Consider the following 144179-nt stretch of genomic DNA (forward strand, 5'->3'; position numbering starts at 1 on the left):
TCACCTTCTTCTGCTAGCTCAACTAGGAAATTGTATGTTCCAGATGGTGTAGCTATGATTTGAGGGTGCAGCTATGATTTGAGGGAGATTTTCAGAGCCTGGTTCACTAGATAGATAAGAAGTGTAACCCAGACTCAAAACTTTCCTGAGCAAAAATTGCACATTTTTTTATTGTTGTGTTGGGAAGGGGTACATTGTGGCATTTACAAAAGTTCTTACAATATATCAAATATATCATACTTGAATTCACCCCTTTCAACATTCTCATTCATCTCCTCTTCCCCCCATTCCTGGAATAGTTTTGATAATATCATTTTTCAATTTACATACATGTGTACACAGTATTTGCCCCATATTTTATCCTCCTTCACCATTTTCTCACTTCCTTCCCACTCTCACTGGTACCAACCACCCCAGGCAGGATCTGTTCTGTCCCCCTGTTCTCTGCTTTTGTGCAAGAAAAGAAGAAAAAAAAATCGCATTTTTGGTTGTTTAAGAAAGCTACACAGGAAGTTTCCTTGTGGCACTTCTATATTTTTATGTATTATAACCTAATTTGGTCCATGTCCTCTATTTTTCTTCTTTCTTCCTTGGTCCCTTTCTTATGATGGTTTTACTGGTATAAAAAGACTATATTCATGCTTGTAAAGAAGAGTACATCAACCATATTCACTTTAACTTCTTTATTTTTTTACCTTCCACCTCTTATATATGACCTCCCTAAGCATGAACTTTTCTTCATGGTATTGCTGTGTTTAGGTCTGTATTCCGCACATGAGAGAAAACATGTGACTTTAGATCTTCTGTGTGGGGAGCAGATTATGAAAAGCCTATGAGAACTTGACATAAGCACAGCTATGCCCAATAATCAGCAGGCTGAGTTGGGCATGGCCCCAGCAGCAGAAGAGTGCAAAATGCATTACAGCTGCTTTTCCTAAGTTGTTTATGTTCAAAGAAGTAGGGATGTAGGTTTCTCTTGTTACAGTGTCACACCCTTCCCTGAGAACTGTTGCTCCACATCCTCGTTTACCACTGGATATAAAAGACTCATTGAAGAAGGATGTGAGGTTTTTTAATGGAGGTTTTCTGATGGGGAATTTTGATTGGCTGCTGCTGCTGCTGCTGCTGGTTGTTGTGTCTCCACCAGAGCAGGTTTATGCACCAAGAACTTTATACATAGCCTTTAGAAACCCTAAGCTAAAGAAAAGCTAAAGAGAACATGGGACAGTGCAAGTCTAAGGAAAAAGACTTTAAAAAATGGAAAAGAAGCAAGGTTTTAAAGAAAGACTTTAGAAGTATGGCCTTCAAGAATAGAGAAGAAAAGTAAAAGAAGAATTATTAGAGAAAAGAAGCAATGAGGCTGCTGTGTAGCACACCTGATCCCAACTATCTGCATGTTTGTCTATCATTTGTCCTTTCTTCATCTCCCATCACCCCCAGTTAGGTCAGGAGAACAGGAGCTCGAGAGAAAGCTCTCTCCACTTCCACACCTGGCTAACTTCACTTAAGATGATGTTCTCCAGTTTCATCTATTTACCTGCAAATGACAAAATTTCATTCTTCTTTGTAGCTGAACACAATTCCATTATAATTAATACCACATTTTCTTTTTAATTTTTTAATTGTTGTTCTGGGTAGGAGTATATAGTGCCATTTATACAGGTTCTTACAAGATATCAAATATATCATACTTGAATTCACCTCTTCCACCATCTCCTTTATCCTCCCTCCCCCCATTCCTGGAATACTTTCAATAGTTATCTTTTCCATTTACATTAATGTGGACACTTTATAAGTACCATGTTCACATTCCTACAGCCTTTTGCAACCTTCTCCCCCCCTCTCATCAACCCCCCCAGACAGGACCTGTTCTGCCTTCTTTTTCTCTGAATTTGCAAAAGAGAAGAAAAATGATGTTTTTGCTTGCTTAAGAAAGCTACACAGGGAGTTTTAGTGTGGCATTTCCATAATATCACATTTTCCTGATCCATTCATCAGTAGTGGGGCATCTATGCTGCTTTCATAGCTTAGATATTGTGAATAATTCTGGGATAAGCATGGGTGTGCAAGTACCTTTGTTGTAAACTGATTTACATTCCTTCAGGTATATCCCTAGGAGTGGAATTGCTGAATAATATGGCAGTTCTATTTTCAGTATTTTGAAGAGTCTCTATATTGTTTTCCATGATGGATATACTAATTTTCATTACTACCAGCAGTGTCTGAACCATCATATACTTTTCTCCCATATTCTTGTCAACATTTGTAGTTTGTGTTCTTGATGGTAACTATTCTAACAGGAGTGAGATGGAATCTAAATGTGATTTTTACTTTCATTTCTTTTTTGACCAGGGATGTTGAACATTTCTTCATGTGTTTTTTAGCCATTTCAGCCTTTTTCTTTGAAAAAGCGCCATTCAGTTCATTTGCCCATTTCTTCACTGGGTCATTGATTTTGGTGGTGGAGGGAGAGTTAGGTTTTTGAACTCCATTTATATTATGATTATCAATCCATTGCCAAATGCATAACTAGCAAAGATTTTCTCCCAATCTGCAGGCAGTCTCTTCAATTTAGAGATCATTTCTTTTGTTGTGCAGAAGCATTTTAATTTGTCAATTCTTTAGAGATGGAGCATTAGGCCATTTATTTGAGTTCTTTCTGTGTTTTTACTGTATGGATGTATGACTATAAACTTTCCCCTTAGAACTGCCTTTGCTGAATGCCATAGGTTCTGATAGGTTGTGTTTTCATTTTCCTTAAATTCCAGAAACTTTTTGATTCCACCCCTTATTTCTTCAATGCCTCACTGGTCATGGGGCAATGAGTTGTTCAACCTCCAATTGTTTGAGTATTTCCTGCTGTTTCTTTTGTTATCGAATTATAGTTTTATTGTGTTGTGGTCAGACATTATACAGGTGTTATTTCAATTTTCTTATATTTGCTAAGACTTGCTTTGTGACCTAAAATACAGTCTATTTTGGAGAAGTTTTCATGGGCTACTGAGAAGAATGTATATTGTGCTGTAGCAGGATGGAATACTCTCAGTTTCATTCGATCTGTGGTGTCATTTAATTCTACAGTTTCATTGTGGATTTTTTGATCTGGATGGTCTATCTATTGGTGATTGAGGAGTGTTGAAGTCTTCCATCATCACTATTTTGAGGTCTATTTCTGTTTTTTAGTCCAGTATTATGTGTTTAATGAAGTTGGGTGCCCCAAATTTGGATATATAAAAGTTAATAGCTGTTATTTCCTCTTGATCTATTTTGCTTCTATTAGTATGAAGTTACTTTCTTTGTCTCTTCTGACTAATTTAGGTCTGGAGTCTACTCTTTCTGAAGTAAGTATTGCTTCTCTTGTCCATTTTCAGGAGTCATTAGCTTGAAAAATCTTCTTCCCACCCTGTCCCCCTAAGGCAATGTTTGTTTCTGTCTGTATGGTGGGTTTCTTGTAAGCAACAGATTGTTGGGTCTTCCTTTTTAATCTTTTACCTGAATGGGCACTTCTTTCTCACAATTTGGGAAATTGTCTGCTCTTATTTTTTGAATTATGTATACTTTTGGCTTGCACTTCTTTTTCTTTTTTGATGCCTATGATTTGCAGGTTTGATCTGTTGAGACAGTTGTAGAGTCCTTGCATATTCCTTTCACAGCTCTTGAGTCTTTTATCTAAGAATTCTTCTGTTTTGTTCTTTAATATCTATTTTGTCTTTGAGCCTTTAATTTCTGCCTTCTACTTGTTCCAGTCTGCTGAAGTAGCTTTCAACTGTATTTTTATTTGCTTGAAGGGACTTTGTATTCCCAGGATTCTGTTTGGTTCTTTTTTCCTGAGACTTTTCTATATCTTTGTTGTACTTCTCCTTCATATGTTGTGCTGTCTTTTATATTTTACATATCTCTTCCTTATAATATCCTTAGTTTCATTTTGGTGCTTGTTGAAATTGTATGTTCATTTATCTGTTTGTGTGACCTCTCAAGTTTCTCTTAATATTCATTGAATTGTTTTGCTTTTCCTTTGGAAGTTTGTTAGTTTCAGCTCTCTACTAATTTCTTGAAGGTGGTGGAAAGTTTGTTTTGTTTTTACCAGACTGCAGGTGTGCTGTCTTGCCCCCACCTACACTGGGTCAGCTCAGCATTATTTCCCACTCCACCAGGCAGAGGTGAAATATTCCTTCTGTTTATTTGGACCACCAGTTTTGAAAATTGGACTTTATATATGTTGAACCACTGAAATTCGAGGGCTGTTTATTATTACAGTTTAACGTGATAATTACAACAAGGTGATGATGATGAGTGAGTTAGAGATAAATGTAAACTTTGACTAGCATATTTGGAAATCCAGAAATGCAGCATGAAACTGGTAGAGATTTTACCAAATATTTTGGCTAATAGAAAAATGGCTATCAATATCTTTTCCTCTTGGAATCCATTTGGTGCGGTGAGGGACAGTGAAGACTGCTGTTACTTTTCTGGGAATACATTTGAAAGTATTTGATTGACTCTAGGAAAAGAAATTGTTTCATATATTTTTCTCTATTTCATAGGTCTAAAATTTAACACCTCATACATCTTATTCTCTCTTTTCTACTTTCAATTTTTCCTTTAGTTAGCAAACAAAGGCTTTGTAGTAGATGGGAATTAGTTTGTACAGAAAATCTCTCATTTCTCTCGATATGACTCTGGAACAATATACTGACTGTCTTTAAGGTTCATCCCATTGTTCTATATAATGATGGTAAAAATATCCCCTTCTATTGTCCATGGAAGGAGTCAAATAAGGTTCATAGCAAGAACTCAGTAAAAGTGACTTGGTAAAGGTGTTGGTGATGGTGGTGATGATCATTATTATGTTGATGCTACCAACAATTTTTTGTACTGGAGAAATAGGGTCAAAGTCAAAACATTGGTCAAAGCCAAAGTTTGGAACCATGATGAATGAACCTCAGATTTTAAACCTTAACTCACCAGCTAAGCAATCATAGACAGATTAAGTATTAATTTTCTAAAGCATAGTATTTTGTCTCTGAAATGGCAAATGGTGATAACCCATACCTCAGGTATCTGTTTTGAAAATTAGAAAAAAAGTTTTCTCTCTCTGACACACCCACACATATGTGTTTATCTATATGTTTATATATATAATCCATATGTAAAAAGCATATATGTACAAATACATACACGTATAATCTTATATGAATATACAATTCATCATAGTGTTTTTATTTATAAGTGTGGTTTTAGAAAGAAAAGTGGTTATTAGAATATGAGTTCCACTTTTGTAAGATGCATATGAATTTGTAACTTGTTTGCCCTTTCATATTGTCTCATCCCATGCTCCTAAGATCACTGATAAAAGAGGAGAGCATGCCATGATGTGGATCAGGTGCTTCTTTCAATAGCTGTGGTCATTGTGCCAGGTTCCATTTAACAAATTACTGCATGGGGTACACTAAATGGCATTATAGTAGCTTGAAATCCATTAAGAGACAATTTGCTAACTCTATAGGGGGATGGATAAGGAATAACATTGTCATTACCTTACGTATCTGGACCTAAGGGCTCTTCCTCACATCCATTTCATCCAATTAATCCAGAAGGCTATTATCCCCATTATACAAATAGATAAACTGTCCTGTAAGATGAGTGAGAATATGTCAGGTCCCAAGAAGAGAGGATGTTGCTGCCTAATAGGGGAACCAGGTTGCCTTAATTTTTACCTCTGTTCTTACTATCATCTAACACAGGCTATCCTGACCCACTCTTTGTACCAGTTTGAAGAAAATCTGAACCAAAACAAAGCAAAGTGATGCTTCAGATTACACTGCACTGAATTCTGTAGTTTTTTAATAGGAAAAAAAGATAAAGAGAAAACAGAAAACAACATAATATCTTATATGATAACATTCCTCTCCCTCTGTATGAAAAAAAGTAAAGGGATTGAAAATGTATTGTTTAGAAAAAGAAAAATGCAAACCCCCAATAGTACCCATGCATATAGAACCCAGAAATTTCAAAATAGCTTATACATCACTGTCTCCTCATTTATCTTACAAAAGAATGTTTAGCTTAACCAAGTGTTCCATTTTTTTTAAATGAGAAGTTGAAGCTTGTACTTAGTCTTGTCTATGAAATTATGGTCTTGAGAAGTTGAATTTCCAGTACCTTGGGAAAAGTACTAGGTAATCTTGTGTTACTTCAATGCTTATTCCATGAGCTTACTAATCAGAAACAAATTCATCTTGATAGCTAAGTACTTAACCTGAACTGCTATCTACCATTATCTCTCTTTACTTCTTCCTCACTCAATATTCTATGGACACAACAATGTTATTGTTGCTTCTACAAAGACTACATTTATTTGTGCATGCCTCAAAGTGTTTACACTTCCTGTTTTCCTCTTCCTGACAGAATTCTTTCACAAGATCTTCATATGATTGACTTCTTACCAGTCTCAAGTCTTAGCTGATCTACTTCAACTTGAGTTAGATTTGTCTATGTTATCTAAGAAGTTTCCCCTTGAAGTTTATATTATACAATTTTCTTCTTTCTTGATTGTAGTCTTGATGATACACTTATATTCTATTTCTGCAATTTCACCTCAGAGGAGCAGGTACATTGTCTTTTTCTTTTTCTTCTTTTTTCTTTATTGGTGTACTGGGGTTTGAAATCAGTGACTCACACTTTCTACAAATATGCTCTACCACTTGAGTCCCTCCAACAACCCTACATTGGTTTTCTCATTCATTACTGTATCCTCAGTGTCTAAAAGAGTTCCTATTGTATACTAGATGGCAAATAAATATTTACAAAGTGAATGAAAGCATATGTTGCCTTTGGGGGAAAGACAGGTAAGGTATTCTGTAATACGTGGAGCTAATAAAATTATGCTCAGCCTTAGGGGTCAGAAATGGGCATGACAGATGAGATTCTAGAGAGAGAATTTAGCCTTTCAAAAGAAATAATTTTAATGGGGGTGGTGAATATGATCAATGTATATTATATTCATGTATAAAAATATAGAGTGAGACCCTCACATTGTATAATTAATATGAGCTGATGAAAAATTGGGGGTAAGAAATAATTCTATAAAATATAACATCTCTGATCCAGGAAATAGTTTGTCTCACCCAATGGCTTGTCAGCATTTAATGCAATGTTCAATTAAAGGATGAATGTGTATCCTGAAATGGTGGGACACCTGTGTCTGGTGCATGAGACAGCACTAAGATGGCCTCTATTCTACTTGATACTTCTAGAACCTGTGACTTTAGAGAGGTATTTTCTACATACATTTTTTTATTAAACAAAAACAGGAAAGTGGGACAATATAATTATAATTCACTATTGTCCATTAAATTCATACAGATCATAAGTTGATATCATGAATTGTTCTCTAAAACTTCATACTAAACAGGAAAGTTTGGCAGCATATTAATTTTAATTTATATTAATATATAATTATTCTAATTAATCTGTGAGGAATGACAGAAGTTGCTACTGACCAAAACTAGAAATAGAAATGGTTAAACAAATAGGGTTATCAATTTCCATACATACAGAAATCTGAAATATGTAGTTTTCAGCATCGATTTAATAATGGTGCCATCGAATTTCCAATTATTTATTTTTGTCTATTTCTCTATTTCACAGATTGATAGTGCTACCTCTCAAGTAGTTTCACAAAGAATGACTTCCTTAATTGTTCTGAGCACCACACTCTCACAGGAAAATTATTACAATTAATTGTTCCTATGTTGTTGCTTTGTTACTAGAAATAAGCATGTAATTATGTATGACAAGAGCTTGGCACTGATCACTGCCTTCTAGGACTCTACTATTTCTTCATTATTATCATTACTATCAGTCCACTTCTCTTGTATTTAACTCCTTGGAAATCACACGGATTTCTCTTCTCACTGACCTCTATCTCTTTGTCATATTATTTAGGTGAAGGCATCCATGTAAAGTTTTTTCTCTGCCAAATTCATAAATACTCATCTTCCCACAATCCCTCCACTGATAACTTTCCCGAACTTTTCTTAAAGTTTTGAAAAATTTGTCTTGTGAGATGACTTACTTGTTAACACACAATTCCATTGAAGTCAATACACCTTTTAGAATTAGCCACTGCATTTCAGGACAGGGGATATATGATACATCTACTTCCATCTTGTAAATAAAGTTAGTCCCATTTCTAGAAGCTCGTGGCAGGTTGGACTTTCTCTACTGTTCTAGTGGAGTTAAATTTCTAAGAGGAAACTTAAGCAGCAGATAAATGTGATAACCTATAGCCCCTTTCACTACAAAAGTTTATTTTGGAATAGATACTGCCTTTCATTGCCTTGTGTTCAGTCTATATTCTGCTTCACCTCAGCTGTCATTGAGTGCTTACCTGATTGCATGTCCTAGACCTCAACATCAAGAAGTCTCAGTTCCTCAGGTTACTCCAAAGACACCTGCACATGCATTTTTATTGTAGCACTATTCACAATATACAAGCTATGGAAACAGCCAAGATGACCCACTCTGATGAATGGATTAAGAAAATGTGGTATTTATATACAATGGAATTTTATTCAGCCACAAAGAAGAAAGAAATTTTGTAATTATCAGGTAAATGGATGGAACTGGAGAACATAATCTTAAGTGAAGTTAGTCAGGCTCAGAAGGCCAAAAATTGCCTGCTCTCCCTCAAATGTGGATTATAGACCTAAAACAAATGCAGTAATATTGTTGGACATGGGTCATACACTAAAGGGAAACTTCACATGAAATGGAAAGGGAAGGAAACCAAAAACTTGAATGTGGCTGATATGTGCACTGTATAAAGAGTGAATAAAGCAATCTTAAACTGGCAGAGGCCACTATGGGAAGGGGACTAAGAAGTAGTGAAGAGGCCTGGTGGAGATGAACCAATATGGGTTGAAATATGCATGTACATGGAAACAACACAAGAAATCTCCCTGAATAACTATATGTATCTCAAACTAGAAAAAATGCTATGTTTTCTTATTATCTTTTATGTTTTCTCTTCAACAAAGTCAGAGAACAAGATGGCGGAACAGGTTCTACTTGGAAGCAGGGGGGAGGGTGGCCCAAATAATGTATACACATGTAAGTAAATGTTAAAATAATAAAATAAAATTAAAATTAAAATTAAAATTAAAAAGAAGTCTCAGTACCTCATGATACCCTCAGAACAGGGCCATCATTCTGACACATTTATAATCATAATGAGAAATAGAGAGGCAATGGCAGGCACCCAGGTAGATCACATGGAGTCTATAAATATTTCTTTTTGCTAACATTCTGCAATTGGAGTCCAAATTCCACCTGCTTATCAAGATCAATTACATCTGAAAAGATTGTGACGCTTCTTCCTTGATAATCTATTGACAGAAGCAGCCGTCTGTTCAGGTACTGGTTGTACCTTACACATAAACAAAACTTTCGTAGTGTTCCCTAACAAAAGTGCACCCCAATCAAATACTATGATGTATAATTCTGTAGATCCCAGGTTATGAAAATCCTAAATGAGTCATTCATTGTGATGGAAATTGTGATTGCTCCAACTCTCTGAGCCCCAAATCCAAGGTTTTTTCCTTCTGGGATGAAAATCTTTGATTCAAACCTTGCCATGAATGCAGCCTTGCCTAGAGCAAAGTGGAAGTTCCAATGTTCTTTCAGGCACTTATCTTCTAGGTGGAGCATTCCACTGTCATGTACCTCAGTTGTTATAAAGTGAGTCGACTGGTGATATTATGTGGGATTCCATGCTGGTGGGACAAAAGGCCATGGAAGTGGGTACTGACTCTCTCAGGTCCCACAGGAAAGGAGAACAAAATCTTAAAAATACTTGATATACATATATGTCCTAGTGTGGACAAATAATTGGCCCACCCAGAAAAGAATAATGTTTGATATATCCAGCTTTCCACCAAGTGAGTGATCATTGCCTTGTAGGGTTTTACCATTTTGCCCAGTGTCTCCTAAGTGTGCTCAGCCACATCAGGCCTGATATTTTGCTTTTCTTCCTGAAATGTTAGACAATCAATGGTGATAGAAGCTAGATTAGCTTTGTTAAGCAGAAGTCCATGGTGTTACATCTATGAGTTGCTCTCATATACTTCAACTGTGATAATTTGTTACTCAGTGTGCCAAAATTGAGCCAGAGCCCCAAAACAGAGCCTGGATAGCATCAACTAGTGGTACTATTTTACTCACCCACCTAATTAGTGTCTTTTCACTGGTTGATATTGTCTGGTGGGAATTACATATGGTAAAAACAAATCTTCAGGCTTAATATTTATTCCTTCTGCATGTACATCCTCCAGACCCCTTTTTCCCCTAATATTTCAGTCTTTTTATGACTAAATTCATCACTGCTCATGATTCAATATATATATTCTAATTTCCATCCTTGTTGTTTTGCTGAGTGAATGATTTAAACTTTGATCTTTGGGAGAATAGTTCTTGACTACAGACTTTTGATGGAACTGTCACACAGCTGAAATTTCCATTCATTTTTTCTTGGACCTCCATTCTGCATTATCAATCCATAAATTGTGCTTTGGCTTTTTTTTCTCCTTCATCTGGTTGAAAATTTCCCCTCCCTCATGCAGCCATAGTGTCAGCTGATGGAGTGGTGCACATGCCAGGAGAGGTAGATATCATGGGAATCTGGGTTAACTGCTCATACAGATGGTTTAGGTCATGTGACCCATTCAGGATTAGTCCTAGAAAAAACACCTTAGTTTTTACTATGAATGGTTGTTAAGCTTGCCTGGATTTATTTCTTAGTATATCTCACAGAATTTAGTTAATGACAGATAGTTTTGGGAACATCATTTAATGCCCTATGGTCAGATGTTTTTGTTCCATATGGAATTCTCAAAGCTTATAATTATTTGCTGCAGGTGGCTTGGATTTGTTCCTGAACTCAAGTGACTTGTTCTGTATTTATTTCTCATTGAATTTTTCTCATAACACCCCTTGGCTTTTTTCCTTACCATTGCTATCTTCAATACCATAAAGTATGTCAGATCATATAGTCTAAATAACAGTACTGATTACCTAGCAGCCTGGACATGCTACAGATCCCTTAAAACCTGGTAGCCTCTCTGTTATCCAAAGAAGGGCCATAGCAGCATTCCGGGGTATGAACCATGCTACTTCCAGAATCCAAAGAGACTTGGGAAGCATGGACATTTCTTATTTAACTTATATTTTGTGGTGGAAGGCACATCCTTAAATGACCTCATAACTTCTTAAATATTCAACCTCTAAAATTATAGATATGAATAGTCTACAAATTTTGGTCAGGTTTATTTCCTACTCATTGGAGCATATATTTCTTACCCAGGCTTCCAACTTGTTAGATACTGTTTGTTCATCCAGTTCAATCAACATATCATCATGAATGTAACTGGTTGAGGTGATGTTTGGTAGGATATCCAGAATATGTAAGTCACATTAGACTTTATTAGAGAGTGGAAGAGTTAGCATAAGCCTAGGGAAAAGCTCTATGTGTATATGTGTGCATGCATGTGTACATTTTATTTAATGCAGATGAATGCTATCTTGATCATCTTTTCTGATAATTATGGAAAAGAACATCCTGTTAAATCTACATAGCACTTACTTGAAGATGTGCCACTCTAGCAAACACTCTAATAAACACACTATCAAAGGTTCTTTTTGGCATGATGACTTCAATTGGGGTTGCTACTGTATTGAGCTTAAAGTAGTCTCAGTAATCCTCTGAGATTCTTCCAATTTCTATGTTGTCCATGATGGTTGATTAAGGAAAGCTATAAAAGTCATCATCTCCTCCTCCATGCATCCTTTTAGTTTTTAGAAATGGTATTGACTTCTGCTGTCCCTCAAAATTTTGGGTTGTTTTTAATTTTCTGTCTTAGGTGTAGATGAAATGGTTTTGGTGGTTTCAGAAATTCCTACTCAGTCTTACCAACATGAGAGTGTTTATCCCCCAGACCAATGTCACAAAGTAGAAATTGTGCCAAAAGCCAAATGTTAGTAACAAAAGAACTACTGTGAGAGTCAGTTTTAAGTGTCAATTTACCTAAGGTATAGGACCCAGTTATTTAGTCAACACTAATCTAGGGGTTGTTGAGCTAGTTTAGATATTGTTAACACCTACAATTAATTGATTGTACATGAAGGAATAGGTAATATTTCATTTGTTTGCCAGTCTCAAATTCCTAACACATTATCCTTATAAGTTATTCGCTTCCCTTATACCTCTTGATTCATCAGTGGAATTCTAATGATTTATACTAGGCTTAATTTAGGAAATATTTGTAGTAATTTTCTACTAGTGTTGTGCCCCTGTTGCCAGCTAGATAGCCATACTTCTGTTCTGTAACTCTGTCTTACCCCTTGCTTTCTTGGATCTTTCTTAGTGTCCATATTTGAGATTTGCAGCTGTCAGCCTTCCAAGGGATATAGCTTGAGGTGAAAGGAGTGCTTGAGAAACAAAAAGCATCTGCACATTGGCCAATAAAGGCCTTCACTTCTTGCTTCTGCTTTTGTTTTTGATATTATTACTATATTATTGTATTTAACTCATTTTTCTGCATGATTACATCTATATAATTGTCAGTAAAATTCAAAACAATATGGACTAAAGACACAGCAAAGGTTCTCATAGATTGGGGTGTGGGGAACATTTGAAATGAAAAAGGCAACACAAGGACATTTTGGGTGGTGGTTTTAATGTAATTTTTGTATCTTACTGTTTTACTTTTTTTTTTTAAAGAGCAAGTGTCTAAAGAAAATGATGAGCACTTGTAGAATAACAAAAAGTATATTATTTCTCTAGCTTTACATTAAGGAAATGCCAATAATGAAAATTCACTTCAAATGAAAATGGAAAATGTCCAACATTCATTTCCAAAGGTAACTGAAAGGTGGTTCCTACAACAGACTAACTGGTCATAGGGTTAATTACTTTGGTTTCACCATTATTCCCACCCCTGCTTTTTGTTTCTGTTTGCAATTTAATGTTTTTTCTGTTCTTTCTTTTTTTCCCTCTCTCCATGTCTGTTTTCTGGAAGCCTGTAGTCTGGGAATTGTGCCCGGTTTGATTTAATTTTGGTTTCCTACTTATGCAGCATCCTAACTGTGGTTTAGAGATGACATTTTACAAATTGTGTTTAGGCATTTTTGTTTATTTATGGTAGAATGAGTACAAAAAGTCTGTTTGGATAATAATGTTTAAAATAAGAGGAATAAAACTAATAGTAAATGATAGTACATACAAATGCATGATTCCATAGAACATTAGTGCATTTTTGCCTGCTTTCAAATGGAGCTGTGAATAAAATAACAGGACACTGCTGTTGTATTTCTCTTCTTTTTCCATCATTTTCTATAATAATCTGAAAAAAATAAGAGAGAGGACAGAAAAATGCATGTGGATATCTGAAAGGATGGCATAAACACTTAATAGGACTGGGCATTGGTCTGGGAATTCACAGGGGATGTCTCAAAATGCAGAGCCAGAAATTGAGCTGGGTCCCAAACAAATTCTCAAGTCACCCAATGGTAAACTCGACAGACAAGGAGGTGAGCAGGACAACTGTATTCCCTTTCTATCTTGTTTTTTTTTAAGCTCTATGAATCTTTTTTAGTTTCTGGGTGCCATCTGAGAAGGATTCCATAGTATTTCTGACCATTTTCAGTCATTAACGCATACATAGCCACCATTGTAATCTTTCACAAAATGAAAAGCTTCCATCAGATCATTCTGCCTCAGGTAGAAAACTTGCTATAAAGAAGAGGTTATGGTGGGCTAATTCACCTGTTCATTACATTTTTTGTTCATCTTCTCCTGACTCTTTCACTGTGTGGCCTCTGATCACTTATCCTTCTGGGTAAAGTATGAAGAAGAGAAGGAAGGTAAGAGAAAGAAACAGGGAGATGGTTCATGAAGTATGCTTGTATTTTTCAGATGTTCATATGCTGTACCATTTCTTTCTGGAATGCCTTCAAGGGCCCCTTGGAACATCCCTAGGTGGGTACCTCTCCACATGAATACTTCCTCTGGTAGGAACCTCTGGTTCATTCTCCATACCATGGGTAGAGACTCCCTGGTTGCTCTGGATGTTCTTATCTTAGCTTGTCTTACTGTGTTACTCTCCTATTCACCCTAGCAGCCACCTTTTCCTTCAGACAATTAAACACCCTTCTTAAATCTCCTGCATTTCAAGGAGGACAGATCCAGCTCATTGATTACTTTCCTTAAAGCCCTACCCTTGGTTTAAGGTGAAAGGTCAGAAATCAATCATCTTCCTACCCTCTTCAAGAATTCACTGCCTACCTGAAACTGTCAGTAAAGCAGTCTTTCCAGTCTCCAGTTTCTGATGTCCTCTCTTCACATGGTGGCTAATTCTAATGGAACCATTATCTTCTGGCATTCCATTTGTAAGACCAGCATGCCAGTGGTAATTTTGGAATTAATTATTCTGCACTCAGCATTTGTGACTTCTTCAGAATCTTTAAGAACACAAGATCAGAGCCTGGGAAGGATATATGTGGGGCTTCCTACATATGTTAGCTTCATTCCTAAGAGACCATCTAGACAGATCTTACCTCTTTCACTAACTCAATACCGTAAGCTTACCATGAAATTTTGAGAAATATTGCCTAGAATACTGAACTAGTACAGGTTGATGATATTATCTCCTTGGGAAATAAGAAATGATGTTCACTAACTGATGGGAAATATTTACAAGAGATTAAAAGCTTGAAATTTTTGAGCCCCATGTTTGCTGAATCTTGACTCTTCAGGTTCATAGGTGCAGATCTTGAAAATATTTTTAACTTTTTTGTTTTACTTTTTAATTAATCAAATGAAAATTATAATATTATCTACTTTGTCAGAGGTTATAAAGATTAATTGAGAAGATACATGATTGGAAAAATATGCCATATTGTTCAATAAATGTTAGCTATTATTGAGTTATGGTTTGGGTAAATATACACACACAAACCCAAACACAATGGAGGTGAAACCACTTTTGGACGGTTGTCGATTTGTTTTAGTCACTCCACTCAGCAGTTACTAGTGACTGTCTCTGAGCCAGAGGACTGTACTAGCACTGGTATATTGTAGAATGAGGGTGTAAATGGAGAAGATAAATGATGCTAGACTCATGATGTAGTAGGGAGAACAAGTATAAACACAGCTATAATGATGGTCTCCCGATACATTTAGGGTCCATTGTGACTCATATTTACATAGCACTAATCCAAACCAAAATGACATGGTGGTGGTCTCTACTCAGGTTGGTAAAAATGCTAAAGGTTAAAAATATATATTACTGGAGTTGGTGTGAGGAAAACAAGCACTATTAAGGCATAGTCAATAGAAATCTACATTGGTCAAGCTTTCTGAAAGGCTTTTGAAAAAAGAAATAGAAAAATAAGACCATGGTATCCTGTCATAGGTATGCAGACATGTACAGATGTCCTGGTACAAGGTAACCACAGTACAAAAGGATGTTTATTTCAATACACTTATAATAAGTTAACAACAAAACCTCCTGGAATCAAAATGTGCCTTCAGAGGGAAATGGCTATATAAATTATGTTATATCCAAATAATGAAATGCAATGTGGTAGTTAAAAGGATTGAAATAAATATGTATGTGCTGATATGGAAAGATGACTATAATATATCATTAAAATGTAAAAATAAAAACAAGTCTCAAAGTGCTAAGCATTAGCTGTTGGTATCTATAAACCTACCATATCTATACCTATATCTATATCTATATATCTGTCTATATATGTGTGGATAGATATACCATATGTGTGTATATATATATATATATACCATGTATATACACACACATGCACACACATATGGTATAGCAAATATACTGAGTATTTCCAGAATGCTTCAGAAAAAATATAACAGTCATTATTTTTGAGGAGGTTCCAGTAGAGGTGAGATATTTTTCTTTTCCTTGTACTATAATTCAAAGCAGTTTCCCTGCCATGCACCTGCATTATTGTTATTTCATAACTATATTTAGATCTTCTTTGAGTGGTGATATTATAGAGCATTTATTTAATTTATTTTTTTGAAAGTTTTAGCAAGGATTTATTTTAGTATAACAAGATAAAGTATAGACAGGGGGCGAGGGATGGAGGAAAAGAGAGAGAAACATTTCCTGTTCCTCACTCAGGAAATGGGAGCAAAGACTCCTATAGATCATTTAAAATTTTTCTTTATTCTGTATGATATTTTAAACTATTGTATTTATCCTATATGGTGCACACTCAATTATTATGTTTTTTCTTTTTACTGATGATTGAACTCAAGGCCTCAGGCAATCACTCTAGTTCTTTAGTCATACCAAGTCCTTTTATTTTTCTTGGCCAGTCTCAGACCTTGATCCTCTTACCTCCATCTCCCTAATAGCTGGGACCATAGGCATAACCACTACACCTAGCTTATTTGTTGAGATGGAGTCTTGTTAACTTTTGTATTGCTGGCTTTAAACCATGATCTTCTTGTCTTTGTCACATGAGTACCTTGGAATTCAGATATGTTCCATTATGCTCTATTTTTAAACTGAGGAAAGAAGACTCCACCTGATAGGGAAGACAGACCAGGAGGACTTTCTGACTCGCTTTGTTGGTGATAGTCATTTTTGTTGATGACTTGCTTTGGAATTTGTTTCACTCCTGAAAATGCTCCTTACTTTGCCTGGGTACTGGCACTTGCAGATGCATTTTCCTCAGACTGATCTCTAGCTCAGAACTGTTGCTTTCTTTTTTCATCTTGCCTCAGATGCATAAAGTAAAAACTTATTTCCTAAGTTTTCTCAGTGTTTGAACATTTTTGGTGAGAATTACAGACCCTTTCAAGTGAACTGACCCTTAAGAACAGTCCCAGATAGCAAAACCTTCTCTTCTAGCATTTCATTTGCTAGTGCTGTCCCTCTAAAATTACCTGTCAGCCACATGTCAAAGGGTTTACTCTGTAACTTTACCCACCTTGGGAAATTTTATTTCTGTTTAGTGGTTTTTGTGCTGAGTTATACTGTTGTTCCAATATCTGTCTTACCTGGAGTTGACCCATTAAAGCAATATTTCTCAAAATTGAATGCACTATGAATCACCCAGGGATCTTGTTAGAATGCAGATGTTTTAGTAGATCTGGGGGAGAAGGGGACTCAAAGTTCTCACGTTTTAACAAGCTCCCAGGTGATGCTGATGCTGCTAATGCTTCACTATCCACATTTGGGGAGCCACACTAAACCTCCTGGCTCCTGCTCCCTGTTCCCCCTCTGTTAGCCTCCTTCAGGCTCATCCTTGGTCCACTGGCCCCACTGACCACAGCTGGCAAGCAGATGGTGGCATTTAGTAAATGACAGTCAGGAGCCCTGGGAAGCCTAGACTTTGTTAACCACCATAAGCAGAAACAGCTTCTTCGGGCTTTGAATGATGATCACAAATTGTATTGACCAAGCACTCACCTGCCAAGCATCTGCCATGGACCAAAGTGCTTTCCATTTGTGATTTATTAATAGTTAGGTCTCACCATCTAGGAAGCAGTCAGTATATTATCTCAATTTTATATTTGAGGACCCTGAGATCAACTAGGCAGCATGGGGTTTTGCAGTAAGTGATGAGGCTCAAATTCAAACTCAGATAAAGTAGTTTTCTCAAATAAGTACTATTAGATATTAATAAAAACCATAGGACATCCACTACCTTTACTCTGTTCTTATTCTGCACTGAAATATATACATGCAGATTTTAAAATGAGCCTTTGAAGAAAAATTGCAGCATAACAGTGTCACCTTACAAATCTTCATCTTCCATTTTTTATTTTATTTTCTTTTTTCATTTTCAAGGTCTGAGTTCTAATCTCAAATTAACCCCCTCCTAACTGGGCATCAGCTTCCTTATTTCTTACAGTGAAAGGATTCTGCTAAGACAATCACCAAACAGAATTCAGTAAACTTATAATCTAAGTTCTTAGAGAATCAAATTAAAAAGGTCTAGGCTCCAGTCTAGGAATCCATGTTCAGTTCAGAAGATCCCCATAAAATTCATATGTAGACTTTGGTTAAGAACACTTTATCTAAATGACCTCTAAGCTATTTGTTTTCAGATTTAGAATTAGATCTGACACTAATTGCCAGTCAATTGTGTTCCTGTTTGCAGTGTGGAGCACATTTTCTTTCCTATAGGAGCAAGCATTGCTGGAAGAAGGTTGTTTTGTGTCTGAAATCTTCCCCACTCAAGGTGAGTGATTAGTGTGACTGTCGCCCCTCCTAGAGCAATCCTAACTTGGGATGCACTGTTGGTTGGGTGATAGGTGGCTTAATTCGCAGGAGTCAAGGCACAGCTGCTAGCATTCTGGGGCTCTGTAAGGCTGTTGAGCATCTGTTATAACTTTACAAAAGCCAGAGGGTGGGAAACCATGGGGAGTAGTCATTTCTATGGTGTGTGTTTCTGTTGATGAAATTGTCTGCATGCAGGATAAGTTCATTGATCTTTATTTGGAAAATCTTGAGAATCTTCTTTGCTTGAAAAATGTGGCAGGTTCTCAACTGGTGAGCAGAGACTGTATTGGGAGTATTGAGTGACACATAGTACTGGTACCTTGGGTCAGCCTTGAAATTGCATATATTTTTTTCCTAAGATTCATCTCTCTCTCTCTCTCTCTCCCATTCGCTCCTTCTTCCTATCCTTCCTCACTTTTTTCCCTTTCCCTGTCTTTCTTTATCTCTCACTCTTACTCACCAACAATCATTAAATATTATAAAAACGACACAAGAACTCACCAGTAGAATGGTTCCTGAGTGCTGGGCAAGACAGAATTCTTTCTTTTATTGCATTCATCACTAAACATATTAAGTTTTCACATTTCAGTACATTCTTATAACATGTAAATCTGAAAATTTCCAAAGTGATTCATTTTTTAACATTTTGCTTTATTTCTATTAACATGTATTAGCTGTAAATGCTAATGGATTTAAGTGTAGTGTTTCAACACTTGCCTACAGTGTGTATTGTCTAAATTAGGGTGATTAGTGTTTCACTCCACTTTTCATTCCTTTAGGTTTAGAGCATTTGAGCTCTTCTCTTCTAGGTCTTTATAAAGCATATAAAAAGTTGTGAATTATAGTCATACTACTGTGCTGTGGAATATCAAAAGTTATTCTTTCTTTCTAACTGTTTGGAACCTATTATCAAATACAATTTATTCTTAACACATATCCTTCTGAATCTCTAGTAATGAAATTTTATATTCAGATTGACATTTTTTAGCTTCCACATATGAAGGAAGACATGTGGTACTTGTCTGTCTATGTCTTAATTATTTCACTGAATGTAATGCTCTCTATTTCCATTCCATTTGCTGCAAATGATGGAATTTCTTTCTTCTTTATGGCTGAATGATTCTTCATTGTACACATATACCACATTTTCTTCATTCATCTGCCATGGGCACCAAGGCTGATTATATATCTTAGATATTGTGAATAGTGTGTAGTAAACATGGGCATATAAGTATGTCAGAAGTCAGCTGGATCACATAGTGGACTTATTCTTATATACAACCACTTTATTTATTAAACTAATGATGGAAAATTAAAAACTCACAGAGGTAAAAAATAAAGACAATTGCTCACATGTACAAAGTAATTGAATAAGGTCCAGATTATATGATCCCCATCCCACCCTTTTTCCATATTTTATGCTATTTGCATTTGTCATAACCCATCAATTGCTCCATTGGGACACTAGTGTACATTAATTATGTTTATATGTCTAGAGCCCCATTTTCTTGGGCAACATATGAAATATTGTGACTGTTGAATGGTCACCTATTTTAGGATCTCATTCTCATTGGGTGTAACTCATTTCTCACTGGTCATTCATTCCTCTGGTTGAATGTGTAATCCAGGGCTATGACTATAATCTTGGTCAACAGAACTTTTTCTCTGAGGTCTTCAATCGTGAAGTGGAAGAATACTTTTCTGATAGGTGACAAACTGAATGGATGCAAGCTAAGGATGCCACAGCACATCTTCTTTGGAATAAAATGAAAACCTGCTTGCATTTGCTGAAAATAGGGCTACAATAAGATACGCAGAGCTAACAAATATGAGAGCAAAGGTAAAAGAGGAAAGTTAAGAAGGTGAATATGGTTGATATACTTTGTATACAATAATTAATAGAGAATTTTTAAACCTGTTGAAAAAAGAAGGGGACTAGGTAGAAAGGAGAAAAATAGAGGGGATGAACCAATTTGTTTATAATACATACATACATGGAAGTGCCACAATTAAACTACCTATACAGCTATCTTACTTAGACAAACAAAAATGTCTTTTTGCCTACCTCCAAAAAGGAGAGCTATAGCCCTATCTCCTTAATGAATATCGATGCAAAAATACTCAATAAAATAATGGCAAACTGAATTCAACAGCACATCAGAAAGATTATCTACCACGACCAAGTTAGCTTCATCCCAGGAATGCAGGGATGGTTCAACAGATGCAAATCTATAAATGTAATATACCACATTAATAGAATCAAAGACAAAAACCACTTGATCACCTCAATACATGCAGAAAAAGCCTTTGACAAGATCCAACAACACTTCATGATAAAAGCTCTAAGAAAACTAGGAATAGAAGGAAAGTACCTCAACATTATAAAAGCTATATGTGACAAACCTACAGCCAACATCTTACTTAATGGTGAAAAACTGAAACCATTTCCCCTAAAATCAGGAATGAGACAAGGGTGCCCACTATCCCCACTCCTACTCAACATAGTCCTGGAATTCCTAGCCAGAGCAATTAGGCAAGAAGAAGAAATAAAAGGAATATAAGTAGGTAAAGAAATTGTTAAAATATCTCTATTTGCAGATGATATGATCCTATACCTTAAAGACCCAAAAAACTCTACTCAAAAAGTCCTAGACACCTCCAACAGCTACAGTAAGGTAGCAGGATACAAAATCAACATACAAAAATCATTAACTTTTCTATACACCAATAATGAACAAACTGAGAAAGAATATATGAAAACAATTCCATTTAAAATAGCCTCAAACAAACTTAAATACCTAGGAGTAAACTTTAAAAGGATGTGAATGACCTCTACAAGGAGAACTACAAACCCCTGAAGAAAGAGATCGAGGAAGACTACAGAAGGTGAGGAGCTCTCCCATGATCATGGATTGGTAGAATCAACATAGTGAAAATGGCTACATTACCAAAAGCAATCTACATGTTTAATACAATTCCCATCAAAATCCCAATGACATTCATCATAAGATAGAAAAATCTATCCTAAAGTTCATTTGGAAACACAAGAGACCACAAAAAGCCAAGGCAATACTCAGCAAAAAGGGCAATGCTGGAGGTATCACAATACCAGACTTCAAACTATATTACAAAGCAATAGCAATAAAAACAGCATGGTACTGGCACAAAAACAGACATGAAGACCAGTGGAACAGAATAGAGGACCCGGGTATGAATCCACACAGCTATGCCCTTCTTATTTTTGACAAAGGTGCTAAAAATATATGATGGAGAAAAGAAAGCCTCTTCAACAAATGTTGTTGGGAAAAGTGGTTTTCTGCCTGTAAAAAACTGAAACTAGATCCATGTTTATCACCTTGTACTAGTATCAACTCAAAATGGATCAAGGACCTTAATATCAGACACCAAACTCTAAAGTTGGTACAGGAGAGAGCAGGAAACACTCTGGAAGTAGTAGGTATAGGTAAGGACTTCCTCAATAGAACCCCAGCAGCTCAGCAACTAAGAGAAAGTATAGACAGATGGGACTTCATAAAATTAAAAAGCTTCTGCACAACATAAGTAATGGTCTCTAAACTGAAGAGACCACCCTCAGAGTGGGAGAAAATATTTGGCAGCTATGCATTAGATAAAGGACTGATAACCAGAATATATAGGGAATTCAAAAAACTGAACTCTCCCCAAATCAATGAACCAATAAAGAAATGGGGAGCTAAACTAAACAGAACGTTCTCAAAGGAAGAAATTCAAATGACCAAAAAAACACATGAAAAAATGCTCACCAACTCTAGCCATAAAAGAAATGCAAATCAAAACCACACTAAGATTCTACCTCATCCCTTTTAGAATAGCCATCATTAGAAACACCACTGACAACAGGTGTTGGTGAGGATGTGGAGAAAAAGTAACCCTCATACACTGCTGGTGGGAATGCAAACTAGTACGATGACTCTGGAAAAAAATTTGGAGGCTTCTTAAAAATCTAAACATAGATCTGCCATATGTACCAGTAATCCCATTCCTGTGGATATACCCAAAGGAATGCAACACAGGTTACTCTAGAGGCACCTGCACACCCATGTTTATTGCAGAGCTATTCACAATAGCCAAGTTATGGAAACAGCCAAGATGCTCCACTACTGATGAATGGATTAAGAAAATGTGGTATTTATACATAATGGAATGCTACTCAGCCATGAAGAAGAATGAAATCTTATCATTCGCAGGTAAATGGATGGACTGGAGAATATCATTCTGAGCGAAGTTAGCCAGGCTCAGAAGACCAAAAATCATATGTTCTCCCTCATATTCAGACTTTAGATCCAGGGCAAATACAGCAATGGGATTGGACTTGGGTCACATAAGGTGAGAGCACACACGGGAGGTATGGGGATAGGTAAGAAACCCAAAAACCATGATAATATTTGAAGTCCTCACTGCAGAGGAACTAATACAGAAACTTTAAAGCAATAGAGATCAATATGAGAAGGGGATCAGGAGCTAGAATAAAGGTCAGTTAGAGATGAATCAACTTAGAATGTAACACATTTATTCATGGAAACAATGTAGGGATCTCCCTGTATAGCTATCCTAATCTCAACTGCAAAACTGCTTTGTCTTTCTTATTATTGTTTATGCTCTCTCTTCAACATAATTAGAGATAACGGCAGAGCAGATTCTGCCTGAAAGTGAGGGTAGGTGAGGGGGAGAGGCAGTGGGTGGGGGCTTAGGGGAGAGAAATGGCCCAAACAATTTATGCACATATGAATAAATGAGAAAAAAATTAAAGAATTAAATTAAACAACCATGAAAAAAAAGTCTTTTTGCAAAAAAAAGGTCAGGAAGTTAAAACAGGTCCTATCTGGGAGTTTGGTACCAGTAGAAGGGGAATGGTATAAGGAAAGTGTGTGGGAGGGTGAATAGGGTAGAAATATTATATACTCATGTATGAAAATTGAAAAATGAGACTTGTTGAAACTGTTTTAAGAATGGGTGAGGTGCGTTAAAGGAGAATGATGGAGGTGGTGAACTCCATTATGATATATTGTAAGAACTTTGTAAATGTCATATGTACCCCCAGTAGAACAATATGATAATAAAAAAGAAAAAAGGTAATAAATAAGTAAATTAAAATATCCTGAAAACAAAAACAAAAAATAAAATAAAAAATTATTAGTTAATTGCTAACATTGTACCTAATCTTGTGTTTTCCAGTCCTCTCATTTGAGTTCTAACCCTGGAATTTTACCAAATAAAATAAATAAAATAAAACTTTGGTTATGGATAATGTAGTAAAAATGTACAAGCTTTGGATTTGGTCACATCTTGTTATTGCTTGACTTTGACATTGACCTCTAGGCTCATGTGTTGGAGGCTTGGTCCCCAGCTGGTGATGGTCTTTTGGGAGGTGCTGGGAACCTAGCACCTACTGGGAAGTAAGTCACTGGAGAGCATGTCCCTGGGGGCTTGCCCCGACTCTTTCCTCCTCTTCCTTTCTATTTCTTGGCTGCCTGGAGGTGAGCAACTTTGTTCTTCCATGTCCTTCTGCATGATGTTCTGCTTACTGCAGCCTGGAATCAATGGAATCATAAATAACAATGGGACATATTTTTTTCCTTATTAGTGCCTTTCTTCATTTGTAAGTTTGCTCTCTCTGATATTGCAATGAACATTAGAAATGCCATATAAGATTACATCAAGTGAGCAAAAATATCCATCACTTTACATACTTAATTTTGTGTGAACATGTAAAAATTTGTTCTTTTAACAATTTAAAATACATAATGCATTATTGTTAGCTAAGGTTCTGTTAATTCAATAGAAACATTTGACATTTTATACATATATCAAAACATCACATTTCATCCTATAAATATATATAATATAGTGTGTAACTTAAAATTTTCACTAAAAGTAAATTACTTTGAAAAAGACATAACAAATAAAAAATTACATATGTACTAATTGTTTAATGGCTCACCTATATTCTTATTTTTATTGTAACAGTTTTACTCTTGTTAGTATAATGTTTTGGTTGTTACATGTATAACTATCCACAGGAAGCAGGATTCAATTCTACAACAAGCAGTATTAAGAATTGTTTACATATATGACTTTGACCAAGTCATTTCAACCTCCTAATGTCAGATAGTAATCTGTAAAACAGCATGATAAAACTTGAACTGCTGACCTTATGGAGTTTTTGGGAAAGGCCAAATAGATCTCATCTCCAATGGCATTTTGCAGACTTAGGCTTTTCTCTCCTTTTAGGCCAGGTGTCTGAGTTAGGACTTGGTTTCTGTCTGCCCTCAAAATTCTCCCACCTCTCCACTGCAGTACTCTCTTCTGAAATTCCCTGACTAAAGTCAGGAAATAAAGATACAGAACTCAAAAATCTATTAATAGGCAATGAAACTAACAGAAGGGAAACAAAAAATACATCCTCTGGCATATTGTGATATAAAAGAAAAAGCAATTACCAGAAATGAATGTGTGTTCAGGATGACTTCCTTCATTCAAAAAGAAAATGGTCCAGTGCCAGCCCACTGAAACATGGCCTACACATCCAGATGCAAATGACAAAATGATCCCCCCCTAAATTTTACATTTATGATTGATGAGTAACATTACATGAGAACAAAAAGGGAAAAAAATATGTGGCTGAAGGGCCACATCAACTGTTCAGTGACTCAGGTGGCACATTTGTGTTTGATCACACACTTCTTTGCTGTGTAAGTGTGGGAGAGAGGAGGGGTGTATTGACAGCAGAAGACAGACACAGGGACAAGATGGTATCCATGCTGCTATATGAGGGGGAAATAGAAAATGGATGCTGTTGGGCTATATCCCCAACCCCTTCTTATAACAACTTGTGGATCCAGCTCTTGTTTTCTCTTATATCACAACAGCATTTGGTAGTCATCCTGTTCTTTTCTTCTTTTGTGGCTGCCATTATCTACTACTTTCTTGAGAACTGGCTTACTTTAAAATGGCAAACACCCATGTCAGTTCCATACTAGCTTTGAATTCTAAGGGCATCCAAAGTAAAGTTTCAGAAATTTGAGTTCCTGTTTAAGACCTTTAAAAATCCATTTGTCTGGGGGAAATTAAAAGATATAGAAGATGTCCACAGAACTAGCAACAGAAAAACTCAACAGCACTAGCTTGGTTTAAAGAAAAAAAAAAAGAAGAAAAGAAATAGTTAGCTGCAATCTTAGACTTATGCACAAATACATAAGACACTTTGCTAAATATACCAATATTATATTATTTAATTCTACTTTTTAAAATACCAAGTTTCAATTGTGGGCCTGCTATGTGCTATAAATCCTGGGAATACAGAATTGAATGAAGAAAGGTCTGGGCCCTCAAGGAACTCATCTTTTAGCAAGAGAACAAATATAAGCACATAAAAAAAGTCTGTTAAGGATGCATATGTTTTGAGATTCTCGAGTAAGGATATCTGAAAATCTTTCTGAAAGAACAACCTTCTGATTCAAGTTTTCAGAAGACTGTTTTGACAACCGAGAGAGAAATACATTTCCAAATATTTCTCACCTATTGGATTCTGAACTCTGGAACTTTGGGGTCCATTCAAGGTCAGCTTTATAAGTCTAAGAACTAGTACCTATTGCAGACATCTCATCAATTCAATGTGCTCTGAATTGTTCCTGGAATCTTGCTTTGCCCTCCAGTGCTGGTAATTGACTGCATGTGCACACATACACACATGCACACAGATATATGCACACACATACACACACACATAAATCTGCAAATTTTATTCATTAATATTGGAGACCCAAACTCCTCCACTCCTACCACCACCCCCTTTCCAGGCTTATCTCCTAAGAGAAGCTTCTGGACTGTCAATGTCTTTAGGGCATGATGTGAAGGGAGAGGGAGATCTTACTTACACTGGAACCTGCCAACTGGTGTTGAACCTGAATTGGCCCCAGTAGTCAATGCTGAGACTAGAGGGTATGGGCCCTGGGGACACCTGCTGCTGGTGTTCTTGGGAACAGTTGCATAGCTCCTCCAGAAGAAGCTGTTTCTATCGGGTTCACTTTTAAATTTAAATAGAGCTACTCAGTTGATTTATATAATTACTTAGCAGGATTTTAGCTGTGCCCCTATAAAACTAGAAGTCTGGAATAACATGCTTCTACTAGCAAAGTTATAGAAAAGTCAGTTCCTACTAACCATTGAGTTTCCCTTCTTCTCTGTACATATTTCACTTCCAGAATTTTCTGACCTTTCTGTGATAAATGTAATTCACTCTGAAACTTGACGGTCAAATGAAAGAGAGGAAGATCTGACATTTGGCTACATCATCTATTAGGATCAATAAGTCCAGAGGTCACCAAAAGAGGCAGCATATGTCACCCCAAATTGATAATGCTTTGGTTCATGGTAAGTATTTGGGAAATTTTTTAAAAGCTATTTTTTCTCAGATATTTTGCAGCTAGTATTTTTGAGACTTTTTCTTCTTTACAGAATTTAAACCATGGTAACTATAATGTTAGTGCATGTTTCTGTATGATAATGCTTACCAGTTAATCACTCTGAAATCTTCCCCTTTATTAGTTCTATCTGGACCTAGAGAGAAGAATTCAGTTTGAGACAAGGCTCTGTCATTTATTATTTATATGACTTTGATCAATTCCCATAAATCTGGGTCTTTTTTTTTTAAGTTTATCTTTATCTTTAAAATGGAAATTCTTTCAACAAATAAACTTCAATTATCTACTGCATCAAAGGCATGGAGGTAAGCACTCAGGCCTCAGCTGTGAAAAATGCAGATTTGTCTTTTCCAGTGGGGAGAAAAGCAACAGATGCTATGATTTCAGATGTGAGGGTATGGAGAAAATTAATTGTGAATACATATAGGTAAAGTGCCTTGTGTATACATTGGTCCTTCCAATACTATTTAATCTGAAAAAATTCATTTAATCTAGAAAGGGAAAACATGTTAATTTAACAAATGCTGAGAGTAAACACTGCATTTGAAATTCTTCCAGGTAGTAGAGATATGGTATTTAATGAGAAAGGCATGCCTACTTCTTCCCTCGGCCTACATTATTTATCCCAGTGTTCATTTTAGGATTATATAGGAAAAATATGTTAGTCTTTTTAAAATTTTAAATCAATGTATTTTTAAGTGAAGATTCAAGATATTGGACCATGTTCCCTGGAGTTTTGTGACCTCTGTTTCATTATACAGTGCTCTATATGCTTGCTGAATTCCGGCCTTTACCTTCATGTGATAATAGCTTGATTCTAATCAATATTGCCCTAGGCTCCTACACAATACACAACAGTGATGCTTTCTCAACACATTATCTACCCTGCCCATTCCTGGTTTCGATGGGACTTCTGAACCTTCAGGTGGAAGAGAATGTTGTGAGTAGTTTGAGTAAGTGCTAAACGCATTCTTCTTATACATTTGACTCTTTGAATATTACCTCTATATGTAAGCTGACTGATGTCAAACAAAACAGGAAAGGATAAGATGAAGAAAATTCACAGCAACTGCAACAGTTACCTTGAATTAGGATAGCACAGTCACTATACTTTAGAAATTCTGTAGACATCAGCAGACAACTGCAGGCTGTGTCTCCCATATGTCTGAGAACTCTCTGAGAATTCCTCGTCAGGTGCCTTGACTAGACACCCCAATCCAGTTGGGGAGCCACGTGTCTTGAAATGAATTTATTCTACCTGTTCTGGCTCTAGGTTCTAATTCTGCAACTGAAAAAAGATGAACTTTCTTTGGTTGCATACTAGTTAATGGCAATGAAAGTACTCGACCCCAAATCTACACACCTTATTTTATATTCATTGATTTTGATTTTGTTTTGTCCTCTTATCCTTAGTCACAGTGGACTACAGTTTTTGTTGTATATCATAAATATATATTTATAATGTATAAAATAACAGCATCAGATGACCAAATATGGTAGTGATCTTCTCTTTCTCCTGGATTAATAACATCAGATCACAGATCTTATTTGGAATTCCTTAGTAACAGAAAATTCACTGAGTCATACAAGCTGAGTGTATACAAGCTCCTAAAAAGATGATTGAATCACATGCCATGGATACCCTGCCCAATGGTGGAAAATTTCTGTGAGATTGGCCAAACTTCCAACTTGCAGCATCTGTTATTCTTCACTATGATCATCGCCCAGCTGTAGAACCTTCTTCTGTCTGTGTGAGGTGTGGCATGGAATTCTTGGGGGGAAATAATGTCCTTTTGAAGAAGACTTTACCCCAATACTGATAGGCATATATTTTAGTGTCCCAGGGGCTCTATTGGGTTTTGTGTGGGACAAATCTGAGTTGTGCTCCTATACTGGCTCCATCATTCCCTCAACAGGATTAAGCTCTGAACTCTGGTTGCCAACAGTGGAAATTGCTTTCTCTTTAATGCACATTTAATCAGTCCCTTTCTTGACTCACTTTCCCATTCCTCTTCTAGAGTTTCCTGAAATCACTTCCCAAGTGAACTATTTACACTGTAATCCTTATTTCAGATTCTGTTCCTTCAAAAATAAATACAGGCAAAAATGCACTGGCACAGCAAACATACTGAAAATATATATGAGTTAACTCCTGTTTTGAGTCAAGGGATATAGCAGGAAACAAAAACAGTAATTTCTTGCCTTCAGAGTACCAAAAAATATTTAAGTTCTTTCTTCCTTAGCATTTCTCTCAGCTAAAGAAAGGGAGAAAGAGAAGGGGTGCTTTTAGGTTGAGCTTTCTGAAAGAATTCAGCAGGTATCAAAACAATGCACGAAACCTTGCATTTGTACAGCAACATAAATTGCACAAAAGCTTTCAAATACTATATCTCAGAAAAGGAGATCATCAGAAAACCTCCTCAGGAATGTTGAGGAACAGTCACCATTTCACAGGTGAGAAAATTGAGGCTTATAGACATGGCTGAGCTGATTAATTCTGCAGGTAAGCATCAAGTCTAGGGCTCTGCAATTCACCAGTTTCTCTTCCATAGTCAGTGTCATAACAGTGTCCATGACAAGGACACAAAGGCAGTGCTGCATACAAAATGACCACTTCCAGTAATCCTGGCTTGCTACTGAATTACAGTACACTCACCTTTTGAAACAGGCGGATTAGGTCACTGCTGGGAAAAGCTGCTTCCATGGCCCATTGATTTGCTTTCATTGGGCATTTCTTTTCCTGGCAGAATAGTTTGTCACAGATATTATGTAAATGTTACTTATCATGCATTACGCAAGTTTATAACTCAAGGGAGTGGAATAAAAAAAGGAGAAAAATAACTATTGCTAAAAATAAGTGTCTGAGAGGTTGGTGTGCTTGGGGGGTTACCATGGAGATGAAAATCTTGCAACACACTTTATATGACATGTGAGCCTGGGGCTGATCAAGGCCTGATGCATCTATTTGACCATTATAGTGCTCACATACTGACAAGTGCATCTGCTCTTGTACCAACTCCGGCATCTGTAAGCAACCAGCTATTCCAGTTCGTGGGCAGAGTTTAACCCAGATGAGAATCGACTGTCACTATCACCCAGTATTTGGTACCAAATGAAAGTAAATGTTATTGGAAATATTCTTTGACTCATTATTCCAAGAATAATGATCCATGCTTTTATCTGCCCCTTACCTAGTTGATGCTATTTGTAGAGGTAAGTTTCTTTGTCCCTGAATGATTTCTCTTTGACTTGTTGGTTTTTCTCCTCTAAGCATTTCACTTTCCCATTAGCACTGATACTTTATTCCAAGGATGGCCCACTTCATGGGACAATTATACCCTGGATTCATTTCCCAAACATCTAATTCCTCTTGATCCAATTCTGTACATCCTTCTCCACTTAGTTATAAGGTCATAGTGCGACCTCATGTTATGACATATCTAAATTAGGATAGACAGGTTATAGGATTTGTTTTCTCAATGATAAATATGAGAAATTTTTCACTGAGCACTTTGGGTCTCCATTTCTTGGGACAGGGCCAATCTATGTCACTTTACCCTTTTACATAGATACAGCAGAGCTATATATTAAATAGCTACTATATATAAGAACTGTGACAAATAGAAGTAAAGTTTACCCATTAAGGAAAATTTGGTAAAAGAGCAAACTATTTCGGTGGGAAACCTGAAAAGCATTTGTCTTAAATTACTAATTTAAGTATTGGGATTTCACAATAGGTGAAGAACACAAACATGCAATCTAGATGAGAAAATATGCCATGATAGATAAAAACAGGGAAAAGACAGAATAAGCTCAAATAGTAGAATGTGGTAGGAGGTTATTTGCTGTTCAAGAGTGGATGAAAACAAGAATTTCATCTAAATCCCTCATTGTACAGATAGCAAAGCCTGAGCAGTACTGGAATTTAGCAACTCATCCAACGAACTCATAACTGCTAGTTTTAGGAATAATTATAAATAGTCCAACAACGTTTTGCTGACTTGACTACTTCAGGCTTACAATATTAATACAATAAACTCTTAGGGTAATAGTGAAGGTGATAAATGCAAAGGATTGCAAATAATCCAAGTGAGAACGATTGCCATTGAATAAATTATACTCATGAACAAATGAAAGAAAGAGGTACTTGATTGCTTCTGATCGCCTCAGTGGCAGAATGACTCATATAAGGTACTAGATTTTCAAAATTAGTTCCTACCTCCCTAAATAACCTGTTCTCCATGCAGTTTACTCTTTACAACTTTTGACTGACAGACAAGAAAAGAAAACTGAGCAATAATCCAAGAATTCTGATGACTAGTTTACATGATCTGGCTTTTCCATTTAAAATTGTTAGTGTATATAAATTGTACAAAGTGAATTTCACCATGGTGTTTCCCACATGTGTATATTGTACTTTGATCATATTAATTCCCTCAATTGCTCTCTCTTCTCCCTGCTCCCCTACCCTCTATTTTTTTCAGACATTTTCAGTGACCTTCCTTATGCCATCATTCTACATGAACACAATGCATTTCCATATTTTCACCCTCCATCATTCTCTCTCCACTGTTTCCCCAATCTCAAAATTGCCGTCGTGGTTTCTTTATGTACAAGTACATACTCCTGTGTGTACATATATATATATATATATATATATATATATATGCATATGCAGATGTATTTTAGGTCTGAATATGAGAGAGCTCTGTCCTGAACTTGGATTATTTGGGTTAACATTATGACCTCTAGTTTTAACCATTTTCCTGCAATTGACATAATTCCATTCTCCCTTATGGTGGAATAATATTCCATTGTTTGTATGTGACACATTTTCTTTATCTACTCATCAGTTAAAGGGCAGTGAGGCTGTTTCCATAGCTTGGGTATTGTGAATAGTTCTTCAATAAACACGAGTATGCAGTTTCCTTCATTGTATCCTGACTTACATTTCTTCAGATGTATGCCCAGGAGACGTACCTCCTGATCGTATAGTAGTTCTATTTTTAGATTTTGAGGAATCTCCATATTAATTTCCATACTGGCTTCACTAATTCCCATTCCCTCCAACAAAGAATTAAGATTTCTTTCCTCCACCCCAGCAACATCACCAGCATTTGTTGTTTGTGTTCTTGATGATAGTCATGGGCAAAAACTTTCTGGCAAGAACCCCAGTAGATTAGCATATAAGAGCAAGAATTCATAAATGAGATTGCATCAAACTTAAAAGCTTCTGTATGACAAAGGGTAGTCACTAGAATGAAGAGGCTGCATACAGAATGGGAGAAAATCTTTCCCAACTAAACATCTGATAAAGAAAGAAGAATATATACAAGGAACTCAAAAACCTAAACTACAAAAGAATCAACAACCCAATTAATAAGTATTGAATAGACAATTCTTGAATGTTCAAATGGCCAATAAATACATGAAGAAATGTTCAACATTCCTGACTATAAAAGATTTCATTTCACTCCAGGCAAGATGCTTTTCCTTTTTTAGTAACCAAACTAAATGATACTACTGTAGCTGCTCCAAATCCCCTACATCACACACCATTGTGTAGTAGGAGGCTTAGATTCTTTTGTTAGGAATGCTTTGAGAATATAAGACCTATCTCAGAACAAAATGTGCTCAAATACACTCTCATATGATTTTATATTTTTAGATACCATCACTTATGGTGTATACAGCCATAAGTACACTTGAAATTTGTAAACTCTTGTTAAGAATTTTCCTATCTTAGGGCTGGAGGTGTGATTCAGGTGGTAGAACCTGCTTTGTGAGCACTGCTTTGCGAGCATAAAGCCTGAATTCAAACCCCAGTCCCAGCAAAATCAAACAACAACAATAACAAAAGAATACCTGTTTTATACATTACAAAGCTCACAAATATTCATATAAAAATTTAAGTCTTTGTTGTGGCAATGAAGAAACTGAGATGTAGAACAATGACATGACTTTTCCATATTCACACAACTTAGAGGAACTAGCTATATTCCAGAACTTTTGGTCACAGTATATCTCATTGTGTTTCCATGTCAATTGTCCACATCGTTCCTTCGATAGGTCAGGGCTAATAGGGATATGTGGGCTATTCTGCAGAGTAAATTTAATATCAAATTGGAAATGAAACTAGGGCCTAAGGTATGAAGTACATTTCCAAAAATGGCAGGATGAGATTTTGAGTGTGTAAATTGGGCTCATGCAGAGCTCTGCATCCTGTGGAAACTCACGTACAGCTGTTCTTCAAATATTCATTTGCTTCCCTGTGTTGAACATCAGTTAACCATAAGTCAGTTCCACAATCCCATTACACTCTTCTTCCTTTAGCTACAACTGAGTCTTTCTCATTCAGGAGGCAATCAATGAAAGATAGATTTGCAGACTTAATTGAATCTTCCATATTCAAGACAGCCTTCTCCATTTGATAAGAAAACAGATATTTAAAAAGACTCTTGTCTCCTGGATGTCCAAAATCTCTTTATTGGCCTTGCAAGATTGTTCAGACTATTACTTCCTCCCCTGGGTTATTTTCTTACCTCTAATTCATCTCTTCTACCAGGCTGAGAGAAAGTTAATGGCCCAGAATATATCTTACTCTTCTTTGTATCCCTAATTTCTAACATTCTCTTGTTTATTTAACAAATTCCTATTGAATATAGATTAGTACAATAACTTGTTTATGTGGAAGGGCATAATAGGTAACAAGTTTTTGTCTCCATGGTGCTTACATTCTAGGGAAAGAAAAAAATGCTATAATAAGCAAATGAGTGTTGTAATGCTAGGTAATGATAAGTTCTATGAAGTCAGGGGATAAAGATACAAGGAGTGGCTCTATTTTTGATGCTTGAATATTGGACTTTTTTATAGTGGTCTCAAATCAAAGATCTGAGATGCTTGACAGAAGTTAAAGAGGCATGTGAGCAAGAGAGCAATGCCTCCATGTGTTGTCATACATTGTGTCAACTCAGAACATATCAAAAGAACTAGCACCTAAAACAATACTTACCACATGGCAAATCTGCAATGGGATAGATCTGTATTCTCCCTTCATCTGAATACATCCCAAATATCTGTAAATGTTAGCTCTCTTCCTAAATCAGTAATCTTATAAAACCATCCCTGTAATAGGAACAAAGGTAAAATTGGCTGAGTAGATGCCATGTGCCTGACATTCCGTGTGGCATGTTCGTTCTCTTCTTTAATTCCCATACTAAGCATGTAAGATGAGCATTATTGGCTTCATCTCATAGATGAGAAATTTGTAGTGATGGGCTAATGCGTCCATGTCCACTACATCATTGAGCTCTAAATATGGGAGCCTGGCATTGTCCACGTCTTTCACTACAATGCCTATCCAAGAATGAGGTGATGAATTGCTTTTGTCCTGATACTAGAAACTAAGAAAAGAGTAGAGTAAGTTAAATATAAGTTAGCTTGTGGTATAGTCTATTTTTTTTGGTGGTTCTGATTTTTTTCTTTTTTTAACTCAGGGTCTCATGCTTGTTAGGCTCTTCTACAAGAGCCATGTCATCAAGCCCTTTTTGCATTAGTTATTTTTCAGGAAGGGTCTTGAATTTTTTTTTTTGACTCATCTAGACATGAACCAAGATCCTCCTATTTGTGCCTCCTATATTGCTGTGATGACAGCTGGGTATGATACACAGCTTATTGGTTGACATAAAGGTCTGGTTATCCTCCTGATATCCACCTCCCAAGTAGCTGAGATTTCAGGTGTGCCTGGCCTCAAAGTTTATTTTCTTGTAATCATATCCATCAGAGGAAACAGACATCATGTTCAAGTAGTTTTTGAAAGGAGTAAAATATAGCAAATAGCTCTTGAAGTGCGGGTCCAGTGGTGGGAATCAAGGAGGAATGTGATGTTCCTAGGTAGGAGTAACAGAGGGAACCCTTAATTCCTCAGTCCTGGAGATGCCAGGCATAGCCATAATACTCTTTCAGATGTAGTAAGGCAGCCAGCTGTGTGAGACGGGACTATGCTAGAAATTTTCCTAGTTTTCCCAGAGCCTTCCCAGTTTCCTTATTGAGAGTCCTACATCTTGAAAGTCTCTCTGTTCCATCCAAACTAGGATGATGAGTGAATTTAGTAATTCGTGTTTATATGAAGATTACAACCCAATGGTAACCACAGCTCAGCAGGGATGAAAAAGTGAGGGGTGGTTACAAGTGAGAGAAAGCCCTGTTTTTATCCAGTATGTTACATTGGTTAGGGTCAGGGCAAAGCTCAAATTCAAGGGACTTGGTAAGAGTCTGTACAGGTCAGTTGTAAGTACTCAGAGACGGGGAGAGATAGTTAAGTATGAAACTGATAAGTTAAATAGAAAATACTCAGGAGAGGAAGAGAGAAGTAATATGCTGGATATAATGTGCCAAGCATGTAATCATTGCCTGTGGAAGACCAGGAGCTGTTTTCAGAAGACAGACCCACTCCTAAGTATAGAATTCATAGCTGTCTAATAGCCTAGGTTTGACTGTGTAATCCCATCACCCAACATGCCCCCTATGCACATCCATGTTACAGTCACCAGGCAATATTCAACCACCTGTATATACCTGAGTCTGCTGACTCTTTGGCCTTGCTCATTCCTCTTTGTATCTGTAATGCCTTGTTCACCTCTAGCTGCCAGCAGTTTATTCACTTCAAAGACTGAGAACTAATCTCACTGCTTTCATCCCAAATCTAGAGTAATATGTCACAGAATATGTGTGTTCAATCAACTTTTGTTCTGGTTAAAACTGAATTTGAAAACAAAATGTGACAGAGAAAATGTCCTAAAGCTAAATCCTCCACAAGTATAGAAAATGGCATGAGCAATTTAATGAAAAGAGTAATATGTGTTTCTCTCAGGAACTCTTACTTTTCTACTTTTGTGAAGTAAAATACTCACATATCTACTCTCACAAGAAATAGATTCTGCTGAAAGAAGAGAATTCTGGACCGTGTTTTCATTTAAAACCCAGTATATGGTTCAGGACAACAATGAATTTTTCTTCAATGGCTTTTTCAGAAAGAAAAGAGATTGATATCATGATCGGTCAAAAGTATACATTGCTAGATTAAGGAAAGCTTGTGCATTCATGACTTACAAGTAAGAGTATGTTTTAGATACAACAAGTTGAGCCAAACTTTTCTCTGTCTTAAATGATATAAAAGTACACAGTTACTCATTTATACATGGATTTAACCCACAAGCCGTTGGAAATCTAGCATACTCTAAGTGAGGAGACAAGGTAAGTAGGCTGACCTGGATGCATTTCTTCACTTTAGTTTTAGCATCATCATTTGAAAAGGACAGATGTGGATACTTACTGAAGTAACATGTGTAAATAAAGGACATAGAACATTGTTGGCATTCACTCAAATAGCTACTTTTCTTCAATTGTAGTATTTTGACTTTACTCCGCAAAGGTATTTCAAATTTTGCTACAAATACTTTATAGAAGTTGCTTGGGGATGTCACTTCTGCTAATTTAATATTAGTACATCAAAGATGGGCTGTTCAAGGTACCTCATCTCCATGTAATGGAAAATTTTCATTAGACAGTTCTCCACATTGTGCCAGATCCTTACAACTTTTCATACTATAATAAGCAAAGATCTCATAACTATTATCTTTATGGCATAGAGCAGAGGTTGACAGACATTGTTCTGTACAGGTTTGATAGTAAACGTGTTCAGTTTTGAAAGCCATGTTGTCTCTGTTACAACTACAAAACATTTTCATCGTAGCATGACAGTAACTATATGGACAATATGTAAATAAGTAAATGAGTGAGTATGGACTGTGTTCCAGTAAGACTATGAACAAAAGAATGTAGATAGATGGATTGAACAATAGCATATGGTTTCCAATCCTTGTCATATATAAATATGTGATTTCCTACAAGCCAGATAAGGGTCAACTTCACTGTATATCCAGTCAACTAACAAAGAACACAAAAAAATACAATGTTTATAATACATGTATTAAACCTTTTCTCCTCTTTTTATTTTTTGTGGAAGATTAGAACCCTAAGTACTAAACTTTGAGGAAAAAGCGACAGGGAATTGAGAACCATGAAGCTATTGTAGGCATCAGGTGGCACACAGAACATGAAGAATCAAATTGTGTGGAAGAAGAATAAAGAATATAAAAAAATGATCAATGGTTAATCAATACTCAGAACCAATCACAGGCCCTCATACAATGTAACCAGTAAAGGTTCAAAGTAGTTGTGTCACTGAATAGCTATCATAGGTATGTGCAATCTCTCCAGATCTTAATCGTAATGTCCTTGTCTATGAAATGGGGATAAAATTGTATCTACCTCATAAATTTGGAGTAGGTACAAAATTAGTAAAGCATATCTATTGAGGATAATGCACAGAATGTGTTATGGCAAGTGTTTATTATAAGTGTTCAATCATTGTATTAATGATGAATGGCATTTCAAGTAATTAAATATCATACTGAATAATTTCATATTTTAGTGAAGAGAGGATGAAAGTATAGGGCTTGAGTGCATGCATCAGGCCCCAGATCCCAGGCTGGACCAGACCATGCTTTCTAAACAATTCCCACTGGCATTTTACAATTTTGGTTCTATTTAGCACATGGATAATGATCTCTTTGCTTGCACAGTGGAAAATCTGATTTTTAGATTTATGTTCACTTGTTTACCATCATACTCATCTCTGTCTCCCGGAAAGTATCTTTAGGTCACCTTGATTAAAATTTGGGTTACTCCCAAACGTCTCAGTCACACAGTGCAGTCAACTGCTCCTTTCATTTCTAGACATTTAATCTCATCCATTAAAAAGACTGTACTTTGCTGGATCTCAGACAGCATAATTTTCTCCATCTATTCATTTTATTTTTTGTAGCTCCTAACTGACTCTTGATCTACCTGCTCAAGACTTGGTTTCTCCACACTGCAGATACCAAGAGAGGGGAGAATAAGCAAAAGTTTACAATAATGATTTGAAAAAACTTGGAACACAAGGATCCATCTAAAATGCTTTTTTCAGTATAACAAGGAAAATGTTAAAGGCAAATGTATAGAAGAGGTGATATGTCATCAACTTTTAGAAGGGTGAACATGAAAGCACAGTAAATAAGAAATGAGAAGATATTATAGGTATATTAATCACTATCTCAAGTATACAAATTATTTCTATGGGAGAGGCAGTCTTCCTATCATCCATGATGGCGTCCATATAATGTGGACAGTCAGCTCTTTTGTTAACATGGGAGGACACATAATTATCTGGACTTTAAAAATGCTGACTTCGTTTTTTCCTTTCAGACTCCCTATTCTAAATTACTTGAAACTGCTTCCTAAGGAGTGTATCACAGAGATTTGAATGACAGTGCCCAAGTTTTATCAAACCATTCCTCTTTCTTGTTTCCTTCTTCTCCTAAGTGTGATGACTGCAGTCTCTAGGCAACAGAGTAGACTGACAAAGGCACATCAGTTCAGGTCACTTCCTAGTCTCTGTGAAGTGAGTACACTTATCTAGATTCTCTGGGGTCACACATGTTTTCACAAGCCTTTAGAGACTTTCCATTGTTTGCATGCCAAGTATTGCTGAATCCTACTACTTATGTACATCATAGAAGCCATCTCTTAGTATATAATTAAAACATGTATTTCTTAGTTAAACCCAACCATCTCTTAGAATTTTGAACTTGGTGTTGGTAGTTTTTAGAAGATCATAAATGTAGGTGTATTTTATGAAAACCACAAACATAACTTTGGGACATATCTGAATGGTATGGAGGGTACTCTTTTCTCTATTTCTTTCCAGATGGTGGACACTGCACTTAGAGATTGGGAAGTTTTCATATTGTAATAGCAGGTGTCTTCTTTTCTGATATGTTTCAATGAAAATGCGACATATCTGCCTCCAAAGATATTAATTTGGATTTGCATTATAATAATACTTTACATAAAGTACAAGAGAAAAAACTTGGTCCTAGGAAGAAGATGAGGCAAGATTCTCTAGATTTATCAGATCAAAAGCTAGATGGATACTTGTATATTAATAATCACTTGTTTTAAAAATATTTTACGGAAAATTATGTTCCATCTGAATCATACCATTAGACTTTTCCGTGTCTCTGTGAGATAGTTATAGTGATGTGCAATAGTTAGCTTTGTGTGTCCCTTTTACTGAGCTAAGGGGTTTCCACACAGCAAGTAAAACAATATTTACTGGTATATCTGTGAGGCGATTTCTGGAAAAGATAAGTGTTAAATTAGTAGATAGTGTAGTGAAGTCAATTTCACCAATGCAGGTTAACCTCATTATTCCTATTGATGTCCTGAGTAGAAAAAAAAAAGAGATATCAGGGTAAAATTGTCTTCTCTGCCTGACCTGGAATATCCAATGTTTTTCTATCCTTGGATATTAGTACTTCTAGTACTTGGACCTTCAGAGCCAGATTGGGATTCAGAATTTTGGCTTTTCTGTTTCTTCAACTTTTGAGTTTGGATTGGAGTTACTATGCTAGTAATATGAGTCTCAAGCCGGCAGATGGTAAATCATGGCACTTCTCAGCCTCTGCCATCATGTGAGCCCATTTTTATAGTAAGTCTTTCTATCTATCCACCCATGTATATATTATCAATTTATCACATATGGTTCTATTTCTCTAACACAGATTTTGATAAAGAGAGTGGTGCTAGAGGAAGAGAATGGTAAGTATGAGTTTTCTGAATTGGTTTTATAATATCTGAAATTTGCTATCAAATCTGATTAGCTACAAAGAAGCTACTGATTCTATTCCTAGTAGTACAGATAATACTTATGATCCACAGAATGAACTGGTTAAAGAGATATTGAACATATCTGCAGCAGATACTCCTACTCAACAGCTTACGAGAAGGAAAGAGCTAGGTGCATCTGTGTATGATACCTTTAGATGATACTGATTGATTACTTCTAATATCAATGGAAAAGTAATGAAAGAGTAGGAAAAATTTGGATTTCCAACTAAATATTTTTAGACAGAAATAAAGAACTTGTTGGAAACTAGAGGAAAAGAAATCCTTGTTATAATGTGGCAGGGAACTTGGATGAATTGTATTCATGTTTTAGTGTTTTGTGGGAGATAAAACTTGAAGACAATGAAATTGGATTATTTAATTTCACTTTTCCTGGGCAAAGTGTTTGGGATGTGATATGTCTTCCTGACCATCTACTTAAACATAATTATGAGAATGGAGAAATGACTTAAAGTGTAATTGTTAAGACAAAAAGAAGCAGAACTCAAAGATTTGAAAAATTCCCATTCTATCCTTATTGAAAAAATGGGAAAACCAAAGGGAACAGAGAAGCAGGAAGATTAGTGTGAGTGCCAACCATGAACTTAATCAGCCACTGCAAAAGTATAAGTATGACCACTTTGCACTGAAGAGGAAGGAGATGGGAAGGAATTTCCAAAAGACAGCTTTTGGACTTTTTGGATTTTATAAAACAGGACCATAAAGCTGAGAACATGAGCTACTTTTCAAGACAAGGGATGAATGACCAGAAAGATGGCTCAAAGTTTATCAGAGCTGACTCCTTAATTTCCAAAGTTTAGTCCACTGCCTTGCTTCCAACAAGCCAAATGGTTACTTTCCAGAGTTGTGGGGATGGAGCTATCAGGAGTCATGGGACTATGACCCATTGTGGGTAGAACTATGTGGCAGATATCTGTTTCATTGGATCAGGAAGAAGATAGTAAATCTTTATAAAAGTAGCCCCAAAGAGCTCTCTTGACTCGTTAACCAAGTAAGGACTCATGGCTGTGTTGGCAGTCTATAAAACAGGAAGTGGGCCCTCAAAAGACACTGAATCTGTTGACACCTTGATCTTGCACTTCTAGCTTCCAGTACTGCAAGAAATAAATATCTGGCTTCTCAGTCTATACTGAGTTGTATAGCAGCCCACATGGACTAAGAAATGATACTTAATATGTTTGCTGTGATAAAGAATTGCATATTTATTGACAATATTAATTTACAGGTTGTTTTCTCAGTTTATTCAGGAAGGTAGAGAGTTGAACCAAAAGAGATGTTTGTTGCTACTGATCAGAATGTTACAAATACAGCTAAAATGCTGCTAGAAAGAAGAGTTCTTTTTGTTTTGGATAGATTTGAATTTTGCTTTTTTTCTCTCCAAATATAGACCCTATTATAACAGATTCTGGATGATTTTTGAGCCTTAGAAAGTAAGCATTCTAGGAATCATAAGAAAAAGTCAGCTGTCCCTGGCTGAATGACTGCATGGGAACTTGTAGATCTCAATTCTTCTTTAATCCCACAAAGACATGTTACTTTTATCTCAGTAAATTGAAGCACCAATGTCATATGGTTCAACTCAACATCTGTTAAACTGAAATGACAGAATGCTAGTATCATAATGAATGTTGTGCTTTCCTTGATATGTAACATCCAATTTATCAGAAAATCTTTTACATACTGTCTCAAATTATATCTAAGTGAAACTTTCCTAACCAGACTTTTATATTTATTTATTTATTAGTTTAATTTAGTTTAGTTTTTGCAGTACTGGTGTTTGAACTTAGGGTCTTACATATTTTAGGCAGAGGCTCTAACACTTGAACCATGCCCCAAGCCTTCCCCTGTCAGTCATATTCTTGCAACTCACCTCTCACTTGTAACAAGGATTTTCCTCTCCCAATTTCTGGTTCATTCTTCTTGTAAGTCATTTCCCGCCAATGAATCACCCATTACAATAACACTAATATACAAACTGCCTATCATTGGCTAAAAAATGTTGCAAGATTTGGCCTCTCCCAAGTTTCTAACTTCGTATCCACAGTTCTACATACTGTCTTCTGTGCTTGCATTGATCTTCTTGAATACATAGAACTTTTGGACTTAGTTTTCTCTCTGCCTGGAAGATTCTTCCCTGTTATTATCATATGCCTTTCTTTTAAAAATCCTTTGTTGTCTTTGCTAATTCCTTCTCCCTACTTTCTCATGTTTTACCATACCCAAAATGCATGCCTTTATTGCTATAAAATCTATCCAGATTTAAGGTGGTTTGTATTAAACATCTTTCTTCTACCATACCATTAAAATGGAAGTTCCATCTTGATCAGGACTTGTCTCTTGTGTTGAATGCAATATTCTCAGTACTTATAAAATAATAACAACACTTTGCAAGCAATGAGAATGCAATCAAGAAATATTGCTAAATAACTGAACAAGACCTCCCTAAGCTGGGTAGCGTCAGTTGTGACATATATACGCGCGTGTGTGTGTGTGTAAGAGTGATTGACCAGCTTTTGAAATTGTCAGCTATTTTCAACTTCCTGTTGGTCTAGGAGGCAGTTATACTGGGGCATAAAAGGGAGAACTGGTTGTCTCCATGTGTTTCTTGTGTTTATGACACAAGGCTTATTACTTCTTTGTGTTTTCCACAAAAAACAAATATATATTTATCAAACACAATAATTACTCTGAATTTTATTCACATTTCCATGGTGGATGTGGCAGTGGATTCCCATTGTACAACACAAAGCTGTAAAATTCAGGAATTCCCACTAGACATTTATGTTATTCTGAAATCCCTCTTGATAGTGCCAACAACAGAACAGCCACTTTGATTTTTTCCCATTCCCATCCAGCTTCTATCCTCTGAGATTAAGAAGTTTGTACTGAGGTCCATAAATCATCCAAGGTTTTATTATCCCTTTGAATTTAATAGCATATGAGTAATTGAAAACTTGCACAGTCACCAGCCAAAAACAAGCCAACTTGAATCCTAAAGGTTACTGAAATTTCTATATGAAATAATTTTATATGTCTAAATGTATCCAGTTACATGTTACATATAATATTTTATAAGCATCTGTTACCTGCTCACTTGGAGTAAGAAAAGCAGGGCTGCATGGAATTTGTGAGACAGACCCCTAAAGTTAGACAGCCTATACTTCACTTTTTATTAATTTATTTTCTGTTGCTAATAATGGAAATACCCAAGATAGGCTAGTGTAAAAAGAAAAGAGATTTATTTTGCATTGTGTTTCTGAGGGTCCAAGGGTGAGGACCTGACAGTCTTGTTAGCAGAGTCCTAGTCTCGATGTGGAGCCGAGCATCAGATGATGAGAGAGCAGGAGCATGTGTGGGCACCCTCTACTCTCTCTCTCTCTCTCTCTCTCTCTCTCTCTCTCTTTCTCTCTCTCTTGCCACCAGAATTCAGTCAAGGGGAATCCACTCTGATGACCTCTCCTAATATGTACCACCTCCCAAAGGCCCTACCTTAAAACACCATAGTGGGATTATGTTTATGTCCTCTTAATATCTCACAAGGCAGATTAAATTTCAACACAGGAGACTTTGGGGTCACACTGAAACCTTATCCAAACCATAACAGTTTCTACTTAAATTAATTTTGACATGTTATTTAATCACTTTGAGTTTCAGATTCTTTATCTATGGAATATATTAAAATGATAGTGATTCCCACATTAAAAGATCACTGGAGGTTTTCAGTGACACTGACTCTGTAGAGTACTTACTCCTATGCCTTGTACATAGTACGCCTTACTAGAGGCAAAGTTTCATTACAAGCTGGTGCTGACAGTTAATTTTGTAACCTTTGTACCTCAGTATGCTTTGGTAAACTGGGTATAATAATACCTCACGTAAGCAATTCACTATTTTCCATTGTTATCAAGGTGTAATTAATCTCTCGAGCTTTTTTCTCCTGTCTTACTGAAACTCTGTACTCTTTTCAATACCTTCCCATTCTGTTGCCTCCATCCCAGGCCTTAGTATCTTCCATTGTATTCTGTATTTGAAATTTGCTAAGAGAATGGATTTCATCATAAAATTATTATACAAGATGACAATTAATTAGCTTAATTAATTTAATCACCCCACAATGTATACCTACATCAAAATATGTTGAACTCTACAAATGTACACAATTTTCATGTAACAACCCAAAGTAACAATAATGAATATGGTAGTTTTCATTGAAGAAAAACCCTCCTGTGTCATATAATGATCAAAAAAAGAGACTAGACCAGGTATTAGGAAATGGTCACTGTTTAAGGCATGGAAATATTAGAATTGGAATAAGATGATTCAGGGGAGATTAGGACAGGGATGAATCAGGATTATTTAACCAAGGCAATAAATTGCACAATGTTCTTTATAAAATATGACATAAATAAACTATTGTCCTTTAATCACCAATATCTAGTCACTTTGAAAAGGAAAAAAAAATCATGAAGAAGAAAGTTGCAATTAGACCTGTTGAAACTGTTAGAAGACTGGAGAAGGGAGATAAAGCAGAGTGGTGGAGGAGGTGAATTCAACTATGATGTATTGTAAGAACTTTTGTAAATGTCACGGTGTACCTCCAGCACAACAGTAAAGAAAAGCAGTGGAGAAAAAAAGAAAAAAAGTTGCCATGATGCTGGCTTCTGTATAAATCTCTCTGGTCTTGAAGTTACTTGAGCTACAGAGTGGAATGCTCTTGTGAGAGGCACTTAGGTTTGTCCTAAGCCTGGTTCTCATTACATCATTTTCTCCCATAGTTCTTCTCTCTAAAGGCTGCTGGGCAGGAAATAGACCCCAGGTAATTAGTCACCTTAGAAAAAAAAGATTTTTTCACACTTTTATTCTTTTTTTTAATTAACATCTATTAGTTGTATAGGGAGGTTTCATTGTGACATTTACATATGTGGTTACAAGGTATCTTAGTTAGATCCATCCTTCTATCATTCTCCCTCACCTCCCTTCTCCATTATTAGAACAATTTCAACAGGTTTCATTGTTCAATTTTTATATACATTTATAAAGTACTTCAACCTCATTCACCCTCCTTCACCTTCTCTATTTACTCTCCCCCTTGTCACTGATGCCCTCCCTAAGAAAGGACCTGTTTCACCTTCCTTGTCCTTCATTTTTTATGTGTATATTGACTTTGCAAAGGGGTTTTACTTCAGTACTTCATGCATGTATTTATGAAAAAGAGATTGTAAAATCAGATTCTGCTTCAGTTAGGAACCCACTTTCATTTTTGATTCCTCAGGACTTACTCCTTTCAAATCTAAGTTTGGATTTGGAAAATGAGTGCACAAGACTGGTTCCACCAAACCAATTAATATTAACAGTGGAAAGCGATTGTAGGCTGGATTTGGAAGCTCTTATCTTCTAAGCCAACCCTGGAAAGAGGATGATTTCTCTTCTTTCACAGATATCTCAGTGAAAGCTCTCAGATTTCCAGCTGCTGTAGTACCAGAGAATAGTAAGAGTGTGGGGAAGAGAGAGGTGGTAGGGACAGTGTCTCTAAACTCATTCATGCTCCTAGATGAAATTATCCTGTTCACTGTTGTCTAAGTACTGAATTCTCTACCTGATTTGGCCATTGAACTCTTCTGGCTGCTTCAATACATTTTCCCTGAGGCCCTTGTCAGGGATTCGCTTCACCTTTGACTAAAATACAGTGGATTGAGCCTGTGAACCTATTGCCACCCTCATTCTAGTGGTCTAATAATGTCTGTTGGGCTTATTTAAGCCACCTGGTAGTTAAGTATCAAAAATGCAAGATCCAAATATTGCTTTCTCACTTGGAACCATCTCTACTTTTGTTCTGTTTTGTAAAAAGTAGAGACAACCAATAGCAAGATAATTACTGATTTCATATGTATTTCCTATTTTTTTCATACTATGTTGGATTCAAACTACAGTAAATGACAGTAAGATAATGATACTAGATGCATGGTACCTTGTGTGTTTGCAGACAGAAGTAAATTGAATTATCATACAGAACACTCTTAGGACAGTATCTTTGAGAAGTAGGCTTTAAATTTCTTCCTGTTTTCATTCTTACTTATAACAAATAGAGCTTTCTTTACCTTCTGTTCTCCAAGTGGGTTTGATTAAGTAGGGGTAAGGTTACTGAGGGATAAGAAGATGGAAGTAATAAATGATTGATTATTTTCCACTGATTGTCTTTGTTTTTTTTTTATTAGTTTGACTTTTGTTGAGATGATGGGCGTTTAATAAGGAGAAGAGTCAGAAAGCTTAGTGTTTCAAGTTATGCATCATGATGGTTGTTAGGGCTTCCCAGGAAGTGACAGCCCAGAGCATGTGTCCAATGGGAGCAGCTTATACAAATGCAGGAACCTACCAAGGTCAGAGCACGAGTACTGTCACACCTATACCTCCCGTGTCAGTTCACCCACATGTTCACTTCAACTCCTCCAGCCTCCTGACCTTAGAAATGTTGAAAAAGTAGGTTCAGGTCCTAAGGAACCAGAGCTGTTTTCAGCTTCCCTATCTGGGTTTTGTCATTGAATCAGGTGGTTCCTCTCTTCCTACAACCCATCAGTCCTTCTCAGCTTTGGGAGGCAGACAGTGAAGGGAAAAATAAAAATATAATATCATTTATATTGTGCTTGGAGTGATCACTTTCTCACTGTCATCAATTGCAGATTTCTTGAGAAAAAAACTTGAGTTCTGTGCCTCTAATTTGCCTGTTATTTGAGTGGAATTTGCTTTTTTCTCTTCTAATGTAGGACAGCTCATTGAACTCACTGTAATAATGGTTATTTTTGCTCAGGCAGAGGGCTCTCTGTTGTAGAAGATTGCTTTTAATTCAACCCATCATTCTTGGCATTTAGTTTGTATTTCTCTGTGGTCTTTCATCAGTTTTCATACATGTGGTGTATAAGTATAGTCTCAGGAGACACAAACCAAAGGTCTCTTTCTTATGGCAGCTGTCTGTCTTCCTCACTTCCTTAATGCAGGTACTAGACACCTCCTACTACATTCTTTCCAAATGCATAGAATCAAAGACCATATAGGTCATATTATATTTCCCTACTACTTTGATCAGAAACTTTTTTATTTCACTTGACAGACACAACTGAAACAGAATAATGAAGAGAGAATGAAGGAATAAAGGGAGACATGGAGGGAAAGAAGTGTTGGTTAACATTGGTTTGGAAAGTACAGGAATTAACCTGGTTTCTAGCAGAGAATTGGGTGTAGCATAATGCAATAAGTCAACTGTGTCTATCTTTAGCTTATATCTGCTCTCCACTGTGCATTGTTTTTCACCTTTAGGTAGTTGCATTTACTTTATTCTAAGAAGTCTATATAACTTACTCTTGTATCATGTTAATATCTGAGTGCAAGCTCTATGAAAGAAAGGGATTTTTTTTTACTTCTATTTTGCAGCTGTTCTTTAGTTATACAGAAAAACACCTTCCATAAATTCCAAAATAATGAATTTCTCATTTCATACATTTTTCTTGGACAAACACCACGCAGTTTCATATACTCATTCATTGATGACTCCCCAATCTCTCTCTATGTGGCCCTGTATAAAGCAATGGCATATTTCCATCCACCCAGTTGCCCAAGTCAGAATTAGGAGTCACCACATATTTCATTTAGCCACAAAATGTTCATTGACTTCTTTTAATATACCAGGCATAGTCCAACATACCAGGGAAATCTTCATAACTAAGAATAAGAAATTATTCTTACCCTCATGAACTAGTAGTCAAGTTGGGTATAACAAATCACAAAATAAATAAACACTTAGTGTATAAAGACAACATTTGCTTTACTATCTGCCAATTTTCCATGGTAGGAGGTTAACTTCTATTGTGATCATATTAAAATGTCAGATCAGTAATAATAGCAATTTTATTACTGACAATATCAGCAAACTGCCATATTGCACTTACTGTGTCAGGACTTACATTTCTTAAACCATGTACATACAGATGTTCACAAAATACTGATAACAATCCTTCTTATTGTGCCCATATGGAGGCTCAAGAACGAAGGAGTTCCATGACTTGTTCCAAAAGCATAACATGAAAATTTCTAAGATGGATTTGAACCCAGTTAGTCTGATCCTAGTGTCATAATCACTCAGATACTATTCCCATGATTTTCTCTAATCAGTAGGCTAGAAAACGGAATCAAATATTTGAAGCTGGGAATTTGTGACTATTCCTAGTCTTCTATTTCTTATTAGAAAATCTTCCCCAGTCCTTGTTGCTTACCTTTCTGACAGAATTTTCTTCTCTTCTTCAGCTTCATAAGTCTCTGCTTTCTGCAGTTATTCATTTATTTTGTGTTCTATTGGCTTCCTGATACTTGTGCAACCAATTCTGTGTACTCCACTACCTCCATGTGAAATACCAAGTGTGTGTTTGTTTTCCTGAACAGACTCTCATTCTTATAAAAATCTACCCCATTTTATACTTGAGAAAACAAAGATTTGTGCTAGGTTGTGGCTCAATAGCAGAATGCATGCTTAGCAATCATGAAACCAGCACAGAAAAAAAAATAAAACGAAGTTAAAGAAAAAGTTCCATATAAATGTTTCAAAATCAGGAACATGCTTGAGTTACAGTCCTGTCTGTTTTTAAATTCTGTGGTCCTTCAGAGGTATGTTGGTTGACAAGTTCACATTAAACATTCAAGGACTTAAATTGTCCCCTTCAAAGATTTATTCTTGTCCTCAAAATGTTTCAATATTCTGTATCATTTTCTTTTAAATTTCATCAGTGGTAAGTCATCAACCTTTTACTCTTTAAAGAAATATATGTGTTTAAGTAAAAGCTAATAGGCTTAACTCTTCAGAATAAAGTGATATTCTTATACTTGAAAACAGTATTGGATTTAAACAGATGATATAACTACAAAGTGACAAAATTATATTCCTTGGAAAATGCATGACTTGACTCTGAATTAATATACCAAACTATATTTAAGCAGCTAAATTTGAGATAGAAACACTGGATTATAAAGACAGTTCCTAAAAGGATATGACCCATGTGATTGTAACGGATGGTTTCCATCAACAAGCAATCTGATGGAGAAAAATTAATGTGAAAATGGGCTTGTTACTCTTCTGACTCTCTGTACATGTGACAGACTATGTCTTGAGTATGGAATGGTGGATGTACCCATTTTGAACTAAGGGCATAAGTTCCCAGGTTGCTACTGATGAAAAATGCTGGGAAACAAAGAACCATGCAATTAAGTTGTACAACAGAGAATCATTTGCATTCTACTTTGTCAGTGTTTAGGAGCTGTGATTCACACCCACAATCCTCCTTTATTAAAATGTCATTTGTTCTATCACCCACTTTTCAGGAATTGTAAACTATAATTTGTGTTTTTTAGGGATGCAAAATTAAAAGGTAAACAAGAAGAGTTTCTTCATTTAAGTGGAAAAATAGATGCACTTTTCATAGTCCCAAGGCTCCAGGAATATTTGGGTTGGGTGTCAACTTATTTATTTTCTGTTTTCAAAATATTAAAGTATACAATGTCTACACCCCCATTGAGAATCTTAGCATCTTTTTTCGACAACACCAAGACACAGTTGGCAGAGGGAACAGCAAACTAGCAGATAAATCAGGGCAGGAATAGATAGACAAGGGGAAGCTGGTTTCTTGAGAAGTGTCATATTAACAGCAAAGTGGGAAATGGTGAAAATAGAAAGAAACAACAAAGGGAAGTAAGAAAAGAGTCAATAGAGAAACTGTTGAAGTCTGGGAGATTTTGTTCAACCATATCTATGATGATAGGGCTGGCGAAGTGGATACTGAGTGAGAAAAGACTACGTTGATTGGGGAGGGCTCATTTTCTGATTTTAGAGAGGAAAGTCAAGCTATTTTTGGGGGAAGATGCTAATAGAAGCATAGCATATTGAAAGTATATTCCAGAAGAGGCACTAGGGAGATAGTCTGGGCTATTAACTCAAAAAAGACTTGATGCTAGTTCCAAAAATAGGGTAGTCCCTATTTGGCAAGTGTAACTTGTACCAGGATAGGATGAAGTTACTTATGTGTTTTCTTCCCATTCTGATTTCATGGGTAACTGCCTGTGTTTGTGAACTGGACCCACTGCAATCGGCTGCTGCCAAGCCACACTGATTTTTATTTTCTTGCATCTCTCCCAGTTAGTACATTTGCTGTGATAGTCCAATGATGCACCAAAGTGGTGTTAATAAGTCACCAAATTATTCCCACTATGTACCTTTTGTCCTTCTCAGAAAGTCAGAATGAGTGGAATGAATACAATTTTACCTTGATTCAACTGAAAGGCATAGCAAATCTCTGATAACCAAGTCCAGCTGAAAAGCATGCAGGCCTGGGCAGGCACCCAGTGGTTGTGACAGCACAGTCACTCTGTTGTCTAATGGGTTCTCTTAATGCTGAGAGATCAGCTTTGCAATTTGCTCAACAGCCTTGGGCCAGTTTTGCAGAGGCCTTATTGCTCCCACTCAGGTCATGTTGCCTATGAGCTGGAGCAAGGGTATATAGAAAGTACTTCTGTATGAATAACCCTTCTAGGACTCCCTGCATTCCAATTATTGACTGAGGCAGGACCTTGGGCCTGGATAATTGCATATAGAAGGCATCAACGCTGATAACTGGAAGTAGCCAAGAGGCAAATGTGGCCTCTGAGAGTGACCATGTTGGCCTTGATATCTATTTAAGGAAAATGCAACTGCTTCTCCATTTCACTGCACAATTTTCCTGTATGAATGTATGAAACTGCTTGCATGGCTCTGTTTTTTCTCATTTTCTCACCAATATCCCCATCATTAGGCATCTCTCTGAGAGCTGCACTCTCCCTCTCACATGTATTCCTTGAAGACAGCCCTTTTTCTTGATTCCATGAATCCCCAAAATACAAGAACATGTCAGTAGGCAGGCAAGAGAGTGGGCTTTTGAGTCAGACAGAAAAGATTTTGGAGCAGCTCTGACACTTCTGAACTATGTGATATGTGGAAATTCACTTAAACTCAACTTGCCTCAATTTTACCATCTGTAAAATGGGGTAATGACAGTCTCCATAACAATAGGTAGTTATGAAAATTAAGTGAATTAATGCAGGCAAGGTGAATATAGCAAAGCCTAACATATAGCAAGCCTCTGCAGATGTTAGACACTGTCTTTCCCAAAGTTGCATATTAAAATGCAAGTTTCATTGTTTTTAGTTATGGTGAAGTCAACAAATCAGGAGAAATGGCCACTGGAAAGATAGTTGATTATACTTGCAATTCCTAAGAAGAAGAAGAAGAATGTCACACCACAAAGGCCACATGAAAAAAGCACCATGCAGACTAGAAGCAAGGGGGAACAAAGGGAAGTCACGGGGAAGAAAGTATAGGGTCTGTTTCTACTTGTCTTGTACCTGTTCCTGGGATGATTACAGCAGGAGAAAAATTTCCCCACAGTGCAAAGGCCTGATAAAGGATGAAGTTAGCATATGGAATCTGGCTCAATAAGTTTGTATCTGAAAAGTGCATTCCTAGAGGAGCATTAAAAATCATCTGGAACTCACTCTGACAAGAGTGGCCTATGCAAGAGAGTGGAGATGTTGGCCACGGAATGAAAAGATTAAACATTCTCCTAAACACATATTTTTCTCCTTCTCTGCCTGCCCTTTTCCCTTTTTTTTTATCCAACTTTTCCATAATCCATTTGCACATAAATACTTTTGGTTGTGTAACAATTTAAAAATGCATTATCTCATTGGATTTTTTTCAACATACTTTTGCATTGATTGGATTTGGAATTCTTATCTGCATTTTGATAAATAAAATGACACTGTTCAAGAAGATGGATAACTGGCTAACAGAAAGCCAGAAGGCCCAAATCAACTTTTTTATATTCAGACCCTACATATACACAGAACATAGGGAAGTCACCTATCAGGTGGGTCAATATGGTCACTTATAGGGAAAAATAGTTCCTGTTTCTCAGACTGAAATGAAGATTAAATGTGATGAACACCAAACTGCAAAAAGGTGTGCAAGTGTTTCAATGTTTTTGATGCTAGTAAGATCTACTAGAAGGGGCCATTGTACTGTGAAGTACTGTGATGATGATGGTGATGGTGAGCCATGCTTTACCTATATCTGGTTCACAATTCCAAGTCTCTGAGTCACGCATTGCTACAGCTTCTCTTGGGCCATCTACAGATGTATCATGTTCCTTAGTGCCTTGTGGTAGTCTAGTCCAGCCCTTAACAAATCATCACACATAGAAAGAGAGCTCTTGGTGGTCTTCACATTATCTCCTTTATCTTTTCTGAACTTCTTACCCTGACCTTTGAGAATTTTCCTGAATATCTTGGGTGAATGCTTAGTTGCTCATTTCTCTGACCCCCAAATGACCTTACTTCTCAGATTCTCAACACAGTTTCTCCAGGTAAGTCCAGGGACTTACCCCTGGATTTTTCTTCTCAACTATGATATCAGTTCATTATTGACTTTGCTTCCATTAACTCTTTGGTGTAAATTATAATTCAATCCAGCTCCAATTAAAATCTCAATACTTTAATGGAAGTATATACCACTAAAGCATTCTTATTAGATTGTCAGACAGATGTTGTGCAAATAACAAGGAACTTACTCCTGCATGAGATGGTTTTTTATGCTGCCACACAAACTTAATTGATACAGGTTAGAAATATCTTTTCTTATACATGGATGTTGCTTTATGCCTGGAATGAGCTTCCTTGCTTCTCTGCTTTACCCAAACTTCCAGTCTTCAAGTTTCAGATCCTGACCCCCTCAAGGAGACTCATGCATCCCTCCTCGTTTGAGCTTTCTGTACTTGAGAAAAAAAATGTCCATTGGTACTCAGAGTACACTGTGTTAGATTATGAAATCATTTATATCAAAAAACAGGTTGCTTCACTGTTTGTCTAAATAATAACTAAAAATATTGCTGAATACATACCCCATATTTCCCTACCAAAATGAGACTAAATGAATGACTAAATTGAATGCATAAATGAATAAAATAAAAACGGTCTCTAAATGTGGCTCTCCATGAAAATTAGTCATTGCACATGGAAAATGTGATATTCCTTCCAGTGTAAATTAAACAGAAAAAATATGCCAATGTACCATACTAAGTATATCCTTTATTCATTAGACCATAATGGATAAGGTGACCTCTAATTTAAAAATGATCCTTTAAAAAGAGCAAAATGATGTACTTAAGATTTGCAACATAAAAATGCCACCATAATCACCACCTGCACTGTGAAACTACTGAGCCAGATTAAGTCTGACATTAACAAGAATTCTAACAAGTCATTACCTAGTGGAATCATGGCTAAGACTCAGTGGCTTTGGCTCCTAAAACACCAACAGGATAACATAGGTTTTAATAAGATAAGAAAAATCCAGAAATATCTCTTAATATTGTTGAATCAAATTGTTTCAAAAGAAATTCAAAACATGAAGGAAAATTGAAAGCAAGGATTAAGTTTTCATTCTGTCACAGATGGGCAATAGGGTCTAGCACTTAAAATAGGCTACTGCTTGCAGTTCATTGTCTTAAATGTTGTGATGTTATATCAGTTCTACTTATCATTAAGAAGAGCAGTGGAACAGAATAGAGGTCCTGGATATGATTCTACACAGCGATGCCCACTTATTTTTGACAAAGGCACCAAAAATATTAGATGGAGAAAAGATAACCTCTTCAACAAATGTTGCTGGGAAAAGTACTTATCGCCTGCAGAAACTGAAACCAGATCCATGCCTGTCACCATGTATTAGTATCAACTCAAAGTGGATTAAGGACCTTAATATCAGACCAGAAACCTGTGTAGTTAGAACATAAAAGATCAGGGAATAACCTGGAAACAATAAGCATAGGCAAGGACTTCCTCAGTAGAACTCCAGCAGCCCAGCAACTAAAAGAAAGGATGGGCAAATGGGAGTACATGAAATTAAAAATCTTCGGAACAACAAAAGAAATGAACTTTAAATTGAAGAGACCACCCACAGAGTGGGAGAAAATATTTGCCAGCTATAAATCAGACAAAGGACTGGTAACCAGAATATATAGGGAGGTCAAAATCTGAGCACACCAAAAATCAATGAACCAATAAAGAAGTGGGCAACTGAACTAAACAGAACCTTTTCAAAGGAAGAAAACACACGAAAAAATGCTCACTATCTCTGGCCATAAAGGAAATGCAAATCAAAAACCACACTAAGATTCTATCTCACGCCTATTAGAAGAGCTATCATCAATAACACCACCAACAACAAACGTTGGCCAGGATGCGGGGAAAAAGGAACCCTCATACACTGCTGGTGGGAATGTAAGCTAGTACAACCACTTTGGAAGCAATATGGAGACTTCTTAAAAAAAAATAAACATAGATCTGCCATATGATCCAGCAATCCCACTCCTAGGGATATACCCAAAGAAATGCGACTCAAGTTATTACAAAGGCATCAGCACACCCATGTTTATTGCAACACTATTCACAATAGCCTAGATAGGGATTCCCCACTACTGCAAATGGATTTTAAAAATGTGGTATTTATACACAATGGAATTTTATTCATCAAAAAAGAAGAATGAAATTTTGTCATTTTCAAGTAAATGGATGTAACTGGAGAAAATCATCTTAAGCTAAGTTAGCCAGGCTCAGAAGGCCAAAAGTTGCATGTTTTCCTTCTTATATGGATCATAGACCTAAAAAATGCAGTAATATTGTTGGACATGGGTCACACACAAAGGGGACAATGCCCACGGGAGGAACAGGGAAAGGAGAGAAACTTAAAATTTGAATGTGGTTGATGTTCTCACTGTAGAGGAGTAAATAAAGTAATCTTAAACTGGCCAAGGCCACTATGGGAAGGGGATCAGGAAGTAGCAAAGTAGTGAAGAGGTGTGGTAGAGATGAACCAAGGCGGGTTGTAAAATACATGTGCATGGAAGCAATGCTAGGAATCTCTCTGTATTGCTATTTTGTCTCAAGCTAGCAAAAACGTTGTCTTTCTTATTATATCTTATGTTTTCTGTTTAACAAAATCAGAGAAGAGGGCAGAACAGTTTCTGCCTGGAACCAGGGTGAAGGGTGGGGTGGGAAGTGGCCCAAACAATGTATACACATGTAAGTGTAAAAATGATAAACTAAAATAAAAAAAAGAACAACAAAAAAACCCCTAGCATTTATGTACATCAAACTATGTCTTGTCTGCAAACGAGTGTCACATGGTGTAGTGTTTAAGTTTCACAGCACACTGAATCATTTGTTAAGTTTACCTTATGGCCAAGGAATAACATGTTGAAAAAGTTAAGTTACATGCTTAGGAGCTCCTGGCTACTGAAAGATAGCAAAGCTGACTAGAGAATACGCTACTTATCTGAATTCTGTTGCCTCCTTCTGTGCTTTGCTGCATAGATAATTGTATTGTATTCTTCATCTGAGTCAGAGTAACAGCTCTGGTTGGATTTGGCTATAAGTGGATTGTTATGTTGATGGAAGGGAATCACAGGATGTGTGTTACAGGTTTGGCTAATTCTGTCAATCACGTGTAAGGCATGGTTTCTTACTTTTCTCCTCTGTTCTCACTTGGTGCCTTCTACATGTGGACCATACATATGTGTCTCCATCAAGCAGTTCATTGTCCCTTGAGAACTGTAAAAGCTACAGTAGTTTTAGAAAGGTGATGGAGCTCAGTTAGCTCATATTCTCTCCCACAGATCTCTGTGAAATAGAAATTTTACTCATTTCTATGAGTCAAGAATATATGTATATAAAATAAAGGATTTATGAGAAACATATCCTCAAATTATAGACATTGACGCTTTGTAAACACCAACCAGCCTCTCTCCCTTTAAGACATTGCAAAGTGTAAAACACAATGTCAGACATACAGAAGATAAAGAGGAAAAAATCCAAAATTCCTGCCTTCATTATTCATATCATTTGTAGAAATGTACCCAAATTCACTGATATCATATCACATCTAACCCAAATTCAAATTTCTCAGTTTCCCAAACATGCCTTTTCTTGTCCTGCAGTAGCCACATACAACATAAAGTTTTTAACTTTCTTTACTTTCTTTTAATCCATGACAGATTATAATGTACCAGTTACATTTAACAATTACTTTATGATTGTGATATAAAAGAGAAACACAAATTGCCACTTTTGGAAAATTTTAACTAAAAGAAAGAAGTAACTCATACTCTACTTTTTTCAGAAGAAAGTGTAGCTTATACTCAGTTGATAAGGGAAGAACTTCTTTCCCAATAAAGGCTACCCAATAAATATGGAAAAATTTTGAGATAAGCTAGAAGTAGGAAAATTTGGGACTCATGTAGGTTGCCCTGGGATGGCCCAGACCACCCTCACCTGTCTGGGAACCGCCCATGCTCCTCCCCACTCATTCATTATTGGGTGGAAATCTCCCAGGTCTGCCCTCCACATGGGTTAGTGTAGATTTTAAAAGCACCTGAAAAAAAAACAAAACAAAAAAACCCCAGCTCTCTCTTCCAGTGGACTCCACCTGCACCCCACCATGCTCTCTTTGTATTTCCTTTCCTAACTTTTAATAAGCCCCATTTATACTCATGCATTCTGCTTGGATTCTCCCATGTGGGAAAGCAAGTGTAAGAAAAATGATCTTTTCTGTCAAAGTATATGTCACCCTGTTAGATTACTTACAATTCCTCAGGTTACCATCTTAGGTGTCTTGTGTTGTTTAAGAGGTTTCTGTTTCTTCTGGTTTCTTGTACAGTCCCATTGCCCGCAAAAATTGCCCACTAAATTATATGACCTAACTCATCCCCTAAGCCTTTTAGCCAATTGAGAAAGACTGTGAACCTTTAACCTGGACAAATCCCAGGTGAGGGCAGGTACAACTGCATCAGGGATGTAAGAAGGTGCCACTGTCAGCCATTTTGTGCTTGCCTGTCTGCTTAGCTGGAGTGAGCACGTGCTTTCACCCTTTTGATCAAAAGAAATTGCCTGTCAAGATTTTCTTCTCTCCTGTGTCTGTTTTTGGCACCATGGGGTCTTTAATTCCAAAAGCAAGGACCAAGGTCTTCTGAAAACACCGTTTTGCCATAAACAATTTTATATTTGGGTTGGAGAGTAGGAATTTTTCTTTACTTTTTTACCTAACCATATTCATTTACATGTGTAGGTATGTGTATATATGTATACATAATAGTAAAATTAGTAGGAATCTCTGAAAAAAGAATTAATGACAAAACTACAAAATGACAATTTTATAGCAGTTAGTGAAATGATTCAGGTAAGAGTCATTAATGGACATATAAAAGCATTAAGATAGTTGTTGCAGAAAGGACATTTGCCCAGTGAATGATCTACCAGGAATCTACCTGGTCATCATCACAAAGTCATTAAACATTTTAGATGTTAGTGGGACCATTGGATACCAGTTCCTCTTTGGTAGGAAAAAATTAGTGTTTCCTAAAAGCTTATCCTGAATTCAGTCAAGCATCATTCTTCACTTCTAGCTTCTTGGAAGTACAGAGGGTAGAGGACAAAGTCAAACAACACTGTTAGTAAATAAGCAGGTGAGTCCCAAGGTTAGAAGAGTCCACAAAGCAACTTACCTAATTACTTAAAAAATGCCAGTCATTGAACAAACTATGGCAACATAGTATAAATGTATACATGGAATTGTGTGTATTTTTACCATTTGTTATTCACAAAATTGCACTTACATATTTTAGTATATCTGAATGTGTTTATTAATATGCTTTTAACTGAATAAGAGTAAATGAATAAGAAATTGAGGCTTAGTTTTTAGCAGGGTTGATTGCTGACTAGTGTTTTATGAGACACAAGAACAGCCTTCACTGCTGGGCCCTGTGATGAGAATTTATATTCCTGAGTTTGCTTATTTTTTTTGTGTTTATGAAGTCCACATAGTAATAACTAGCATGCCCTTTATTTTATTATATTTTGCCTTCTCCTCTTCCTTGTTTAAATGAAGGACATCTAATTTAAATGTTCTGTTTTACACATTAAACTTGGGTTCTGAAAGAACTCAAATGTTTTTGGTGAAAGGTGTAATAGTAAGATTCATCTTAGAAGTTGTCATTTTATTAAAGCACAGTTGTGCTGTGATAGAAACACTAAGTGGGGAGGAGGAGGAAGAAAAGTATGGCCCCTGAGACTAAATTGGGCATGGAAGCAGATTTAGTGAGATTTTTAAATTTGAATTTGCCCTTCTCCTCACCTTTCCATGGTTTTCATATTTAGGAAGTGGGAGTGGAGAGGGAAACATGTATTACAGTGTGATATACTCAGAAGGGTGAAGTCTTTGCATTTGGTAAAATCTAAATCTTGGAATTAAACTAGATTTAAGGTGCTCGGTAATAGCTCAAGATAAATCTCAACAGCCAGTTACTCCTCTAAGATTCTGCCCTCTACATCTGACATGTTTTGAAACACTACTGTAGAATCTCGGGGACAAGGGTAAATGAGTAAAGTTGCTACTTTCCACATTTAACAGTAAATTCAATGAAAAATAACTTCCCACTGTCATGGACTGCTGGACAGACCTGAATACTAAAAGCAACTTGTCTTCTTCTATGGTCTCATGTATAGAGCAAAGGTCAGAGACTCCTGACTTACAGCCATGTCCCATGCCAGCAGGAAGCAGCTAATGAGGGAATATCATTATTCCCTAATCATATTCCCTAGTCAGGTATATGAGGAATGTTAGGTAGCAGTTAGACCTAAGGGGTGACCACAAGAGGAAGAAGAAGAAATCATTGTAATTCAACTTCCCAACTCCACTAGTCTCCATTTAAGATTAGGTAGCCAGAGCACAGAAACTAGCACAGGATGCTTTGAAGTTAGCCACTACCCTAAAGATAAATCCACACATTTTACCCAAGAATAATCCACATCCTAAATATCAAATAAGTCTGAGGCAGGGAGGTTTTCACAAGTACATTTAAGAAAACAAAGACCCAAACCAAAAAGCTAGATGGAGCAAAGTTAGGAATTTCAAAAAGAAATTCTCTATCAATTAGGGCAGAAAATAGTAGGTTACATATTTTCTCTCTAATTTAACAAGACAATGACCCAAACTCAAGAAATCACTCAGGGGACCAAAAAGAGTTAAAGATAAGAGTCTCTCAATAAATATTCTAACCTTAAAACTTAACCCATCATACTCTACCTTGAGGTTGCCCACTTTCAGTCCGTGTATGCCTTTCCTATAAACTTTACTATTACTTTTACTAAAAAAAAAGAAAAAAGTAAAGAAAAGAAAAGAAAAAAAATAACCATGAGTCTGCTTCATATAACGACCTGAGAATTGTGAGAAATGGACTTTGATTTTCTTATCTCTGTTTCAAAAGGAAATGGAATTACCTCCTTTACTACCATAGAAGGCGGGAGTGGAGAGACAAGATTTTAGTGTATTAACTGAAAGTTACTGATGTTTATTTTAAATGCAAAAATTAAGATTTACAAACGAAGATTTGATTTCTGAACACTTTGAATAAATTAGTCCACTTCTGTGGCCCAATCATGACAACATTTTGAGGCCTTTGATTGTTGTACCCTGAGTTTTCTGTTTGTCAGCCTCCATCTCACCATTCTTATATCACAGTCGGAAAAACCAAGCACATGTCAAATCAGCATGAATATCTTAGCCCCTTTCGCATTTTTTAGCGGTACTCAGAGATGCTGCTAATTACCAAAGCACTAGCCTAAGAACAAATCAAAACCTGTTCATTTTTAATGAGATTCTTCTTGGTAATTAGATATATTTTTATTTTGAGAAACTCCAAATGAAATGAGAGCAGATTATTGGGAATTATGTCACCAAATTGACTTAAGTGACAAGGTTCCTGCTTCCTTCTGTTCTGCAGTCACATTTCCTTCCAGAGGAAACATGAATCCAGAGCTATTTCATTTGATTGCTGATCAAAGAGATCCAATTTCAGGCCAAGGCAAATACCACACATGAAAGAATAAAGTGATTGTGAAGATGTCTCACTGCAAGGCAGTGGATTCTGACTCAGACATTTAGGTTCATTTTCCTTTTCAGCATCATTATGATTTAAAAATCTATTTTGATGGTGCTATTGACAAATAAATGATGTAATAACGAACTGCACACAGTTTCTGTGTCCAGTTTGATGGCTTTGGATATTTGCAAATGCAAATCGTATTGTGGTGATGATCACTTAGAGAAACAGGCATAGTTTTCCCACTGTCATTCGTGGAAGGGAATACATTTGTCCATTGTATATTCTTAGCATCCTTTTTAAAGATCAGCTGACTGTACATGTATGAGTTTATTACTGGGCTTGATATTTTGTTCTCTTGGTCCATATGTCTACAATACTATTTTAATCAATGTAGCGTTATAGTGTATTTTTAAATCAGTATTTTATTTTTTTGATAATACTAGAAATGGGGTTATTTTCTTAATTTTCCTTCTCTTGGATGCTTCATTATCAGTGTGTAGAAATTCAACTGATTATGTGTTCTGCAAGTTTGCTGAATTTATTTATTGTTCAATAATAGTGTTTATAAAAATGGAGTCTTTACGATTTCCTATATATGTGACCATGTTGTGTGCGAACGGAAAAAAAATTAACATTTTCCTTTATGGTTTGGATGTGGAATATCATATTTTGTCCTTTTGCTTTTAAGTGGCAAGTTCATATTTAAGGTGTACTTCTTTTAACTAACATTTTATTGGATTGTATTCTTTTATCCTGCCTGCAATATTCTTTTTTTTCTTTTAATTGGTATGTTTAGATGATGTACATTTTATGTAATTATAGACAAGCTTCCAATTTAGATCTCTCATCTTAATTTTTTTTCTTGTTTGGCTCAGTTGCTTTGATTCTCCTTTCTGTCATTTCCATAATTATTTTGGGAACATTTCTTTGTTTATATTTTGTTTTACTATTTTTCCTTGCTTAATTGCTGAGCATTCTTTCTTTTTATGATTGAGTTTTTTTTTCAAGCTTGGAATATGCAACTTTGTCTTCAAAATATACTTTTAAGTAATAAAATTCTATTTTACATATAGAATAAAAATCTCACAAAAGCATAATTCCATCTCTTTTTATTAATTTTGTATTTGTTTCTGCTTATTTAATAACAAATGCATCATTGTTTTTGTTTAACCTAATTAAAAATTACAAATGAGTAAAATTGTTTTATATTGACATGCATGTTTACTCTTTTTCTCTATTTGTCCGAGTTGGTAATCTAGTTCCATTTGGTGTTAGTTCCTTACCATTGTAATATTTTTTGTAGTGAGCTGACTGTAAATTTTCTAAGTTTTTGCTTGAGAATGATTTTGTGGCCAGGTTCACTAGTATTTATATTATAATTATTGACAATATTATTTCTAGTTCACTTTCATGACCTGAAATTGTCTCTGAATTTCATTGTTTTTGATTAGAAGTAAGCAGTAATTTTGTTTTATTCCTTTGTATACAATGTATTTCAAGTGTTTCTAGCTGCTTTTTAAGTTTTTTCTTTAGTACTGGTTTTTGGTGATTTAATTAAGATTTATTAGTACAGGTATCACTTTATTTGTTTGGTATGCATTGAGATTATTAGAACTGTCACTTTCTAGTTTTTATCAAACTTAGAATTCGTTGGACATTATTATTTCCTGCCTTTTACCTTACTGCTTTCTCCTCTGCATCTGAGGATTTGAAATACTTCTTAATACGTTCCTGAAGATCAGTGATGCTTTCTGTATTTTCCTGGTCTTAGCTTTTTGTTCTTTAATTTGGATACCTTCAGCTCCTTTCAATTCAAGTCCTGCTCTTGCTCTTCTGTTATTTCCTATCTACAGTGACTTCCAACTCTACCGTTTTTCATTTTTGATATTATGATTTTTCAATAGAGAAACTAAACTTGAATTGTTATATGTTTTACAATTTCTTTCTCATTGTATTCATTTTTCTCTTTTCTTTTTTTTCATAATGGGGGATTGAACTCAGGGCCTTGTGCTTGCTAAGCAAAAACTATAGCAAGTACTGTATAACTTGATCCATATCCCCAGTGCTTTTTGTTTTAGTTTGTTTTTTGCTTGCTTGTTTGTTTTTGAATGGAGCTTTGCCCTTTTGAACAGTCCAATCTGGGCTGCAAGCTTCCCATCTCTACCTCATGAGTATCTGGTATTAGAAGCATATGTCACCAAACCTGTCTTAATTAAAATATTTTTACAGCTCTTACAGGTAGACTTTTGTCTCTGTCACTTCTAAATCCATATTTATTACATAAATTTGATTTTTATCCGGGTCACATTTTACTGACATGCTCACCATTTTTTATATTGCAAATATCTGTTTGGATATTAATGTTTTGTCTCTTTGGGAGAGAAGCAGTACTGGAATGTGAACTTGGTGCACTCAACCACTGGAGTCATGCCCCATCCCCTTTGCTTTTTGTAATTTTTGAGTTAGAGTATCATGGCTTTGCCTGGAGATGACCTGGACGTGATTCTCCCATGTATGCCTCCTATGCAGCTGTAACCACAGGCACATGCTATCGTAACTGCTTTAATAGTTGATATGGGGTCTTGCTAACTTTTTGCCTGGGATGGCCTCCCAATCTCCAGTTTCCAATAGTAGCTGGGATTATAGGTGTGTACCACTGCCCCAGGCCTGTTTTGTTGTCTTCTTATAAAGAGTATTGAGTTCAGTACAGAAATTTAGGTATATGTCTTACAGTGTTTCTTGATATTTTATGCTTCTTTTTAAATTTCTCCCCTACAGTAGCTTTACTGTCAGTCTTTCTTTGATCTTACTCAAGCTATGCCCCTCTGGAGTACTGTCTAGAATTCTGTGGTTTTTGCCTTTTCCTTGGGATTGAACAAGTCTCATTCCACACACAAGCAGCTTAAAATTCAGTCAAAGATGTGAGGAAAGTCCATTTCTAGATCCTTTTTACACAGTTTCTTATGCAGCATTCTCATCCTCCTTGAACTCTAAGCTGCAGTTCTCATTAAGATCCTGTGCTTTGCTTGCTTTTTATTCTAGAAATTTTCCCCCGGAAGGAAGGGATAGATCATGGAGCTTACAGCTTGTTTCTTATCTCTAAAGATGACAGTGTTCTGCTGTTGTTTAATCTTGAGGAACTTTGCTTTCTTATGACTGACAGTACTCTCCTGGCATGTACTATATCTTGGAGTCTAGTTGCTTATAGACGGAAGGATTGCTGTCTGTTACTCTGACCTTCTTAGACATACATGTCTTCAAGTTTTAACTTTAACCATGCAATAGAGCATAGAAAGTTAATATTGGAAAATTCTTTACATTTTTAAGCACTGAGACTTTTATTGTTAAAACATGTTTGATAAGGATGAATCTCATTCACTTCCTGAAAAGAGTGTTGGGCAATGGAGCTATTGTCTAGCTAGTATTATATCCAAGACTTCTTCGAAATCCTTAGCTTCTATCTCCTTTGTTTGATGTTCTAAACTGTCCACTAAGGTGTAATTCTTTTTTTTCCATTTTACAAGCTACTCACATTCCCTTGGAGAATTAAGTACATTTTTAAAGGTCCATAGCTGGTTAGAAACACAATTGAAGTTCAAAGCCAGATCATTTAGACACTGTGATCTGGTTATTTCAACCGTGTCACATTGCTGCTAATCTCTATGAAATGTTCTTGCCTATAGCCTGCCAAGTACTTTGAACTCAATAATTATAAATTCTTAGTTCCCTTTTGTAATATTGTAAGATAGGCTATACATGTACTTTTTATTCTCTTACATGAAAAAAAATGGCATTGCAATGGCCCTTGGAGAAGGTAAAAGACAAGCAAATTATATTCCAAAGTTGTTTTTTTTAAATTTAATAAAAGATGCATTTTAAGGACTAAAAAGTGAGAAATCATGAGATTCTAAAAAAAAAGGGAAGAACAATTTTCTCCCTTACATTTCCTTAGAGCATAACACAGATTCCAAAGAGCCAAACTGCAAGAAATGAAACAAACTTATATGTCACAGTGAAACTTGGAAGGTAGAATGTTATATTTTAGAATGCTAGAGAATTTAGGGTTAATCTCTAGCCTCCATTTTACCTGTAGAAAACAGAAGTTTCAGAAGTATAAATCATTTATATGTGATCAACCTGATTAGTTGTGGTCAAAGGTAAAACAGTATACAAGTCTACCTAAACATACTCAAATGATGGTATAAATTATATTCTTTCAGATGTCCTTCCTGACTCTTTCAAAATCCAAATGGCCATTCTCAGCTTCCTAAAAAGTAAACAGCCATGTATTAGGTGACTTGTTTTTATATATTTTTGTCATTTATTTATTATCCTTATTTTAAAAATTAAAATCATAAGTTGTGAATTAGCTACCTGTTAAAATACTCAGTCCATTTTACTATTGCATACTAAGACAGTTCAAAGTTCGATATCTTTAAGCAGGTTTGTGATGACATGCGAGTTGGTGGATTCTGCAACTTGGAAGTGGGTTGTATGATGTTGCTACTCATTGACTGGGTAGCTTTGATCCATGTGACTCTTACTTTTCATTGTTGTCTACTGAGATATCCCAGGAGTGCTCTTATGATGGTAATGGCAGGCATCAAGAAGGAGAGCAGAAACATGTAAGATTTCTTAACTCCTAGACTCAGACCTGCTGCAGTGATTTCCACCCCTTTACCTCAGCCAAAGCAAACATAGCTAAAACCAGAATCAAGTAGCAGTAAAATGTATTCTGCCAGTAAATGAGAATAGCTGAAAAGTCAGGGCATGGGTGAAGAAATGGGGCCAATATTGCAATCTATTGCAAATGAAAATGACCCATGAAGAATTCCTTCCTGTTCTGGTTGTACTTCATACTCTTCTAGATGTTTAATTACATATATTATATTTCAAAATGAAGAATTCATTTTATAAACATATAAATATGTATATACTTTATATGTACATATTGTTCCAATTGTATATGTGACATTCAATAACATCTTGGATGACTATATCAATATATATAGCTATAACTTATTTTAGTTGTTACATGATATTACATAAGTGAATATACTTGTTTACTTAGTCTCTTACCTACTCTATTTTTAGGCAGTTAAGTGACTTCATAAAGCTTAGTATTATGAACAGTGAATTAATGAGCATTCTTATTCATGTCTTCTTCTTCTCCTCTAGGCTAGCCTGCAGAAATGAGTATTTTAAGGTATGTGACCTGTGTGAATTTCATGTTACAATGTATTAGCAAAACTATTTCCAAATTTGTATCTCCTCTAGCAGTGATTAAATGCTTATTTTCCAACACTAAAAGGCATAAACAGTGCCTGTTGGAAATGTAGGCCCCAAAAGTGACCACGTGGAGAGGAGTGATCTGGCCAAGAGATTCTTTATTGCCTGGTGGGAGAGGGAGAGAGCCAAGAGAGCCAAGAGAGAGAAGCAGGAAGGGCAGGGGCTTAATTACCCCTCAGTGGGACTCAGCATGATCTGATTGGTTAGGACCTTATGGTTCATGCTGATTGGAGGTTGGGGCAGAAGGAGGGTTCAAGCTAGACTTGAGGCAGGACCTTAAGGGTATAGTAGGAACTGAAACCTATCGGCACCATTATTGCCCATAGTACCTATTGCACTAACAGGCATAAACGGGCATAATAGCATAAAACAGTTCATTTTTTAATCAAAATAGTGAAAAGCCTAATGTTCTCAGTTGATGCTTTCAAAGCATTTTTATTTAAATAATGGAAACATCATTAATACAGAATCAGACATAATGGAACCCAATTAATATCATTTTGCAACATAAATCTAGTGCTTTGAGAATCCCTGATTCACTTAACCCTATTCTTGTCTTCTTCTGTCATCACAAAGTACACTCTACATAGTCTTATCTCATGTCAAAGGCTTCTTTCACTTGACATTAATTCCTTGGATCTGTCCTGACTTCAGCCCTTACTTCTGTCATATCTAAAATGTTTGAGACAATTGTTTTAGCTCTACAATTGTACTGTTGAGTACTTCTAAACTCAATATTAAGTATACATCATGGCTCCTCTCAATGTCAACAGTACTGTCTGCTCACTGGTCTGTTTCTTCCATGGCAAATAGGAAAAACCAGACTCGAAGGAAATGAGCTGAATTTGTATCCTTAATAATAGGTGAACCAAAATTAAAGACACCCAGTGTTCCAGAATCCAGTATGAATTGCGAGACGATAAGAGATATAACTGCAGTGTAGGAGTACGTCAAGAACATTCGCTTCACTTTACTCTCCCTGCATGTACCCTCCCAGTTATTAGCTTAGCATATGAAATTAGCAATGTCATATGGTTCAATGGTGATGTGCTCATTAATGCTGGAATTGCTTTTATGGGTCATTGGCATATGCATTTTAAAGCAAACTTGGCTATTTTGAATATAAACAAATAAAATATAGGAGCCAAATTAGAGCCTTTATAATCTGGCACTAATATCATTGCTTATTTTTGGCTCTTTTGGCTATCTGCAGTTAGCCTTCCCCAACATCTTCATATATTTTCTTAAATCCCATGCACTGCAACCTTGCTAAAATAGTTTCATTTCCTCCTAGTAAGGCATGCATTTCTGTTCTTTGGTTCATTTATATTATCTTTCTGTTTTTCATGAAGTATGTCATCTTTTTTTCTTGCTTGAAAACTTATTCATCACTCAAACATTGGCTAAGTATAACCTGTACTGTGGAGTTTTCTGTGCCTTTTTCAGGTGAAGTTGTTTCCATTTGCTTCTGTGCTTCTGCTGCAGATCAAGTAGCCTGGTGCACCTGTGTCAGAAAACCCAAACTTTCTATACATATTCTCCACTAGAAAACTGCAAGAGGCCCTTAAACTTGCATACAATCTTTTTCTACTGCTATGATGATGTTTCTAAAACAGACCCTTGATCATGCAGCATTTCCATAGTCCTGATCGCAATATTTTTGTTCAAACAACACCCACAGAGTTTTATGGTATATCTAAAGTTTTTATCAAGGTAGAGCTCAGAGAAATTAATGATTTGACCAAGGTCAGAGAAGTAATAAACAGCAGGGGAGACTTGAACTCAAATCTGTCAGATTCTAAGTGGGGGGGTGTGTGATTGACCCACTCCACCCTTTCCAGCATATTGCAAGAGGCAGAACTTGCTTTTTCTGCTGCTTGCCTCTGAACTGGAAATGCAGGAGGTAATTTTGGGAAGAAATGTTATATAAGCAAGGCAATGTATTTCCAATGCACAATATGCCTTTGCAGTCTTGAGCTTATTTTAAACTAGCCATGGGAATATGTATTGGTGAACACATATCTAAGCCGACAGATGGGCGTGGGCACATTTGCCACTCATAAATAGAGTGGAAGAAACTCACATGTGAAAAGTAGACCTCATACTTCTTTCCCTTCCACTTGTAACCTTTCTTGTGCCCTAACATTCTCCCTCTCTCTGTCTCTCTCTCTCACACACACACTCGCATACACACACACCTTCCATTACATCAATCAATTTGCTTCTCCATGGATAAGGGACAGATAAAATAAGGTTTTTACAATTCAGACGCCAGAGTCTTCCTAAAGCTAATGTAATGTTAATTTGGTTGATTCTTTTCTTTTTTGTTTAACCTGAAAGCAGAATCCATATCTTCAAGGTAAGCCTTCCTTCAGGGCAGCTGTGTGTGGGCATTTTGTAAAGGATCCAATATCTGGAAATGAGGTGCTCAATTCTGTTTGCTCCTGTGGTACTTTGTGCTTACCTACTCAGCAGCACAAACTATAATACCTGCTTCTCTGTCTATCTTTGTAGACAGAGAAAATGACCTTCTCCATGTGAGAATTATATCAATTGTCACCTGTGATCCTGTTCCACATTAGTGTGTTTGTCACTTGAGACACACTTAAAACACTCGCAGAAAGGAAATTCCTGATATGGAGTAGTTGGAGAAGTCTTTTCTGGCTCCCTCCTAAAGCCTGAAGGCAGTCAAGGGCAAGATAATTTATACCTCCTATGTAGAGGAGGGTGAAGATCAAAAGCAAGGGGTTAGAGGCAACATAAGCCCATGATAATATGAGGAAGAACTTTCTGGTAGAAAATACTTCAAAAGGAAGCAAAATGTGGCCTAAGGAAATGAATAACCCATCATTGGAGATTTCAAATAGGACTAGAATGATATGACATCTTTTCTGGAGTACTTAGAGCAAAATCAAAGCATCAATAGCAGTTATTTCTGATTATCATTAAAATTCCAGTTTGTGCATGTAAAATTATATATAAATATACCTTATATAAAAATTATATGTATGTTTATGTGTGACTGATATATTTAGTGCTTATTAGTAAGTGTTAAACATATCAAAGCTGTCACTCCATATTCCCACTCTTATTATGTCTTAGGACCTATTCTCATTCTTCATGAACTAGCCATCCTTTGTTTCTTAAGTGCGAATCATAAACTTCAGGACTCAAATTATGCATTAATACAACTTCTAACGTTGTGAAATCAGACCATTCTAGGTTTGGTTTTATGTTTTATAGTTCTAATCACAAATTAATTAACAAACTAGCTTTTATTTTTAAATATCTGTTGCCCTTAACTCTGTTGCCAAGACCAGAGTGTGCCCTGGCTATAGTATGGCGTCTTAGACAGAATAGTATTCAGCAAATATTTTTCAGTAATTATTCATTGGCTAAATGATTGGACAAATAAATCAATGTTCCAAGATACTTTTCTCTGCATAACTACAAGTTATTTCATTTGGGTGTTTTACTGTTTGTCTTCAAAAGAATTTCAAATACTTTACAACAAAGAACTCCCTCCCAGAAGCTTCTTGAAATTGGCACATGCTGACCTCTGCTTTAGAGAAAAGGAGACTTATGCATTGCATAACCTTGCATTTCTGATATTTTATAAAATTGGAGTAATTTTTGATTATTTTAAACATTAAAACAAACTTGTACAGATGTTCATGACCCATGACTGTAATCCCAACAAATCAAGAGACAGAGACAGGAGGATCACCAGTTCAATGTCAGCCAGGGCAAAATTAGTGAGAAACTATCTCAAAAACAAAATACAAACACCAGGGCTTGGGACATGGTTCAAATGATAGAGTACCTGCTTAGCATGTGAGAGATCCTTGGTTCAATCATTAGTATGGCAAAGAAAAAAAATGTTGCACAAAACATACACCTAGACTATTTATATTGAAAAGATTTAGTGGTCCCTGTCACCTTGAAAGGGCCACGATGTGATTCTTGTGTGAATGTGGAAGCTGATAAATGATAAGAAACACAATTCCCTGCCAGGTAGCAAAGAGTGGCAGGTCTGGAATCCAAGTTATATTTTTAATCTAATACGATGCCAAAATACATGACTATATCTGTTGTGATGACCAAATGAGAAACCTTATTTCCAAAGATGTTCTATAAGTCTCTTTGGAATTCTTTATGTCTTCTTTAGTCTATGTTTTGTACATATTTTATTTTTTATCTATATTGCAGCATGTACACATACAAGAGTTAAGCCCTTCACACCTTTGTATGAATAAGGCATCTCCATCTCATCAGGAGGGAGTAAACTCAAAAATAGGGCAAGGACTGGCTTAGCCTAGGTGACCAGAGGCATAACCTGAGACTGAGTGAGGAACTCCAAGAGCTGAGGCCATCCTCCTGAGAGATGAAGTTGTGGAATTCTACAAGCTGACTCTATCCTCCCAAGAGATGAAGAGACCCTATAGTTAGGATATCAAAATGTGCAAAGCCAACCCTGATATCTTCTGGAAACGAGGAGAAGAGTGCTATGAAGCTATGATGTTCTATTTGCAAGGGTGCAAGGTCTATCAGTCTAAATCTTTGAGACTGGTGAAGGTGGTTGCACAGAGTAAAGATGAGATGTGAAGGAAGGGAGGAGTCCTTGGGGAAGAGAAGGAAATCAAAGAGAAGAAAAGTGGAATCCCTCATACCTGGTGAGATCTAGGAGTGTCTTTAAGGATTAACGAGGTCTACATTCATTATATCTAGTTCAAGTCTGCCATTATGCTCCACATCTCCAAAATTATCTCACTTAACCTGGGAGGCAATCTTGAGGGCAAAAAGACAAACACCCTGGACCAGACTTTATAAGTCAGTGTTGAGATATGAATGTATGCCTGACTATAAAACTCATGCTTTTCCTCTAAACCATATTATCAACTCTTTTATGTGATTTATATACATATATATAGTTATATACTATAATATTCATAAAGTCACATATATATATATATACATGAATACATATACAGATATGTATACATAGTTCTCTTACTATTGATTTTCCTTCTCAGGTATAGATTTCATTCACTGCTGAACACCAGCATTAGTAAAGGCCTATTTACTGTTGTTATTCATTTTCTCTTGGATATATTTCTTCTAAGTGAGAACATGGATAGCCCTAGATGTTTCTATTGATGGAAAGATTCTGAAACAGACATTGAGTTCTAATGGCTTCAGGTCACTGAGCCCTGAGGGGAAGGTCTCTTGAAATCCTTAAGGGAATAGCATGTTTACACAAAAGACTAGGAATTTCTCCATCTCTCTAACAGAGAGAGCTTCAGATATTAGCCCCAGGGAATAGATATTCATGAAGTTACTCACTTACTCAGAAAATATTCAGAGGCTTTATTCCATCTCCCATGTGAAACTATGGACACAAAACTCTTGGGCCCCAGCAAAGAGAGCCAGGTGAGGAGCAGCAGTTTACCTGGAGAACTCAAGGAGTTAATTAACACACCATTCTGTAGAAGTCCTCCATGCTCATCAGCCCATGGTGGACTCTTGGTTCCTTTGTCTACCTATTCAGTATTGGTTTAACACCAGGGGCCACAAGAGGCAGGAGGATGCTGAGGTTAGGAGTGCTACTTTGTAGCAACATCACTTTGGATATTTCTTTTAGCTTCTACATGTCTTTTCTCCTGTATAAAATGAAGATCAAGAAGGAATATTTGTGATGATTCAATGAATCATTGCATACTAATAACACATTCAATAAAGATTAGCTATTTGCACACCCTGTAATCTTAAGCACTTGGGAGAAGGATAAGAAAAGGAGATATTGAGTTTGAAGATAGTCTGATCTACATAGTGAGACCATGGCTCTAAAACCATGCAAACAATAGAAAAATTAACTAGTTCTGTTTACCAATAATGGAGCTAATCACTGAGAGGTGGCAAGGAGAGAATAAAAAATCAAGCATGTGAATATTAATAGAAAAATGTAAGGCAGCAGAAAGCAACAGCCTTGTTCATCCTCCAATCATTCTGTTCATCACAGTATGAAAGACACTGAGTGAGGGCCAATGAAGAAATGATGCACGGACACAAAGTTTGTCTCCTGCCCCCACCACTGCTCACAGTTATTGAAGAGACTGTGTAGTTTCATATCATTAAGTATTTTCTCCTTGCAGATTCAAGGTCAGCAAATATGTACATGAAGATTGGTTATAACCATCGATACCTGATACTCTCTTTAGTGGCCCATTTAAGCTGCATATCCTTCACTGTCAGTTAGTAATAAACACTATTAAACTTAACATCCTATGTAAAAATGAAATCCTTCTATGTGACATTCCTTCACCTTTTCTGTTTCCTTCCATTTCCTAGTGCTACCACTATCCTAAATTTTTTGTTCATCATTGCTTTGCATTTTAATTTTGTCTCATTTGATAAGAAAATGTATTTTGGTATTTGTTTGTTTTTCTAACATAATTTAAAATGATGTCATGTAGTATGCTGTCTTTTCCTTCCTTCTTTTGATTGAAAATTATGCAGCTAATTTTTATCTGTACTCTTGAATATAACTGCAATTCTTTTGATAGTTATATGTACATTAACTCATTTATCCATTTTTCTGTCAATGAAAATTTGAGCTATTTCCAGGTTTTTATTTTTTCATTTTGTTTGTACTTTTAAACACTCCATTGGTGCACAACCTCTCTAACCGCTGAAATTTTTACTTTTCATTTTTACAACTTGAAGACCTAAGGAACAGTGTGCCTGGTATTTACTTGTGTTTCCCTGAATACTCTTCAGAGGAGGATATTGTAACATGGTTGCATGTATCTTGTGTCCAGTAATCACATATTAAGTGATTGCCTCCAGGTCATAGAGAGATAGGAAGCAGTGTTCAAATTTAAATCACTCAGAATTTAAAGTTAAGCTTTTTCCTGCAGTATGCTGCAAGGTCCACAACATTGGAAAGAGACACCATTAGAACCGACATAACTATGGTCTCCAAGAGTTCTTTCAACTTCTTGTAATTGTTTTAAAAATTTCAATATTTGCAATTTCTTTCGCTAACAGGAGTTGTGCTCTATTATAATGAAATATTTATAAACAATCCTCCATGCCAGATTGGGAAATAAAAGAGATTTTGGAGTAACTTTATAGGAAAAAAAAATGGGGAAAAAATCAAACTTACTACTGCATAATCAGAGTTTGTAAAAAAAAAAAAAAACTAGAAATAAGCACAGTCTCTTACGATTTTGCTGGGCTATTTTATTTTACTTAAAACTCAAAACTAAAACCAAAACACACAAAAGGAACAAAACAAACAGCAAGAATCATTCTTTCTTCAAGGTCACAGTTTGTTGGAAGGTCTGTGACTAAAACTCAGTGTGCTACAGCATTGTTATCTGTTCCTGTGTGATAATCACCCAAACTTTTAGTCAATTTTCTCCATGCCCACTTTATTTATTTACAATTCTGTAAGGTAGCAGCTCAGGCAGGGTTTAGCAGGGTAGTTTTCTGCTGGCTTCACGTGTATCCCCTTTTGTGATCTCAGCCATCTCTTGGGAGGGTTGTTCCAGGGGCCCCGAGCTCATCTCTCTTGTATGTGGCCTCACTTTCATTAGACCAACTGTGGCTATGCCTCTGGACAAAGAGTTCCCTGTGATAGAGCAAATAATTCTTTGTCCACAAGTGTATTCCAAACCTCTGCTTTTGGACATTTGTTCATATACTATTGGTCAAATAACATCACATGATCTAGCCTTAATTTAGTGGATGAAGAGAGACTTTATGTCTTCATGAAAGACACAACAAAGTCATATAAGACATATTATATATATTTACATATATTATATGTATAAAAAACCTGACATCATCGTTACCTATGTTGATATACACATATATCACAATGCAAACTTTTAAACGACTGTCTTTATTAGAACATTTTTAGGTTTAGAGAAAAATTAAACAGGCTGTTCAGAGATCTCATACATTCTATATTCATCCTCTTCCAGCCCTTTCTACTTTACCCCATTTGTTTTTACTGCTGAATAATATTTCATTGAGTGGATAAAATGTACTATAGCTTGTTTATCTAGTCAATGCTTGAAAGGCATTTTGACTGCTTCCAATTTTTAACAAATATGAATAAAACTGCTATAAATATTCAGGGTATTTTGGGAACATACTTTTTCAAATTATTTCAGTAAATACCCAGGAGAGTTATTGCATGATTTTATGGTAAGACTACTATTATTTGGGGAAAAATTGCCAAATGTATTTCAGAGGGGTTGTTTCATTTGCACCTCCACTGACAGTGATGACCCACCCTCAGGAGCATTTGGTGCTGTCAATTTGTTGGATTTCAGCCATTCCAGGAGATTTGTAGTAGGTTTTCATTTTTTAAATTTGTAATTCCCCAGTGGTGTAAGCTGTTCAGCATCTTTTCATAGGTTTGTCATCTGTAATCTTCAACTTAATTATCATATTTATTTTTAATTCTCTTTCTTATAACACCAAAAATTCTGCTCCATCTGAATCTGATTGCTAAGTTTTTATTTTCACTTCAGGGAGATACTTGCTTTCAGCATACCTTGTAATTTTTTTGTTTTCAATTTAATGCAGACATAATTCATTAAGTAAAATGAACTGTTATATACAAGCCTTTAGCATGAGGTTTTATGTTTATCTGGCGCCAAGTGGGGCTGTGGTTGTTTTTTGTTTTTTCTTTGAGCCAGGGTTGAGCCCATGTTGGCCTCAAATTCACAATCCTCCTGCCTCAGCCTCCTGCATGCACATCCACACCCAGCTGTTGTGCTTGTTCTTTGCTGTAACTATGGTATCAGAAGTTAAAACTTTCTCTATTCTCTTGTCTCTGTTCCCACTGTTATTTGGGGGCTTGATAGAAATGCCATCAGTAGAATTTGAGACTTTCAGTTCTGATATAATTCATAATGATTTCCTATTATTACACAGGAGCCACACTGACATCGTGGGAGGGGAAGGTAACTAAGGGAAGTGTTCCACAGGCATATGAAGAGGTCTCGTTATTTAGTGAGTCTGAGATGGATGTCTCAAGGGCCTAAATTGAGGTCACATCCCCCAAGTAGCTGTGTCAGTCCTCTTCCTGGTGCACTGGCCAATGCAGACATGAGAATCATGTTGAAGAGCAGGGGACAGAAAAAAAAGGATGCTTCCCAGTCCCTTTTTGATTCACCTGTGTGCCCAGCAACTGCTGCCATCTGCTCTAAGACAGAGTTGTCCAAGGTGGGGCGCCCCTTTCTCAACTCACCCAACATGCTTTCTGCTTCTAGGTCATTGGATAGCCTCAGATCCCAACTCCTTCTTCCTTTATCCAACTGAGAGAAAATGCAGGCTCTCTCTCTTACTCAGACCTTGGCTCCCTCATTTTCCACAGTTGACCTCGTGTTATTGTTTATCACATCACTGGTGAATCTAATTTCATATATAAAACCCATCTATATTATTTATGATTAGCATTTGATTTTCCTTGATTGGACTCTGACTCACACAGCAGCTTTCCCAAATTTCCATAGCTTTTTAGAGCTAATGGTAAAATATAGTCCCAGATCAAATTCACAGGCCTTCCACGCCCCGCTGTCTCTGATGTGCAATACTTACATGTAATATAGGATAAAACTTCTAAGAAATTGATGTTCCCAGAAAGATTAGAACAGATACTTCTAAAAAATGAGAACAATATCATCTGAAATGGGAATAAATATCAATTCAATATGATAGTTTAAAGATAAATTCAAGGAAAGCCCCTAGGAAGTAAAACAAAAACGGAAGAGAGACATGGAGAGGAGACAGTATAGATTAACTGGGAAGATTTTTTAAATGATGTAGTATACTTACAGTTTCTAATAGTGAAAGAGCAGCTTGGTTAAACAAAATTTTAGCAATGACAAAACTTTTTGAAAGTGGCAAAGTAGTAAGGACCTGGGGAATAATATTAACGATTTTTTTTGTGTCAAGTTTTTAATCAACCTATACATGCTTTGAGTTGGTAAACAGTCAAAGCTTGAGGTGTCATGGAAAAGAGTTAAGGGCTTGAAGAAAAAGTGAACATTTAGATGTGAAAACTCTGGAAGGACTTACAGGAAGGAACGAGCATGAATAGCACAGGTATAAAAGCTGACCTCTACACCAGGTATGCATATTCTAGAAGATGCTGAGGGACTCAGGAATAACCTGACCAAAATTTTTAACTGATGCTTATCATGAGGGGTGGGAGAGTGAGAGGAATAGAGGGAAGGAGAGGCAAGGGGAGGCATAGAGAGAGAAAGAGAGAGAGAGAGAGAAAGCCAGTGAGAACTTGTAGTTAGACTCTAGCCAATCAAATGCCTGCTGGATGGAGGAAGAGTGAACTTTTGGAGAGCACAATAGCACTCAGAGGATCAATAAAATTCTTCAATTATTTCCAATAAACAACTAAGACATACAAGGAGGCCAGGCAGATTAACTCAAGTAGTAGAGTGCCTGCCTAGCAAGCATGAAACCCTGCGTTCAAACCCAAGTACCACCAAAATAAATAAATAAATAAGACATGCAAGGAAAATATACAATATAACTTATACCTAAGGAAAGAAGAATTTTAATGCAACCAAAATACCAAAACTATAGAAACCAACTCACAGATGACCTAGATGATGCACTAAGTTTAGGGAAGACACTAGTCCAGGCCAAGAATTCATGAGACCCCATCTCAACTGATGGCTGAGCATGGTGGTGTGTGACTGTTCTACCATGTACATGGTGGACAAGCACAAATAGAAGGATAATGTTCCAGGTTACCCAGGCAATGAAACCATATCTCAACTGTAACCAATGCAAAAAGTTCTGGAAGAGCTGTTCAAATGGTAGAGTTCCTATAAAGCAAGTGGGAGGTCCTGAGTTCAAACTCTAGTACTGCCAAAAGAAAGAAAAAATGGAAAACCAATGTTAAACATAGAACTTTGAATGGTCACCCTACAAAAAGGAAAACAGTGATACAAAATAATAATTCATTTCTCCTTAGAAACAATCAAGGAAGAAAAATGGTAGAACATCAGTAAATTGCTGGGAAATTTGTTCACATCAAATGCTACATTTAATAAAACCATCTTTTAAGATAAACCTGAAAAAAAGACATTTTCAGGTAAACAATGATTGAGAAAATCTGTTGTCCATAGCCCTCTCTAAAATAAATAATTAAAAGTTTTTCAGGGTAAAAGAAATTGTACCAGACTTTTAATGACAAGGAACAGATACGGTAAAGTGTGATGAAATATAAATGATTGCACTATAGGTCTGCTATTCTCTTAATTTGTAAACTGAATATTATAACTCAGTATCATAAATACTATAATGTATTTAGGGGTAATATATGTGACAACTTACAGGAATGTCACAGATGTGTTAAGCAAGCAGCCACACTGTTTCACATTTCCACATTTTACATGACAAAATACAATGCTGACTTTAAAACAGATGCTAATCAAATTTCTGAGAAAAAACTCTGAAATTAATGGAAAAACTTACAGCTTAAAAGCCAATTGAGAACTTAAAATGGAATGCTGAAACCATGGCATTACTGAAACAGAAAGCATTACAGAAAAATTAAAGGAAATCAAAACAGATGGGGAAATATAAAACAAATAGAAAAACAGTAGACATCAATGCACGAAAACATATATGAGCACTTCAAATGAAAGTCAGACTGTTAGACTGAGTACAGCAAAATGCCTTATCTTCTACCTACTGAGATGCAGTTTAAAAGAAAAATCATAAATAGCAAAAAAGAAGGAATACTTGTTATGCAAGCAGAATGGCAAAGCTAGAGTGGCAGTAGTAATATAAAAAATGTAGATTTCATGAAAAGGTATATTACTGCATATAAAAGATAGTTTGTAATGGTAAAAGTTGCAATGCATAAGGAAACTATAAAATTATAACTGTGTTCCTTTCTAACATAAAAAAGCATTTCAACACATTTAACAAATCATCTGACCAACTCAACATCCACTCAACATAAAACTTTTCAGTAAATCAGAAAGAAAAGGAAACTAATCCCTAAAGTCACCTAGGAAGGTTACAGCTAACAGCAGACTTAATGATGAAAGTGTTATTTCTGGCTACGATTGAGAAAAGCTCAGACTTTGTACTGTAAGTCCTACACAATAAAACAGAGTAAGGGAAATACATAAAAGGTACACAGAACACACAAAAAAACCTGTTTATTCACAGGCAACATACTTGTATGTGTAGAAATACTAAGAAATATGTATTGGAGTCAATAAGCATAATCAAGATGGTTAGAGTGTCAGGTTAAACACAGTGCTAAATGGTAGATTTGTGTACTTAGCTCATAGAAAATATTTGGAAATGAAATTCTTCTACAGACCTCATTTATAATAATGTATGATAATATGAATGAGAATAAAATTTAAAACTACGGTTTGACATAGCTACACAAAAATATGAAATATTGCTGAGGTAAATAAAACTCCAAATAAATGGATTCATTGTTGAATAACTGATGTTTTCAAAGGTGTTATGTCTCCTCAACTTTATTTATAAATTCAATGCAAACCTAGTTATAATTCCAGCCAGAAGTCTTATAAAAGTTAGCAGATTGATCCTAATATACATATGGCAATGAAAAGTACTTTAGATACCTGAACTATTGTGATAATGACTGGAGAACTTACACTATTTGACTTCACAATTTGCTATGCCTCAACTCTCAATTAAGTGTGCTGTTATTATAATTATAGGCAAATAGATCAGTGGACCACAGTGCATAATTCAGCAATGGATCAATACTTCTGTGCTCGCTTTCTGCCTTACAAAAATGTCAAGATGAAGTTCTTGCCATGTTGTACCTGCCTACAATCTCAGCCAGCTGGAGGAAGAGCTCAGTGTGAGATCCCATCCCCACAGATAAGCCAGATGGGGTGGCCACACTTGAAATTCCAAACACAAGGGAGCCATAGGAGGTATGAGGATCATTGTCCAAGGCTGGAATAGGTAAAAAACAAGAAAGAAAGATAAAGAAAAAGAAAGAGAGAGAAAGAAAGAAAAAAGAGAGAGAGAGATAAAGGGTGGATGTGCAGCTCAAGTGGTAGAGTTCCTGTCTAAAAAGCAGAAGTTTAACTCCAGTGTCACCAAAATGAATGAATGAATGAATAAATAAATAAATAAATAATGTCATAATGGTTTATTTTAAGAAAGAAAAGTCCATTGAAGCAATGGAACTGGCCCAATGGCACATAGGTGAGCCTCTACCCTACCTCAGTGGACACAAGCTCAGTTTAACCTCTCCTGAAAATTGTAAAAACTGAGCTCCACAACTTGTAGAAGAAAATGTAAGGGAATAACATAGTGACTGATGAGTAGGTAAAGTCTTATTTGTCAAGTACTAGAAACCAATAACCAGACAAAGAAAATAACTAGACTTTGAGTTCATTAAAAATGTTCAACCCTCAAAAGAATATGAGCTGAGAAGGCACAGAGTGGTAAAAATATTTTCAGGTATTGCATCTGACAGTGAACTTGTGTCCCAAATACATAATAAACTCCTATAAGAGAGTAATAAGAAGACATGCAAGCTGATTTAAAAAATAGTTGGCAGACTTGCTACTTCATAAAGGAATAGGTTGTCCAGTGAGCATGTGAACAGATGCTGAGTACCATGAGTCATCAAGAAAACACAAATATGGTTTATGTACTCTCTTAAACAAGGAGAAATACAGAATTCTTAAACTGGCTGAATCCATCATAAGAAAGGGACTAAGGTAGAATGAAGAAAATTAGAAGAGAAAAACCAATTGGGATTATAATACATATATACATGGACATATCACAAGGAAGCTACTTGTGTGGCTACCTTTATTTCAAACAAGCAAAAATGTCAGTTTTTTTCTTTTTTCTTCACAAAAGTAAAGAACAGGAGACGGAACAAGTTCTGTCCAAGTCAGGGTATTGGTACCAGTGGGAAGGGATACCTGTTGAAAGCATGCCAGGAATGGAGAGAGGAGGATTAGGGAGAAAGGTGGAGAGAGTGAATTCAAGTATGAAATATTTCATACATTTTAAGAACTTTTGTAAATGACACAATGTACACCCACCAGCCTAACAATAAAAAATGCAAATTAAATCACATGTTACTAATTTCTCCCCATTCAAATGGCTAAAATTAAAAGTTAAATAATAGCACTAAATGTTGGGTGAGGAGATATGTAGGAATTACAGTTCTTCAATGTCGTTGGTGGGAAAGTCACAGATTCATACTGTAATTCAAATCTTATTCAAACATAGACCCATGAAGCAACTTGAATACTATTCATATCAGGTTCATTTGAAGTAGGAAAAACTAAGAAATAACATTGTACACATTAAAAAAGAAGCGAATATGTAGTTTGTATTATTTTCAGGCAAAGGAACAGTAATCAAGCAAACTTGAAATGATATAAATGAAATATATAGGCACTATTCTGAGTGGAACAAGCCAAACACAAAAGAATGTATTCTATATGATTCTATGAAAATGAAGTTCCAGAGCAGGTGAAATCAATCAATGGTGAAAAAAATACAAGAAAAGTGGTTGCTTCTCTGCAGGACTGGGGATTTTCTAGGAAGACACACAGTGGCAATATTTTATATCTTAAATGGGTGAAGGCACTTGTGAAGATTAAACTTTCAAGATTTGTGCATTTCAATGTCTCAAAAGCTTACATTACAAATGTGGATATATTTTGTATTCATGTATGAAAACAGAAGAATAAAATCTTTTGAAATTATTCTAAGAAGAAGAGAGTGGAGAAGAGGGGGGAAAATAGAGGTGGTAAATCTAATATATATTATAAGCTCATCTGTACATGTCATAATGTATCCCCCTGTACAAATATTATATGCTAATAAAAATTTAAATTAAAAAAATCTTATAAGATAACATGCACAATAATATAACATCACATTTGAGTCAACCAATATAAAGACAACATTATCACAATTGTCAAAATAAAATTCAAATAATTGTATATGAGAAGAAAAGCAAATACTTATAAAAATTAGTCACTTTTTACCTCTAAAAAGGTTTCAGGTTCACAGGTTTATAGACAATTTCTATCCACTGTTAAAAATATTTCTTATCCAGTATTACACAAAACTTTCTAGAACTGAAAAACAAGCAAAGTTTCAGTATACATTTTAAAAGACCTATAAAATTTCAAAGCCCAATGCAGATAAGATAGAAGGATAAATATAAATCAAAGTAACATAAATTCGTGAATGTCAACTACAAAATTACAAGTCCTCAAGATCAGAGTCTAAATAGCATTGGAAAAGACTACTAATTTGCGATGGATTATAAAAAAAGTGACCAATATTTCCAAGAAAATCATGAAGAAAAGTTTTGTTTTTTTCAGGGTTTACATTGATAAAATGCAACTTAGTTTATAAACATAGTTTAACTCAATTATTTTAAATAAAATTTGTGTTGTGATTACTATGGTGCAATTGCTAGAAATATTCAGTATTAGAATTCAGGGTTTTCATTGTTGCGGGCGTTTTGTCATTTTCCTAAAGCCATTCCACACCACAAAGCCACTATTTTTTATTGCCTAATATTGGCATGCTGAAAAGTATAACCAAGGACAGGGTCGTTCTTCAAAAACATTTTTGAGAGTTTTGACATTTTCTCCAAGAACTTTGTGATCTTTTCATATTTACCTTTATTTTTCTCATCATTTATTTCTTATCTGGTTGGAATATTAAACCATTTTCAGTTTTTTAAAAATATTTCTAACACTTCCTTAATTAACTCTTCCCCTATTTTCCTGCTCTGTTCTCTTAGTCTGCCTTCTATTTGCTCTTACAGTTCTTTATATATTCATCACTTGGCATTTTATTTTTATTTTGTAGCTTATTTTCTGTGGCTCTCAAAATAACATAATTTCTGTAACTTGTAGAAATTTTATTTGTCTTCAACTGTTATTGCTGTAACAGATAAAATCATTCCTCATAAACAGTGATTGAATAATTAATATTCATTGAATGAGTTAATTAATAGAACAGTATGTCAATAATTTTATTAACTCCTAAATTTTTGTATTTTCTATGATATCTACAATTTTATTTTGCCCTATGTTTATATTATATATTTCAGTTGACTAGACAATTTGATATCAATTAGAGGCAGACTAAGGTTTATTAATAGGTGGTGATGGACACCCATATTAAACAGAAAAGAATATGTCAGTGGGAATCAAAATAATCCATTGGATCACTTGAGTTATTTTCTGTTATTTCTTCTTAGGAAATCTCAAATGCTGACTCACATTATGAGTACATATATAATGAAGTATGCTGGCAGTATGAATATAATCTAGTTTGGTGGAAATGCAAATTAGTACATCCACAATGGAAAGCAGTATGAAGATTCCTCAAAAAACTAAAGCTAGAATTGCCATATGATCCAGTGATACTGCTCTTGGGCATCTATCCAAAGGAACGTAAGTCAGGATATAAAAGAGATACCTATCACCAATGTTCATCACAGGACTTTTCACAATAGTCATGCTATGGAAGCAACCCACATGCCCTACAACAGATGAATGGATCAAGAAAATGTGCTATATATACACAATGTAGTATGACTCAGCCACAAGGAATGGTAACAACAAGTGGTTGGAAGGTAAGTGGATGCAGTTGGCAGACATCATGGTAAGTGAAGTAAACTAGGTTCAGAAAGACAAAGACCACATGTTTTCTCTCATACATGGAAGATAGATCCAAAAGCTAAACATATACACAAAAACAAGCATGCTCATATCCTAGCTCATATTAGAACATGTTTGTAACAGTGGAAGTACTCTGTGGCACTCAGGGAAAGAGGGAAAGGAAAGGACAGGTAACATTGTAAAATATCAGTGAAGATAGAGGATACAAGGATGTGTAATGAAAGCTGTTATAAGATGGGGGATAGAAGGTAAAGGGGTAGAGTAATGGAAAGGGTTGAAGGAACCAAAGTAAAGTATACCCACAGTGGAGATACACTGAGTAAACCCCCTTGAACATCAACCTAAATGTTGATAATGAAAGACTGGACTGGAAAATAAGTATAGTGTGTGTGGGGGATACTTGTGGGGGGAGGAGAAGGGTGACTGAAAGAGATTAAGGTGAGGGTATATGGTGGATAGACTTCATGTACTTATATGAAATACAACAAAGAAGTCTCTTGCAATTGATTTAAGTGGGGTAGGGAGGGGGTTTGGAGAGAGACAATGGGGGCTGATATAACCAATGTATACTATAAGCTTAATCAGAGTTGTCACTATAAATCCCCCCTGTATAATATATATATATATATCCTAATAAAAATTATAATATAAAAAAGAATATAATCTAGCAACATGATAAAGCAAACAAAAAGACCAAGCACCAAGAAATTATTTAACTGCAAAAAATAAAGGATCCATCAGTATTAGAAAATATGTATTTCATATCACTAAAATAGGAGAAAAAAATCTCATCTAACTATATTCGCAAAACTGAGTAAATGAAGAAATCTACTTAGTTCCAGGGTGACAAGAATCAATATGGTAAAGACCTCTTTCCTCCCCAAATTGATCTATACATCCAAAGCAATCCTAATCAACTCCCAACAGTATTTTTCATGGAGTTTGACAAAGTGTTTTTAATATAAGAGGCTGACTAATTTTAGAAAATAAACATAAAAATGTTGGGGGGGATTACTTTGATCAAATATAAAAAATAAGGTTTAAGCAATTAAAGGAAGTGATATTGAAGCAAATTACACAGAAGCTTATTAGAACAGAAAAAAGTTCATAAATAAATTCATGTACTTTCGGGAATTCAATTAATGATGAAAGTGATATTCCAGAGGGAGATATTTGTTATCCAACCCCAAGGAGAGCTGTCCATCCTAAGTTCAATGGGAATGGTGCCCCCTAGTGAGGTGGGCAGTACATTACCTTCAAGGTCTTGCAACAAACAAACAAAAAAGCTGCCTCTGAGCCTTACGAAAAGGGTAAATAAAACTATGGACTGCTTGGAGACATTTATCCATACATTTGGGGAACAAATGTATGGCAATGATGGCAATGTCATAAATTTACACAAAAATAACCAATGGAGTGGAAAAACTCAGTCTCAATAAAGAACTTCAGAAAGTATTAAAAATTATATGATTACGATAATGTTAGTGTAAGAAAGCTGTCTTTTGAATGTTAGAAAAAGAAAATCAACAGAGAAAAGACTTAGCAATGTAACTGAATAAACATTAACTTCATTCATTCCAAAAAGAAACTCATAAAGACATATTAAAAGACAAAGAATCGAGAAAAATGTCTGCTGGAATACATCACGTTGTTTAACATATGCATTGAAAATTGCATAATAAATTTAAAGCATATAATTGTGTTATTGCTATAAGGTCTTTATTATAATATATCCATTATGCAGGGGGGATTCATAGTGACAATCCCAATTAGGCTTATGTTACATTGGTTAGACCACCCCCTTGTCTCTCCCCCTCAACCCCTCCCCACTCCACATAAAGCAATTGCAAGAGGTTTCTTTGTTCTATTTCATGTAAGTATATGAAAGTCATACATCATATACTATATACCTTAATCTCTTTCATTTACACTCCCCCTTCCATTAGTACCCCTCAAGCACTGTACCTATATTACAGTCTTGTTTTTCATTATTAATATTTAAGTCCATGTTCAAAGGGGTTTTTCAATATATCCTTACCGTGAGTATACTTTACTGTGGTCCATACAGCCCCTTGCATTACTCTCCTTCACCCGTTTACCTCCCACCCCTCACTTTTAGCAGCTTTCAATACACACCTTTTACCCTCTACCGTCTCAAATGTTATATTTTATGATATTACTGATGCTCTATCATTATCTTTTCCTCTCCCTCCTTCCTCGAGTTTCATAGAGTAGTTCCACTGTTACAAACATGTTCTACATCTGAATTTGTATATGGTCATGTTTGTTTGTGTGTATATGATTGTCTTTTGGATCTATATTCCACATATGAGAGAAAACATGTGGCCTTTGTGTTTCTGAACCTAGCTTATATTACTTAACATGATGTCCTCCAAATGCATCCATTTACCTTCAAACCTCATGTCATTACTCCTTCTGGCTGAGTAATACGACATTGTGCATACATAGGACATTTTCCTGATCCGTTCACCAGCAGTAGAACACCTGGTTTGTTTCTACAGCTTGGCTATTGTGAATAGTGCTGTGATTAACATTGGTCTTCAAGGGTCTCTACTGTATCCTGACTTAAGTTCCTTTGGGTAGATGCCCAAGAATGGTATCACTGGATCCTATAGCAGTTCTGCCTTTAGATATTTGAGGAATTGCAAACATACATTTTTTTTTTAATTTCACAGTTTAGCTGTGTGTCAGTGACTCGTGTCTGTAATCCTCACCATTTGAGAGGCTGAGATTAGGAGGATAACAATTCAAGGCCAGCCAGAGAAACAGTTCATGAGACTCCATTTCCAAGATAACCAGAGCAAAATGGACTGGAAGTGTGGCTCAAACAATAAATCACCTGTTTCATAAGCATGAATCCCTGATTTCAAATCCCAGTCCCACTCCCCAAAATTCCAGTTTAAATGTGCTTTTGAGGATGAGCAAATATAAACTGTAAGAAAAGTAAAAAGCCACTTAACTACTAATTAGGAAAATTGGAATATGATGTACTTTTTTATATAAAATAGATTGACTTTTTATAAAAATCATACCAAGGAGGAGAGGATCAAAGTTTGTTGCTCATATATATATGTAGACAGCCTAAGGAAACCTAAAAAATATTATTTTCAAAAAGGAAAAAGGGAGAAAGTTTTGAAAGATATATAATAGAGAGAGAGGAATTACTCAAAATATACTGTATGCATGTATTGGATTTTCATATGGAATCTCCTCGCACTGTTAATGAATCCTAAATTTAAAAAAAGAAATAAGGAAGTTTAAAAATTTGTTGAGTTGTTAACTTCTGACAAGTTGGTGAAATGTATATGTCTATTTTTTTCTCACATGAGGGTAGAGGGATTAAAATTTGAGAAAGCATTCTCTTATATTTCCATTCAAAGTGAGAGGTTTAAATGAGCTGTGATGTATCCATATTAACAAAATCCTAAGCTATGAAACCTAGAGTTTAGCTACACAAATTTAGGAGAAAGATTTCAAAGCTTAATGCATTTGGAAGTAAATTTCAATCAAAATCAGATTAAATTAAAATAAATTACATAGATACATGAGACAAACTTACATGTTTATATGTAATGTTTAAATATGATAGAAATTTCATTTGTTATCTTTAGGTACATGCATTTTGTATACATTACTTGAACAGGTGATTCTGGACAAGAGTAGCATCCATTATATCTACACCATTTAAAATGCTCTAGGTGATAAATGTATCCCAAGCACACAACTTAAAATACATAAACCTATAAAAATAAATTATATTAAATAACTTTCAAATTAATTTTGCATCCTTTGTAACTTCAAAGTTTGATTTTTTTCCTTCCATTAATGAATTACATTCTCATAAGGTTTAATTCTTCACTCATTTTTTTCTACCTTCCATAGGCAGAGTGGGCCAAAGTGCAGACAGATACCAGCACTGCCTCTGTGTTGCAATTGTATTCAATCTGGATGAGAGGGTTTGGCCTGTCTCCTTTCCCACCAGGGGCCTCATAATGGTGTCTCCACTCACCCTGGTTTTGCATAGGGCACTGTCCTCTCCAGGGCTAAGAAGATGAGTTACAAATTAAGTATCTACTGAGAAAAATCCACTTCAAAAACTTGACTCAAGCTCTTCTGGGTCGTATATATTTTGTGTTTAAAGGAAAACTGTATGTTTACTATTTTGCACCGAGTACTCCCTGTGCCATCTTTGAGTACCTATGAAACTCATTTGAGCATCTGTGTTTCACGTGCATGTGCTTCCTGACATGAAATAAAATATTAACACCTAAATTTTATGCTGTGAATAATTGATGCTGTTATCCTGTGCACTCTAAGTGATATATGCCTTCAACTTATGGCTGTAGTTTAGATCAAACCATGTCTCTGTTCATCTTTGCATTTTTAAGATTTCAAAGTAGAAGAAAACAAAAGAGAAAGTGTGATAAAAGCCAGGTTTACTGAATGTTAATGTTCTGTTGCAGATGCGTGTGAACCTGGCTGCTGAACTGCTTGAAAAATCACCATAGTTTGTGAGCCCTGTCCAGATCTTTCCACAGCATAACATTAGACTTCCTTTCTGGAAAATCTTATCCTCAAAACTTTAGACAAACTGAGCACATTCTAGACTGAAGATCCTACTGGACCACTTCTTTTATTTTCACATCAAATATTCAATCTGTCAACAGTGCCTTATTTATGTACTTTAACGTTTGGCTTGTAGTATGGAGAAAAGAAGACAAGAGATGCTAAAGCCCCAAGGACCAGACAGGAGATGGGGAACATGTCTCATATTTTTGCAACAAGCTTCTAATTAAACCTCATTTGTCAAGTTAAATCATATGTAAAGATTTTAGCCAATTTTCAATAATTTTAAAAAATAAAAACATATTGTCTAGCAACTTTACCACCATATAAAAGAACTCCACCCAGCACTGCACACTCATATAATCATACATACATGCAGATGTTACAAAAATCCTACCTGCAGACACACATTCCCCTTCACTGTCAACACACAGGAATATATGAAGTCAAAGAAACATACAGAGACAAAAGTCCAACAAAGAAACTTATATTTAGGAATAAAGAGTAGGATTGCAATACAGGAAATGCATGCACAGTTTGGGGAGTAAGTCTGCCAGTTCTTGTGCAGTGTGGTCAGAGGTGTTGTTTTCAGCAGGTGGCAGCTGCTTTGCCATTCTGCTGCAGCTCTGTTTGGTTAGTTACCCCCCTCCCCAGCCCCTGCCAGCAAAGTGGGGCAATTGACTTTTGAATGCTGCCTTCTGTCCCAGGTGATCAGCTCCATGATCTACCACCTGCCACACTTTGGGAGGTTGGCCTGTTGCCCCAGCCCTGTTCTCAGCCTTTGTGGCTTTCCCATCCTCTGCTGGGTGGTAGCAGCTCCTCTGGGAGTTTGGCTTGTCACCCCAGCCCTGCTCTTGGCCTTTGATATTTACCTGCATTCATTCACTGAGAGTTTGGCTCTTTGATCTACTCTTGTTCTCTGGGGTAGGTTCAATGTTTTACCCCCACCTCCACTGTTCTGGGGGTGGGTAGGAGAGTCACATGTGGTGTGTGATGCTCACCTGTTCATTCTGCATATTCGTGCAAGCAGCTTTGGAGCCAGCTGGCATGGAGAAATGGTGGTGCTTTTCTCAGTGTGGTGCAGCATAGAAAGGCTTTTCATGGGCTAGGGCTCCAGGATGTCTCAGAGTTTGATTTTAATTTATGGTCTGGGGCTTGGGGTGTGGCTCAAGTGGTAGAGCACCTGCCTCCTAAGCTCAAAGTTCTGGGTTCAAACCCCAGTAACACCAAAAAAAGAAAAAAATGAAAAAAAATAATTGATGCTCTGTCTTCTGTTTGTTGGGAGAAAAAAAGAGAAAGAGAGATAAACAGCTAAGGGTCTTTTTTCCTCGGACCAGACACACCTTGCTGGCTGTGCCATGTGTGATTTTTGCAGCTGTTACATGCAATTAAAGGCCGTTTTAAGGGTCAGTCTTTGAATTTTATCTGCACCTAATGTGATGGTAGTTATTATTTTGGCTAGAAGCAATCAGAATTATCCAAGTGTAGCTCTGATGTCTTAAAGTGGTTTCTGGAATCACAGAGTTTAGGATTTCTGATTCCCTACCCTAGCCACCATCTTGGATCTCCTCCCTGACAAGAATATTTTTATTTGAATGGCAAATTTCCACCTTTCTCCCTTTTGATCAAGGTCTCTCTTTGAAAGCATCACTGACCAAACAATCTGGAGTTATGTCTTTATTGTTACTCAGTGTCAGATGAATTTGTCTCAGTTGTTAGTCTAACCCATGTCAGAAAAAGTATAAGAGCCAGTGACAGGGGCCTGGGTCACAACTGAGCAAAGATGCCAGAAGGAAAAGAAAAAAGTTTCTAGAGCATGTTTTCTTGAAGTGTTGAATTTCATCTTGTTAGTCCCACAGACATTAGCCCTCATCTAGAACCATATGAACCATGTTAACTTATTAAGAGAGTTGACTTTAAAGAGATTAGACAGACAAGGACAGAGCTTATATATTATAATTCAAAGGCAGTCAGTAATGATAAAACAAGACTAATTTGCATACTAGTACTAAACTGAACCTAGCTCTGAAGATAATCAACTAAACAGATAAAAAAGATCGGGTATACCAAGTGAGACCTGTTGAAGGTCTATGTGTTTGTGTGTGTGCAATTGCATTTCCAATTTCCCAGAGGAGTCTGCATAGCACAATACATCCCTGCTCAGCTGATAAGTAATGTAGAGCAGTTTTGCTGTCTAAAGCCACTTTAGCAAGAAAATTTAGAGAAGTTTATTGAGTCACAAACGCCTTAGTGTGGACTTAGCTACAGACCATATTGTTTGTGATTTCTGACCACTGGTTATAAGTGGGTAACCACAATCCAAGGAAGAAATGATATGACAACCAACTCCTATTCTGCTGGATTTATACTTTCTGATGGAAGGTATAAATTGAGACATGAAAGTCAAAGTTAATGAGTATTAGCTAATTTCCAATCTCTCTAATTTAAAATGAATCCAGAAATATCTCAAACACCATGGGATCTTTATTTTCCATTTATTGAGACATAAAGTTGTTCTTGCATATGGTTGACTATTTAATCCCCCACAGATGAAAATGTACTCAATCAGAGCACAACAAGTAGCTCCATGTGTAGTACCTTATGCATTAAAATTATTTGTAATAAGGTATTGGTAGTAACTATCAAAGGTTCTTTATATATATATATATATATGTATATATACATATATATATACATATATATATATATGTATATATACATATATATATATTATCATTTTATTGTTGTACTTCAGAATACATTGTGGCATTTACAAAAATTCTTACAATATATCATGGTTGAATTTACCCTCCATCATTCTCCTCCCCCCCACCCCATTCCTGGAATAGTTTCAATATGCCTCATTTTTTCATTTTCATACATAAATGCATAATATTTCTACTACATTCACCCTCCAACACCCTTTCTTTATATCCTTTCCCCATTATAAAAGTATAAAATGTAATATATTACATTGATGGAGTTTATTTACTTTTCAAGGATAAGAGTTATAGATACTTTTTGCAAACTGTCAAATTCCATTGTTCAAAAAATTTTAATCTAGATTAGAGGCTCTTTTCATAGACTTTAGGCCCTGAGAAGATTAAGCAAACAACCTGATGTCTCTGTCTACTTTACTAAAAGAGAATTTGAGTTTTAGATCACCTGTTGAGCTGCTGGTGCAGTCAGGAAAGGAGTTGTGGATCCAGGACTCAATCCCTTTGAATTTAGCAGCAGCCCAGGGATTGGTAAAATGGGCTTGAGAAGAACCTTGCTAACGAGGCTGGAGAGAGCATTTCCTAGTAGACGGAATCACCAAGTTGTAGACTGTGATGTTTTATGTCTCTGTCTACCAGGAGCACAATATGGAAAAGTTGTTCTGCCAAAGTGTGAATTTTTAGTAGTGTCTTGATTTTAAGGTTATAAGAAGCTTGTATCCAGTATATTCACAGCTGATATACAATGAGAAACTTGTTTGAACACTTTGGAATTAAAAATGAAAGACAGGACTGTAAAACAGTATTGTGTGTGAGTGGGGGGTGGTGGGTACTTGTGGGAAGGTAGAGAGTGAATGGAGGAGATGATAAGGGAATATGATTGATGGGCTTCATATACATATACATATATATATAGATACGTACATAAATGAAATGGAACAATGAAACCTTCTGAAATTGTTTTAAGTGGAATGGGGAGAGGGTCAAGGTGGGAGATAGTGGGGTGACCTAGCCAATATACAATATAAGGCTACCCAGAATTGTCATAATGAATCACCTCTGTATAATGCATATATGCTAATAAAAATGAAAAAAGAAGCCTGTCTTTAACTGTGTTTATCAAAGTCTTGTTATGAATGTGATTGTGAATCCCTTTAGAAGAGAAGCAAAGCATAGAGAACAGACTTCTAATATTTGTGGTTAAAGCCCTCATGAACATTTAGACATGGATAGGGGAATATGTTTATTTTCTTTCTAAATACCACTTTAAGATAATAATGACAGATCATCATGACTATCAACCTTCTATAAATTTTATATAATCTTAGAACATGTACATCAATGACATGTCCATGTATATAGAATTTAAGGAGGATTTAGCATCATTTAATTATTGGATAATGATTTTCAAATAATAAAACATACCAAATAAACCTGATTAATGTACCTATCTGTATGAGATGAAAGAAATATTTTTTGAGACTTTCCAAATATGAGAATCACAAAGTTAGCTTAAGTTAAAAAGATTTATTTTAGAACTTTGATCCTGAAAAAGCCTGCCAAACATGTCAAAAGTTCTGAAACATTTTATCAAAATAAGTTCATAAATCTTCATGGAAAGAGTAGTCACTTATTTAACCTACTTAGTAATGAAAAGGTTTTAGAAGAAACATAGAGACTTGGTTAGATGTGGATAGTATTGATTCTTTTAAGGTTCAGTTTTTAAATAATTTAAGGTCAATAAGGATAATAAAATATGACTTTTTTGGCTTCTCTTTTTGTTTTGATGTTGTTGTGTGTTTGTTATTTGAGATAGGGTTCTGATATGGATCCCAGGCTGGGCTGGAACTCACTATGTAACCAAGACTGGCCTCAAAAGTTCATGACCCTCCTGCCTCATCCTCTTCAGTGCTGGAATTAGAAGTGTGCACAGGAAATTATTTTGACAAAACATAAACTCTTTGCTTTCCAAGTCCGTTATGAGAAGATAAACTCCCTATAATGTGATTGCTTCTTCTTATTGGAAGCCTATTTAGATAAACTAGAAATGAAAATAAATTGAATTAAGTCAAAGGTGGAATATGCATCCAAGGGCAGGAGTACACGCCATGTTACATAGGAGGACAAGGAAAAGAGTCCTGAGCAAAGCACAGTCTGACGCCTAGAAATAGAAAAGTCACGTGAAATTTTCTGCTTAGGTTGAATAATTCAAATACATTGAGAATAATCAAGTTATGCTGAGGGAAAATACTGCTCTGAATGATGAAGTTGTAGTTCCCAAGACAGATGGCAATTTAAAAAAATTTAGAATTTGAATTGAAATTGCCCATTCAGTTTTACTAAGAGCAGGTCAGCACTGTAAGAAACTGTCATTGAACATATTGGATTAATTATGGTTTTGTATTAGTATTAATATTTATTTTAGAGAAATTTATAAACAATATTCATGTAACTCACTTGATGACACACAATGTCTTATTGGATTTATCATTCACAAACTTTCCATGACAATCCTCAGACCCCTGAAAACTGCTCAGATCTTTACTTTTACAATAGAATTATTTTTCAAACAGCAATGATTTTTTTCTTGCCTCTTCTTGTACATGACATGATGGATATTCATTAGAATTTTTGACTCTTGGTAATCTTAATTTTCTGGGAAAAGAAAAACCTACAAATAAACAATTTTGAACTTATTGCATAGACTAACAATTATGGGTACACGTCTTATGATTTTTACAAATGTGAGTTTCTTCAGGGAAGGATTGGTATTTCAGTATTTTGACTTACTTAGAAATGAGACATATTTCATGATTATATATTAATTAATTTAGTATAAGAGAATATAAAAAAATTACATGAAAAGTTGATTTATAAGTATTCATTACCTTTACATTAATTCATTTTTAACAAAGCTAGATTGGTTGTAAGAGCTGAGGTAGATGACACACAAAATCACCATTTCATATTGTCTTCTTATCAAAGAAAAACCCCAAAAGTTACATTGCTGTAGTTGATACAGGGGTGAGTGGACATGGTATTACAATTTCATTTGCACAATTGCTTGTAGGTCAAAACTACATCCTTATGACCCTAAATATCAAATATAGATAAGTTTGTGTGTTTGTATCATATTTGGTGTTGACATATGACAAATATGTTTGTTTTAATTAAACATTACATTAGTCTGATTTCTAAAAGAGTAACACGAATGGGGCTCATTTTGTTCTTAGGGTGGATGTGTAGTTTTATGATCTTTATTTATGTCTGATATCTTAACACCTGACATCCGCAGAGAGGACTATAACTCTACCTGGTCAGCAAACACAGGCAAAAAAGTATGGTAACAATTTTGAGGGAAATTTTTATTTTTGCTTTCCATTAATATTAAAACTAGATTATGTACCAAAAATTTTCTTAAGTCACATGTATAAAGAGGAATTTGTGTCAGCAGAGGTGGTACATGCCTGTAATCTTAGAATGCAGGAGCTTGACCCAGAAGGATCATAGACCAAGGTCAGTATAGGCTACATAGCAAGATCCTATCCCCCCAAAATAAAAAATAAGAAGGAATTTGGGTTTTTAGAAGAGTTAAAATGGAGCTCTTATAAATCCATGGTAGAAGACCATCACACATTTATAACATACACACACATACAGAGAAACATGAAAACATGCATAGACAGAGGCAGAATACATCATTTTCATTTTAAATAAACATGTCTTTTCTCTTAATTTGGTGTTTCAGATAGAGATCTTGGAGAACTGACTCCGACAAAATTTTTACGTTTTGCTGACTTTTATTGGTTCTCTTTGGGTCTCACTATAAGCCCTGGAACAAATGTCCAGCCTTTTATGATCCTGGGTAAATCCCATAACTAATTTAATGAAAAGAAGAAAGGATGGCACATGTTTGATGTGGTATGGGAGTCCTCATGAGAAAATAAAAACTTCATAGTAATAATCAGAGCCAGTTACTAACAAACATAAATTGAACATAGAATAGTTAACTGAAAATGTGACTAGATAAAGTGAAAGACTTATAAGGTAAGAGTTCTGTCAATGTCTGCAATGTTTTCTTAGTCTCAACTGTTCATCCTGACAGAGTGGAACATGGTCTTTTCTCTAGTACTGGCATGGTTGACTCTCACATAGGAACTCTATCTTTTGCTTCTAGGAGAAGCACAAACTGTTCTTAAGCATTTTCTTTACAATGATAAGTCAGAGTACCAAACCTCACCTTTTTCATTTCTTGTCATGAATAGCCCTAGGAGTTTCATTTTAAAAGCTGACCTTTGGTATAAACAGGCAGCTATGGAGTGAATAACAAGGTTAGCAAGCAAGAATGTGAAAGCAGAGCTCAGCTTCTAGAAGGGTAATTTTGGGAAGAGGAGGGGAAGTCTCAGGACAGGTTAAAAACTTTTAGCTAGCCTTTGGAGACTTTTAAGTCTGGATTGCATTCTAAAGCTTCAATATACCAATTGAAATACATATTTTAAAAAATTATTTGATCTTATAGGTTCAGCCTGCTGATTTTGTGCTAAAATAAATAAACTTGGGAGTCCAAGTAGTTCCCCAAATATTTGAACATGTCACCAGATAGAAACCCTGAGGAGGTTAGGACTATCTTGGAATACCTTTGAATTATTGAAAGACTATGTTGTAAATAAATATATCTAGGTGATTCAATTCAAACAGAAAAACCAAATACACAAAAGTCAAAGTTAAAAAGAACACCAACAGGTGTCCACAAAACACTTTACAATTATACCATCAAAAGTTAAAAATGGGTATTGGATCTGAGTTGGAAGAATACTGTTAGAATTACCAGGTATGCTTAAAGTTACTTGAGTACACAGTACAATATGCTGTAGTGTGAACCCACATGACACATGAGGGAAAAGTGTTAGTGTATGCTTCACCAGGAATAGGAATACAACCAGCCTCTTTTCTTTTGGTGGGACTGGGCTTTGAATTCCGAGCTTAATACACTAGAATCAACAGGCATAGGCAATGACTTCCTAAACAGAACACAAATGGCTCAGCAACTAAGAGAAAGTATTCACAAATAGGATTATATGAAACTGAAAAACTCTGTACAACAAAAGATATGGTTACCAGATTGAAGAGGCATCTTATAGAATAGGAGAAATCTTCACCAGCATCTGACAAGGGATTAAGAACCAGAACATATAGGAAAATAAAAAAGTTAAGCTCCTAAAAAAATCAATGATCCAATGAAGAAATGGATAAATGAACCAAACAGAGCTTTTCAAAGGGAGAAGTCCAAAAAACACATGAATAAATGCTCAAGATACCTGGCCACAAAGGAAATGCAAATCAAAACCAGGTTAAGATTCCACCTCACTCCTGTTAGAACACTTATCACCAAGAACACAAATAACAGCAAATGTTTGGTGAAGATTGTGGAAAAAGGAACCCTCATACACTGTTGGTAGGAATGTAAATTAGTACAACTACTATGGAAAACAATATGGAGGCTCCTCAGGAAACTAAAAATAGATCTGCCATATGATCCAGCAATTTCACTCCTAAGGATATACTTGAATTTGCAGCAGTGTTCACAATAACCAAGCTATGGAAACCCAGATGCCCTACAACTGAGGAATGAATTAAGAAAAATAAGAAAAAATATCAAGTTATATGGATTAAGAAAATGCAATATGTATACAGTAGAGTTTCATTATTCCATACGGAAAAATGAAACCATTTGGTTTGAAGGAAAATGGATGCAATTGGAGGACTTCATGTTATGTGAAGTAAACCAAACTCAGAAAGGCGTATGTGAGAGATAGACATAATACAAATAAAAGCAATATTATGAAAAACAGGTTAAGCCTAGGGAGGTCATTACTAGGAAAGGAGGGTAAAAGAAGGAAGTTAAGAAGATGAATATGGGTGATTTACTGTCTATACAAGAATGAATACAGAATTTTTTAACTTGTTGCAATCACTTGTTGAAATAATAAGGGAACTAAGGTAGCAGAAAAAAAGAGGGCATGAACCAATTCAAGTTATTATACATATACACATGGAAAGGCCACAAGGAAACTCCCTGTAGAGCTAACTTAAATAAACAAAAATGCCTCTTTTTTCAAAAACAGCAAACAGGAAGATAAAATATGTCCTGTCTGGGAGTTGGTACCCGTGGGAGGAGGTAGGATATAAGGAAAGGGTGAAGGAGGCTGAATATAGTGGAAATATTATGTATTCATGTATGAAAATGGAAAAATGGGGCATGTTAAAACTATTCCAGGAATGGGGAAAGGGAGGAATAAAGGAGAATGATGCAGGGGGGTGAATTCAACTATGATAAATTGTAAGAACTTTTGTAAATGTCACAATGTACCCCCAGTAAAACAATAATATAATAAAAAAAGAATGATAAAAAATGAAAAGGCAAAAAAATATTACTAGCCTGCTGCTCAGCATTCTGTAAGTAAGATAATGACTGAGTAAGTGTGGCTTTAAATAACACATATTCTTATTTTATCTGATAACAAGAAATCCACAGATTTGGCTTGCAGTTCACAGGTACCATGACATTCCCTGGCTTGTCTTTTTTCATTTACATCTGGCTCATATTCTCTTGGCAATATCTCAGCATGAGGTTGTAAGGTTGTTGTAAGCCTAAGGAATAAGTCCTCATGCCATAGCTCCTATAGCAGGAAGATGTTGTCATAGGATCCTCTAGCAACTGTCTGTTTTAGTTAAGAAGAAATATATTGTTCAGAAGCCACCAAGTAGCTCAAAGAGACTTTTTGTATGTCCTAATTGGTCAATAATGACTACTCAATAAATGAAGAAGGAATACAGAATAGTATAATAAGTAATTTGCAATACTTAATGAATTAGTGGATGTAGCTGGTAATCATCTGTGCCTGTATCCACCATTGTAAGAGAAGCAATTATTCACTGTTTGCCTCCAACTGGATGATGGAGTCTTGCTATAGAGATCAAAACTGAAAAAGATTCTATTTCTAGTTACCAATTTGCAGAGAATACAGAAAACTAAGGAACATGACAAATGACACAACAGAGACCCAATCAGTAAAAGCCACACTCCAGAAAGGCCTACAAGGGAAATAAGCAAATTCTTTCAACACAAAAATTAAAATTAAAAAGATGAGAGGAGAAATCTATAGATTAAAATATACTCATGAGATATAATAATAATACCATACACTGTTATTGTTATTTCAATCTGATTGAAACAATAAATATTTACTACATAAAAAGGTTATTGTCAATTATAGACTATTTTGGGAATCATTTCTGTTACCAAGAAAAATGAGGAGAACATCATTGTTTGCTCAGGGCCAGATAATTCATTGTTCTGAAATGGCCTGGGACAAATCTATGTTGCCAAACAATAAAAAGAGTTAGCTCCAAATAGACATGTTTTACAGTTAAATGATATTTCTGCAGACAATGTTTATTTGCTTCCTGCCTCCCATTTCCTACTGAGATTAGTTTCAGAAGAGCCAACTGTTACAGAAGTATTTTTGGTTTAGGGCTGTTCAAAGAAGTGTGCAGAATCTCTTGAGAGTTTGTTCTCAAGAGGCAGGAGCCAAGCTTTTTTGGGTCTCACAGACACAAAATGCATTAATGCACCCTCATTTTTGGAGATTTCTCATACCTCCCACCTTGTCTGAAATGAGTTATGCATTCATTAATCATTCAGTGATCCAAACAGCATTTCACATTATATATAAGCATATAACATATATAAACATATTTTTAGGCAAACTCTCGGAATACTATGCAAAGGAGATGGCTGGTGACATGAGATGCCTTAGTTGATACCCTAATTGGACACTCTCTAAGTATTAGATAATTTACAAATATTTATTTCCTAAGTTTGTGAATGACCCTAGCTAGTAACTTTCTCTTCTTCATCTTATAGATTGAGCAAATTGAAATTCTAAGAAAATGAAAATAGACCACAGCTTCACAGTAATGAAATGAGTGACTTAAAGGTACATCATAAGGTATGCTTTCTGTACACCTATTATCTATAGGTCAAATTTGGTCCATTATATACATTAAATACAAATGAGGTGCTATTAGCCACATATTTCTGAAATAAAAATATAAAATCTCAAAGACATTGGAAAGTATTCTGTGGTGGTGTTCTTATGAAAATATCAGATTATGATTCCAACTTTACATTGTCTGTTCTGTGGGAAGACCCATCTCACAACAGCTTCCTCCCTGGGACCTCTTCATCATCCACTGTGAGCTCAGCATCATGGGCCTGGGCATCATGGGAGAAGCAGAAGTAGCATAAAGCATCATCTGTAATATGAAAACACAAATGAAACCAAAATGCTTAACCACGAGAGCAGTGCAATCTAATTTCCAAGAGAAAATCCTGAATAGGGCACACTACCCTATCAAGATAACTGTAAACAGAAACTAAAACTCTATGACGACGAAGGAAAGCAATAATTACATTAACGTTTTGGAGTGTACAACAAAGTAAACATCTTAGCTGCCCATGTCTTAACTAGTGGAGATGAACAAACCTTTGTTCCTGAAGAGTCAAGGCTATTAGCAGTCCTAAGGGTAATGACTGTGTAAAGTTTCATCCACTTTTATCACAAGACATCAACACATTAAAAGACACAAGAAGATTTCTTCTCATTTATCTTTTCAAATCAACCACAACCTTCAGGTTTTTTTAATTAACAATTATTTTGATACAGCTTTCAGTTTAACTGAAGAATTGAGCAGAACATAGAGAGCTGCCCTATATTTCCTCTACCTGCCCATCCCCAGCCCAGTGGCCCTTATTGGCAGCATGTTGCTTAGTGTGGCTCATTTGTTACAATTAATGAACCAATACTGATAATTTTAATAACTGAAGTCCATCATTTACATGAGGGACCATTTCTTTTTTTTTCAATTCATTTATTCACATGTGCATACATTGTTTGGGTCATTTCTCCCCCCTTCCTCTCTCCCCCCCCCCTTTTTCCCCTTATTTCCAGGCAGGAGGGACCACTTCTTGTTCTACACAGTTCTAAGGATTTTGACAGATATACAATATATACCCTGTTGCAGTATCCTATATAATGGTTTCACCAACCTAAAAGTCCCCTAAAATTCCTCCTAAAAATCGCTCTCTCCCCAAGGCCTTACACATATTAGGCAAATGCTCCAACACAATCTACTCTTGTCAAGTTGTCATCAGTGCACATGTCTGTTAACTTATTTAACTTCCAAATAAAGATTGTGTTAAAACTATGCTTCCATCCAACAAGATGCAAATACCCATCACAGAAATAAATATAAAGGTATTTATGTGCCTGTGATATCTCAGTCCAATTTTAATTATCATTATAAAAGTTGACCGATCCTGTGGCTATCAGAAACTTCTCTCCGAGCCACACCTCTTCTTACCCAATGTGGACAAACAGAAAAGACAGCAAGAATGGAAGCTGTATGGTGGCTCAGCTACAGGGTCTTCCTTTCTTCAAGGCTGATCTATTTATGGCTCATTTTACACAATGTAGAGTACAAAAGGACTTTGCTCATGAAATTTGTGTGTTTTTTATGTCACCTTTCATATGAAAGCCGAGGGTCTGAAAGGAAAACTGGGATGTTGTTCCTGAAGAATCAATTACTGTGCCAGATAAGTGGCAATGACTTACAGATAGTGCAGGGTTCTCTGGAATGCGTATGATTTCTAAATCAACCAGAAATATATGGCTATATCTTTCTTAAAGTGGAGTTGTGAGTCTAAACTTAAGGGAAGAAACAGAGTGGATTCTATCACTAGTAACTCTAATGATTCATTTTTGAATTTTTTACTTATTATCTCTACAGCTTTGGGTATTCTGTTAAAGAGGAAGGTAAAAGTGACATTTAATCATTTTGTGATCTTCAGGTCAATGAATCAAGCAAGTAAAAAATGGTATTGTTGGTTATACAAGGGTGATTGATCTCCAGTTGTTTTTCTATATGTTCTAAGGATAAGGAAGATTATTCCTGTAATTCAGGAAATCTGCTAGTATCTTTAAATTTTTTGATGCCTTCTGATAAAAGCTAATAAAAGTCTACACAGCCAATACATAGGATGGGTAATAGCTTAGATTGTTAAGGAATGAGGGAGTGGATAACCAACACTAGTTAAGAAAACATGAACAGCTAAGGTATTTGCTGAAACCAAGTGAAATATGCAATAAAAGGGTCAAAGGATATTAAAACTACTAGCTACAACATGTAACCATTTACAAAATCAAAAATTACAATTATTGAGTACTTTTAATTTTGACATGGATAATTTGTGAATATTTTGAAAAATGATTCACTTTCCAATCTGCTATTGTAGATTTTTCTTTTTCCGGTGATGGAGATTGAACCCAGGGCCTTCCATGTGTTAGAAATCACTGTACTATTTGAGGTATGCCCCCAGCCCTTTTTAAAAAGAAGTTATGTCTTTTTGAGATAGGGTCTCACTAACTTTTCTTGGGCTAGCCTCCTGAGTAGCTGGAATTACAAGTATGTAATACTATACATGGGCATTTATGTTACAGGACTTCTAACAGAATGTTATACAGTTTGAAAAGAATAATTAGAATGCAAATTTGGATAAATGACATGTGTGCCTTGATATTTTATTTTGGAGAAAGGGTTAACATGTTTTTTTGTTTATGAGAAGGATATTTGCATTTTGTTGGAGGAAAACAAAATTTTGCTATCATCTTTATTTGGAAGCTGAATTCGGCAGCAGAGATGTGCGTGGATGGTCAATTCACAAGAGTTCATTGTGGTGGGTTTGAATTGTGTTAACTTGGGTAGGCTGTGAGTAACTTTTATGAGATTCTCTTCTCTCTATTGATCAGATTTATTTGGCCACAAGAATAGAGAGAAGAGACAGAGAGAGGGAGAGGAAGGAAGGCAGGAAGGAAGGAAGGAAGGAAGAAAAGAAGGAAGGAAGGAGAAAGAAAGAGAAGGAAAAAAGAAAGAAGGAAGGAAAGAAAAGAAAAGAAAAGAAAGAAAGAAAGAAAGAAAGAAAGAAAGAAAGAAAGAAAGAAAGAAAGAAAGAAAAAGAAAAGCAGTACAAGAGATGTGGATGACAAAAGTGAAACACCAACTTTTGAACAGAAATCTAGAGGTTTTCTTTATAATTGTCAAAAGTTGGAAGCAACCAAGATACCTTTCCATAGTTGAATAGATAAACTAAAGTACATTATACAATGAAATGTTGTCCAGCAAGATAAAGAAACAAGTGGTCAAGTTAAGAAACAATATAGAGGAAACTTAAATTCACATTGTTAACTGAAGGAAGCCAGTTTGAAAAACTGTATCCTAAACGCGACATTCTGGAAGGGGTAATTGATAGACAACAAAAAGCAAAACAGAACAAAATAAAACAAAATGGTGATTGTAAGAGGTGTGGGAAGAGCAGGATGAATCGGTCAACACTGGATTTTTAGGGCAGTGAAACTGTTCTCTGGGATATTGTAATAATGGATTCAGTTTACATTTTACTTTGTACTATAAAATTGTATAGTACAAAAAGTGGTCCTGATATATATGATGGACATTTGCTATTATCAATATCGATTCATCAGTTGCAGCAAATGTACCACACTCAGCAAGATGCTAACAATAGGAGAAAGAGGACTGGGATGCAGGTAAATGGGCTATATGGCAACTCTGTACTTTCAGCTCAGTTGGTCTATAAACTCTGGTTGTTTGAAAAGTAGTGACAGGTCCCTTGCTTTTCCCTCTTCCTACTCTACATCCACCTCTCCTTCTTGATTTCTGCCTCAAACCCACCACCGTATGCTCAGCTGAGAACTCCCAGAGGTAGAAACCATAAAGATCAATGACCTTTCACCTCAACACCTGCCCTGCATCCTTACACTCCAGTGGGCCCTCCCAGGAAAACATGGCACATCACTCATACTAGGACTGGCAGGGCCTTCTTTCTAATTACTTTCCAAATGTCTGCGATTGTGTAAGATCTAGTTCATGATAGACAGTCCTTATTTCGTAATAGTTATTCTGTCTCTGGTTCCCTAATTGAATCATAACTGAATCACAGGTTTAAAAACTGTCTTCTGTATTACACAGACCATTCAGTGAGGACAGGGCTATCATCTTTATGATCACAAAGTGAAATTAAAACACCATTGCAACAAAAGGGAGGATATGCCTTTTGCCTCATTCCCTGGTCATGGCCTTCAATATTTGTTTCTCATTTCTTGCCTGTGAACAAAGAATTTATCTGGAATTGCAATATATATATTTAAAATGACTTGCTATAAAGCTTCTTGCACAATTGGTAACATATTCTTCTAAAGGCCATCTAATTTGTATACCTCATTCAGGCGCACACTTTGCATAATAAATAAGCAGTAACTAACTCCTCCGCTCGATAAGTAACTAGGCATTGTGTATTTTATGCAAGTAGACCACATCTAATTCAAACTGCTTTTAACAGCATATATTTCTCTCCCAACAGGAGATAACTCTCAACTAGACCACAAGCATTTATGTAAAAACTGCAGCACCGGGTATATTATCTGACATAATTACACCTTTGAAAGATGCAAATGTACAACCTGAAACCCTGTGCATCCTGTGAAGTGTATTCTAATTAACTAATTCTCTGTGTTTCTTGGCCATTGCTAGAGATATCATTTAATGGTTAATCAGCCTGATGTGGTGTGTGTGAGTGTGTGTGTGTTCACATCATGATGCTATTTCTGTCCACTGCCCCTGTGAGTATCTCCTAGGAGACAGGCAAAAATACAATGCTATGTCTTCAACTATTCCCGTCCATTCGAATCAGGAGCCTGTAATTGCTTTGTTAGAAAACCAACAGTATAATTTTTAACAGGGTGTTTTCATAGTTCTTGACCTAATAAAATACTTGGTGCAACATGCAAGAATCTTCCTTATCTAATCCTAATCTGCCTCCCTAGCCTCTTCTCTCTCCTTCTTCCTTGAACACATTCTTAAGGCACTCGGTGTGTCTTCTTTTAGTTCTCTGAATCTACCACGTCTTGCTCACTTTCTGGGCTTTATTTTGTGCTGTTTTATACCCCTGAAATGATTTGTGCAATCTTTCTTTATTCTTTAGCTAGTTTTTATTTATTCCTGAAGACCCGTATCCAACTTTCTTTGGGGCTTTTTACATATGGGTGGTACACAGTAAATAGCTGTCATCTCTTGGGATCTCTTTAGAGGCATTTTGATATCTACTTTTTGTTCTGTTAATACCTGTCTGATTTCTGTATGGCTCTGTGGCTTGGTCTGTCCTGCACAGTGTATATGTGACTTTGCTAACCCATCAAAGAGGAATCATTTTGGTACCATCATCATTACTGCCTGAACACAATTCCATTGTTGTTCACCTTTCTTCACCCCTCTCCTAATTTTTTCCTTATTTTTGTATTAACATATTATAGTTGTACCAGGGGTACATTGTGACATTTACAAAAGTACTTATAATATATCTCTACTAGATTCACCCCTCCGTATTTCTCATTTATTCCTCCTTCCCCTCTTTTTAGAACAGTTTCAACAGGACTCATTGTTCCGTTTTCATACATGAGTATATAATACTTCTACCATATTTGCCCTTTCACCCTTTTCTTATGCCCTCCACCCTCCTATTCCTACCAACCTCCAGACAGAACCTGTTTTACCTTCCTATCCTTCATTTTCTGAAAGGCATTTTTGCATTTTTATGATGGTTATTATTTATATCCCAAATTGGTTCATCCCCTCTATTATACCCCTTCCTACCTTAGTCACATTCTTATGGTGATTTCAGTAGGTTTGAATGTTCCATATTCATACTTATCTAGAAAGTACATCAATCATATTCACCTTCTGTACTTTCTTCATTTACAATCCCCCTCCCATTAGTGCCCTCCCCTTAGTGTGATCTACTTTACATTTTTGTCTTTCATTGTTCAGCTATAAGTTCATTTTTCAGTGGGAGTTTTACCTTGGAATTATACCTGTACATGAATTGTGCTTAAGTCAACCCAAACCCTCTCCATTGCAGTTCCTCATCCTTTACTGCCTTTTCTGTACTGTCCAATAGTTTTCAGTGTGTTTCTTTGTGTCTTGTTTCTACACAGATGTGATGTACTTCACTGCTATTCACTATCTTTCTCTCTTTCTTTTCCTTAGTCTCCTCTACCACATATTTTTGTTTTGACTGCTGCCATGGAACAGAGAAAGCAGACAATATCATCAGAAGCAAATGTTTCAGTTAGGTATCACGAGCATAAATTCATTCATTGACTCTCATTCATTTGAAAAAGATATTATGTCCTTGGCCTCATTGAAAACTTGATCAATGTGCAAAAGAAATGTAGCACAGTTTTATATTTACTTATAAAAATAGCAATGGCAATAACTTCTAGAATGTACTGAGTGCTTAAAATAATCTTGTCACAGTTCTTTTTACTGTCAGCAACCACTCATACCCAGGGGTTCTGTATCCACAAATTCAGTCAACTATACACTGAAAATATTGACAAAGATAATTATGCCTTTCCTGAACTTGTACAAACTTTTCTGTTGTCATTATTCCCTGAACACTACAGTATCACAACTATTAACATATCATTTGCATTGAATTAGGTATTAGAAGTAATCTAGAAATTGTTTAAAACACACAAGAGGGCTGGCATAATGGCTCAGTTGGTAGAGAGCCTGTATAGCAAGTATGAGGCCCTGAGTTCAAATCCCAGTACCACCAAAAACAATCAAAAGTACACAAGAGCATGTCACAGGTTATATTTTTATTTAAAGGACTTGAGCATCCATACATTTTGATATTTAAGGGGTATGTGTGGAGGCAATCCTGGAATCAATATCTACAGATCTTGAGGTTGACTGAACTTGATCTGCATAAACTCATAATGCTCATTAAAATATAAGAGTTAGTACAATTACTCACATTTCTCAGAATAAAAATATAAATTCACCAGGTCTGAGTTCAACTTTTCCCTAGGGCTGAGTTAAGGTAGCAGAGTGTCAAGATTCAACTCATGCACTTGCAGGCCCTATGATGAGAACTTCCAGGGCCTGACCAATGACATAGAAAACAACTAGAAAATTCTTCTTCAAGTCTCAACTTAAAGGAAAATTCTTGAGTATTATCCTATTCTTGGGCTCAAAGATAATTAAGATCAGAGACCAGATGATTACTACTGGATTGGACCCTAGGGTTTGGTTCAGCATTTACCATGTAGATGCTGTTATTAAATATATACTGGAGTATAAATCTCTCTATATAATGCATATAATATGTAATATATAATTATATATAATAAGTTCATTTTATATATATATGTGTGTGTGTGTGTGTGTGTGTGTGTATCTCTACACATGCCATCAACACGATTAGAAACATTTGGCAGGGTTTTGACTATTCAGCTCTATAAAACTTTCAGGATATTTGCTGATACTAGATACCAACAGCTGTATTAGCTTAGACTTTTAAATCTAAAGAATTTTCATTGTGGACACCTACTTAGAATTACCAATGGTATAACCTGAGAATATGAGAGGATAGCACTAATTAAATTCTAGTCAGTGCATGTTTATTGATTCCAGACCTATAAGACCTGCATATTAAATTTTGAAATGCAGAATGGAATAAAGTGTGATCCCTACCATCAGGACTCTCTGAAAGAATCAAAGTCACTCCTGTCCTATATATAGGTGGGAGTAGAGCAGGTGAGATTATCCACTGCCTCAACAACTGTCCTGTAGCCCTCCGAATCCAAAACACCACAATGAATCAGAAGTGAGAAACAATTGCTTTACTGAGAAGAGGATGCAGAAATAGTCATAGATATTGAGGTTTTGCCAAGGACAAGTTTTAATATTTGAACCAATTCTGTGAAATTTTTGTACTTTTACTAGGGATTTGTCAAAGAAGCAGTAACTAGACATGAAGAATATCACTTAACCATTGGATGTTCTGCACACTAAGAGACACATAACTTCCTTAAAAACCATTATCCCTTTAAGAAATCTCAAAAGCTCATCTCTTTCTTAGATAACTAGGTAATCTCATGGAGAATATATATTCATTCTCATAATTAACTCTTTCTCAAATCTGAGCATTTCTTTCATTTCAGCTCAATTACAATTCCTGTGTGTGTTCCCACTTAATCTATTTATTTCTTCATTTACCCATTCATTCATTCTTTTCTCCATTCAAGAATATTATTAAATGTTCTCTCTTTGTTAGATGCTGGTTCAGGCACTGGGGATCCAGATGCGAACAAAACAAAGAACAAAGAAAACAAAGAAAAAATGCCTCACTTCATACAGCCTACATTCCAGTGCAAATAGTTGAGTAGTTGCACAAGAGTTATCTGTAATATACAAAAGAAACACTTGTCCCATTCAGGCTGTATGTAATATGAGCATGCAAATGAAAATCCCCATGTAAAAGAATATCCATATGCTACTCACCCATAGCAGTACATTCCTTTAAGATTCATATAAAATTAACTTCTCTCCCATGTCATGGGAATTGAAATTATCCTTCCAATATCTGATGTTTTGTTTGGTGAGGAATAGAGGAAATTTTATTTCCAGATTCATTAGGTACCAATTTTCAACTTCTATGGTATTCACTCATAAAGCTCACTCACAGTGACTGCTCCAATTTCTTGGCCACTGTGTGTTTAACTAAATATGAAATGTAGCCTCTTTATCTTCAATTCTGTAAAACTGTTCATGACACCTCATTATGTGTAAATACGTATCTATATGTAGTACACTTTTATAAACATTAAGATAATGGCTGGTGGTTACAGAAGAGCAAGTCACAACAAAACAAAAGAATTGAGAAAATTTACAATTGCATTTTAGCTAGTCTTCATTAATAAACTCTACCACCAGCCATTCCTTCCTGTACCGTTCCCCACGCCCCAGAAAGGAGCACACTCACATGGTTGGATAACACACTCCCAGAAGAATCTGCACATTGGTCATTCTCTGCTTGAGTTCTGATCTTTTCTATTTTCATTTTTATGTTTGGCCTGTATCTTCCTTTCCTCACTTATTCCCAATGGATCAAAAGCGAGCTCCAATAAGTCAGGGAGTTTGGGGTCTTACTTAATCTGAGTTAATGCTCTTAGGTTTAGATCAAGGGGGAAGCACAGTGAAGCCTGTGGGCCAAATCTGACCTGTCACCTTGTTTTGGCATAATCTATGAGCTACAAATAGTTCATATATTTTAAATGATTGAAAAAAATGATTCATATGAATAATGCTTTGTGACACATAAAATATGCAAAATTAAAATTTTCAGTGTCTACAAATAAAGCTTTTCTTTTTGTAGTATTAGTCAACTTTATTAGTCTATCAAAATATCCAAGGCTATGTAATGTATAAGAAAAAGAGGTTTATGTAGCCCATGGTTTTCAAAGTTGCAGGTCCAAGATCCAGTGGTCTCCTGGTGTGGAACTCATGGAAGTGACATCATGGTGAAAATGCACATGAGATGGATATCTTGGAGAGTCAGGACGTCAGAGAAGGAAAGGACCAGTCTTGATCTGTTGTTCAACTGTTCTCATGAGAACTAACTCAGCAAGACCAGCATTCTTACTTACAAGTGTAGTCCCCCCAGTAACCAAGTCACCTCCCACTAGACCCTACCTTTCAAACATCCACCTTCTCAACACTGCTAACATAGGAATCTTGGTGCACAAACCACAACATTTGCTATGTGGCCAAACTGTGTGTTCACAGATTGTCTGTGACCACCTGTGTTCAGGAGCACTGTGGCAGAGATTGTGGATTTACTGTCCAGTCCCTAGTTTAGAGGATTGGCTTGTATGCACAGGCATTCAATTAATATTTACCTTTAAAAGGACTTACTACTGCTTAATCCATTTACTTTTAATAAAAAATTACTTGCTATTAGCTGAGTCTCAGAGTTTTCAACTAAATATAGGTAGTTTTATCCATCTTGTAAAAAAAAAGAAAAAGAAAAACCCAAAATAGCAGAAGCTGTGAGATTCAAGTGAAATGTAAATAAAATGCTTTGAATTCTAATTTACTTCTAAATTTAGATGGTTACTGGGCATGGTGAGAAGGGACGGATTGATTTTTAAATATCTTTATAACTCATTGAAAATGACCAAGGGGTCAATTCCCAAAATTCAATTGTCTTGCCTCTTACTTTATATTTATTATATAATTATAGTAACATTAAATGAATTTAATAATATATAATCATTAAATAAATAAAACAGATATAAAGGCAAAGTTTTCGTGGAAGAGTTGGCTCTGGTTATCTAATAGACCACGTGAGAGCCAAAAAAATGAAGAAGAAAGAAGATATGTGCTTAATACACTTAAGGTGATCAATAACTCTTTTTGAACCTATTTTCTCATCCATTAAAGGAATAAACTAAAGTATTCCTTTCACTTGCAGAATTCTTTCGAGGCATAGACAAGAGATTGTTAAGTTCTACACATTTTCCCTGTATCTAGCAAATAGTAGGAGCACACAGATTAGACAGTCCCACAATTCAAAAAGTATTTTTAAAATTAAGGCCACAAATATCTTGGAAAAATACATGCATTGCTTGTGTTAATCTCCAAATGCCCCAGAGTCTGTTCTAGAAGGCAAAGTTCAAAAAGTAGATGATTAAATTTTACAAAACAACTCAAAAACCTCAGAACAGATGAAAGTGTCATTGTGATTAACCAACAGAGTACATTTTAATGCTTTCATAATAAGCCAGGGTGAGTACACTGAATTTCCATCAGCAGAGTGAGTGTGAGTTACAGTGTGTGAGGGCTCTTATTTCCACAGGTAAAATAATCTTCACTCTCTTTCCAGGAAGACAGTCATTCAAATCATTCAAAGTGCTCATTTCAAGAAAACTGAAGTCGAGATCAGGTGTAGAAAAACAAAATAAAGGGGATAAGGAATGTGAGATTTCATTAATTAAGCCAGCCATGTCCAAACACTGCAAAGACCTAAGTTAGTAGGGTATCTCAGATTTTGGTTTGTACATGAATAGTTGGGGGAAGATCATTGAAAAGAAAGGCTATTTAGTGCATCTTCCTGACTATTTCCCAATTATTCTGACTGTTCCTTCCCTCTGTCATTGACTTGTTTTTTGCCTCATTTGCTAATTAATTAATTTGCTTATCCATTTATTGATTTGAAATGTCATTTTCCATGACCTATTCTATATCATCAGCATTTATTTGTAAGCAAAATGAACCTGGTCATTAGCCTTAGTTATGAACAGCACATAGGACCTACCTCTTTGATTTTCTTTTTCTTCTAACAGCTGTCCTTAATTTTGATGGCCATTAGCTTCCTCCAGCCTGTGCCCACAGAGGAAAAAGGAACTCAAAAAAATGATTAATGGATGAAAGCATGGGGATGACTACTTGGGGAAGGAGGACCAATGAAAAGAGGGAGTGGGCAAGAGATGGAAATGCGGAAGAAAGAAAGTAACAGAAGGGATGAATGTGGCCAAAACATGTATGGAATTGTCATAATGAAACACTTTACTTTGCACAGTTTAATGTATGCTAAAAGGATCTCCAATTTGCTTTACTATAAATTACTATTTCTTTAATTGCTTTAGTTCACAACTATTCATTAATATTCTTCTGTACTCTGCACTATTCTAAATACTAAAAATAACATATCCTCAAGAAATTACAATTCTGATGAGAAAGACTGAAAATAATACCGACATTTCATATAGAGTGAGATGATATATACAAAAGACAATACATAATTAAATGCATATTTGATTGAGTGACTCACTGACTGTCACACATTGGAGATGTAGTTTTAGAAAATTTCCTTAGAAAAGAGAAATAGTAGAATTATTATACTTTTTCCACTTAGAAATAGTTATGTACTAATTGTTTTCCTCTCAAATTTATACATTGAAGTATTAATCCCATGTACCTCAGAATGTAGCTGTATTTGGAGATATAATTAAGTTAAAATGAGCTCATTAGGGTGAGCCCTAATCTGACCTGACTGGACATGATTTAGACACAGATGTGAACAGAGGAAAAACCATGTGAAGACCCAGGAGAAGATGGCCATCTGCAAGACAAGGAGGAAGGCCTCAGAGGAAACCAACCTTGGTAATGCCTTGATCTCAGACCTTTGGTCCCTAGAATGGTAAGAAAATAAATATCTGTTGTTAAAAACACCAAGTCTGAAATAATTTGTTGTGGCAACTCTATAAAACTAATAGTGACAGACTTAACAAGGGCTCATCAACTCCTTGGTGAAGAACCCATCAATCCCATCCTCACTGCTTTTGCTACAAAACTGATGAATTTTTTTCTGCATTTTTATTCTGCTATAGCTCACATTGTTCAGTTTTTATATGCTTCATGTTTACTGTGTGGATACTTAGCTCTGGCAGGGCCACAGGACCCTGCAGAATTCTGATTTGACCCCTTACCCAATGACCCCATGTAAATTCTCTTCTTTTGAGCTTCCCTGACTGTCCTGGTCCATGGAGACAATGCCGAGCTTATTGGTGGGCTGTCAAGAGTAACCACTTGGGAAACCCAAATGCACAGTAGAATTGGCACTTACCATGCTTTTATTCTGGTATATGTTGCATGTGAATATCTTGAGGCAGTTTATTTCCACTTAATGAAACCTATGTGTGTAAGAAAATATACATATTGAAACCAAATATTTCATAGGCACTGTTTTCTCGTTAGCATAAGTTCTGCTCTAAGAACTAAGAAAGAATGTCTCTCTGTAAAATCAGCAAATAAACAACTGCTTTCTCTTTGGTGCTTATTTGATACATTTTTTTCTTCTCCATTCAGTTTTGATGCTTCACTGATTGGTGGAGAGACCAAGTCAATTTTATGGGATCACTGTTGAGAGACACAGGAGAGTAGAAATAACCATGATTTGTCATGGGGTTGATGTATGTGCTCTGTTTTGAAAGCTGTAGAAGCATCTGAGGAGAAAAATGAAGGGCCTGGGATAGTGTGGAGAAGGCCACAAGGAATAGGAAAGTGGGAGACAGTCAACCAAACCATTAGAAGAGGGTGGGTAAAATTCCTGAGATGTTTGTAGATGTTACTGTTGGCTTCTTTTTCCCTCAAACTCTCTAATAAAAAGCATAAGTTTTCTTATTCAAAAGTCATATTTTTCCATTTAAAATATTTTACCAAATTGATATAAATAAATAGAATAAACTTAAAAAGACCTTTCTTCATTCAGCAAGAAACACTCTTAACTTTTTGCAGTCTTAGCTGTGTACCTGAAGTTTTAGTTGATTTATGAAATGCTAACAGATTATACAGAATGAACTGTAACCTACTTTTCTGTAGCTCAAACACAACAAAATTAAATATCTCTACATGCTACTTACATTTTGGTGGCAAATAGGAATTTTTTTTGTCCATTATTGTCACCTCTGAAAAATGATAGAATCTTTCTAGAAGGTGATTTGTTAATTCAGCTAAAATTGAAGTGAGTTAGATTTTTGACACAAAATGGTTTAATGGATGCTTTAATGGATGTTCCATTGAGGAGAATTCAAAAGACATATTTTACTACTTTTTTTGGCCATTTCTAGTTATTATGATTGAAATGAATATTCATGTATTTTATTCATGTTGTCTTTCATGTATTTATGATTTCTCATTGGCTGCTAAGAAAGCTTTTACACTTTCACCCAACTTCTACACAATATACATTATTCTCAGCAGCCCATGGAACCTTCTCCAAAATAGATCATATCCTAGGGCACAAAGCAAGTCTCAGCAAATATAAGAAAATAGAAATTATACCGTGCATACTATCTGATCACAATGCAGTAAAAGTAGAACTCAACAACAAAAGTAAAGACAAAAAACATGCAAACAGCTGGAAACTAAATAACTCATTACTTAATGAAAATGGATCATCGATGAAATAAAAGAGGAAATTAAAAAGTTCCTGGAAGTCAATGAAAATGAAAACACAACTTACTGGAACCTATGGGACACAGGTAAGGCAGTCCTGAGAGGAAAGTTTATAGCCATGAGTGCATATATTAAAGACTGAAAGATCCCAAATCAATGACCTAGTGATACATCTCAAACTCCTAGAAAAACAAGAACAAGCAAATCCCAAAACAAATAGAAGGAGAGAAATAATAAAAATAAGGGCTGAAATCAATGAAATAGAAACCAAAAAAAACCATACAAAGAATTAATGAAACAAAAAGTTGGTTCTTTGAAAAAATAAACAACAGTGATAGACCCCTGGCAAACCTGACTAAAATGAGGAGAGAAAAAAACCAAATTAGTAGAATCAGGAATGCAAAAGGGGAGATAGCAACAAACACCATGGAAGTCCAGGAAATCATCAGAGACTACTTCGAGAACCTATATTCAAAAAAATTGAAAATCTTAAAGAAATGGACAGATTTCTAGATACATATGACCATCCAAAACTGAACCAAGAGGAAATTAATCACCTGAAGAGACCTATAACACAAAATGAAATTGAAGCAGCAATCAAGAGTCTCCCCCCCAAAAAAAGTCCAGGACTGATGGATTCTCTGCTGAATTCTATCAGACCTTTAAAGAAGAACTGATACCAACCCTCCTTAAGCTGTTCCATGAAATAGAAAGGGAAGGAAAACTGCCAAACATATTTTATGAAGCCAGTATTACACTTATTCCAAAACCAGGCAAAGATACCTCCAAAAAGGAGAACTATAGGCCAATCTCCTTAATGAACATTGATGCAAAAATCCTCAACAAAATAATGGCAAACCGAATTCAACAACACATCAAAAAGATTATTCACCATGACCAAGTAGGCTTCATCCCAAGGATGCAGGGGTGGTTCAACATATGAAAATCAGTAAACGTAATCAACCACATTAACAGAAGCAAAGACAAAAACCACTTGATCATCTCAATAGATGCAGAAAAAGCCTTTGATAAGATCCAACACCATTTCGTGATAAAAGCTCTAAGAAAACTAGGAATAGAAGGAAAGTACCTCAACATTATAAAAGCTATATATGACAAACCTACAGCCAGCATTATACTTAATGGAGAAAAACTGAAACCATTCCCTCTAAAATCAGGAACCAGACAAGGATGCCCACTATCTCCACTCCTGTTCAACATAGTACTGGAATTCCTAGCCAGAGCAATTAGGCAAGAAGAAGGAATAAAAGGAATACAAACAGGTAAAGAAACTGTCAAAATACCCTATTTGCAGATGACATGATCCTATACCTTCTTCTACTAAGAAGCTTCTAGACATCATCAATAGCTATAGCAAGGTAGCAGGATATAAAATCAGCATAGAAAAATCATTAGCATTTCTATACACTAATAATGAGCAAACTGAAAAAGAATACATGAAAATAATTCCATTTACAATAGCCTCAAAAAAAATCAAATACCTAGGTGTAAACCTAACAAAAGATGTGAAAGACCTCTACAAGGAACACTATACACTTCTGAAGAAAGACATTGAGGAAGACTATAGAAAGTGGAGAGATCTCCCATGCTCATGAATTGGTAGAATCAACATAGTAAAAATGTCAATACTCCCTAAAGTAATCTACATGTTTAATGCAATTCCCATCAAAATTCCAATGACATTCATTAAATAGATTGAAAAATCTACCGTGAAATTTATATGGAAACACAGGAAGCCACGAATAGCCAAGGCAATACTCAGTCAAAAGAACAATGCAGGAGGTATCATGACACTCAACTTCAAACTATATTACAAAGCAGTAGCAATAAGAACAGCATGGTACTGGCACAAAAACAGACATGAAGACCAGTGGAACAGAATAGAGGTCCCAGATATGAAGCCACACAACTATAACCAACTTGTCTTTGACAAAGGAGCTAAAAATATACGATGGAGAAATAGCAGCCTCTTCAACAAAAACTGCTGGGAAAACTGGTTAGCAGTCTGCAAAAAACTGAAACTAGATCCATGTATATCACTCTTAGCAAGATTAACTCAAAATGGATCAAGGATCTTAATATCAGACCACAAACTCTAAAGTTGATACAGGAAAGAGTAGGAAATACTCTGGAATTAGTACGCATAGGTAAGAACTTTCTCAACGAAATCCCAGCAGCACAGCAAGTAAGAGATAGCATAGATAAATGGGACCTCATAAAGCTAAAAAGCTTCTGTTCATCAAAAGAAGTGGTCTCTAAACTGAAAAGAACACCCACAGAGTGGGAGAAAATATTTGCCAGCTATACATTAGACAAAGGACTGATAACCAGAATATATAGGGAACTTAAAAAACTAAATTCTCCCAAAACTAATGAACCAATAAAGAAATGGGCAAGTGAACTAAACAGAACTTTCTCAAAAGAAGAAATTCAAATGGCCAAAAAACACATGAAAAAATGCTCTCCATCTCTAGCAATAAAGGAAATGCAAATTAAAACCACACTAAGATTCCACCTCACCCCTGTTAGAATAGCCATCATCAGCAACACCACCAACAACAGGTGTTGGCGAGGATGTGGGGAAAAAGGAACCCTCTTACACTGTTGGTGGGAATGTAAAGTAGTACAACCACTCTGGAAAAAAATTTGGAGGCTACTTAAAAAGCTAAACATTGATCTACCATATGATCCAGCAATACCACTCTTGGGGATATACCCAAAAGACTGTGACACAGGTGACTCCAGAGGCACCTGCACACCCATGTTTATTGCGGCACTCTTCACAATAGCCAAGTTATGGAAACAGCCAAGATGCCCCACCACTGATGAATGGATTAAGAAAATGTGATATCTATACACAATGGAATTTTATGCAGCCATGAAGAAGAACGAAATGTTATCATTCTCTGGTAAATGGATGGAATTGGAGAACATCATTCTGAGTGAGGTTAGCCTGGCCCAAAAGACCAAAAATCATATGTTCTCCCTCATATGTGGACATTAGATCAAGGGCAAACACAACAAGGGGATTGGACTATGAGCACATGATAAAAGCTTTAGCACACAAGGGAGGGGTGAGGATAGGTAAGACACCTAAAAAACTAGCTAGCATTTGTTGCCCTTAACACAGAGAAACTAAAGCAGATACCTTAAAGCAACTGAGGCCAATAGGAAAAGGGGAACAGATACAGAGAAAAGGTTAGATCAAAAAGAATTAACCTAGAAGGTAACACACATGCACAGGAAATCAATGTGAGTCAATGCCCTGTATAGCTATCCTTATCTCAACCAGCAAAAACCCTTGTTCCTTCCTGTTATGGCTTATACTCTCTCTACAACAAAATTAGGTATTGAGGGGTTGGGGGGAGAGGGAGGGGGTGGAGTGGGTGGTAAGGGAGGGGGTGGGGGCAGGGGGGAGAAATGACCCAAGCCTTGTATGCACATATGAATAATAAAGGGAAAAAAAAGAGAAAGCTTTTACACATTGCAGATATTAATTCATTATAATTTAATTTTGCTATTTTCAATTTAATTCTTTTGTTATGTTTGATAATTATAGATTCCATTCCCTCATTATATTGATGGATTGATCCAGACCTATTACCAAAAAAGCAGGCTGGAAGGACTTTGAAGATTAAACAAGATGGACAAAAAGGAAGGAAGGAAAATCTAATAATAAATAGTCTCCAATATAGATAAAGACCAACCTTATTCTCTGGCATCATTTTGAATCCAGAGTTTGAATTCAGACAGTATTTCCCAAAAGAGGAGGAAAAGGTAAATTTCAACTCAGTTTCTTCCTGAAATTCAATATAGACTTGAATGGTTTGACTAGCCCTTGAATTCATTAAATGGGTTAATTGAACTATGTGGTTTTAACCAGTTGAGTTTCTACTCATTTGTCTCCAGAGGCATTCGAACGTATTGAACTCTTTCACTAGAGGTCAAATGGTGATAGCTCCTGGGATCAATTAGTGAGCCATCTAATTTAGATTTGATTAATCGGCTCTGAACCATGACTTGTTCTTGTATAAGTGATGCCTCTTTAGCATAAGGGCTTTGCTGACTAACTTGGCCACTTCTGATGGGAAGTGTACAAAGGAAGGCTTTGCCCATATGTAAAGATTCTGTCGTGTGAAGAAAGGACTGCAACAGTCAGCCTGGAAGCAGCAAGTAAAAATCTATAATTTTCACATTTCTACAACAAATGTGTGACTTTGGAAATGCATCTGTGCATGCTTGTGTTGAGCATAATAAAAATCTTAGTATCAAATACAGGAATTTACAATCCTGTGGAAGTATCCAATTGAGAGAGTTAGTGCAGGTGAACGATGGCAAGCTTCAGAATCTAAGCAGGTCTGGTTCAGCTCCCTATTCTGAGCCAATCATTTCTCACTACTTTTCTGAAGCTTATCACCTGGACCCAAGCTCACATGTTCCAGTAAACCTTCCCCAATCAGTGCAGACGTCCAGCTACTGTAGTCAAGAAACCTGGATGTCTTTACCTACTATGCATTCTTTCTAACTATCCATCTCATCTCCTGTATGCACAAATCATTGTCAAAACCTTTTGAATCAATTCTAACATTCCACTTGCCTCACTCATGTTTTTCAGAATCCCCTGGATTTTGGGAACTAATATATTCACTTGTATTATTGTGACCTATAAATGTCATTTTTTCTGAGTCCTTTATGAGTTACCCATTACAAAGAGAGCTGAATCCCAGTGCCCTAGTGTAGCATCAATATTTATTTTTCCTTCATGACCATCTTCATATATCACCATGTATGAACATGCCTTGCAGCCCTCCTGTTGTTTTTCAGGATATTCTGCTAGGAAGCTTTCAGAAATTGCCACCACCTACATTAGGCTCCATTCTGCCCAGCTCTGGTGACATTCAGTACATGCCTTTATTTTAAGTCTTATGCTAGAATGTAGTTATCAAGTGATATGAGAAACTTCAGAAGAGGCACCATGTTGTTATTCTTATGTCACCAGCTGAGCACAGTGACTGCATAGTATACTGAACAAGCAAATCAATCGATAAATGAAATTCTGTTCCTTGTTTGCTCCTTTCTCTCTCTCTCTCTCTCTTTCTCTCTCTCAGTTGCCTGTAACTTATTCTTGTCTCATGATGCTCATCTGTACACATGATTATTTAACCTGAGGAATATTGAAATCCTGAGGACTCATGTCTGAATTCTTTCCATATTCTTTACAAAACCTGTCACATTATATGACACAGAGCTTTGCAAATAATTTTGAGTGATTCACACATTAATTCATTTCCCAATAAATTAATTCAGTGTTCCTCACTGTATTAATCCAGGTTTCATTGAAACAGAGCTCAGAATAAAATCTTATACAGTCACCCTTATTTGGGAATATAGAATGGCAAAAACAAAACAGTGCATAAGCCAGGGAAAGACAGAGTGAACAAAATATGTGCATTTCCTGCTATTCACAGACTTTCTATGAGCCCAACTGATTGCTGAGACTTATGTAGCATCCCATCCCAAATATTAGATATGCATATAATATCATGTATGTATGTAAATAAAACATCGTATTTGTGTGTGTGCATTTTCCCCCAAAAGAGGTATAGGCATTATATCTGAATGTAGCATATTAGGCTGATACACCAAAGAAAACAGGATATAATACTAATTAAGTCCAAATTTATCTATGTGGAGACTTTTAGTAGCAATCATGGACTTAACGTAACTCATAGAACAGTGAGCGATTTGTAATGCTCACTTGTTTTGACTATCTGAAATAAGGTTGAGAGACAAAATCTTCCTGTACATGATGTGGAAGACTGAGTCCAAGATCATAGGGAGATGAAAATATTGTAGGTGATTCATTCTGTGAAATCTGAACACCAAGCTCTCAACCACACTCTGAAAAATATCCCACACATAGAAGCCTATTACTATGGAAAGCACCTTCCTTTTATAAAATGTGCTGTTATGGATGAATGTTTTTGTCCCCTCCAAAACGCATGTAGAAATTTAATGCTCAGTGTAACAGTATGGGAATTGGCATCTTTGAGAAGTGACTGAGTCATGAAGGCTTCATAAATTACAAGTGTGCTTCTAAAAGGACTGACAGAGGGAGTGTGCCCCTTTTGCATCCTCTGTCCCTTCCTTCCATCATATGAAGATGCAGAATCCCCTCCTCTGGAGGATGCACCACACAGCAGAATCTTGGAGGCAGAGACTGGGCACTCTCCAGACAATGAACCTTCTGGGACCTTGATCTTGGACTTATAGCTCCAGAACTGTGAGAAATAAGATTCTGTCCTTTATAAATTATCCAGTCTCAGGTGTTTTGTTATATCTCCACAAATGGACTAAGATCCATTCCTTTTATTGGTCACATTGACAAGAGAAGATGCTTCCATTGTGATGGGTTAAGTAATTTGAATTGGGGATGAATGGATCCCAGCCTAGCAAAAAAACAAAGCAAGTCATGTGGCAGCAGATAAAGTAGACTGGCCAGGTGACGTAACTGAAATCTATAATTATAGCTACTTGGGAGGCTGAGATTTAGAGGATTGCTATTCAAGGCTGGTGTAGGCAAGAAGGTTTTGAGACTCCACTTCAACCAATGACTGGGTGCAATGAGTCATGCCTGTCATCCCACCTACATGGAGAAACATAAATATGAGAATCATAGTTCAGGCCTGCCAGGGCATAAAGGGAGACCTTATCTCAAAAATTACCAACCCAGGGGAGATCCAAGATGGTGACTAGGGTGCAGAGCCAGAAAGCGTGAGCTCTGTGACTCTGAAACCTTGATGAGACACTGGGGCCACACTTGTTGGAAATAAAGCACTAAGGAGAATCACAACTTTGACACCCTGAACCACTAGCCCATAGAAAGTTTCTCCATGCCACGTTACACTGAGAAAACAGGAGTGCTGCCACCACCGCCACCACCACCGCTGGCTCAAAATCTGCCTGGGAGACATTCAGCAGACCAAAGATGTGAGTGCCAAGCATTATGTGGTATTACCCCAGACACCCCTGGGATAAACCAGCATAGCCTCTTGGGCAGACTGGCCCCTCCACCCCACAAAAAAAAAATCAACTGAACAATAAACAAGGAACTGAAAACTAGCACACAACAGAGGAGGTGGGAATGCTGAAAGTGCACCAGAGAAGGAGGGTGAGGCAAGGGTAAACTATCAGTAAACAAATGCTGGAAAGGCAGGAGGGCTGACAGCGGGTGGGTGATAAGCCACTGCCTGAAGTAGGGCAGGTAGCAGACCACAAAAATCATCTCCTGAGCCAGTGAGCAACACCAAAGTCAAACAGCTCTGCAAAAATTGAAAAACAAACAGTGAACCATCACAACACGCTGACAGCAGGGGTCTGGCTGACCTTGCTCCAGAGAATGGATGAGGCAAGGAAACAAACCCTCAGTAAACAAGAACAGCAAAAAGCCACCTCCAAAGCAGGACAGCTGGTGGACTACAGAGCTGATCTCCTGAACCTGAAGACAGCATGCAAACTTAAACTGTCACACTCCACTGAGGGAGGAGCTGACCAAGCAGCTGCCACTGAAAGACAGAAGAGAAAAAGACTACCCAGAAGCCAACCACCTGGCAAGACTATGAAGAACTTCTGCTTAAATACCAACACCAGGACTTGATGCTAGAGGAGTAACACCAGAACTATTAAGACTGAAATTCTATTGTTCCTGAACCTGGAGTTTTTTTGTTTGTTTCTTTGTTTGCTTATTTTGTTTCTTGTTTGTTTGTTCATCTCTCCACATTGATTTCTTTGTTTGTTTTTTTTTAAATTGTTGTTCTCGGTTTTATTATTGTGGGTTTTCTATTTTTACTTTTACTCCTAGTATCTTTTTTTGTCTTCTCTCTTTCTATACTTTCAACCATCATCATCCTCTCATTCCTACTCTCGCCCCCTTCACTCTCCATCCTTCTTCTGTGCTAAAACCCACTGCTCCCCTGTCCAACAACTCATTCTGCCCCTCTCACCCACTCTCTCTCATCATCCCTCACCTTCCCTTCCCATTCTCCCCTAACCTGTCACCAGACTACCCCTCCCTCCTTCACACTCATCACCCACTGAACAACCTACTATACCAACTCTACGTAACCCCAAACCTCTGCAAGCCCTGACACTAACATCCTCTTCTATAACAACAGAAATATACCCAAACACACACAAGGACCACATAAACAGCAGCCCCCATACTGCTTTCCCCACTCACCCACCCCGCCTCCCATTTCCACCTTTAATGCCACCTTATCCAACTCTCCAAATTTCTATAGGTAACATTAAAAATGTTAACCCCCAACTCCCATTGCTTATAGATATTACAACCAGGGCATCTTCTATATAAAACATAAACTACTGGTTGGGTATTAAACCTGTGAATTAGTCAATAGTAAATTACATCCAGACCAGGGATAGAAATAGCACACACACACTTAGCTAAAAACCCAAGACAGCCACAGAACAAAAATTAAATCAAGGGAAAGAAAGAGGTGACTGAAACCACCAACTAGCCTATCAAAAATGTAATTGCACAGTACCAAGTGGAGCAATGGGAAGAAGGAAAAGGGATAGAAACCATTCTGCCCCCCAAAATAATTTAATACATGATTCAGAGGGAAATGAAGAAAATGGATATACTCAGTTCCAGACTCCAACAAAACAAAGATAAATGATGCCAAGGAACCCAACAATTCCCACAAGAACACCCTCAAATAAGAAATCCTGCAAGTAATCACTGAGAATTTCATGGAGATGATATTAGACAAGGCTAACCAAAACATACAAGAGGCACTCAAGAAATTTCAAGACACCAAAAATAAGGAATATAAGAAGTCACAGAAACAAATAAATGAACTCATAGGAGCCCTAAATAAACACCAAAGTGAATAAGAGAACACTATAAATAGAGAGATAAATGAATTAAAGGTGAAAAGAGAGAATATTAAAGAGGAAGTGACTCATGATATAGAAAATCTCAGAACAAAGAATGAAACAGAAATACAAAACACACTGGAATGTAACTCCAGCAGACTAGAATAAGCAGAAGACATAATCTCAGAACTTGAAGATAAAATGGAAATTAAAGGAAAAACTGAGGAGCTATTAGTCAAACAATTTAAGTCCTATTAAAGGATTATGCAAGACTTCACTGACCGTCAAAAGACCAAACCTGAGAATCAGGAGCATTGAAGAAGTAGAAGAGGTCCAAGCAAAAGGGATTCATAATATACTCAATAAAAAAATAACAGATAATTTCTCAAATATAGAGAAAGTTATGCCCATTGAGGTACACGAAGCCTCCAGAACATCAAACAGATGTGATCAAAATAGAACTTCCCCATGACATATTATCAGTAAAACAACAAGCACAGAGATTAGAGAAACAATATTCAAGGTTGTAAGAGAGAAAAAAAACTAGTAATATACAAAAGTAAACTATTCAAAATTACAGCAGATTTCTCAATGGAAACCTTAAAAACAAGAAGGGCATGGAGTGAGGTATTTCAGGCACTGAATGAAAATAACTTCACCCCTAGGATACTCTACCCAGCAAAACTATCTTTCAAAATAGATGGAACAATAAAAGTCTCCCATGATAAGCAGAAACTAAAACAGTATATGACCAAGCCACCACTACAAAAGATTCTCCAAGATATTCTGCACACAGAAAATAAAAGAAAGAAAACCATGAGAGGAAAGGCAGTACCAAACCACAGAGAAGAAAAGACAAGGAATCAGAGAGTAACATTGATTCAGCTGCACACAATCAAACCCTTAAACAACAAAATGACTAAATGACAGGAATCACCATATACCTCTTAATATTAACACTGAATGTTAATGGGCTTAACTCCTCCATCAAAAGACACCGTTTCACAGAGTGGATTGAAAAGGAAGATACAATAATCTGCTGTTTACCAAAGACCCATCTCATTGACAAAAACAAGCACTGGCTTAGGGTAAAAGACTGGAAGAAGATTTACCAAGACAATGGCCCCTGAAAACAGGCAGGAGCAGCAATACTTATCTCAGACAAAGTAGACTTCAAACCTACATACTAATAAAAGGAGAAATACACCAAAAGGAAATAACAATCATCAACCTATATGCACCCAATGTCAGTGCACCAATTTCATCAAACATACTCTGAAGGACCTAAAAGCATATATAGACTCCAACACAGTGGTAGGGGGAGATTTTAATACCCCCCATCACCAATAGATAGGTCATTCAAACAAAAAATCAATAAAGAAATTCTACAACTAAATCACACCACAGATCAAATGGACATAGCTAATGTGTACAGAATATTTCATCCAACATCCACACAATATACATTCTTCTCAGCAGCCCATGGAACTTTCTCCAAAATTGATCATATCTTAGGGCACAAAGCAAGCTTCAGCAAATATAAGAAATTAGAAATAATACCATGCATTCTATCTGATCACAATGCATTAAAACTAGAATTCAACAACAAAAACAAGAGCAGCAAATATGCAAAAAATTGGAAGCTGAACAATATAGTGCTCAATGATCAGTGGGAAATTGATGAAATAAAAGAGGAAATTAAAAGGTTACTGGAAGTTAATGAAAATGAAAACATGATGTACCAGAACTTATGGGACACAGCAAAGGCAATCCTTCCTAAGAGGAAAGTTTATAGCCATGAATGCATTTATTAAAAGGACAGAAATATCTTGAATCAATGACTTAATGTTACATCTCAATCTCCTAGAAAAACAAGAACAAGCAAAACTCAAAACAAGCAGAAGGAGAGAAATAATAAAAATAAGGGCCAAAATTAATGAAATAGAAACAAACAAAAAAATACAAAGAATCAACAAAACAAAAAGCTGGTTCTTTGAAAAAATAAAGATGGACAGACCCCTGGCAAATATGACTAAAATGAGGAGAGAAAAAACCTAAATCAGTAAAATCAGAAATGTAAAAAGGGAGATAACAACAAACACCATGGAAATCCAGGGAATCATCAGGGACTAATTTGAGACCCTATATTCCAATAAGTTTGAAAATGTTGAAGACAGGGACAAAGTTCTAGATCCATATGACCATCCAAAATTGAACCAAGAGGATATTAACCACCCAAATAGATCTATAACACAAAATGAAATTGAAGCAGCAATAAAGAACTTCCCAAAAAAGAAAAGTTCAGGACCTGATGGATTCCCTGTTGAATTCTATCAGACTTTTAAAGAAGAACTAATACCAACTCTCCTTAAACTTTTCCATGAAATAAAAAGGGAAGGAACACTGCCTAACTTATTTTATGAAGCCAATATTACACTCATCCCAAAACCAGACAAAGACACCTCCAAAAAGGAGAACTATAGGCCAATTTCCTTAATGAACATCAATACAAAAATCCTCAATAAAATAATGGCAAACCAAATCCAACAACATATCAGAAAGATCATTCACCACAGCCAAGTTGTCTTCATCCCAGGGATGCAGGGGTGGTTCAACATATGTAAATTTACAAATGTAATACAGCACATCAATTGAAGCAAAGATGAAAACCACTTGATCATCTCAATAGATGGAGAAAAAGCCTTTGAAAAGATCCAACATCACTTCATGATAAAAGCTCTAAGAAAACTAGGAATGCAAGGAAAGCACCTCAACATAAATAAGGCTATATATGACAAACCTACAGCCAACATCATACTGAATGGAGAAAACTGAAACCATTTCCCCTAAAATCAGGAATGAGACAAGGATGCCCACTATCCCCACTCCATATTCAACATAATCCTGGAATTCCTAGCCAGAGTAATTAGACAACAAGAAGAAATAAATGGAATACAAATAGGTAAAGAAACTGTCAAAATATCCCTATTTGCAGACAACATGATCCTATATTAAAGACCCAAAAAACTCTACCCCAAAACTCCTACATATCATAAAAACTTCAGCAAGGTGGCAGGATCCAAAATCAACTTACAAAAATCATTAGCTTTTGTATACACAAATAACAAACAAATTGAGAAAGAATATATGGAAACAATTCCATTTACAATAGCTTCAAAAAAATCAAATAACTAGGACTAAACTTAACAAAGCATGTGAATAACCTCTACAAGGAGAACTACAAACCCTTGAAGAATGAGATTGAGGATGAATGCAGAAGGTGGAAAAATCTCCCGTGCTCTTGGATTGGTAGAATCAAATAGTAAAAATGGATATACTACCAAAAGCAATCTACATGTTTAATGCAATTCTCATCAAAATCCCAGTGACATTTATCAAAGAGATTGAAACACTACCTCAAAGTTGATTTGGAAACACAAGAGACCTCGAATAGCCAAGGAAATGCTCAGAAAAAGATGCTGGAGGTATCACAATACCAAACTTCAAACTACAGTATAAGGCAATAGCAATAAAAACATCATGGTACTGGCACAAAAACAGTTATGACGATCAATGGAACAGAATAGAGGACCTGGATATGAATCCACACAGCAATGTCCACATTATTTTTGACAAGGCACCAAAAACATATGATAAAGAAAAGACAGCCTCTTCAATAAATGTTGCTGGGAAAAGTAGTTATCTGCTTGCAGAAAACTGAAACTAGATCCATGTTTATCACCCTGTACTTGTATCAACTCAAAATGGATCAAGGATCTTAATATCAGACCCGAAACTCTGAAGTTAATACTGGAAAGAGCAGGGAATACTCTGGAAGTAATAGATATAGGCAGGAATTTCCTGAATAGAACCCTAGTAGCTCAGAAACTAAGAGAAAGGATGGACAAATGGGAGTACATAAAATTAAAAGGCTTCTGCACAACAAAAGTAATGGTCTCTAAACTGAAGAGAACACCCACAGAGTGGGAGAAAATATTTGCCAGCTATAAATTAGACAAAGGACTGATAACCAGAATATACAGAGAGCTTAAAAAACCAAACTTCCTCAAAATTAGTGAACCAATAAAGAAATAGGCAACTGAACTAAACAGAACTTTTTCAAAAGAAGAAATTCAAATGGCCAAAAAACACATGAAAAAATGCTCACCATCTCTGGCCATAAAGGAAATGCAAATCAAAACCACACTAATATTCCACCTCACCCCTGTTAGAATAGCTGTCATCAAAAACACCACTACCAACAAATGTTGGCAAGGATGTGGGGAAAAAGGAACCGTCATAAACTGCTGGTGGGAATGCAAGCTAGTATAGCCATTCTGGAAAACAATATGGAAGCCTCTTAAAAAACCAAACCTAGATCTGCCATATGATCCAGTAATCCCACTCTTGGGGATATATCCAAAGGAATGTGACTCAGGTTACTCCAGAGGCACCTGCACACCCATGTTTATTGTAGTGCTATTCACAGTAGCCAAGTTATGGAAACAACAAGATGCCCCGCTATTGTCAAATGGATTAAGAAAATGTGGTATTTATACACAATGGAATTTTACTCAGCTATGAAGAAAAATGAAATCTTATCATTAGCAAGTAAATGGATGGAACTGGAGAACATCATCTTAAACGAAGTTAGCCAGGCTCAGAAAACCAAAAATCGTATGTTCTCCCTCACATGTTGTCTTTAGATCTAAAACAAATGCAGTAATATTATTAGACTTGGGTCATATGGTAAGGGGAGAACACATACAGGAGGAATAGGGAAAGATAGAAAGTCTTTGATGTCCCCACTGCAGAGGAGCTAATACAGTAACCTTAAAACGACCGAGATCAATATGGGAAGGTGACTGGGAAGTAGTGAAGAGGTCTGGGAGAGATGAATCAATTCGGGTTGTAATACACTTGTGCATGGAAGCAATGCTAGGAACCTCTCTGTATAGCTATCTTTATCTCAACTAGCAAACACACTGTCTTTCTTTTTATTGCTTATTATTGCTTTTGTTGTTTAGTCTTCAACAAATTTGGAGAAAAGAGCAGAATAAGTTCTGCCTGGAAGGGAGATGGGTGGTGGGGAGAGGGAGGGGGTAGGGGGCAAGGGGGCAAAATTACCAACACATAAAGGGCTAGCAGAGAGACAAGAGTACTTGCCTAGCCAGTACATAGACCTTGAGTTCAACCAAAAAAAAGAAAAAAGAAAAGAAAAGGACAAGGTAGGCACAGTTATTGTAAAACCAGTAGGAAGAAAAATCAGATATCAGAATCGGGAATCAAGTACGTTTTGTGGTGGTTAATGGATTAACAAAATGATATAGGTAGCCTATGTATAGGTAGTCCTTGTTCTCTGTGAAGTCTAGGTAACCATGCTTAGTCTCCTTATACCAAGTTTACATAACAGGGATCTCATTTAATTTGTGAAGTCAATCTATGATTATTTCCATAATTCTTAGATTAATATTGTTCTTAGTCATATTGAGAACTGTATTTGGACTTTATCATTCATGGGTAATGACCATTAGGTTAGAAAGAGACATGAAGACTCTGTAACTTCCCCCTTTAAGGAACCCACTAATCCAGTAGCAGTTTTTCATCCCTACAGGATTATTAGTATAATATGCAGATATTAGTATCACCAGCAAATACTCAAAAGATACAAGTTTGCAAAAACATAACATTCTCATTTAGTTTACTCTTTGACCTGTGCAGAAGTCAGATGTGTCTTGAAAAAGACTGCAAATTAGCATAAGCATATAAAAATTAAGTCTAATTGGAAATGATATTCCATGTGTAGTATCATTAATAAAAATATCAGCACAGTCCCTTGCACCCACACACAGCTGTTGGTATGTCTAATGGCTCTTCTTCCTTTTAATTTACAAGGATCATTTGAAACAGTTTGATAGTACCTGCCAGGTAATATCAGGGTCAACTCTCCTCTTTTTCTCTTTGCCTATTATAGTCTATAGAGCTTCTGATCATTCTAACATTTCGGACACCATCATACTGATCCTATGCATCTATTATACTATGCCAATAAATCTAATGAGCAGAATTATATTAAATGTGACACATAGCAACCACAGGGAGAAATAGACAAAAATGACAAAATTTCAGGGTTCTAACAATTCAGTGAAACTTCTGGGAATCCAGTACTTAAGGTCACGGAAAGCCATCTCTTCAAAGGTATCAGGCAAGTTGCTGCAATTAGTACAATTGCATAGTACATATTTTGTACTATATTGTACATATACCTCAAGAAAGGACATGCAAGGCATAGTAGACTTTTGAAAGCAACACAAAATATTAACTATACTACCTCAGCCCTTACGCTGAGTTAACCAGAAGGTTACCAGATGTTAGAGGTGGTCATAACAAGAGAAATGCTGAAGCAAAACCAGGCTTCCATGCAAGCTTCTCTCTAACTTGACCCTATTATCCCGCAAACCAAGGATTCCCAAAGTGTCCATGGTTAAGTCGGGACGGTGTATGTAACATCTATTCTACTGGGTAGGAAAGAATTTGTCAAGATCACAGACATAGCTAAGAATGGAGACTCAACTATAAATCTGTGTTGTCATCTTGAGTCTATGCTACAAATGCAATGCAAACTGTAGAGAAAACAAAGAAAGAAAACCGACAATGACAAATTGAAAAGCAATCTGTAGGCATCTCGCTAAGTATAACTAAGAAAGGTTTGTAATTCCTTCTCACATATCATGACACTTCTCAGTGTTATGTAATAATAAAGTCTGAAAAGATATCTCATTATATCAGAACAGAGTTGCCCACTATGTTAGTGTTATTAGTGGCTTAACAAGTCTAAAGGTAACCTGGAAAAGAAAAGAAGACAGACTTTGATTTGGATCGAAAACATAAGGTTATACCACACTGTATAGATCTGAAACATTCAGGAAAAAAGTGAAAATACTAATGGCTCTTTTTTCCTATGGTCCTCTGTCTCTGTTTCATCTCTTCCTTCCATTGTGCATGATACCATGATACCAGTGAAACAGTTTTGTTCTGTCCAGGTGATCTCAACCTCTGTTTGAAAAACCATTCAAAATTAGGATGGGAAAACCAAAGTATGCACAAATAGAAGTATGATGTATAATCCAGATTTTTCTAAATTCAAAAATTCTTTCTTATTTGCTGGTCATCCTGTTTAAGATTTAGATGTGGGGCTAATGGAATTATCACCCTGACTTTATTCAGGACAAAAAGTGGTTTCTCTTTTACCCAAGTCTCTAGGACTATAAGACCAAATAGGAATATAGACATGGATCCAAAGCCAATAAAAATTGTAGGGAAAAAAGAAGCCAATCACATGTTCCTTTTGCATTAACAATCATTAGAAGGAATCATGATTAGAACTCCCAATAAAATGTGTTTTAAAATAGTTATAGGAAAGACCTGCTCATGTGTCATAGTGCTAGGGTCACTGATATGACAAGATATAGTTCATTTTCATTGTGCTCAAGAAAATTATAAGACAGTGTATAAGTCAGAATAAAATCCATGATTACAGCAGCATGAAAAGAGGTATAATAGCATGTTATGGAAATGCAGATGTACAATATATCATCTGTTGTAGACATCTGTTATTTTTTGCCTGCCCAGTTTTTGTTTCCTCTTCTGGTAATTGCACGCTGATTTCCTTTTGGAAAGGAACACCTCCTTCAATCTCCATCTACATGTGTTGAATTCCCTTATCTAAGCTCTTGGTTGGACATATAATCTATGTTGGGTCAATGAGAATTCATAATAAGATTTTTCTTAGCTTCAGAAAAAAGAAGCACTCTCTCTCTTTCCCCTCCCTTTTCAGCCCTCTTTTTGTTTTTGTTGTCGTGGATAAATTTCTAAGGACTATGGAAACTGCTGACAGTTTCTCCACCATATAAAAAGAACCTACCTGCACAACCTGCCTTCCCTAGTGGAAACTTGAGCAAATAGTTGAAGAAAGAGGGTCAAAAACTACTCATTTGCACCCTTGGATTCAGACATGAATGAAGCTATTATTAGTCCTGAAATTTTCAGTTGTGTGAGCTAATGAAGATTCCTTTTTTGGTTTACCCTTTTTGTTCAGATTGTTTATAACATTTTAGTAAAAAAAAATATGATTACTACCCGATTCAAATAGTAAAATCATTGTCATCAATTCTACCTTTATATTGAAACTGGATAGAGAAGAAAATACAGATAAAAAATAATAACACTTGTCTGGGCCTGACTCATGCAGATGGACTCAATAGTTCGGGTGTGAAACACTTGCCTCTTTCACTTTCAAGCTTCATTAGGTCTCATGAACTTCCTTTGTTTCTGTTGCTTTCCTTTCATTGTAAAACATACACAAGGTATCCTTCTGGAGAGATGAGTCATAGAGAACAGAGTTGGGTCATCCTTATTATTTAGTTGAGACTCAGACATTTGAGAAAGCCTAACCAAATTAGAAAAGCAGCCTAGTTGACCTCTAGCTGACCAAAAATGAATGAGTGAGCTTTCTGTTCACCTGTATAACTGCCATATTAACCCACACATTTCTGAGAAATAAACAAATAGATACTATTTTAAGTCACTAGATTCTGGGATGTTACTTTATATAGCAAGAGGTGACTGATACATTCACATATAGTTCTCTAACTTGTACAGACATATCCAGGACTCATATTCTGGTCCTATGACACTCTGGTCTTTTAAACTCACTACTGCCGAATTTCTCTACTGAGAATTATTTTCATGGATTAAAAAAAGGCAAGACAAAACAAAACCTATCTGTAGAGTATGGAGCCCCTGAAATTTTTCCTCCTTTCCAATAGAGATTACCTAATTTCTTTTCACATCATTTTCCTAACCTCATCAGCACTTGTCATCTGTGCTTAGCATATCAAGCAGTTCTGGTTTACTTGCACAATTCAACTAAGCAGACCACAGACAAACTTCCCTGTAATAAATATGCTGCCCAAAGAGTTTATCCATCAGGAGAGATTTTCTACAAGTTTCTGAAGTACAAAGAGACATTCTTATTTAAAAACAACCAATATGTTTTGCATGTGTGCTCAGAAAACTCTTAGTTGGTGCAGAGAGCTATTTAGACAATATGCTACTCTTTTAATCTATTTGTGAAATATGGGGGAAATGGGGAGAATAAAAGGAAATGAAAGTCTTCAAGTTCTTCTATTGTGCTGGAAATATTACATGTATGATCTGTTTCATGATCACGAAAACTTTATGAGGTATTTTTTATGGATATATCCTAAAGATAAACATTTAGCTTAAGAGGAGTTATGTAAATATTGTATTATTCAGTGTTCTCCAGGAAACCCCAGCCCCATCTTCTGAAGAGAAAGTAGCAATGGGAGATAGATAGATACATGAGACAGACAGATAGCTAGATAGATAAATGAGACAGATAGATTAGATAGCTAGACAGATAGATAGACTCAAAGATTTATTGTGGGAATTTTTTCACGTGATTATGGAGAATGAGAAGTTCCAAGATATGTTGTCTGCTAAGTGGAGACCCAGGAAAGCCTACAACATAGCTCAGTCCACGTCCGAAGGTCTAAACCATATGAGTGGATGTCACTCCCACCATGAGTTCAAAGGCTCAAAAACCTGACAGGCCATTGGTACACGCATGGAATTTTGATGTCCAAGGCAGACTAAGATGGGTGTTTTAGTTCTATAAAAGAGAAAAAATTTGCTCTTTCTCTCCCATTTTCCTCTTTCTCTCCCATTTTCCTCTGTGTATTTGATTGATTGGAAGACACCTGCACATACTGGCTCACAGCAGATCTTCCTTATCAGCGCATGGATTCAAATGTCAGTGTCTTCAGAAGCCCTTTTCCCATGAAACATGCCAAGAAATCATGTTTTACCAGCTACCTGTGTATCTCTGAATCCATTCAAATTGGCATCTAAAATTAACCATTGCTAATGTTATATAAAATAGTAAGCTTATACATATGTGAAGATAAGATTTGAACCACAGTTCCTCAGATTCCATAACAGGATAAAATCCAAGTTAAGACTGTTGTAATCAAGGCCAGTATAATTAAGATTAATATCCTGAGCGACTAACATGAAGAGGTGTGTAATTCTTTCTCAGCCCAACGTCTAACTAGCTTTGTTCTTAGAGCAGCCCAACATAACCATTTTTTTTTTCTCATCTGATAAGTGAAAAAGAAACTGGACCTAACTTATTTTAGGTTCAAAGTGAATTATCCAATAATCTCCACAGTAACTTCAAATGAAACACTTTAATAGCCCCCGGAAATGCAAATCCAATTTGTATACGATTTCTTCTCATTACAAAAACACAGAAGTCAACCTTCTTTATTTTTTCCTAATGGAATTTCACCATCATGGTTTGAATTACTGTGGAATAATTGTTCAGCATTTCCTAAATAAATGTGACCAGGAGGAAAAGGACAGTTTTGGGGCAAGACACGCTCAACAGATGCATTTATCATCTGGAATGTGATCTGAGTCCCTCTGGCTTCAGGAGTACCTGATATCCACTCAAAGGCAAGCAACTTATCTCAACAACGCTTTGCAGAAATTTTTGTTCTGGTATAATAAGATATTTTCCTAGACTTTATTATTACAAAATGTCATGATATGTGGGAAGAAATTACAAATCCCTTTTTAGTCATCCCTAGCTCCATCCTCATAGATTACTTTTCATTGTTATCAGCAGTTCTCTTTCCTCATTTTCTCTGTAACTTATTTGGAACACAAGCTCAGGACTCTAATACTTACATTTAGAGATAAGTGTCCCTTTTTAGCTAGGGCTTTGACTTTGGGCAAATTATTTCTTGCCCGGTAGAAAGGGATAATTATAGACCTACTGAATGGTGTTGCAGCCGATGAGGTAAGAAAAATATGAAAGGCTTACTAGAAAGAAGAGATAGCACAATTTTTAAACTTACTTGTTTTTTTTATTTTTACTTTGTTTTTGAAGAGTTTGTTTGGGGAAGAGTCAAATGGAAATGACTTTGGATCCCAAATCCACCCCTTAATTTCCACTCATTTCTCTACTTTGATATAGTGTTTTCATTTGTAAGATGAGGTGCCAAATCCTACTCAGTTGTTCTGAGGATCCTAAGTAATACATATAAATACTGAGTGTTAGCAGTTGGTTGGCTTGAAGTATGTTCTGAAAAACAGAAACAGAACAATACCTTTTGGAATTAGATCTAGTGTGCTGATCTTCCATTTTTGAGTTTTGAGGCTACAAACTTAGAAGACTTTCCTGTAGAGAAACTTAACAAGGAAAAACACTGCAATGTTGGCTTTTAAATATAACAACAAAGCAGCATGTAGGGCTGATTGCATTGCATTAGTCTTCAAAACAATTAAGCATAATACTAAATCAAGGCGAACTACATTTCTGAATTTATCTACAGTGTAATGAATAACATCTGCATCTGCAGGGGAGCGGTTTATACTTTTCTGTAAAGCACAACACAGTAGTGATTGGATTTTCTCTCTCTCTCCCTATGTAATATTTCTTTATAATTTGGTAAGTCTTTCTTTTTTGGAGTCATGCCAGCACTAGTAAAAATCTTTATCATCTTACTTGCCTGTTTCATTTCAGAAAGGGTTACTCTGAGAATAGAGACCAAGTTATGGTTCCACAATTTCCCTGGGGAAGGCACTAGGACTAGACTCAGTGTAGGAGTAGTTCAACTCACCCCTCCAATCACACACTTCACTGAAAACTGGAATTGTAGGTTGGAGGGAACAAGAAAGCTATGTGGTGCTTTCTTCCATTCAGCTCATGAGTTAAAGCTAAATTACCAATGGAAGGGTCCAGTAAGCTTTGTCTTAACTATCCATCTTCAGTGACCAGATATGTTTGACCTCTGAAACCTAGACTTGCAGTGATAAGAGAAATAAGTGGGTGCTGGGATTAGAATATTAATGGTTATAGAAAGACATAAATCTGGGCTTCTCTGAGTCCCTTTCAGATATTTAGGTTCCTAACTATTGCTATAAAATGACTTGATAAATAATCCTAAAGACATATAGTGTTAGTGATGCCATACTTCTAAAGTAGTTAAAGACATGAAAATTTGTATTAAAGAAATTGAGAATCAAAATATGATATAATGCAGTGATCAACTGATTGCTGAGCAAATGTGAGGCCCTAGGTTTAACCCCCAGCATGACAAAAATCAAAGTAAAGCAAAACAACACAAATTCATTTTAAATTTAAACCAAGTTTTCTTTTCTGTTTTTCAGCTTACAACATTAAAATATCCTTGGTGGAATATTAGGTTCATTATCTTTGAATTAGAGTCATTGAGAATCTAAAATATAACTGGTTTTCTGCTATGGGCTTTATAAATGATATTTCACCCAAAAGTGGAAGAAAAACATTTTTTAAATTGTCATTCCATCTAGGAAGTTATAAAGAAAGTGGGTCTCACACTTGAGCAAGCATCGGAGTCATGTGCAGGGTTGTGAACGTAGATTGCCAGCACTATTCCTGGGGCTCTTCATTCAGGGGCGTGTGCATATGTTAAGGAAATCTGCATTTCTGATAAGTTGTCAAGTGAGGTAAATACCTCTGGTCCTAGGCACACACTGTCAGAACTGCCATCATCAACTGTAAACTCTTAGCACTTCAGGAACAACAAGAAATGTTCATTTAATTTAGTGTCCCAGCTAGGTGGTAATATTGAGCAAATTAATCTCTCAAGCCTCACTTTCGTCATCTGCAAAATAAAAATAATATTTCACTTTGACTTCATCTTTTAGATTATTTCCGTAAAGAATTGTCACTTCCAAGACATTTATTAATTTTTTATCTTCCCACCTCATCTTCTAAAATCAGAAAATACACATTTATTTTACTGAACACAGATGATATAAAAGATTTTTTAAAATATTCTCAGTTTGAAGTACTGGAAAAGGAAAGTACTTGAAGTCAGATTTAGATTCAAATAGTGTTCCCACTTCTATTACCTTGGCCACATTGAGCACTGTCTTCAAGCTATACTTTCTCTCCTGTGAACTGGGGATAATTTAGTACTTTCGTGAGCTTCAGCTAAATGAGTCTTTCCACTTGAATACTCCAGAGGCCCGTCCAACTCAATGGAAACTAATCTCATGACCTCTCTTCCTGTACCTTCTGCTTCTCTAAAGTTTTACTTGTAGAAGGTGCAGCAACATCCATCCAAATGCTTAATCTAGATAGAGTTGGGGTAACACTTCGTTCTTCTCCCTTGGCTATGCATACATACATATGCACATACACATACAACACACACACATATGTATACAAATATGTATACATATATAATGATAAACCTAAATGTTTTCCAAACATTTCCAAAACTACATTCCAGTTTGGCTTCTCACCATCTCACTCAGTCCACTGCCAGAGGTAAAGAAGTTAAACTTACTATTTGGGGTAACCCAACATTTGAGAAGCACTTTTAAAGAATCTTCCTACACTTAAACTGAAGGCTCTGGATAAGCTTTTCCCTGTTTCCCTGGTTGTGTTCTGGAACACTAGGCAGCTGGAACCCTGCCAGACTATTTGGGCAATGACAATTGTAGCCAGGTCTCCATCATTTCTTAGAAGTATGGATATCTATAGTTTTTGTGGCATATCCTATCTCTAGTGTCAGTGCAAGAGTAAACTTCTATTTGTGTGCCTACTTACCTAGGCAGTGGTGTCTTCAGGAGCTCAGTTCCTCCATGAGTGTAGAATGACCAATTCCTAAGTTTTCCTGGAATTGTGAGGGTCCTGTATTGTGGATTCTCAGTTCTAAAACTGAAGACAGCTATAGCAGACTAGGATGAGTGTCTACAGGCATATGTGTAGCTTTTATTTTTGAATGTAGAGACTGAAGTGTTAGTCACTGAGCATTCCAGAAATGTGTTAGATATTTGGTATCATTTACCAAGTAAGTTTTCTCCTTGAATTTGGCAGGCAGTTTTCTTGCTTGTAGCTGAAAGTACTGAATTCTGTATTTGATCTGCTGGCTTCCACTCATCTGAAGTCCTTTCTGTATGCTGCATTGAAAATAGTCTCTCTTGTACCCACTCTTGCCTAGGTTGACCTAGTCTAAAGTCACAAGCCAACTTCCTCTCACTTCTTATTTAATTTCTCACAACATTGTCCAAGTTGAGATGTGTGGGTGCAGCTTGCTTTTCCACTTGCATTTCTGAGTGCAGAATCTCTCTTCTCTGTGTGTGTATTAAGTCTTGTTGATTGATGCGAGGTAAGACTTTCTATTAAAGGTGGAAGCTGTCACAGCCAGATGTTTTGTTCCTTGAATTGATTCATGGGTTTTTTCCCCTGAATTTTACCTGTTACACTTACCTATTAAACTTTGAAATTTTTCTATCATAGCGATAAGAAAACTGAGAAAATATGGGCTTTCTCGTTTTCACACCTGGAATACCTACTCCTTTGCAGTACAGCATGCATTTGCAATATTTTAGCCATAAATAAATAAACAAATAACTTTACAAACTTAGAGCCATCCAGGACTTTGTGCCGTTAATAGCAGGTTCATTTAGCAGCTCATTCCTTGTGGGGAATATTTGTCTACTGAGTGCACACAATCAAAGATTAAAAAGAGATTAGAGTTTATTTAAAACCAGGAGGAGACTGGATTCTACAAAAGTGAAAGCAAGAGGAAGAATGAGCCTGGGAGCCAAGTGAGCCTTATTTACAAAGCATGCCACTAGCTTTTTGCTCCCAGTAAGGGTTGTCAGGAGAGGGTTAGAGCTGTCACAATTGCACCACAGGGTCTTAAGTGGTTTGATAAAATTATCAATTGGAACATGGTGACTCCATTTTTACACATACTCATTCATAGATTTTAACATTCAGACTGGCAATAAATTAATCCATAGCGACAATTCTGGGTACATCAGGTCTTGGTTGTGATTTCTTCTCCAAGTGAATATGTTTGCTATGTGGTTTCTTGGTTATCAATTGGTAAGTCAATTCAATTACTTGCTAAAGTAAATGGCCATGTTTTATCTCTGTTGGATGTGTTTAGAGTGTTTGTCAAAAAATTTTTAGTCCTTGAATGTCACATTTCTCTAGGGAAGCCTTAGGAGTCTTCTTAACCAAAGTACCAGAATGCAATAGAATGAAGAAAAATTGTGTTTTGTGGTCAAGATAAGCATGGATTCAATTGCCGATCAATGGCCTAAGTGTTGTATGTCCTTAAACAACTTCTTTTTGGTTTGTTTTGATTTTTTTTTTTTGTGGAACTGGGATTTAGACTCAGGGCCTTGCACTTGCTGGGTAGGTGCTCTGCCACTAGAACACATTTTTTTGCTGTAGTTATTAATAAGATAGGGCCTGACACTTTTTGCTTGAGGCCAGCTTTAAATCTAAGTCTTAAGCTTCATGTGCTATCTTCTGCATAGGTGGAATTACAGATGTGAACCACATACCTGGATTGTTCATTGAGATAGTGTCTCCATAACTTTTTGACCTGGCTGAACTAGAACCATGATCCTCTTAATCACTACTTCCTGAAGTAGTTGTAATTATGGTCATTTTCTACCACATATGGCCCTTCTTTAGATTTTATGAGTTTTACTTTTCTCATAATAATTTCTTATAAATTATTACTTGTAGTAAGAAGAACAATAAAACTGCCTAATTTAGAGTAAATCTGCATAGTGATACAGAACCAAGTATGATTTCTGAGACATTAGGGAATTTTATTGAGCAGCTACAATTCTATTTGACTCCTTTCTTCATCCCTTCATTCAACCATCTGATGCTCCTATGGTGAAAGGTTTACGGGGTTCAGAGATACATAAGTTTCAACAAGGGGCTATATTGCGTAGAATAATGAGATAATTATAATACCTTGGGATGAGGTGTATGTCATGCTGGAAGAACATGATAGGATTCTGTGATAGTTACGTATTGTTGCTGTGACCAAAATATCTGACATAAAGAATTTAAGGGAAGAAAGGTATCCCTTGGCTCACAGTTTCAGAGGGCTCAGTCCATGGTTTTTGGCTCCATGTGCAGAACATCATGGTGGTAGGAGCCAGTGGTGGAAGATCCCTCACCTCACAGTGAACAGAAAGCAGAGAGAAGGGAACATAGGAAAGAGCCAGAGAGAACCATAGCACTCAGGGAAGGCCCCCCAGTAACCTACTTCCTCCAGGTAGACCTCACCTCCTACCTTTTACCACCTCCTAATTATGCCATGCTATTTTGAATCCAGGAAGGGATTAATTTATTAGTTCAGAGTCATCATGATCTAATTGTCTATGGAAATGCCATCACAGACACAGCCAGACGTCTGATTTGTTAATCCACTAGGTGTTTCTCCATGTAATAAAGTTGTCTTTTAAGATTATAGAGTATGTTTAGTCCACCCAGCAAGCCACAAGAATCTTAATGCTGAAGGGTCAATTAAAGCAGAGGGTATGGGGGACCTCACTGAGAATATTGTATTATCACAAATCTACTCTGGAAGAAGAGAAGCAGGGACTCGAGGCAAAAGGTTAAGACAGAGGGCTGCTGTACAGTCCAGAAAGATGGTGATCAGTGCTTGAACTGTGTCCATGGACTGAGGACAGAAAGGATGGTGGTAAATATCTGGGAGAAGATGGTTGGAAGGACTGGGTAGAAATCCAACACTTGGAGATATTCTACATGTGATAAACCCTTTTCACTATTTTTGTGGTATCAGACTTCATGAGTCCTACCCTCTCAATCTATGTATGTGTATAGGAAATCCCCATATGGGAAAGGTGCTATGTCAATGGAAATGTGTGTGCATATCAGGTGGGGCTCATGTTCTTATCTTCATAATTCCATGCTGTGATCAGAAAAAAATTGTGCAACAGGAAGACATAGCTCTGACATGTATAAGTTTCAATAAATATAATGTTATGCAAAGCAAGGACTGTGCATGCATGCTTGTGTGTATGTGTATATGTGTGTTTATTGTGTTACTTAAGCTTCATGTGCTACTAGATTGCAGGCATGAGATGCTTTTGCTCTAGTTTGATCTTCTCAATAAGTCTTTAATTTGAAAGTGAGCTTTGTGAGAACATAGAACATAGGGCATTGATTTCTGTGACATGATAGCATATCTAATGTGAAGCAGAGGTTCTCAGGGATTAGAGGTGGCAGTGGCATTGCCTAATTTCCTTCTATAATGAATGAGCTAACTATTGGGATTTTGGATATTTTATTATCCTTACAGACCAAATTGTGCTAGGCATTGTTTCTGGAAGCTCAGGTTAAATATATATGTAAGGCCAACCCAGATATTCTGCAAACTTTAAAATACCCCTGAATAGCACATATTATGGGTGAAGTGGCAGTAACTGTTGGGCTCTAGCTTCAGTAACCAGAAGCCACTCTGCTTTTCATTATCAGCATGTGTCAGTAATATATCTCAATGATAAAATACTTCCCTTCTCTGAGGCACACCACTCCTACAGACTTCTTCCCCCACCACCTTGTAATGACAACATTAAATCACTAGAGTAGATTCTTTTATCTCCAACTATTCTTTGAGGAATGGGAAGGAGGTGGTATTAATAAGTCTTAGTTGTCAAGTCCAAGTATCAGGGAAAATTATCACAACATTAGCTGGCTTCAGAAGCTAGTTTGGAATAATGGTCCTGATTGTCGTTTTAGACTAGTTGACTTTGGGGTAATTGTGATCCATGCAGAGATATGCACATGCAGAGACTCAGAGGTAAAGCAGTGCTGTGGAATTACCATGGGAATCAGTAGTCACTTAATCATTTCATCAATGTTGTGCATACTCATTCTGTTCCACACATTGCAAGCTTGCTATTTTTATACCTTCTATATTTACATAATAATATATTTAATTTTAAATATGTGTAATCCTTATGAAAATGGAAAAATGAGACCTGTTGTTTTCCAGGAATGGGGGGAGGCAGGATAAAGGAGAATGATGGAGGCGGGTAAATTCAACTATGACATATTGCAAGAACTTTGGTAAATGTCAAAATGTATTCCCAATACAACAATAATATGATAGTAAAAAATGTAAAAAAAAAAAGGAAATCTTCAGGTTCAGTCACAAAAAGAAAGAATATGTGTATTACTTACACAACATAGGTATATATTTCTCCTTTTTTTCTTTACTTCTCACTTCTTATATTTTTCCTATTTCAGAAAACTGAAAGAAGAGGAAAAGGATTGAGTAATACATAGGGTAGATATCATCAGAATATATTATATACATGTGTAGAAATATCACAACAAAACCCCTTTTATGCCTAGTATATGGTAATACAAATTCAAATAAAGGAAAGATATTGAGAATCCTTGTTCAAGACTACTTAGCAAGATTTTTAGTAAGATCTGGGTGGCTTTAAGACCTGTCTTCATGGGAGACAGACTGTGGACTGGATTACTAAGGATTAGTTTTGAAATTAAAAGGAAAATAGGGAAGAGCATAGAAATATAAGCTGAAAATATGGGCTTGAGAGAGAAGGTCAGCCTTCTTTGAAATAAATTCTAGGCATCTATCCAACATTTACTGCAAAACTATGATATGCAGGTCCAGTGTCAGTCCCTGGGGCTGCAAAGATGATAGAAACTATAGTTTTGTTATTGGAGTAATGGATTGACATGGACTCAGAGAAAGATCCTATTTTAATACTGCAGTGAAAGCAAAAGTTCCCAAGTCCTATGAGAACCGCAAAGAAGGGCTGCTGAGAATGCCTTCAATAAGTCCTAATAGCCCAGAGGAGTTAGCAACCAAACCATGGAGCTTGAAAAGCATCAAAGAGGTCCGAGGTCATGAGCAAGTCATGGAAGGAGGAAGCAGCACTGAATAGTGGAAAAGGAGTCATTTGTTGTCACTGGACTGTTAAATGAAAATATAGACAGATACTCAGAAAAACTAGTATGTAAAGTCAAAGAGGACCCTGGCACTAATGGAGCACCTGTTGTGTACCTGTCAGACATACTTTTCTGAATGTGATTTAATTAATAATAACACTGCATTTAGCATTTGCAAGTTTATGTTGAGACTTTTCTTACTCTTCAGTTGGATTCCATCAGTGTATTCCCTTAACTTGGAACACTCTTGAGGAATAATCAGCAGTCGCTGACTCATATTCCATTGAATGAAACGATATTTGTTGGCATAACAACTATTTATGTAATTCTTGAAGATTGCAATGTATCATTCTAAGTGATTTATATAAATGTGCTATTTTAATATTCGTAAAAGACCTTTGAGGCAGATTTTCTATTATTATCATTCTATAGACAAGGATACTTTGACATAGAAGTAAAGTCAGTTGCCCAAGGTAAAACAGAATCTGAGCCATTTCCAGGGCCAAGAGTGTGGTTTGCAGTCTACCTCTTTTGCTGTTTTCTCAGCAATGTCTATGTGACAGAAGGAGTAGTCATCACTTATATTTATTCGTCTTTTCTCATGGTGTGACCGCCTAATGAAGTGACATGGCTTTTCCTATAAACTTTTGCTTCACATCACTGGGCTTGACACAGAAAAGTGCTCCACAGGAGTTTACATGAAAACTGCCTAATAAACAACCACCAGTATCATGTATGTCCATCTCCATATGTACCCAAAACACTGACCCTGGAGTCCTTCTTGGACCCCTTTGGAAAGCTTTCTTTCTCTTTTGTGGTGTGCACTCCCAAGGAATATTTTATAAGCTTTACCCTCGACCAGTCAGACCTTCACTCCTTGAATTCTTCCCAATATAGTTCTCACTCGTATTTGCTTTTGTATCTAATATGCTGTTAGCTTCAGAGACTTAACTAAACTGGGTTTTTGAGGAGCACTCAATCCCTGAATTAAAAATATAAGTCAAATCAACTTTGGTTTTAGATCAGTCTTTCCTTATTTAACAATAGAAAATGTAAAAGTGAGTGTTTTATCATTTAATTCTCACCATAACCACTTGGGACTATTTTTACACCTAAGAATATTGAAGTATAAAAAGTGGATATAATTAATTTGTCAAAAGCCTCATGGGTATTGGCACATGGCAAGACAAAGGAAAGAATTCCAACCAATAAGTCAGAATTAGTCAAGAAGTAAAAATAGATTACTTCAGAAAATCCTAGGCATTTGAATGTATACTGCTGGTTCCAGTCCAGATGTACTAACCCAGTACTGGGGGCCTGGGGTCTTGGGAGTATCATTTTAGCTAGTTCCTCTACAGATTCACATGTACTCTAAAATTTATAAGCAGTTCTTTAATCATGTCTCTTTTTGATGAAACTCCTAGTGTTCCTGGCTCTCCCAGAGCAGCCAAGGAACTTTACTTTCTTTCTTCCTTGCATCAAATTCTGTTTCTTAAACCCTAAAGTACAAAATAATTCACTTGGATGTCTTGTTCTACCACAGACATTAGCCCAGAAGGTCTCCAGTGGGGAATCAGGTCCTGCATTTCTGACAAGTTCCCAGGTGCCTTTGAGGTTGCTGGTTCACTGCACAAGCACATGTGTATCTTCAAGAGAGGACTCATTGCCCACCTTCAAGAAATGTAGTTAGCTGGAAGTCTCAAGCATGAATTAGTTCATAGTGAACTTCCTTCCCAAGGTAAAGATGTAGTTCTCCCAATCAATAACCTAGAAAGGTTGAAGAGAAAAAGACAAAAGAACATATCTATTTTTCATGTACGATGATCAAAACTCTTTATTATCCAGTAACGACTTCATGCATTTATTTTCACTGATGTGCTGCAAAGCAGTCCCAAAATCCTGGACCAAGTTTTAAGGAAAAGATGTTGATCTTATAGTTCTTTAATGACCCTTGCATTGTAATCTCTTAGACCTGAACCATATACATTAGCTTCTTTCCAGGGTTTCTTTCTTCTTATTATTTTTTTAAGTCTATAAAATGCACTGAAAACAGCTGAACAATATGAGATGGGGGTGGGGAGAAGGTAAGGAAAAATAATAGAAAGGTTTTTAATTAAATATAGTATATTTACAAGTAAAATACAAGGGCAAAACTACAATGAACACAAACACACAATTAAACAATGAAGGACAGGACAAGACATGTGAAGGGAAAAGAACTAGTGTGGGAGGTAAATGAAGAGGTAAAGAGCATCAATAATGTTGATGTATTTATACACATGTATGACTATGAAAATTGGAACCTGTTGAAGTCATTATCAGAAGAAGGAAGTAGAAGAGGTAGAATAATTAAGGGGCAAAACCAAACCAGAGTATATTATGTGCCTATATGGAAATGTCATAATGACACCCCCTGTACAACTATTATATACTAATAAAAATGTTTAAATAAAAGAGCTGGTATTGTAGTATTACAAAAAAGTGGCCAAGTAAGGTATTGATCAAGGGTGTGGCCATCCAGGAGGAGAATCTAGGATGTTCTCCATTTTTACTCTGTATTCCCATTAGGTTGACAGAGACTTGCCGTGCATGTATTACATTCTGCGTGCTTCCCTAGCATTTTGGTCTCTCCCTTGTCTTTGTTCTTTTGTATTCTGAACTCCATGTCAGCAGTAGCCTTCTGGAGAACTCAGAAGACACATCTACAGTCTACATTTTAAATAGCAAAATACCTACAAACTAAAGCAGACAAATGCAGCTGTTCTCCCTTAGTGCACTGGACTTTGACTTTGTTCTTGAACTTAAAACTGACAAGACAAGCTTGAAACAGAGACAGAGAGGAATCCTGACCTGTGTCTTCTCTTAGCTGTCAGGGTCCATTTGAACACTTTGTTAATCTAGGTCTACTCCTTAGTTCCTGATACTCCATCTCCTTCTCCACACCATTTTCAGGGGGTTCATATTAGCAATGAAAGATTTTTATATTCAAAATCCAGCAATTAAACACAAGTACAACACACTCATATAAAGCAACTTAGTTAAAAGTGGAGAGGGCCACTGGGATCGGGGTGTCAGAAATAAATCCCCAAACAAAAATTTGTCCTCAGGACTTACTACAGGCTCAGCAGGGTACCCTTTACAAAACAATTTTTTCCCCATGCTAGCATTCCACCTAACAGGCTGCAACAGTTTTTCACAGCCTCCTAATAGATACCTTGCTTAAAACTGCTGTTTAAGTCAAAACTACCAGTTTCCTTCAATGAAATGGAAGGTAATGCAGCTTTAATTTTAAGTCCAATTACATCTTGAGAGATGAATGGTATGAAGCAAATCCTTGCTTTGGGCCAAAAGGGAGTGATAAATCATTCACTTTCATGATCAGATTGCTTCTGAGCCCCTCTGGGCCTCTAAGAAAACAGAAAGGAATAGTTAAAACAAGCCTCTTTGGTGAAAAATTAAATGGAAGGGAAAATCAAGGTAGATGTTGCCTGCATCAGTCTGCTTATTTAAATGATTTTGCAGTTAAATAAAATTTTAGTGGCTATCAAGAAAACCTTTGTGCTTGTTCATACTTCATGTCAACCAGCTCATCATGGGATCCTACCCTTTGCAGTTACTCAAGCAGCCACTGTCTGAGGCTCCAATTTGATGCATACTCTGAGATCCCCACCATGCAGGGAAAGGGATGTGGTGAATATGACATAGAGTATCTGTTTATAATTTATAGACCTCTGCAGACATATGGCTAAAGCAAACTTTCATAGACAAGGAAGAGCAATCTCACACCATGTGCCCAGAGGGACAACTAGAATTCATAGTTGAAATAATGATCATGGATGGCTTCAATCTCATCCAACAAGCACTGCCTGACTCTGTCCATAACATCCCAATAAGAATGAGACTGGGAGTGAAAGGAGTAGGTATTAAATGGCCCTCTATGCACCAAGTTTGGGTAAGCATGTTGAGATTTAAAATCCTCCACAAGGCTGTGGGATAGATAAGATTTCTTATTTTACATCTGCAATGATCAGAGAAGTCTATGGCTTTTCCTTAGACTAGATGACGGTGGAAGTTGTCAAAAGCAAAATGGAATCACTATTACAAAGGTCACCATACTTTAGACAAAAAGGATTTCTGGAGGGACATGTGCCCAACACTTTTCTATAATCTTGGAGTGACATCTCCTTTAAAAAAAATCCTCATGGCCAGGGATTTTTGTATCAATATAGCCTGTGTGTTCCTCCTTATTTCACCTCAGCCACTTTGAATGCATACATTATTAACTCTCTTTGCAATGGTTTGGTATTCCCAAATAATTGCCATCATTCTTTGGGAAATCTTTCTCAGATTATTTCTTATGTTGACAAACCTGATTAATGGGATCAAAAAACATACACCTGTAATCCTCTCAGCCCAGGCAAATAGTTCGCAAGACACCATCTCAAAAAAAAAAAAAAAGTCACAAAAAAGGATTGATGGGGTGGCTTAAGATGTAGGCCCTGAGTGCAATCTCAAACTCAGGACAGAAAAAAAATAAGAAACATCCCCAGAAATGTCTGATCCCAAAGCTCAAGTACTTCGTACCATTCAGTGTTGCATACCCCACCTGGAGGTGTATTTACTACATTGAAGAAAGCATATTTCTTACCGGTAGAGGTGGTTTGAGACTGGGCCTAGAAAGAAAGAGAAAAGGGAATCACAGCCAGGAAGGATGACTGAGAAAAACATTTCAAAAGAATGTATTGATGTAAACCAACTTAAGTGGGCATACCTGTAGGAAAGCAGACACTCATATGTGTCTAAGGTAACAAAATGTGATTTGGATGCACTACCTCAGTTAACTCTCTCTATAAACCAGTGAGACTAAATTCAAATGCTATTGCTGTTTCCTGGACCATGTTACACATGATTTACTCTATTTACTCTATTCATGTTTTCTATGTATTTTTTATTTTGAAAAAGAACTTTAGATGAAACGTTAATGGGATATTATATGTAAAGTTCCTCGAATGTATTAAGTACTAAATATAGGCAGGGAGCATGTGAATAAGTAAATGATACAAGCATTGCAGTAAGATACAGCTTCAATTCGAACCTCAGCCTTTTTACTTGGCTTCTTGGGTAAATGGCCTAACTCCTTTGGACCTCCTAAGTTGGTGAAGTCTATTGTAAAATGGGGGTGGGGATTTCAGTTGGGAGGATTGTTGTGAGTATTACATGAGACAATGTACATGAAAATTTCCAGGGAATAATAGTGTTCAACAAATGAGTTATTTCATTTCCCTTTACTTCTCTTGGTGATTATAGTCATATTGTGAATGTGTTCTCACAAGTTCATGTGCTGGAAACTTACTTTGAAATGCAACAGGGCTATGAAGTTGAGCCTTCTGTGAAAGGTGTTTAGATGATGAGGGCTTTACCCACATAATGGATTAATGAAGCTATAATAATGGCCTGTGGAGTGAGTGGGTTCTCTCTTTTTTGCTCTTCTGCCTTAGGGGACGCAGTGTTTTTGCCCTTCTTTCCCTTCTGCTTTGCCCTTTCCTGGCTCTCATCCAATAATGGCACTTTGATATT

The 144179-nt window shown here is 36.2% G+C and overlaps 2 long non-coding RNA genes across 2 annotated transcripts; one reads left to right on the plus strand and one right to left on the minus strand.

Annotated features, from left to right (window-relative positions):
- Nucleotides 1–23187: 23187 nt before the first annotated feature.
- Nucleotides 23188–29518, minus strand: LOC141421388 (uncharacterized). The gene is made up of 3 exons (XR_012445977.1): nucleotides 29445–29518; nucleotides 26879–26924; nucleotides 23188–23896 (listed from the first exon to the last, which is right to left on the minus strand). It is a non-coding gene; the product is annotated as an uncharacterized lncRNA (long non-coding RNA).
- On the plus strand, nucleotides 26571–87254 carry LOC141421387 (uncharacterized). Its single transcript, XR_012445976.1, has 4 exons — nucleotides 26571–26738; nucleotides 27625–27741; nucleotides 64765–64792; nucleotides 86078–87254. It is a non-coding gene; the product is annotated as an uncharacterized lncRNA (long non-coding RNA).
- The last annotated feature ends 56925 nt before the right edge of the window (nucleotides 87255–144179 follow it).

This window comes from Castor canadensis, chromosome 3, assembly GCF_047511655.1.
Source record: "Castor canadensis chromosome 3, mCasCan1.hap1v2, whole genome shotgun sequence".
Classification (NCBI taxonomy): Eukaryota; Metazoa; Chordata; class Mammalia; order Rodentia; family Castoridae; genus Castor; species Castor canadensis.